Source organism: Ceratotherium simum, chromosome 27 (assembly GCF_057802395.1).
Source record: "Ceratotherium simum simum isolate JZ-2026a chromosome 27, ASM5780239v1, whole genome shotgun sequence".
NCBI lineage: Eukaryota > Metazoa > Chordata > Mammalia > Perissodactyla > Rhinocerotidae > Ceratotherium > Ceratotherium simum.
Window position 1 is genome coordinate 29,063,010 of NC_141926.1, and position 144,179 is coordinate 29,207,188.

The 144,179-nt window shown below is 37.5% G+C and overlaps 1 protein-coding gene across 3 annotated transcripts; it reads left to right on the plus strand.

Annotated features, from left to right (window-relative positions):
• Positions 1 to 14,288: 14,288 nt before the first annotated feature.
• Positions 14,289 to 103,901, plus strand: NRIP1 (nuclear receptor interacting protein 1). Of its 3 annotated transcripts, XM_087418193.1 has the most exons (4): positions 14,395 to 15,026; positions 32,058 to 32,139; positions 58,309 to 58,429; positions 96,629 to 103,901. In XM_087418193.1, exon 4 carries the CDS (start codon positions 96,971 to 96,973, stop codon positions 100,439 to 100,441), a length of 3,471 nt encoding a protein of 1,156 aa, XP_087274319.1. In that variant the 5' UTR covers positions 14,395 to 15,026; positions 32,058 to 32,139; positions 58,309 to 58,429; positions 96,629 to 96,970; the 3' UTR covers positions 100,442 to 103,901. The 3 variants fall into 3 exon arrangements, with proteins under 3 accessions (XP_087274320.1, XP_087274319.1, XP_004440791.2); XM_087418194.1 differs by lacking the exons at positions 14,395 to 15,026; positions 32,058 to 32,139 and adding an exon at positions 14,289 to 14,363; XM_004440734.3 differs by lacking the exons at positions 14,395 to 15,026; positions 32,058 to 32,139; positions 58,309 to 58,429 and adding an exon at positions 69,472 to 70,107.
• Positions 103,902 to 144,179: the final 40,278 nt, after the last annotated feature.

Sequence of the window (144,179 nt, forward strand, 5' to 3'; positions counted from 1 at the left end):
TTTGAACATTAATTACAAACTCTTTTTGTGATGACTTGATTAATATCGCTCATCCTCATTACTCACCTGAGCCTTATAATCATGGTGCCTTTGATCCATAAGATATATAGAAACAGGACATGACTAAATGAGACAGTTCAGGCTCATGGTTTTTAGATATGTCAATGAAAAACCTTTAATGCCATTACAATAACGTTTCTTATCTCTCTTCACCAGAGTAGAACACAACACAGCATGAGAAATGCATATGCCCAGGTTTCAACAAAGAGCTCATTTACATATTAGACTTAGTTGTGCTCAGTTAACTCTGAAGGATCAAAATACAGGCAAATGATCCAATGAGTGCACTTTATTGCCAAGTGTCCAAATTAAATAGATTATTTTAGCAAATGTTTCATTAGTGTTTGACTTAACAGACAAACCACTATTTTCCCTGTGAGCATGTTTTAATCAAAATGGAGAAGGCAACAGATGCTGTTTGGTATTTTTCAAACCTATACTAAAATTTCTCCCACCATCAAATATATTTCAAGTTCCTTTAAAGGTGATATTAAGAATGCCCAAATTATATAGCTCAGTTCACTTCAGAGCTCTCTTGCTATTTTATGTCAGTTCTCTTTCACACATCATTCAAACAGGATTAAATTATACACGCTTTAAACATACAATGCGTTGAAGGAGTGAGAGTCAGCCTGGTTTCCAGCAACTATTGATTAAGTGCATCAGCTTCTTCCTGGGTGGAAAGAACCTGTAAATTTGGTTCTTTGATGCAGGCTTGAGCTACTCCCCACAAAATGGGCTGGAAAAAAAGTATTAATCACAGGAAGGACTCTCGTACAAGTAGAATGTCTTCTTCATGTTATGTGATTGAAGAAATTTGAAAAAGCCTGACTGACAAACACTAACCCTTCATTGGTCTACAAAGTGTCTCAAATTCCCACTCTTCAATTCACTCGTTGAGAATTTTCTAAGACCTTTTCTAAGGAATCTGACACAATAACTAGCCACCTTATTACCAGGGATTAGTATATCTGAGCCACTGGTATATCTGTGTCGTTGGAAGACAGCAGGCTTCTAGGAGAATGAATGATATAAAAAGTTTTAGTATTTGTTCAAGAAATAAAACACTTGTGGCAAAGTTTTTTTCTTAACAGCCTGAAATGTTGCTATCATAAACTAAAAATGACTATATGTTTTGTGTAAATTCAATACCATATGAAACAAGGTTCTAGTACGGTCAAATGGTAGCAGAAACTGGGTTTAAAGAAAAAATATGTGAGGGCCGGCTCCGTGGCTTGGCGGTTAAGTGTGCGCGCTCTGATGCTGGCGGCCCGGGTTCGGATCCCGGGAGCGCCCCGAGGCACCACTTCTCCGTCCAGCGTGAGGCCGAGTCCCGCGTACAGCAACTAGAAGGATGTGAACCTATGACATACAACTGTCTACTGGGGCTTTGGGGGGAAAAAACTGAATAAATAAAATCTTTAAAAAAAAAAAAAAAAAAGAAAAAATATGTGAAAAATATGATTTAGAAAACTATCTGTTAGCTGATTTTTTCCCCTGCAAATTGGGAAAAGATAACTATGATTTGATTTTGAAGAGCAGAAAATCTTGAAACATCAGTATTTTTCCAGAGCACAGTTTGTGAACTGTTGGATTAAATTTTTCAATGGTTGAGGGTAAGTGATAGGTAGGAGGTTGAGATTCACAGTGTAGGGCTATGAATATCCAAAAAGCGTGACGAGAAGTAGCATGAATTGGTGGAAAGAGACTTGGATTATGAATAAAATGCCTCAGTTCTACCAGACATAGTACCAAATCTACTCCTTATAAGCTTTGTCATTGGGGCAAGTTACTCAATTTGGGGGACATTCAGTACTTCACTTATAAAATGAGAATCAATACCTACCTGACCTATCTTACATTATTTTGATGGTAATCAAGAGACACGATGTATGCAATAACACTTTGGAAGTTATCAAGTAATGCCATATGTCTTTGATTCTATGTCATATACCATTAATTCATCATTTAATGTTTTAACATCTCCGAAATGGGATGTGTCTTACAGTCACTGTCTGTGGGTGTCATTTCCAGTGCATCTACATCAAAACACGCTCAATGGAGGTCAGTAGATTGGAAAGAAAATTCCAGAGATAGTAGTGGAGCACTTTTTTAAGAAATGCTGCATCGCCAGTACTTCTTGATGGAACAAAAGATTAAATTGTATTTTAAAAAAATCAAAACATTGACATGGATGACTGAGTCAAAAAGTGATTCTTGAGAGACAGACTCATGTGAAAACATTAGGAACACCCTAAAGAATGTATTTCACTTATGTTGTCCTTTTATTCATACTTAAGAGTGACAAAAGATTTTTTAAATCTATGTATAAATAAGTTTAAAAAGGCTCTTCCAATAAGTATAAAATTAAATTTTATGTGATAAAAAAGCATTGTGTCATTATTTGATTGCAATTTTCTTTCTTAGTAGTACATAAAACAATTGATGGTGTGTTGGAAAGAAAATTGGTACATAAGTATACAATGTTATTACGAAGTTGCACTAAAAGTGAGTTAGAAAAAGGGATGTGTTGGTACCTAAGGTAAGGTTGTCACATTTCACAACTTGTTTAAGGTTGGCCTTGACACCAAGGAAAAGATCGGGGAAATGACAACCACCACCACTACAAAGAGACCTGAAAAGTTCTGATGTGCATGCAAACCATCTGGCTATTAGAAAAACAAACTTTACCCTATGCGAAGAGTCTGAATCTATTTCTAATTGACAAAATACCATTCTAGCTCTATATATTGACACATTGACGATCAGCAAAGCTTCCTGGAAAGGTAATAATACCTGCAAAATATGATTTGATGACAAGATATTATAGTAAGTAGCTTTTAGAAAGCTAATTAGTGATGACCATAAGAAAACAAATCACACTGGTAAATTCATCATTAATGACCTAGTTCAATAATCTTTTCCTCAAAGGAAGAAACTTTCCCTTGAACCCCCAAAATATGAACCAATGCCTCCTTCCCCTATAACACTCATCTTAACAATATCTTTATTAAAGAACATATCAAACTAAATATTAGCTATCTCTTCCTGTGGGTGCCACAAAGCTAGTAACCATGGTTTGTTCATTTGGTATCAAGAGAACTTGATATAGTGTCCTACATGGCACTTAGTAGGCAATCAATAAATAATTGGTGAAAGAATGACTATGTATAATGTATTTTGTATACATGAATCACAAGCTTTAATTTGTAGGCAGTTTGTAATAAGATTAATAATGTCATTACAATATTATGTCTTAATTTACATGGTATAAAAGATAATGTCTATACTAGAAACATTATTTTATTGATCTACTGCACCCATCTTACCCTTCTAGTTTTACCAACCCTATTAACAGGCTTGGGAATGTCAATTGTTTGTACTAAGTGAACTTTCCCCCACCTCCACTCCTATCTATGGCTGATTAGACCCAAGGTGGATACTTGCCCATATAAGTAGTCCACTGACTGGCCAATAGTTAATCAAATTTTATCTTTGGAGAATCAGACCAACGGACAGTCTGAACAAGTGGGAATGAAGGCACATTATTGGTAGAGCACCACGATGAAGGGCTCTGGTCTTCTGAGTGCTGGTGGGACAGCATCTTCTTAGATTCCCTGTGTTTTATACCTTAGAAGTTCCTTTTTCTGACTGGCATAAGTCTCTCTTCCTTAAAACCAAAAATGCCCTATCCAAGAGTAAGTACATTTTTGTATCCCATCAAGACCAAGATAGAGTATTCTGGTTAACACTCGTTGAACAACTTTCCAAGAGCTAGAATACACTGAAATACGACTAGCGTGAAATTTACTCAAATTTGATAAGCCTTGGATGAATTATTGCTCATTTTACAATCTAAAATACTCCATGTGCTTCAGAAACTTTGGATTTTGCTCTCTACTGGAAATAACCCTTTGACGATTGTGGCAAATACTGCAGAAGGACACACTCACCACCGCTCTCATTTCTCTCTAGCATGCTTTCCTGGTTACTAGAGACTGGAAAGCTGAATGTTACATCCATTTCTCAGACTCAGGTGAAGCTAGAGTTTCACATGTGACCTGGTTTCTGCCAACCAGATGTACTCATGTAAGACATGGAAGGTGGATATGAATATCATTAGGCAGTATCTGTGGGGCTGTTTTGGCAAGTATGGTGGTTGAGGTGTTTAGTTCTTCTACGGAGTTGTAATGGATGTTCTAGTAGTTAGTCTCTACCTTCATTAGTTCTAAGTGGCAGATGGTGGGTAGAGTTTCCACTTGGCTGTCCCATCGTGCAGCTGGAGATTTCTCCTATGTATCACCCAAGCCGGGTTCCTGGCGCCCAGCAAAAAATTTGTAAATTATCTATTATATTATAATAAACCCTTTTCTGCTAAAACTAGAAAGAGTTAGTTTTATTTTCCGACACCAAGAACCGTGGCCTCTGTAGTAATTGGTACCAGAAATGAGATGCTGCAAAGTATAGGTGACACTGACTTAGCAGAAGCAGTTGGGTAGTGAGTGGTGAGGGTCTAGTTTTAATGTGGTAGCCAAATATTTAGTTCAACTATCACTTGCTTACCTTAAAAAGTAGGCTATTTGCTGACTGAGCCTATAACATTTGAAGAAATAGAAAAACAAATTCATAGTGTTGGCAGGTGGTGGTTCATTTTTGCTATTTTTGGCAAAATCTTATGAATTAGATGAACTCAGACTAGAACCAAACCTTCTGGAAACAGAGGAGGAAGGAAGCAAAGATTTATTAAGGGAGGCATTCTCTTCCTATGCCTGCTAACAACACTGATGGAGAGTCCAGTGATCTGGGCCTTGCAGTGTTGAAAAAGTCTTCTGCTTCTGTACCTGAACTTGAAGAAGTTTTAAGCTGTGTCCACAAAACTACAGTCTTAGCAGGAGGTAAGACTCTTGCTTTGTCATAAAGCAACAGTGAAATTGCTGGCAAGAGATGATGAATTGTATTGCTTCCCCATCTAAGCCTATTATTTCAGATGCTCTCAAGGTAGCCACCATTAATTTAAGGGCCAGAGGGACAGGCGGAGCATAACAGAGTCCAGTAAATAAAAGATGAGAATCTGCAAGCTCAAAAACCATGTCTGGGCAAGACTTTTGGCTATGGTAGTTTGTACATGGAATAGAATAGAAACAAATCAAGGTTGTTGGATGTTTGAAGGAATTATCTTCCCAAAGAAATCCCAAACTTAGTCTGCAATAGTCTGTGATTGTTAAAACTTTAAAACAATCCCCAATATTTCAAAATTCATGAGGTCTCCAAGAAGGGCATCCTCCCCTGTACTCACCTCAGATATATTTGTTGAGGAAAATTGACAAGGATGAACCTCCAGGAGCAGATCCAGGAGCAACAGAGGACAAGGCATGAAGAAACACATTCAAGAAAAAGAATCAGGAGCTGCCAGGTTGGCCAACCAAGGAACTCCCTGAAATGCTAGGGCAGGGAGTCCTGGCTATTCCCGCTCAGTAGGTTTTGATGATTATTATGGAACAGGGACTAATGTGTTTCTCCTTCCCCCTTTTCCACTTGGACAGTTTTAGTGTAATGATCCATTCCTCTTCCACCGTTGAAAACTTAAAGGTGCTGATGGCTGAAAACATGTCTTTAGTTTATTAGATGCCAGCCAATCTGGGCTTCTTGGAGAGGGCTGCATAACACCCAGAAATCTTAGTCAGTAGATTTGATGCAGTAGTGGAAAGAGACTTAGGCCTTGATCCCTTGGAGAGATTGTGAGACTGTTCTATGTATAAAAACAAAGGTATGTATGTTGGTTTGGAAAACCAAAGAAGCAGACCATGACAGAAAAGGCTAACAGCCTATTGCAGTGGTTTTAAACTCTATCCACAAATTATTTCATACTCTTCCCTTCAAGATGACTTTCCCCTTAAAAGAGAAATTAATTTAGTGATTTACTTCTAATTAATAGAATAAAATGGAAGTACCCTGTGTGAATTAGGAGACCAAGCTATAAAGGACACTGTGACTTCATCATTGCCTTCTCTTGGATAGCTCACTCTGGGGGGAGTTAGCAGCCACATTATTAGGATACTCAAGCAGCTTGTGGAGAGGCTCATGTGGCAAGGACCTGAGGCCTCCTGCCAACAGCCATGTGAGGACCTGAAGCCTCTTGCCAACAGCCTTGTGAGGGAGCCTTCTTGAAATTGGATCCTCCAGCTCCAGACAAGTCTTCAGATGACTGCCGACCCTGCCAATATCCTGATGCAACCATATGAGGGACCTTGTGTCAAAACAATTCAGCTAAACTGTTCCTGAATTCTTTACTCCCAAGAAACTAGGAGATAATAGTGTTTCTTGATTTAAGCTACTAAGTTTTGTGGTGATTTGTCATCCAGCATGAGATAATTAATACTCACTCAATATCAAGTCCTGTCTTCCTCCTTAGAAAGAAAATCTTGATTTTATTTGAGTATTATTCCCAGCTAAAATACTATATACCCCACATTCCCTCTGGATACATCCAGTGAGATGTTAGCAGGAGTTTTTGGATGGTCCTTTCAGGAAAACTCCTTAGAAAGGTGGTAGGCCACCCACATTCTTCCTGCCTGGAATGCAGACTTGATAACTGGAGCTCCAGTAGCCAACTAACATCATGAGGCAACCTTTAGGATGAAAGCCGAGAGCTAACAATGACAGAATAGATGCAATCTGGATGCCTAATAATTACGGCACCATCAAATCAGCCCTAGAAATGCATTTGTGGACTTTTTTTACATTGGAGAAAAGTAAACTTCTATCCCGGTTAGGTCACTGTTAGTTCTTGTTTCTGTTACTAGCAGCCAAATGTAGATGGAACCTGGAATTAGATTTCTTGGATATCTGGCTTTTAGGAAGTATAGTTCACTGAACTATGTAACAGGAGTAATCATTTATTTTTGTACAGATAGTTGCTACTATAAATTAATGAGTTATGTATCTGGTACAAGGCAGCTTTGTGAGACATGAATGGTATATGTTGTTTATCTGAGATTCTCTTCCTTGGTCACTCCTGGAATTCTATATTGGTATTGCTGCAAGACCACACACGCACAGACACACTCTTAGTATCATGCACACTATTAATGACACTTTGGTTGTCCTTATAAAACTATCCTTTACCCTTACTGTACTATGTCATTTATGAATCATAAAGCAGCCAAAGTGTATTTCCAATATGTAGTTTTCTGGCTTTATAAATATATATATTATTTTGCTGACTTTTGGCAAATAATATCAAACAAAAATAATTTTGAATTGTAGCTTTCTTTTTAACATTTACAGACTTTATTTTCTGATACATGTCAAAGTTGTTTATTTTTTTCAAAATGAGAAGATAGGCCCTTTAGTGTTTATTTTGTTTTTTCTTTACAATATATAACAGCTTTATTTAAACGTTCACATACCATACAACTCATCCATTTAAAGTATACAATTCAATGGTTTTTAGTACATCCACAGAGTTGTGAAAACATCACCACAATCAATTTTGGAACACTTCTATCACTCCAAAAAGAAACCCTATACCGATTAACAGTCAATCCCCATTTCTTCCCAAACCCCTCCCAAGACCTAAGTAATTACTACTCCACTTTCTGTCTCTATAGATTTGCATATTATGGACATTTCATATAAATGGAATCATACGATATGTGGTCTTTTGTGACTCAGCATAGTCTTTCCAAGTTCACTCACGTTGTAGCATGTTTCAGTAGTTCATTCCCCTTTTGTTGCTGAGTAGTATTTCATTGTAAGGATATACCACCACCTTTTGTTTATCCATTCATCAGTTGTCAGATATTTGGGTTGTTTCCCTTTTCTGACATGATGAAGAGTACTGGTATGAACATTAATGTGTAAGTTTTTGTGTGGAGATAAAGTTTTCATTTCTCTAGGGTATATACTCCCAATTTAGGAGTAGAATTGCCAGGTCATATGGTAACTCTATGTTTAGCTTTTTGAGGAACTGCCAGATTTTCTTCCAAAGTGGCTGCAACATTTCAAATTTTCACCAGCAGTATATAAGTTTTCCAATTACTGTACATCCTCACCAACACTTGTTCTTATCTGTTTTATTATTATTATTATTATTATTACAGCCATTTCTTCTGAGAGTGAAGTGGTATCGCATTTGTAGTGTTGATTTGCATTTCTCTGGCAGCTGATGATGTGGAGCATCTTCCCATGTGCTTAATGTATATCTTCTTTGGAGAAATGTCTATTCAGATCCTTAGCTCATTTTAAAAATTGGGTATTAGTCTTTTTATTATTGAGTTGTGAGTTTTTTATATATTCTAGATACAATTCTCTTATAAGATATATGATTTGCAAATTTTTTCTCCCATTCTGTAGATTGTCTTTTTCATTTTCTTGATAGTGCCCATTGAAACAAAAAATTTTAAGTCCAATATACCTCTTTTTCCTTTTGTCACTTGTGATTTTGGTGTCATATCTAAGAAGGCTTTGCCTAACCAAGATCATGAAGATTTATTGCTATATTTCCTTCTAAGAGTTTTATAGTTTAGTTCTTACATTTAGGTCTATGATCCATTTTGAGTTAATTTTTGTGTATGGTACAAATAAGGGGTCAAATTTCATTCTCTTCCATGTGGATAATCAATTGCCCCAGCACCATTTGCTGAAAAGACTATTTTTTCCCCATTGAATTGTGTGAAATCTTAGGAGTATGTATGTGTGAGTGTGTGTGTGTGTGTGTGTGTGTGTGTGTGTGTGTGTGTATTTGAGGGTGAAGGTAATTTTACTTCGGTTTTGTGAAAAGATAAAGTATATAAGAATTTTATGTTTCTTAAACTAAACAAATCTAAAACAGATATGTCAGGGTCAGAGTCTATGTCTATTTCTTTTGAGGTTCAAACAATTGCACAAATGGTAAACATACATCATGTTTTCTTTATAGCTTACTTCCCTACAGAACCCTGAATAATTTGGAAAAACAGATATATGCTTTGCTTTAGTTGAAGGTTATCTGAATAAAATCTCTAAAAATTAATAGGATCATATTTTACCCAATTGATTTCTTATAGGGGTGTATGTTTGTGAAATCACAAAAAGAAATTTTATATTCATTTATGAAAGGACTGCTTAGTGAGAGCCACATAACCCATTTCTACATAAAAGGATAGGATTCCATGTAATATTTACTTTCAATTGTATAGACATATTAAACTGACCCATCACCAAACTGACAGGTTCTCCTTAGCCTCATTGGGATTTCTTGGCTTTTTGGACCCCCTAACTATACTGGACATTTCTTTCTTTGGGGAATGAGAAGGCATCGTCCACATTTGCATTTCACTGAAGTATTGCCTTTTTCTTGCACACTTTCAGCTGTGTGTATGCAATCATTTTCAGACTTTTTCTTTAAGATCCAGTTTTCAGGATTCATTTTAGTGTAGCAATTGAGTGCCCTGGTTTTGTCAGTCCTTGGCACTCAAGCCCCATTGAAAGTAAAAGGGCTCCAATCTCATTAGGGAAAACTGCACAGTAACCTGCAGACAGGGTGTCTAAACATCTTCATTTTAGCTCTTGAGACCTTCCTCAGTACTCAGGGAGCTGCAGCACATCCTTATCACTGCAGCTTCAGGCAGGTACTGCCTCAAACAACGGCTGGGGTGGATTTTATAGTCCACAAGTAACTGGGCATGGAAGAATTGAAGAGCAAAACCCTGGGCTGCTAGAGCCAGGAAGAAGCTTGACGGTAACTAGCATAGAGGTAGTTCGGTGTTCCAGGGAAGACTTTCTTGAAGCTTATTCAACTCCAAATTTATAGTGTTGTATTTCCGCCATAAAGCCGGTTTATGTTTACAGTCCACCACCAGAGTTAATAGAGATAGGAGTAGCTGTAACTACAGTGTGGTTAATGAAGACACAGTACATAAAATGTAAACTTTGCTGATTCTCTAATTGGCATAAAAGCCGAGACACAAGAAAGTGGTCTATATCAACATAGTATAGCTAAACACAAGTAATCAACACAAATAAAATCTTAAATTTAACAAGATTTAGATTTTCAATGTAAGAAAATCTCCTTTAACTATACTATAAAAGATTTCGTCTGTCCTCTTGAGCTGTGCTGTCCAATATGGCAGCCATTAGCCACACGTGGGCATTGAGCATCTGAATTTGACTAGTCCAGATCTATGTGCAATGAGTGTAAAACCACACTGAAGTTTGAAAACTTAGTGTGAATAAAAGAATGTAAAATATCTAATAAATAATTTTTATGTTATGTACACATTGAAATGATAACATTTTGATATATTGGGTTAAAGAAAGTATATTATAACAATTAATTTTACCTGTTTCTTTTTATTTTTTAAATGTGGCTACTAGAAAATTTAAAAGCACATATGTAGCTCACGTTTGTGGCTCGCTTTATATATTTTTATTGGACAGCACTTCTCTCAAGACTAAGGGACTGTAACAGCATAACTACACTGGTGTTCCACCTGAATATATTTTTGTCAGCTGTCGTAATTCATTAGTCACTAGTTCATAGTGTATAATGTGGGTTTGATACTTCTCAACGTATATTTTTGTTTTCTTCACACCTCTTTACTGTTAAACAGTCTTTTTCCTTCCATTAGAACTCCATTCCCACTTTGCCTACTTGGCAAATTCTTCTTACCTTTTAATAGCCAGCTGAGACATTATTTTCCCTGTAAAATTTTCTCTGAACTCCCTCATCCCACACCCACACCCTAAGTAGAAATAAACACTCTGTCCTCTGCGCTATGACAGTTATCTTGCCTGATATCCTCCAAATGCCTACTGTTTGCTGAGCACAGGGGTAGGCGGTAGAGGTACCCAAATGCAAACCAGAGGGACATGGATTCTGTGTCTGTAGTGCTTGCATTTAGAGTGGGATACAGACAAGTAAACACCCAGTGGAAAAATGCTATAATGGGAGAGATTCAGGGAGCACATCATAAGCATACCTTTCTCAGACTACATCTTTGTGGTGGATAAACATATTGAGCCTGAACTATAAGTCTCTGATCCCATAGGGACTCTGGCTTTATAAAAATACTTTCGTTTAACTTTATAACCTGAAGGGCATCTTTTTTCGCATCACAATTGGTTAAAGCGGGAGTTGTGTACAAAATACAAATTACTTAATAGGCATTCTTATATTACATATATGCCCCAGTATCCTTGCAATGACTCTCTTAGCCAGGAAGTTTAGGTATTGATTTTTTAAAAACAATGAACAACAACAAAATAGCCCCAACACAATTAGCATCATTAAGTAAAAATGAATTCTACAAAAGGTGTGCAATTTACTTAACACTAATGCACTATCAAAAAGAGTTCAGGATTTTAACAATTGGCTTTCTGTGGGGTTGAGAAGATAGATTAATAATAAGAGGTGAGCAGCTTTGTTAAGTCATCTAACATACGGCAGTGGACTTGTTAACACTAGTGTTGGAGAGTAGGACCAATACTCAGCTTGTTGGGTTAACTGTGTACCTCACTTTTCAGGAGGTTGTTTATCTATCAACCTCAATGATCCAAACCCAGTTAAGAAGTAAAAAGAATGCTTTTCAAAGCAACATTTGAGTAGTCCAAATATCGGTCCCAAAGTCTATGCATTAAGGTTCATGTGCCTTACTCCTTGGTGAGCACATCAATCCCTTACATTGGACTGAATTGTGACAAGTGAGGCTATCTGGATTCCCATTCCCAGTCTGCACCAGACTAGAAGCTGCCTATCAGAGGAGGAGGAGAATATTAGAAGCAAGCAAGCTGGCAACAGAGGAAGGAAAACAGATTGTCAGCTAGTGAAGGGGGAGAGAGAGAAACTACAAAAGGCAGAGATAATCACTAAGCCATAGTATCCTGGAATCCTTCAGTGCAGCAATTGATGGCTTATATACCTCCTGGGCACGTCCCTAACACCTAGGAAGAAGCCTGATAGAGAACAGGAAGTCGATGCATTTGTTGAATCCACTACAACCTACAACAACAAATACTTTTTATAAAATTAACCCTGACTTTTCAAGAAAAAGCCAAACGAAGTCCAATAAACTACTTAAGAAAACAAAAACATGTATAATACAGTTTAGAAAATCTTCATATAACAGTCAAAAATAGTTTTTTAAAAAAGAAGTTTGACTGCGTAAAGGGTCATACTCCAATTATGCTGATCATCACCTAACTGGAACAGTTCTCTCATTTATCCAATATTGGATAAATGATGCAATATAGAACAGCAGACTTTACTAAGTTGCCTTAAGCAGATTTCAAACTGTGGTATATGCAAATAATAAGCCATCGCATGAAGTTTAAACTATATAAGATGGCAACAGATCACACAGTTGAATCACTAGGGTGATGTAAAATAATTGTTCTAAAATGCACCATCATCATTAAGCAAAATATTCCTACCATGTGCCCAGGACTGTGCTAAGTGCTAGATTTATTAAGCATTAATTTGAAAAAACGCCTTCACTTTTAAGACTATGAAGGTATTCCAAAACTCTCCTTCATATTTTTAAAGGTTAAATGAAATTTTAAGTGCACAAGATAGCCATTACATAACAAGCATAGAATACTGTTTTATGACTTGGATAGGTTTTTTTTTTTTTTTTTTTTTTAAGTGCACTAGCAACTCTATTTTCAAATGCTATCGAATTCTTAAGGCTATGAAAACCTACATATAAGAATGGAGTGCCTCATCCACTCATTTGTTTTGTGTAATAAGTGTTTTAACACAGGCATACCATTTCGGAGTTTAGGGTGAGGCTAAGCTGTACTTGAGCATTCTCATATCGAGCAAAAACAATTTCAGCAACGGCACTCATTTCCCCTGGTAATTTTTTCATGGCGAGTTACTAAACGCTAGACGCTGGAGTCAAAAAGAAACCTGACATCTGGGGAGGTGTTGAAGGGGTGTTAATAGTTCTAGTTAGATGTTTGGGCAGCGTTGAGGATAAGATTTTAAAACAGCAAATACAAAGAGAAGGGGGAAATTCTTTTTCGTCTGACTCTCTCCTCCCTCCACTCTCTTGCTTCACCAATCCATGTCCCCCGCAATTAAGAGGCGGGTTCAGCGAGATTCGGCTGCAGGAAACCGAGAGGCTCCACAGCGCTGCCTCCCTGGCCCCGTGATGTAATTGTTATTTCTTATCTGGAGACTGAACTGAAGAGAGCTGCCGAAGAAGTGGCAGCCCTGTTCTTTTTGCCTCGTCTTGTAGGGTCAAATTCTTCCCAGGGATGATGTAGATTCGCTGACAGACTCCGCTGGAGACTTCGCAGTGACAAAGCAGCTGACGATAAACCCTGCTCCTGGGTCCTACGTCCGTCCAAGGAGCTGCCCCGGGCACTCCTCAGGTCTCCTGCCCAGTTTGCCTCTGGAGTCACTCCACATTCATTCCTGGGTGCCTACTACGTGCTGGGCGTGGAGTCAGAGTGACCTGAACTTAGTGCCTGTGCCCCCCAGGATTAAAGCAGGACACACAGATCACAAGGTGGTGGAAATTGGGGGTGGGTGGGAGGGAGCCCAGGGGCGCGTGGTGTGGGGTGACATGGGAGGAGGGCAGCACCCAGGCGGGGACCCGGGGCGTCCCGGCCCCCAGGCTGTGTCCCCGAGAGGAGCCTTTGGCCCGTGTGGCCAGAACGATGCCCCGGGGCTCCGGGAGGAGCTGTCCAGGCGCTTCGGGGGCGGCTGGACAGAGCCGGAGCGGAGGGGGCCGGCTCGGGCGCGAGGGGCCCCCACCTCTCCCGGCCCACGCGATCCTCCGCTGCCCGGGGCCCGGCAGCCCCCGCCGGCCCTCGGCAGGGCGGGCAAGGAGGATAAGCACAAAACCGAGGGGACTGCTCAGCTCCCGCGAGCTGCCCGGCCCCGAGCGGCTGCCTGCGGCCCCGGTGACAATGGGCGGGAGGGGAAAAAAAGGGTTAAGAAACTTGGCTGAACAGCTGAATGGCGTGGAGCGGCGAGGGGAGGGACTGGGCCGCGGCGGCCTCGGCGGCGGAGGGAGGAGCGCGGCTGCGGGCAGGCGGCGAGCGAGGCGCTCAAAGTCAGCCTCGCAGACATTGCAGCAGAGCCCCGAATTCGGGAGGCGGCGGCGGCGGAGGAGGCGGCGGCCGCGGCGGAGGGACGAGCCGGCCCCGCGCCCGCCCGCGCGCGCCCGCCCGTGGCCTTGCGTCCGCCGCTGCGCCCGGCAGCGCTGCTGCGCGCGGGGAGAGCCGGCCGGGGCGCCGAGGGAGGACGGGGCGGCGCGGCGCCTTCGCGGAGGGAGCCTCGCGGAGCCCGGGGCTCGGAGCCGCGGCGGCCTCGGGTGAGTGGCGGGCGCGGCCGGGGGGCTCCGGGGAGCGGCCGCGGCGCCGCCGGAAACGGCCCGGAGCGCGGCCCGCGGCGGCGCTGGCGTTGGCGGGCAGGGCCGCGGGGGCGTCGGGGCGGCGGGAGCGATCGCGGACGGCGGGGTGGCCTCGGCGGCCGGGAGGAACCGTTTCCGGGGAGATCCCGCCTCTCCAGCCGGGGCCGAATCTCCCCGGGAACTCGGGGGCCCGGGCAGCGGGGCGGCCAAGTTGTGGAGTTAGCCGCGGGCTCACCGGCCCGTCCGTGCCGCCCCTGGGCCGAGCGGCGTGTCCCCTGAGCCGGCTGGGCACGGGTGGCCGGGCCGGGGGCGCGCCCCGCTCGGCTGCCCCTGGGCCCCGAGTCCCGGGCGCTGCTCGCCGCGCAGCTCTCGCTCCTGCTGCCCGGGGCGTCCTGGGCGGCGCCGGGCGCAGCTCCCCGCCTCTCGCCCGAGTGCCTCCCCGCGCCGTGCTCGCCGGACTCGGGGCCAGGAAAAGTGAATAGGGAAAGGGGCCGCGCTGCCCACCCCAGACCCCCAGGCCCGGGCCGTCGGTACTTGTCCTTCCCCTCCGAGGGCGAGGCTCCCAGGACCCGAGGCCTCAACCATCACTTTACCCCTGAGCCAGAAACCCGCCTCACGTTTCGGGTGAGTCCCGTGGAGGTCCTGGGAGGCTTCTTTTCTCTCCTCTTACATGTGTATCCTTCTTACTATTAGTGAATATTGTTTTACGAACGGTTTCCCTGGAAAGATTCTGCAAACCTTCCCATCCTTTCCAAAGTAGTTTCCAAATTTTAATCAAGAGTTGGTGTTCAGTCTGAAGGAACAAAGGAATCAACTGTGTCTTAGAGGCGAACAAGCTGGGAGTCCGTGACACATGTTGATCTCTGAAGCATTCCGGGAGTTTCTACCTTTTATCTCGTTGGTGATTTAATTGGGTTCTGAAGATAGTAAAAGACCAGAATGATGAGTACTTTTGCGTTTTTAAAAGGACATTTTATTTGGAAAAACAATTAAGACGTTCCTAGCTACAAGGACTTTTCACTCAGTTGGTGGAACTGAGGTGGAGTCTGTCTCTGGTAATGTAAATGATTAAATGTGAGATTGCGTGTGTGGGGGGACTGTCTTGAGAGGAAGAGAGACCGTCTGTAGTCTTCCAAAGTGAAAATGGTTGTCGGTTTATATATGATGAAGGCTCTTTACGTTTCAGGGGGGAATTTGTGAAGCAAAGGGCTTTGGTAATTCATTCTTTAAATTTATGAATCGCATAGAACCTGCTTATTAGTGAATCATAGGTTTAGCAAGTGGGTGGCATCTTCCTGATGTGATTATTCAATGTTTAATCACCAGTTTGCCACCTTTGTTGAAGAGACACTGAAATAAGTGGACTTTTTAAAATAAACGGTGCTTCAACTGCCTGGCACCTAAGTGTGGGTTGCTGCCTTGAGCATGTTGAAATGTTTTTCAACTTCGAAGTTAGTTGCTCTGGTTTTGCCCAGAGGTTTGGTCATGTCGAGTGGATTTAACTGAGTCAGAGAGTAGTGGCTTCATCAGGGATGGTAACTTCTCTCTGCCTGGAATTAGTTCCTAGAGACAAAGAAGAGTCAGTCAGTGGAACAGCTGCTACCCTACAGGCTGTAGGGTTGTTAGTCTGTTTCATGCATTCTGGTGGGGAAAGACCTCTTTCCATACTTACCCCTGAAAGTGCTCTAGGAGTGTGAGTAATAGATATATTTGGAAAAAAAAAAAAAAAAGAAGACTGCTTATTGTTGGTTTTACTCAAAGGAGTTCTCTACAGTGCCTTTGAGGTCGTTGAAAACCAGGTTTAGTGCCTTTGGAAAGACTTGACTTAGTTGGACTCACTTCTTGCATGTGTCTGCAAACTGCAGAACTTGGATTTTACTAATGTAAACACCCTAAAATATTGTAAGTCCGCAATAAAGAAGTGTCTAAACGAGGCTAAAGGCTCTTCTGACTCTTGCAGTTTTAAGAGCAAAACATCATGATAAAAAATAACCTATACCACCACCTAGAGTCTGTTTGTTAGTTTATTGCTCCTGAAGTTTGCTTAAATTGACATGTCTCTTGCAGTTCTGATATAGCCAAAAAAATGATTAAAAAGTGCTAGCTTTCAAAAGGCCATCCAAGAGAACAATTATTTGTGTAATAAATAGCAAGTGCCAATTGACATTATCCGTGCTACCTTCGGAATTGAAAATTCTGATATATCAAGTTGAGTGGGCTATTCTCCAAAAGATATTAATTCAAAAGAATTTGAAACAGGGAATTTTCAGTTTGTGCCCCAAGGTAGCTCTTATTGCTTAAAGACTTTCTACATTGGCTACCAGAGATTCAAGAAATCTTACAGATTAAATGCCGTTAGGACTTTTTGATGTCCAGGTGAAACAAAAACAATGATAAAACAAAAATATGAGGGAGTGTTAAAACTCCAGAAATTCTGCAAATTCAAAACATGAGAGAGTGTAGACTACTATAGAATTGTGGTTCAGAGATGTGAAAAGTGAAATCAACGTGAGATAAAGTGGTAATCTGTCTTGCTGGTAGTTTATACACAGGAAAGCAATCTGTTAAATGGGAGACTTGAGGAAGGCAGCCTTGTTGCCATGTGGCTTATCACATTGTCCATGGAGGAAGTAACATTCCTTTAAATGGTGTAACATGAGAGAAAGATGGCCTCCAAGATCTTTAATTAAATACCAGTTGAACAGAGAGAACTAGAGCACTGTATTAATTCTGCCAAACATCACTATTTTAGAACATTGAGGACAACTAGAAATGAATTAACTCATATCTGAAAGCAGAGTTTTATAAAAGGTGACAGATGAGGCAAAATATGTCAATCTAATGGAACAAATAGGGAGATAAGGAGATATGTCATCCTTGGCTTTCTAGAAAGATGAGAGGGAAGAATGTTATTAATTGTACAGATTCCATTGCAAACCAATACTAGAAGACAATGGCATAGAAGTCATTTTAAATCAGAGTAGCTTAGGATATGTGACATTAAAGGCAGTAGGTTTCTAATTTTAAAACTTTAAGATCATAAGAAACTTAAAAGCTCATATTTTAAGTGTTGTTCTGGAAAAGCAACAGTGGTTTAGTGTGTCAGGTTAAAAGATAATTCTGCCCAAAATAAGTTCAAAACATCTAATTTTTATCAAGAAAAAAATTGTTCACTTTAAATTGTGATAGGTTCAGTTTTGCTTTTCAAACTTTAGATTGCCTGATACAGTTCGCTTTTAAAGTGTAGGGTAATGGAGAGAAGGATTCTAGTTTGTCTGTCTATGGTACGCCTCTCTCTCCCTTCATTGCTCTCTCACTGTCTTATCCCCTTTTCTAAAATAAATAGCTTCTACATCTTTGGATGTTTTCTCCCATGAAAATTGCTTTCATTGGTAGCTTCCCTTCTTGCCTGTGATGGGTGAAGTTTCTTTCCTCTTGTGCTTTTTCCTTATGTCCCTTCATGTGGCTAATACACAACCTGGGTGGGTTTTGTTTTGTTTTGTTTTAATAGTGATTTACTGTTACATGGATGAAGACTGGGGAAAAACGCATTTGCTGTAGTAACAAAGCCCTTTGTACCCGTGTCTTCCAACTGGAGAAATATTTTCTGAAAAGCAACTTTTGATTACTATTGAAAAGTCAAAGAAACATTTTCAACAGAATATGGAGGGGGGACCTTTCAGAATAATGAGTTTGAATCTGTGAATTAAATTGTTCCAGGTGCATTTCCTTAAGTTGCAGTTTTTTGAGGGGACCGTGTGGGTGGAAAATGAGCAGACTTATTCTGTAATATTTAGATACCACAATTATCAGAGAAATATAACACTAGGATGGTCACTAGACTTGAGAAGGTAGAAATCAGGAGTATTAGATGGTGAAGCAGGCGGATGGAATGGAACTGAAGATGATGTCCAGAGGTGGGAATGAACAAAAAGTAAATGGAGGAGAGAGCTCTTGTTTCCGTATCCTGTTTTCACCTGATGCTGAAGCAGGGACAAGAATTGCTGTTGGTAATGGATTCCCTTTTATGAGGGCAGCAATATTATGTAAATAGTGGTTGTTGGTGGAGGAGAAATGACAAATTCCCCCTTTTGTGCATGTGCACACTTTGTTTTTGAATGTCTCTTAAATATGTCTAAAGTAGAGGATCAAGTTTGGGTACCAGAATAGAACCAGGAGTTAGAGTTTGTTTGGAAGAAAATGAATTAATATTAGATCACCTTTTCTTTGTTCTTTTAATGTCTGGGGTTTTCCCAGGAGATTTGGGTCGTGAACTGGAGAACTCTTTCATAGAATTTCTGATAAAGATAACTTGATGTAAATAACTACAGAAAGAATGTTTTCCTTAGCACACTATCTTATGATTCAGGGTAGGGGGAAAATTGGGACCAAAGAGACCTCTGAAGTCTTATCAGGGTTTCTTTGCAAACTATGCTATAGATGCCTGTCTGTTTTTTTTGTTCCATGAAATTTCATGTTCAATTTGATGGATAATTGAATATTTAGGATTCTGAAAATTAGAGTTCATTTAGAACAGAACTTTCTTTTCATTTTGCTGCAGGTATAACGGGTAGCTTTAATTTTTCATAATAAATATAAGTAGGATCTAATAGTAATTGTTGTCACTGTTATAGTCCATACGCTGCGTTATGAACCTTGAAATTCAAACTGATTCTTACACTATCTTGCAAAAATTACAAATAAAACATTATAAAACTTGTGGTATTTTAGAGTATCAATACACCTGAAGCATAAGATAATTTTTCTTAAGTTCATAGAACATTGAGAGGAACAAGAATGACGAGAAAATAAATTTGATATTTTTTACCATTGTATTAGGATTTTGTGAAAATTAATACTTTGAACCATGCTACAGATAACATTTAGCCTAGAACTCTAGAAGTAATATAATTAGAAGCAGATTTGAAGAATTTAGAAGACTGGCAACTCAAAAATGTAGAAAAAACTCCCTCTTTGGAGTTATGGAAAGAAGGACTCTACTATATTTACTTAGAAATTTTAAGATATTTTTTAAAGGCTATACCTATTTTAAGATAGATTGTTCTTGAAGATAATGTTATGGATAATTACCTGTTAAAGAAATTATAATTCATCTGATTGGTTTTTGGGTCAAACTAAGTTCACGAAGAACTCCAGAATATCTTGAAACTTTGGCTAGGAAGGTGCTTATGACATCCATCCATCCATCCCTGCCCCCCCCCACCGTCCTCCCTCCTTTCGTCCTTCCTTCCTTCCATCCTTCCTACTTTCTTTTCTTCTTTTCTTCCTCTTTGAAAAAGTAAGGCTAGGGTAAAAAAAGCATTTTGTTAAGACCCTTGGAAATAGAATTGCTTTTCTGACAGGGTTGGTAGTTGTATTTGAAATTCAAAGCCAGCATAGTTCACTCTCCCCAGAAAATTTTTTAACATGGTACACCTCAGAGAATAAAAGATCTAAATTAAAACCCATCTTGCCTCTTTTACTTTGTGTCATTTAGCAACAATACGTTTTAAGGATGGAAGGAAGAGACCCTTATTTGCCTTAAATTCTGGGTCACTGTGTGACTAAGCCTAGTGTTTCAAGAAATATTAAACTAGAAGCCTGCTGGGAATTTGAGTCATGAGCTTAAGATACCACTGGGACCAGGGCAGCTCTGCTTGACTTGATGTTGGTGTTTATTCAGAGCTTTGGTGGAAAGGAGTCTCTCACCCTTGGACTTCTAATTAAGAAAGTCATTTTTCAGTCACCTGTTAAATGACAGTCTGGGCTACTCCTTGTTTTCAGATCTATAATTTGCTAATGGATTGAGGACAACTCAGGAACTAAGGAGTTAGGAGCTTCTGTTGTTAGTAGTATGCTTTGGTTATTTTACTTCTACCTTCTTTACCAGCTATGTGAGAGTACTAGGTAAAAGTCAGGTGATTATCTTCAGATAGATAAGAGAAAAGCTTAAGTCACATAGTGGCTAAGCCAGCTTCTCCTTGTAGGTGTGTGCTTTTTTTTTTTTTTTTATAATTTTATTTATTTATTTATTTTTCCCCCCAAAGCCCCAGTAGATAATTGTATGTCATAGTTGCACATCCTTCTAGTTGCTGTATGTGGGACGCGGCCTCAGTGTGGCCGGAGAAGAGGTGTGTCGGTGCGCGCCCGGGATCCGAACCCGGGCCGCCAGCAACGGAGCTCACGCACTTAACCGCTAAGCCACGGGGCCGGCCCCATGGTGTGTGCTTTTAATTGTTGAATTTGTCTATACTGTACATAACATGTGAACATGGTAAATATGTTACCTCATTAAAAAAGTCAGGTGATAATTTAGCATTGTAGTAGTAAGATAGGACATTACATTTATATACGGTCTTAAAATGAGAATAGTATTATAATTGTTGTGGTGATTTAATGACATAATGTGGATAAGAGAGCCTGACGTGCAACCGGACACAATCAAAGTTTGAGAATTAGAAGTTCAAAATAAAAAAGGGACTTCTTTCCTGAGGAATCTATGTAGAAATTGAGAGATATGAAATTTTTAAGGGATTATAACTGGTTTTTGAAAAGCACACTTTTTAAGATTTTTTTAATTCCTGAATTTGTAGCAGTCTACAGTAGAGTAGATTTATACACTGGAAAAGAAACAAATGCAGGAAGGAAGGACAACAGAAGAAGGTAGAGAACATCAAGAAAAAGTATTTGAAAACATGAAACACTCCCAAATGGAGTATAAGAAATATCCTCAAAATGAATTAATCACAGTGGCAGTGTTTCCCCTAAAGGGAATATTTGCACAGTGGGTCATGTAGGCTCAAGTTTGATTTTTGAAAAACATATTTTAAAAAAGTATTTGTGTTTAGTTATTCCACACATACTTTTCTAGCTTAGGTTCTGCTACTAAAACAATGGATGATACAGATAAGAGGAAAGTCCTTTTATCTCACGGGCAGCATCTGTAGAACAAGAGGGTTCGATTTGATTTCTAAATTCTGAGATCCTGACTCTATACATCAGTATATGCTGTTGTTGACAGTAAACAGTCAAGATTTCAAGCCTGTGGTTTTAGAAGGAATAGAGATGATTGGGTAAAAACTTGAAATATAAAAAAGTTGTTATTTAGTTACTTGCCTTTTCCTTTTTCATTGGGAGGAGGAGCAGGGACAGGAAGAGGATTTGCGGGCACCTGCTTTGTGCCACGCTTTGTGCTGGCTGCCTTATATATCCCCTGTGACCTGTGTGACATAGAGGTGCATTTCCTCTGTTTTACAGATAAAGAAACCTAGTCCCTGAGAGGCCTGAACAACTTGTCTGAGGTCACATAGCTAATTTCATTGGTAATAGTTTGCTTTATCATGAGAATATGCCATCTTTTGAAGAGAAAACCAGTCTCTATCCGATTTTTAGAAAGTCACCAAAAAACCCTGCTCCCAGCCTGTTAGCCACAGAACTCACGCAGCACATGCAGTCCGCCCAGCCTGGATGCTCAAGGACCGGTCTCACCGGGAAGGCGTGTTGTTTCCAACTGATGATTCTGTGCAGATGATGCTCTCAGAGAGCTGATGTCCTGCTCCTTGCGCTTCCTTATCAGGGAAATGTAGTCACCAAGGGCAGCTCTGCAGGCTCTTTTCCCTCCCCAAATGCTAGCCCTTGGGCAGTGTACCACAGAATTACCATTGTGTTCTGTGAGGCAGAGAAAGCAACTATGTTTCTTGATATAATTCATTAAAATAGCTTGTCATGGTCTTAATCCTGGGTATTCCCAACGCTAATTGTGTTTGTGCACTTCAAGGAGTGGTTGTAGCAAATTCAGAGCCATAGCTCTTCCTGGTTGAAAAGTTAAAACTCTTGACTATTCAAGAGTTCTTGTTTATTCAGGTAATTTTTTTATTACCTATCTTCACCCACAATACTTTTATTTTAAAGACTATACACTATGCTAATAAACTAGGCTCTGTAGCACAAAGAGGAAATTGACAAGGCGTTTGTGAATTTATCAGAAGGAAGCAGAAATAGAGACACGAGGAGCATTTTGGGAGTAGACCATGATCAGGAAAGATTTTTGTGTTAGGTTTGTGGCAGATAGTGTATTTTTAAGTACACATCAGGCATGTTCTTTTATTGTTGAGGCCATGAGAAATGGAGTTATAAACCTCTCCACCTCTTTTTACTTGCCTCATTTAAAATTTATGGAATTTTGAACCCAAAAGAATCAAGCTGAGTGGTTCCCTCTACACTAAAATGTGCAGTCAAATTGCAACTGTACTGGAGACAGAGGATGAGTAGTAAGGCTCAGGTACATAGTATTTTCTAGCATGCTTTGTATTTTGAATTACCGAGTAAATGTTGGATCAACAAAAGGGTTTGTATAAAAGCTGGGAGGAGTGTTTTACTGTGATCTTTAATTAAGAGAATATATTGTATCTGGCCAAAGAAGAGAGAAACTGTAAGTGAACAATCTGAGGAAAAAATCTTTCTCGAGTTCAGATATGTATTTATATTATTTCCTTAAGCCATCGTGCCTTTTTAAAAATTTTAATTGAAATGGACTGAATCTGCGTGAGGCCAAGGCTTGAAGATGGAAGTTTTGTATTCACCATCTGGTTCTTTGCCGGTGTCCGGATGTTTGATGTTATTGAGGCAAAAGTCAAAGCAATGCGTTGTTTGCTCTGTTCATAAAACGCTACTCTGACCTATCCTGGTAATCCTTGACCGACCTGAATCAGCATCATGTTTTCTTTGATTTTGTTTGTTTGTTTGTCTTACTTTGAATTTCTTTTGCTTGGACTTTCACAAATTGAAGTAATTTCATAGAATCCTTAGATTTTCAGGTTGGAAGGGAATTTGATAAAGGCTGTGGATGCTCTGGGTTTAAACGCACTTGTCCTAGAGGCACCTTGTCCTGTTTCCCCATTTTCAAGCAAGTTGGTTTATAGAGGCATCTTGCTTAACGGAAAAGCACAGCGGATAGGTAGTTGGTGTGGAATGTAAATCAAAGAGTGATAAATGCCAGCATTTAGCACTCATATACTTTTTTTTTTCTCTTAATCCTCCTTCTTTCTCTATTTTTGTTTCCTCTTTTCCCTGTTTTCCTTATTTCTCACGTGACCTTTTTTTTTTTTAATTGGCAGGGGTATCCAGTTTTGTCATGTTAATTTTAAATTTCCAAAACATTTATTATGTGTATTTTACAGAAGAGGAAATGGAGCTCCTAAGAATTTAAATAAATTTTAAAACTCATACAGCTAGCAGTTGGGTAAACCCAGGATGAGAAATTGTCTTGATTTATTTCACACTTTTTTGTTTGTTTGTTTTTGCTAAGGCAATCTCAGAAAGAGGGGCTTGTGTCCCAGGCGTTAAGGAGTACCTAAACTTTGGTGATGGATCCAGCAGTAAAGTCCAAGCTAACCCCAAGGAAGGATCATGATAACCAGAAGGACTAGGTCTCAAGAAGTGGAGTGAGAAAGGGCCAACTACGTCACCCTTGTTTTTGTAGCTTGTTTTCTTCTCATGCTATTAAAATATGGTCTTCAGAACAGTCTTATAATTCATTTGACATTCTAGTACTTGGAGTGTAGTTTCTAGGCTTAGAATTTCAAAAGAGAAGTTTTACAGTACAGGTGCACATCTGTTCAGGCAGGGGCTTTGTTTCTACATGTTATATGTGTTTTGAATTCTATTTAAAAATCAGTGGGGGAATTTCTGTTTGCAGATTAACAGAGCCAGGTACCTTTAGTTCACTAGTGTGATCAGAACATTCACAGGCCAGCTCTACTTATTATTAAAGAATAATGTTCTGAAACAATTTGTGGAGGTGGTTGGGTCTCTTGGTTCGATTGGGAACATCATAATGCAGAGGTTATGGACCCCATTCCCATATTCTCCTGTGAAAAGGTACCAAGATGAGAGGGCGCTGTTAGTGCTGATACTGTGCCCTGAACCATGTGCATCCAGCTCCACCCCCGTAGAAAGAGCAAGAGAAGAAACCTAATGGTAGCTGTTACGTGGGCCACAGACTGACACATTCCTGACCTTGTGAAGCAAATTGGAAAGGAATATTCTCACTCGTGGGACAGTGGTCTGCAGAGTGTAGATGTTCTCTACAGTCTCCAATCCTCTAACAAGATCAGATTTGTCTCTCACAGTTCTCTGTACCCCTGATTGTGATAGTCACACTCGTTTTAACGTCTGTCTTCTTCAGTAGATGGTAAGCTCCATGAATAGGAGCTTATTCATCAGTGTATTCTCAGTGCTGTAGGTGCCTGGCACATAGAAGGCTGTTATAAACATTTGGTGAATTGAACTGTACCAATCCCAGCTGTTGGTAAAATCTGGCTTTTTGGGGTCAGGAATGGAGCTTTTATGTATTTATACATAATAGCTGCTAATTATTATGTATAACTTATGCATAATATCTGCTGTTCTACGTTTTTTTCTTTAGTCTGTTTAGATTAGAACTTCTGAAAGGAATAATATTTCTTCCTTAAAATTTATCGTCTTCTTTCCAGGCATATTAATTATGAGGGAAAAAGTGAAACTTAACTGTTGGTGACATTATAATTACTTGGCGCTTGAAATTGTTTTGTAATGCTAAGTTTCTTCAAAATTACACAAACTACAATATATTAGAAAACATATTCAACAAGATCTTTGGGGGCAACATTTGATTTCTTTTAAGGAAATGAAACAAAATATTTCTAGAGCCTTATAGGTAGTTTCCTTAGCTTCACTTCCGGTAGTCACAAGGATCCACCAGATTGACACATTTAATTGCATTGGATTTGATTGGTTGGGAATATGGAGGCATCTCAGAATCTCGTGTCTAGAATTAATTTTGGCATTCAGTAACCTTAAAAGTTAGAGGATATCAAGAATGACTTTATAATTCAAAACCTACTTAAGTTACAGGACTTAAGTACTGTATGAAGCCCTTTTGTTATTTTTTAAAAATTAGGATTTGCTCTTCACTGGAGGTGAGTTTCTGACTGTTAGAACACTATTATGTTCAACTAGATTACTAATGCTAAAGGAGAAAAGAAAATTATTTTAAAATAGAACTTAGAAATTTCTAGACTAGCAATTTTCAAATGCCAAAGAAAATGTATAGATTATCTGGGATATATATTTACAGGATTGAGATTTAACAAATGCTCTCAAAATCACTTTAACTCAGTTTCTTGCTTTGTGAAGACAAAGATTTTTTTTACTAAGCTTAACGATATGCATGCTTGGAAGTGGATGTCTTTGGTAAACAGAAAAAACATCTCATGGCTCACATATTTTTCTGTGTATTCACATGCTTATAAATCATAACAAAAGAAGATATGCAGGCTAATTGGCTATTGTCCAAAGTAAAAGGGTAGAAAAATTAGCACATTTACTCTTTATGTGTGGTGTATTCTACTTGGTGCCTTCATCAGCCTTATCCTGAGTGTGTGGACTGCCTTCTGCGTTCAGTGTTCCTCATTGTCAGTCAGTATGTTATAGAGTGTATGAATTCTGTACCTTAGTGTGAGTTTCCCACTGTTGGATTCCTCAGCAGAGATCCAGACTTAATTTCTACTTTCATAAACTGACTCTTGTAACTAAGGCATGATGTCTCATTTAAATTCATATTATTATCCTTTTCACTAAAAAAGGCAGTTGAGACTCTGGCTCGTTAGTTGCTGGTAGTTGTCCCTGCTACCAGTGTCTGTTTAGCTTTGACTACTTGTCCATCCACATATTTTACATTTTATACATCCTGGTGTATATTCCTCCTGATACCGCCAAGAGATGCTTTCCTTTGAAGGTATCATTCCAGTGATGTGAACACATTCACTTTGAGTTTTAAACTCCTGCACCACATTGTCTTTTTACCTCTTAAAAAGTAGTAAATTCTGTCATTGGAATTATTCATCATTTTAGCACAACTCTGAGTGATTTTTCTTTTGAAAATTATTATATATTCCGTTTAATGGCATATTGCCTTAAGCTGTAAGGTTCTAGGTTGCTAAAGGCAAAAATGGCAATTGATTAATATTGAAAATAGGTAAAAATGGGCCTTTGGGCAGTTGACAAGAAAGATGAAATTAAAATCTGACTTTAAGTCTTTTGAAAATCTAAAATTAATATGCATTTCCTCACATGAGTCATAGAAATCCAAACTTTGTTTTATGTTATTGAGCTTTAAATTTTTTTCATGTGTCACAGCGAGAGTAGTAAAAAAATTTTGTAGTTGTAGGAAGTAAATGGAAGGAGGAATAATAGCACACATTTTGCTAAAACTAAAATACCCCTGTGATAATAGTGTGTTAGTTTGGACTACATTTGATTTTGCTTTCAGTAAATTTTAAAGTTTTTGTTTTTATTTTTTGGAATTCTGGTAAATGTGAATAGCGATCCATATACATGTAGGTCTAAAAAAGAGATATTTTTAAAGCTATCCAGCTGTGAATTTGTCCACTGGGGATAAGAAGCAAGTTGTAATTGCTTTCTGTAACTTAAGTCATTTGATCTATTGAATACTTAAATGAAGCATCAGGAAAGAAAAACACTTATTTTCGTGCATATTGCCTTGTGAGTGTTGCAGAATTGAGCAGTTCTCAATGACCATTATTACTTTTAAAAAGGAAAAAAGGAGGGGTGAGAGGATCGAAAGTTTTAGTGTGGGGAGGAAAGGAAAAGCTACTTCTAAACTCTGTTGATGTGCCCATTTATTTTGCTTTAGGCCTGTTTGTGTAGTGTATTCGAGAGGGTGGTGGAAGGTAATAATTTGTGGTGAAAATATTAGTATCCTTAACACACTGCTGGGAGGTTTAACTATTAATTGGAGATACCATGGAGAAGAAAGGATTAGAGCTAGAGATTAGATAGGTTTCCATGTGGCTGTGAAATGGGCAAGTCATTTAATGTTTTCTGGCCTCAGTTTGTAAGATAAGGCGGTGAACTAGAATGACAATTTGGTTCTTCTTGACTCTCTAAGCATCAGTATCACTCCAAAAGTGAGGTTTTGCTGTCGCATGCATTGAGTAACAGGGTGCATAGAACTAAGGGCTAGGAGGATGTCCCTTATGATTTTTTGAGCTTGACATTTAATATTTTACAGCAAAGTTTTTAGTTTAACATAATTGAACTTGTACTAGATAGGGTTAATAGGCTAGAACAAAAGGTCAAAGCATAAGGCATTAGGCTTAATTAAGGGAGAGCAGTAGTGGCAGGAGTGTGTGACAGTTAAATGGGTTTCCCACAGACTAATGTCGGTTACAGTGCAACCATGCCTCAACTTAAGTGGGTTATTTTGTGCAAAGGGCAGCAGTGATTAGCAGTTTGACATGCCAGACACTTCTGGCCAATCCCATCTGTTTTAGAGGTTAAAAAAGCACACCTTTATGAGCTGATGGATTGATTTGTGTGCCCGTCTGGTAAAGATTAGAAGTCCAAGGCCAATGCAGTAAATGTCAGTTATAGAAGATTGTACTTTCTTCGTTGGCTCATTGTTTTAACCGTCAACTGTTTTATAATGGGGATAACTGCTGTTTATGGAGCTGAATGCAAGATGAGCGGGGCAACAGGTGAGAGAGGAAGAAAAATATTTCCTAGATGGAATTGTGAATTAACATGTTCTGTAGCAGGTGTTTCACATGGAGATATGGCCCATTCCAGATACTTGGTTTTATGGAGTGTTTTTGGTCTGTTCCTTACACTTGGGTCACATTGTTCTTTTCTGAGTGTTATCTGAGCAACTCTATCAGTCCAGGATTTAATTTTACATAGAGAATTGGTTAAGTTTCTTTATTTAGGTACTTCTTTTTCAGACAGTTGGACAGTTTATCTCCGTACCATTATATATATTTGAAAAGTGTAATATTTTGTTCTTTGACCTCCTGGGGAAGAGGAAAGGGAAAAGAAAAGAGAAAATGGAAAGAGGCACGCACATACACAGACACACACGCACTCGTGCATACGCGTACTTGCTTTGTGGGTGGATTTACTGTGCTCAACTGAGATTGATGCATGCTGTTAAAATGAAGTGTGTCTGAACCTAGACTCGGACTTATTTCTTTCTTCAACTTTGAGAGCTGTAAGAGTGATGCCATTAATATAGTTCGTTTTCAGGTCAGGGTTGTAGCCCATATAAGATATACAAAGGCTACTCTAGAGTATGATTATAAAAATTGGCTTTAACATATTCTGATATCCAAGGAAAGAAAAATTCTAATTTTATGTGGATGAAATGGAACTTTAGATATTGTGATCATAATCCGTGAGCTTTAAGCACATAAAGCATTTAGTCTTTTGAGTGGACAGAGGGAAGTGTTTGAGAAATAACAAAAAGTTATCATCTTTATCAGAAAATTATCATCAACCTGAGATTTAAGTCCAAATAAAAATGTGACCAAGAACACTGGAAGCAATATTAGAAGATTCTGATTGGCCCCATGCTGTTATCCTTGTCAAGGGATGTGAATCATGAATTCCCTGTTACATAGTTATACAGATTATATATATCATATTAGGCCCTCAATTGCTTCTTATAGAAAGAAAATTAAAATATCTAAAGAAAATACAGTCACTGAAAGTTATATGTGGATCATAATAGTAACTGGTATTTAAAATATATGTATGCATTTATTTTACTACTAAGCTATTCCAAAGTGAATTGGCTTAACTTACAGAGAGAAATTGAGATATTTTATTTCTCATTTAAAAAGGACAAAGTGACATCACGGTATTGGGATTTATTTAGGAATATAGTACTTAAATAAATATGTATTCATCGTTGTGTCTTTGTGGAGTAGCATCAGTTGAAATGATTTGGATCTAATACAGATTTACATGAAAAAAGTCTTGCCCTTCTATGAAGGGAGAGAAGGTGAAGAAGCATAAATTTTATAATATCATTGCTTCTCTTTCACTAAATCATTTTTAAATTGCAAAATATTGGCTTGAGTAGTGTAAAAGCACTTGGGTAGTGAATTAAATGTGGGAGATTTATCTAATTTAGTGGATAGAAACTTCTTAAATGAATCTCCTGGTGATGTACTAAACCTAAAACAAATGTTTGATGCTCTACATTTGTACTACTATTAGAAACATTTTTAAAGTGCCCTAGATCCTGTCCTTTTAGTTTCCTTCTCTTTTCTCCAGTAAATTCAAGTGCGAATCTCTAGTTTGTGTTAGAATTTTACTAAAACTAAAGGGAAATATTTTGTAGGGTTAACTTTTTTATGTGTGTTTGGATATATTCTGAGGTTTTTGAGGAATACGTATTGTCCCTTGTAACCTATGGTAGTCAATTTCTGTCAGTCTGTTCTATTTCCCTACTTTTACTTATGTGATATTATTGGCTTTGAGACATGTAAAGTCAGCTCCTCCAAAGCAAATTAGTTGAATGTATGCTTGTTTAGATTATAAAAAATAAAAGCAGAGACTCTTAATATACTTAGGATCCTCTGTTTGCAATTCTTGTCCTAAAAATTGTGATAGCTTTGTAACTCGAATTTTACTTGTTAGAAGTTTTCATGAGACAATGTTTTGATTTTAAGTGCTATTGGGGCATAGAATTGTCTGTTGCCTTTATTCAGGCACATTGATTTTAATAGGAAAGCTGTAATATATGATGAACTTCTTCCAATATATATTTGTGGTATATTTTTAATATGTACTTATATTTATAAAATCAATGTGTATATGTGTGCTTTCAAATGGTGGTGTCTGCACCTGTTGATTGCAATTTTGTATCTCCTAACGAGGGAGGGAGATGTGCTACCACCCTGTCTAAGGGGATCATTCCTCCTCGGTATTTCGTACATTTTACTTTTTTGTATTCTGTGACCTTGCAGTCAGTGACTTCAGCCCAGAATAGTTTCAGTCATGTAAATGAATGCAATTAAGGTATTGCCTATCATCTTCCATAGTTCAGATGGAATCTTATTGGATAGAGAAGATTGTCTCCTTTAAGAGCAAGGTCAAAATAAGGTTAAATTTTATTACATAAAATGATTTGGTAATGTTTTTATTTAGCTGCTGAAAAAGTAGTGTCCTAATAGAAAGTGATAATGCTTTTTTTTTTTAATCACTAGAGGATCTCTTCAGAGTTTTTTTGTTTGTTTTTTTCTCTCTAAAACTTATAATTCTATTTTAAGGCGATGCCTTCTGTCTGCTTCTAAAATTGTGGGAACATTCTGCCCTTAGTTATGATTCTAGATATCTTTGACTTACACATATAGGTGACATTCCCTGTTGCTGATGGAAGGTAGCTTAGGAGCTGATGATGTATGTGCTTAGAGGATTTGTATTAATGTCCAATTATCATGTGAGTTGATGCAGGACCTCGGACAACAGGACCCGAGTCCCAGTTCACCTGGGCAGAAAGTTGACGTGCTACCTAGCTGAGCTGATTGTCTGTAGGGGTTGGGAGAGCATTGACACAGACACTCCAAGAGTCTTGCTGATGAAGAACTGAGCGTGTGTGTGTGTGTGTGTGTGTGTGTGTGCGAAATGATTAAAAGAAAGACAAGTATTCTTCATTGTGGTTGGCCCATGTAACTGCCTTCTTTCCTTCTATGGTATTATTTTTATTTCAGCGTGGTGTATTAATTGATAAAGCCTCTAAGATTCACTGCTTCATCGAGCAGACAGTCGCTGAGCATCAGCTCTGTGCATTGCTCCATGCTAGGTATTGGGGGATTCAAGGATGAAGGAAGGGTTCACAGGGGGGCTAACAATAAGCAGGATACGGAGAAAGTGCCCTAGAAGCATAGTGGTTGAGGAGCCTGCTTCACTGGGATGTTGAGGAAGCATTCCTCAAAGAAATTTGGTACCTGTGTATAGTTTTAAGGAGACTGAAGGGCACTGGTGAAATGAAGTGATAATGAAAATAGCTACTTTATTTTGGGAGGTTAAAGTTCAGGTTTATGGATTTATTTGGAGGCTAAGCTATAATCCTTGAGAACTGATCATAGGCTATGGGATAGGAATTGAGAATTCGAGAATTGTAAACCAGATACAAGTGCAGTGGCTGACACAAATGGAATGCTGCTATAGTGGAATCAGGGAGTTGGCGTCATGCCTTCCTTAGCAGCAGCTAGCTTCATTGCCCATCAGCCCGTTGATCAATAGAAAGTTTCCTCAGCCACCACAGTGTTGAAGGGTAGGCTGTGTCTCTTGCTGGCCAAAAACTTTTTCACTCACTCTTTTGTTCCTGAAAGTATGAACTTTCCTACATGTTGATGGCATTCTATATCTAGGATGGCTCTAATTCTGAGTTGAACACTTTTGTTCCTAGTGGTCTAGGAAAAAAAAAGAGGTATTTCAAACTCTACGTTGACTGCCAAATAATTCTAATACTTTTTCTCCCGGAATCGTTGATCAGAATTCCTCTTCATCACTGATATTAACTTCTCACACCCTTAAGAATAGGTGATGGTGTTTATGTAATATAAAGACAGACAGGTAGTGTATTTTGGTAAATCATTTTATAATGCAGATTTTTCATCAGATGTAGGCAACAGCTATGCCCAAGGAAAGCATGTATAATTAAGAATATTTTTTATCTTGCAATACATCTTTTTTCTTGTTTTCTGAGATAATTTTAGTCAGTAGTTAAGATTCTGTTATAAAACATGCTGTTGAAATTCTTTGAGATGAGATGCACTTGAAGTAACACTTATTTCTCTTAATTTTCAGAGAGTGTTTGGATTGTGAGCAATTTCGGAACTCTGTTCTCAGGACCCATTATTTTAACCTTTGGGAGAAACATATCCAGGAGGTATTGTATTTTGTCTCATTGATCCATTTTTTAAAATGTAGTTAAGGGTTTCCAATTATAGGAAAGAAAGAATATTATGCCATATTTTGTTATTTGTTTTTTTTAAGTTTCAGATATTGATAAACTAGTTTGACATTTAGGGATATATTTCAGTGTTGGTAAATTCTGAATTTTGTGTTGAGTAAAAGAAATCTGGTTTAGATGGAACCAGTTTTGCCTGTTTTAAACATCTGAAGTATTTGCATTTTACCTTTTCAGTATAGACTTATTTTAAAGAATGTTTTGATTTGAAAACGAGATGTAAAAGGTGCCTGTTTATCTAAGACGATGTGAAATATACATTAAATAATCAGGCAGTCTTAAAGTCCTTCCTGCCTATGACAACTCTACCTTCTAGTGTAGGGATCAGCTGCCATATGTATTTCCATCAGTCTGTCATCAGAATCCACGGACGTTCAACCAGGTCACCTGACTCTGCCTCTGAACATCCATCACCTAAGTTCCCTATCTGCATTATCACATGTGGTTAGATTGGTGTAGCATAATAATTCGTCTACTTGCAGACCCTGAGTCTCAGGGCATGTGATGTACTACTAGGAAGGAAGGATATTAAGATCATCAGTTGAGAAACTTACCTGCTTTATGTTTTTGTCTTTTGCAACCCAAGACCCCATGTGGACACACCAGCTGATTTGACTAAAGTCAGTGGTGAACACAGTCCCCGTCAGCCGTATCCAGGGTTTTCTTCTCAGCGTCCACTTTTATACCTCGCCTAGGTCTTGTGTTTTCCTTTTAGAAAACTTGCCAGCTGTTTTGCTTGGAATAGAAACAGATGAAGGAAGGACACATAAATACATTTAATAAAATAATGTATTAATTAAAGTTGTAGTGAATAGGTCAGCTTCTTTGAATACATATTTACTTTATTGACTGTATAGTCATGATTTATATTCACATGAAGTAACACAAAAATCAGCTTTACAAATTTTCTTAATCACTTGTCGAGTAGTATGAATTTCTAGGATTGTATGATTGTAGCTTTTTATGTTCCGGTAGCACATGATATTGAACTTTTACGGTAGAGACTCCCTGTGTTGAAGATTATTGGCTATTGGCAAAGCAGGATTTCCCCTCCTCCTGTCAGTTATGAGGGGGAAGGTAAAAGTGAATAAGAAATTTAAATAAGCACAATAGGGCCGGCCCGGTGGCTTAGCGGTTAAGTGCACGCGCTCCGCTGCTGGCGGCCCGGGTTCGGATCCCGGGCGTGCACCGACGCACCGCTTCTCCGGCCATGCTGAGGCCGTGTCCCACATACAGCAACTAGAAGGATGTGCAGCTATGACATACAACTATCCGCTGGGGCTTTGGGGGAAAAAATAAATAAATAAATTAAAAAAAAAAAATAAATAAATAAAATAAATAAGCACAATAGGACTGTAAGAGAACTTATAAATGAACCCCCAAATATTAAATTTAATTTTTACTATATATACTTTATAAGTGAAAGAAATATGATCAGAAACTCTGGGATTTTGTGGAATTTAAAGTTATCTTTTTAAATTGAAGATAAGAATTAACTATTAAAATTAAATATTTGAAGATATGAACATTCAAATAGTTTATATCTATTAGTTATAAAGAGGACTGTTATACTTTTAAAGTCATTATGAATTATCCATTTATGAAAGTTTATTGTAGAATTTCAGAATTAAGAGTAGGTTTGAATAAAGTGGAACTGGTTTCTTTTTTCTTTCTTTTTTGTTTTTTTTTTTTGGTGAGGAAGATTAGCCCTGAGCTAACATCTGTTGCCAATCCTCCTCTTTTTACTGAGGATTTTTTACTGGCCCTCTTTTTACTGGTCCTGGGCTAACATCTGTGCCCATCTTCCTCTACTTTATATGAGGGATGCCGCCACAGCATGGCTTGATAAGCGGTGCATAGGTCCGCGCCCAGGATCTGAACCTGCAAGCCCTGGGCTGCCAAAGTAGAGCGCATGAACTTAACCACTACACCACCAGGCCAGCCCCTACTTTTTATTAAAAAGGAGTTAAATTTAGCTGCAGGGTTAAGTAAACAAACTCTCGTGTAAATTCAGAATAGGAATTGGTTTAAGTAATTATTTTGAAAATAACTCATGATATGTCAGGCCCTTTTTTTTAAAAAAAGTTACATATTTAAAAAAAAAACAGTTTACTGAAGTATAACGTCATATAGTCAAATAGACGACACTCTTTCTTGCTAGGTCAATGATTTTTTACATAAGCATATCCTGTGTAACTAACACCCTACCACAGAAGGCTATCTTTCCTGGTCCTTACTGCCTCTACCCAACAGAAACTAATCTTTGGCATTGTTTACCATAGATTAGTTTTGTGTGTTTTTGAACTTTATACAATTAGAATCATGTGGTGTGAACTCTTTTGTGCCTGATTTTTTTGATGTGATGTCTATGAGAGTCGTCCATGTATGTAGATGATTTGCCCTCCTCCCCCCAATCATCTATATTCCGCTGAGTGATTATACCACCATTTATCCCTTCTACTCTAAGTGGACATTGATCTCTTTCCAATTTGGGGCTACAAGTAAGACTGCTGTGAACTTCTTTGTATCTTTTGGTAGAAATGAGCATTCGTTTCTGATGAGTATATGCACAGGAATGGAACTGCTGGGTTGTGGAGTATGTACATGTCTAACTTTAGTGTAATAGATACTGGAATGCTTTTAAGGATGGTTAGGAAATGTCAGTCAGTGTCTCTTACTAATGATAGATCTTATCATGAGATAGAGTTATTTTTCTCCAACTTTATGTAAACTCTAAAGTTGTTTGTTAGGAGTTATGAAATTTTCCCATCTATTAAAAATAAGTGACCTGGGGCCAGCGCAGTGGCATAGTGGTTAGGTTCACATACTCTGTTTTGGCGGCCTAGGGTTCACAGGTTCAAATCCTGGGCATAGACCTACGTGTTGCTCATCTAGCCATGCTGTGGTGGCGTCCCATATGCAAAACAAAGGAAGATGGGCACAGATGTTAGCTTAGGGCTAATCTTCCTCAGCAAAAAAAAAAAAAAAAAAAAAGGTTGCCTGTTTTGTGATTCCATTATAGTGTGTATTTGGTTTACAAAATTTAGATCTATCCTAATCCTAGTGAAGGAAAATAGGACACAAAACTCTCCTATACATACTTAGGACTGTAGAAATACTGAAAACGGATTTTGAAACAAATTAGACATTTTGTATAGTGAAGGCTTTTATGTTATTGTTGAATTTTTGGATACCTCTTTGAATATCTGAAATAATAGATACTCTAGAGTCACAAAAAACTTACTTCAGGATTTCTGATGAATATTTTTTTCTATCTTTATCTGTGTGTTAATCTGCTTGACTGGTGACTTTAATTGAAATTATTCATTCTAGAACATAAGTACTTGAGGAATTTTATGTTAATCTTTTTCTCAGTCTTTACTATAGAGCAGTGCTGTTCAGTAGAAGTATAATGGGAGCTACACATGTAATTCTGAATTTCCTAGTAGGCACATTAAAAAAAGGAAAAAGAAACTGGCAAAATTAATAAAATACTTTATTTAACCCAATATCTGCAAAATATTATCATTTCATTGTGTAATTAATATAAAATTATGAGATATTGTACATTCATTTTATGATGCTAAGTTTTTGAAATTCACTGTAGATTTTCACTTACACAACATCTCGACTCAAACAGATCACTTTTCAAGTGCTCCGTAGCCGCGTGTGTCTAGTGGCTGCCGTATTGGACAGCACAGCTTGGGTGTTTTAAAGAAATGCTTTAGTCAAATTCCTATCTAGTTAAAATTATCCTTAAAAATCCAATAGAAAGATGCCATGTCAGATGCTAATATACCATCTTTTAGTAGGTCTCAAACAGCTTATTTTTCCTTCAGTGTTGGAATAAATAACATTTTCTTTGGTTGAACACCAAATAAAGCGATTAGCCAGTGTTTAGGGGGCACGTTGTATGAAAAATACGTATTTTTAAACTGTAAAATCAAAATCTTTAACACCTGATTCACATCTTCCATCTTATTCTATACTGGATAGAATTTTACTCTTTTTATTTGTTTCTTTTTCCCTTTTTTTAAAATCACAGCTGGTTTAATTTGAATGTGTAAACCTTATGATGTAACTGTACTATCTTCTGGATAAAATAGAGCAGTTTAAAAAAAAAAAGGAGGGTTGTGTGTATCCATCTAGATGTACCTAATTAGGATATTTAAAGATTACCTAGATTTTGAGGGTTAACGTTTCTTCATGTACATATTTGCCGAGTAGGATAAATCGGAACTATGAACTGTCTCATATGAACTTGGGTCAGGTTTTGCCACCAAATTGGTGTGCTTGAGCTTTTTAGTGTTCAGAATTCGGAATGTGGATACGAGACTACTGACCTGTGAAAGCAGTCACATAGGGAGTTGTTGTGAGGGTAAAGCCCCTTGAGCAACACTTGCCATAACGGCACGTGTCAGCTGGTATTTTGGGTTCCAGATCCGAGATAGTTGTTGTTAAAGCCCTACCCACCAGCACATTTTTTTTAATAGTACTACCTCTTCCCTTTTAAAGGAAATCAACTATACTTTTTGGCACTCAGTTCTAATAGTAACATCTTACTGGCTATTTGAAAAAAAAGAAAATTATTCCTCTGCTTAAAAGCCTTCACCTCAGTGGCAGTACAACTGAAGTCCTTGCAGTAGCTGATAGGCCACGGCGTCTTCTCAGTGAGGCCCAGCCTGGTGGCTACTCCACTTATAGTGGAGGCCGCCTCCCTTTCCTCTCTCTTCTTTTCTCTTTCCACAGCACTTATCACCTTTAAAAAATATCATGAAATTTATTTATTTTTTTAAAAAATTAGTTGTTTGTTGATTGTTTTCCCCTTCTAAAATGAAAGCTCCCTGAGGACAGGAATCTTTTTCTGTCGTGTTCATTACTGACATATATCTGAAAGTACCTGGAATAATGCTGGGCGTCAATTGGGACAGCCACTATGGAAAACAGTATGGTGGTTCCTCAAAAAATTAAAAATAGAACTACCGTGTGATCCAGCAATCCTACTTCTAGGTATATATCCAAAGAAAATGAAATTGGGATCTTGAAGAGATAATCTACACTCCCATGTTTGTTGCCGCACTATTCACAATAGGTAAGACATGGAAGCAACCCATGTGTCCATCATCAATGAATGCATAAAGAAAATAAGGTATTTACGTACAATGGAATATTATTCAACCTTAAACAAAGAAGGAAATCCTGTCATTTGTGACAACGTGCATGAACATAGAGGATGTTATCCTATGTGAAATGAGCCAGACGCAGGAGAACAAGTACTACATGATCCACTTATATGAGGAAACTAAAATAGTCAAACTCATGGAAGCAGAGAGTAGTATGGTGGTTACCAGGAACTGGGGGAAGGAGGAAACAGGGAGGTGTTGGTCAAAAGGTACAAACTTTGAATTATGCAAGATGAATAAATCCTAGAGATCTACTGTAGACAGTAGTAACTACAGTAGTAACAATACTGTATTTTTTAAAATACAGTATTTAAAAATTTCCTAAGAAGTAGTTCTTATGTTAAGTGTTCTTATCACATAAAAAATCAATAAAGAGGGCGGGAGTAAACTTTTGAAGGTAATGTATATGTTTATGGCATTGATTGTGGTGATGGTTGCACTAGTATATTCTTATCTCCAAACTCATCAAGTTGTATACATTACATATGTACAGCTTTTTGTGTATCAGTTATACCTTAATAAAGTGTTTTTAGAAAAATGCTAGACATCTAGAAGGAGCTCATAAGTTTTTATTGACTAAATATTTATTGAATTCATGAAGAAGGTATACTTTTTTTTTACTCCTGAAAACTTGCCTTAATGGATTTTCTGGGGCAGGGGATATTTAAAGCAAGAGAAAATAAAAATTTTCAGTTTTATATATAATAATACATTTTGATAATTTGCACTAGTTGAAGTAGTTTACTCATCAAATTGTTATGTATATCCCTATGAAAGGTAATATGTAGATATGAGGTTTTCAAAAAATAGGGTTTATTATTATGGTCCGGTAATTTATCTTTTGGGTATACATATGTGTGTTTTCCCATTTGGGTCATGAAATAATGTCAGTAATCAGTTTGAGAAGCACAGTTATAAGATATTTCTTCTGTTCCTGTAAACTATAGAGATATACATTGTATTTTGGTATGGACTAGGCATACTTTTTAAGAAGTAATTTCTATATAGTATAAATTGTCTTTCATTTTTACAGATATTTTATAATCATAGTTTTTGAAAGTTTTGTTTTTAGGCCACCTACAATAAATGTTTTTAAAATAGTACAAAAATATAATCAAAGACTTATATTAAGAATTGGTATATGCTACCTTAGAATACATTCAAAGGAGATGTTATAAGTGTTTATTCCATTATAGAATAGGTAACTTTATGAGATGATTTAAGCAAAGTTTTTCCTGCAAGTCCTTTTGCAAGTTTTTGGTTTTATATTATGCCTTTATATATTCAACACATAATAGCAGACAACCATATATATGACTAATTCAATAATCACTTTCATTAGAATAGGAAAAATTATGAGTTTTGGGTTATTTCTTTCTCTTTCCACTGCCATTTTTCCAGTTTTAAGCTTTAGTACTTTGCGATTGTTAGTTCCTGCAGTAGCTTTCTAACTGGTCTTTTGCCTTGTAGTTTTTATTATCCAACATTCTGTGCACTATAGCACAATAAAAGTTTCTGAAGAAAGTATCAGTACTCTCAACAAAGACCTTTGCCCACAAGATAAAGGCCAAATCCTGTTTCTGTCTGGCTCCTGCCTATCCCAGCATCATATTTCATCTGCCTCATCCTAAAACATGATAATTGCACATTTCTTATGCTGCCACACTGTTTTTGCCACCTTCATTTCAGATGTCTTGTGATCCCCACCAGTTTTCTTTTACCAGAACACTTGCCATCCTGTGATTTGTATGATCACCCTAAAGAAAGTAACGTGTCCTCTTCCACTCTCCTTAGTAATTGATGAGTATCATTCACACTGCATTTATTGTATTCATCTCTTCAGCAAGATTGTAAACTTCCAAAGGGAAGGGACCATATCTTTTATAAATTTGTGATTTACAAAGCACCTTGCTTGATGCCTCACATACAGGGTGAGTAATCAGTGTTGATGAAAGAACAACTCCAGAACAACTTTAAAAACAATCAAAAAGAGGATAAAAATCTTTCCTGTATTATATTATGCAAGTTGTTTAAACTTATTGTTCAACAGTTTTTTGTATGGTTTGTATGAAGATGAAATGATAGCATGTGTGTTAGAAATTTGCGGTTTCCAAAGTGTGATACAAGTATTTGTGATAGTACTCAAACTGTATTTTGTTGAATATATAAATTTCTTTTGCATAACTTAGTGTGAAATATATAGAATGTGGTTTTAACATTCCTCACTTGAATACTGGCAAGATTGATTTAATATGTTAGCTGAATGTTTGCCATAATAAGTCTCTTTACTGTTCATCTGAAACAAGAAAGAAAATACAGATGCCTTTGATGGAAGTAATAAATTACCTGTTTGGAATGCAACAGTTTCAAAGATGAATGAATTTAAAAGTTTTGTTAACTTTCCAAAATTGGTCCTTAATTCTTCATATTGAATTACATTGAGATAAAATACATTTTTTGAAGGACATCATTCACAGATTTCCATAAATTTCTTAAAGGTGACCCTATCCCTGTAAATTGTATTTCCTAGGATTATTTAAAACTAAATAGCTTACCTGCCTAGTGGAGGTTCTGAACGGGACTGAATTCGGGATGATGAAAATTTTTTTATTTGTTGGGGTGTAGTTCTGGTGCTGAGAACAGTGTCTAGGAATGGAACAAGTTTCTGACTTTCAGAGATTTTTTTCCCCCTAAAAAACAAAATCTGGGTATCATGTATGTCTGGGTGGTAGCTGTAAATTAGTTCAAAGAAAGAGATAGGTTGAGGTGCAGGGAGGAAATGAGTTTCATAGAAGCAGCATCTTAAGCCATGAATACTGTCATCACACATCAAGTAAGCCCTGAAAATGCAGGCCCCTATGGTCTGGTGTGTTTAAGTGCTCAGATGTTGGTGACACAAAGTGGTAACAGACTGAATTTCTAAGGAGAAGGCAATGATTGTGGTTTCTAAGTCTTCCTTACTCATAACAAAATATGATGTGCAATTTGGATAATATTCTTTTGGCAACTAAATAGGTTTGAGAAGTTAACTTTATAGGCTACCTAGATATATTTAGGCAGTCGGTACACAGAGCCCTTATTTTATTACCTAGCTCATAAAGTTTAGAAAATATTTAGGCTTTTTCTAATGGTGGCTAAAAAATCAATCCTTTGGTTTTATTTTTTATTACAAAAATTCTGAAAAAAAAATCTGAGTATTTATCCTAACAGAAATGGATATAACCTGACAGTGAATGTTATTAAAGTTACTTTGACAAGTGTATTAAAAATATGTGCATGGAGTTTGTATTAATACTGAGTTCATGCTAATTTGCCATTTTCATAGTAATTTCAGGAAATAAGAAATGGATAACATTTTCATTTTATTTAAGTACTCTCATGAGTTTCTATTAAGGGTGAAAAACATCATTACAGTATTTGTTGGAAAGTCACATAATTTAAACCTAGTCTGGTGACAGTAGAATGATATTTTCCTAGCTTTTAAGACTTATAATTGTGTAACCTTTCTTCATTTTGGTTACTTTAATGTAAAATGGGGATTATCATGCTGACTTTATTTTTTTACACCAAAATTGTATGAAATGAATATATGTGAACGATTTAAAACATTCAGAGTCTAGCATGTAGACTTGTGTCTGATAGGCTTATCACTAGTCATTAGCTTGTGAGCTTGTATTTTATTTTATTTATTTACTTTTTGCTGAGGAAGATTAGCCCTGAGCTAACATCTGTGCCTGTCTGCCTCTGTTTTGCACGTGGGTGGCTGCCACAGCACAGCTAACGAGTGGTGTAGGTCCACGCCCAGAAGCCAAACCTGCGCACCTGGGCCACTGAAGTGGAGTGCACCAAACTTAACCACTATGCCACGGGGCCGGCCCTGAGCTTGTATTTTAAAAGAAAATATTTATTAGGGTTAGGATTTCTGTTTACTCCTGAGAGAAGGCAGTAGTTGTTTTGTTTCTTTATCAAGTAAAATTTAACGCAAAGGATATATTTCTCTTTTACCTCTTGTGTAGACACTGAGAGTAGCCACCATCATGGCCACAGTTTAATACAGTGGCATGGAAAATGCTGATCTTAGAATCATGATTTATATTTGAGCCATAGCTCGCCACACAGACTGTCAGCAAATCATTTAGCCTGAGCCTTAGTTTCCTGATCTGTAAAATGAAGATACAACCTACATCACAGGAAAATTATGCAAAGTAAATGAGGAAATAAAGTTTGTTGTCACCAGTGTGATGTTTTAGAAAAATAATGTTATTGACAATATTGTTAATTCTGTATTTTTCAAAAGAAATGATAGGTTTTTGGATGACCACTGTTTTACTCAGTAGCACACCCTTCTAAATTAGGACCTTTTCTTCCACAACATTCTGCATTTTTCTCTCTTTGCTTCTACTCTCCACTTTAAGAGTTTTCACAAACCCTGGTCCACGCATTTGAACTCCGTTCAAGTTTGAACCAGTTAACATCTGCCACCTACTGACCCAGTTCTCTCCGCTTCCTCCAGCTCTGCTCTCCCCATACGGACTGGCTTGGTTTTGTTAGGTGATTAAACTGGCCTTCATTTGATTTTTCTAAAGATTTAGATTAATACAGGGTTAAAGACAACAGCGTCTGAATGCATTTGAGCTATAAAGTAAGGTGCCTACGAGCCAGTAATAATATTCTTTTTTTTCTATAGGGAAAACAGTTTTCAGAGAAAACAATTAATAAAACCCCACGTCAGCTTGCTTTTTCTTTCATTGTGTAGCAGTTATAGGTTTTTAAAGTTATAGTTTTTAAACTTTTTTAACCTAGATATATTCCAGGTTAAAAAAGTTTTCAGTATAAGTTTGTGAAGTGGCTCACCACGTATGCAAGTACTTCAGAATGCATGCCCTTTACTACTATTTGAATTTTTATAGGTTTGTAGTTTTGCTGACTGCAAGAAAAGAAAAGGCCTAGTGCCAGTTCTTACTGGGTCAAGATTGATTTTAAAGTATCAACATTCCCTCAGCTTTTTGATACTTAAAAAGGTCCTAGAGATTTTCCTGCCAAAGGGTTTAACAGGCTTTATTCCAGTAAGGGAAATTCAGGGTGCTTATGCCACAGCATAACATAGTAACAAAAGCAGTGTATTTGGTGAATTTGTTAGTCAAGATTGGCAGAGGCTACTACCCTAGAGATGTATTTTTATTTAAAGAGGCTAGTGGGGGTGGCAAGGACTAGTAATTATATTTGTGTCCTCAGCATAGCTCTAGGTGCAGAAAATTTGACCAGTGATATAAAAATAGGCTGTTAGTCTTTCATGAAATGATCAGAAGACAGTTGACCAAAGCAATTGGTGTGACACTGTGGAGGCCTCACTAGGTAGTGGGTTTGTGGAATGTGTTATAGAAGCATGCTGACCTGCATTTGAGTCCCGGCCCTGCCCCTTACCTGTTGTATGACTGGGCAAGTCACTCCCCTCTCTGAGCTGTAGTTTTTTCATCTGTAGAGTTGGATAATATCTATTTCATAGGTAATGATTAAGTGAGATAATATATGACTTGGCACTATTGTCAGTAACAGGTGTGTACTCGCCATCAGGTTAATGAAAATCATAATAGCTAGGAATTAACCCTGCAAATAGTTTTAAAAACTTGCATTCCGTGTTGTGTCATTAAAGTATAGAAATATATTTGAAGTTTCTTAAACATCTTTAGGAAACCACATTAGAGTCAAAGCAGTGTTTACAGGTAAATGGATTGAATTTGACAAGTACTGAAACACTGTGGTGTGGTGGTTTTGAACAAGTGTGAGTCCTAACTGTGTCACTTACTTAGTCACTGTTGACTTTGGGCTGATTATCTTACTTCCTAAGGATCAGTGTTCTCTTCTGTAAAATGGGAATAACTTTATAGGGTTGTTTTGAGAATTAAAGAAATTAACCATAGAAAGCACTTAATGCAGTTCCTGGCACACAGTACACGCTAAGTTTTAGTTATTCTTGTTAGTTCATAGGTACACTTTGGACATGGCCTTGAGTACTTGTGGGAAATAAAAATAATAGTTCTGAATTTTTTTGATGTAGTGGTTAATGTTGGAATTTTGCAATTAACTACTTTTTTCTTTTCATTTTATATAATGCTTATCTAGTTGACTTACATTAAGATAAAATACTGAAATATTCTGAATCTCTTGTAGTCAAAACAGCCCTTAATTTATATTTTGTAAAAACAGATTTTTACATTGCATCTGCTATGGTCTGAATGTTTGTTCATATTTGTTCAAAATTCATATGTTGAAATCTGAACCCCCAAGGCTGTGGTATTAGGAGATGGGGCCTTTGGGAGGTGATTAGGTGATGAAGGCAGAGCCCTCATAAATGGGATTAGTGCCCTTATAAAAAAGGCCTGAGAGAGAGATCCTTTTTCCCTTCTGCCATCTGAGGTATAGCAAAAAGATGGCTCTCTATGAGCCAGAAAGCTGGATTCTCACCAAATACCGTATCTACCTGCACCTTGATCTTGGACTTCCCAGCCTCCAAAACTGTGAGAAATAAATTTCGGTTGTTTCTGAGCCAGCCTGTCTATGGTATTCTGTTATATCAGCCTGAATGGGCTAAGACAGCATCCGTCTTTTCCGTCATTCCGTTTCTCTATACTTTTAACCCAGTCTTTATTCATGCATATGCTTTCCCTCCTGCCTCATTTCCTGTTTATGGAGTGACCCAAAGAACAGGGGAGAGCGGGAGGAGGCAAGGATTGTGCCTGAGGTCAACAGATAGTCAGCCTTGCCATGATCAGATATACTCTCCGCACTCAGGTCCTCAGTTAAGTTGATTCATGATGACTTTTTGAAGTCTTACTAAAGGAATAATTCTTACTGCTTTTGTTTATAGTTGTAGAATATGGTGAGAAGATTTTAAAAAATCTATACTTTTCTCAGCAGCTTTCAATAATTGTTTTTCAGAGTCATAATTCATCCAGTAATTTTTCAAAATGACAACTAATGAAAGATTGATAATTATAGAGCTACCATATATTATAGATATTATATTAAGTATAGAGTTAAGTTTAACCTATACAAAGTTAATTTTTTGTATCCTCTATTTTGGTTTCATTATGTCTAGAGTAACTTATTGATGACATAAGGATTTTACATTTATAGGAGTTTTCATAAGACTTTTATGAGGTGGCGGTATAGTTTGGTAGGTTGTTGTACTGAGAACTTGAAGACTTATAGTTTTGGATAGTTATATTTCTGGCTTTGTTACTAACTAATGGTTTGGCTTTAAGCTAAAAATCAAAACCTGATGAGCCCTTTGACTCAAACCATCACTGACCCACAAAGTCCCCTCCCTTCCAGTCTAGGATTACTTCAGTGATGAAGGGGAGCATCCCAGACGAATGAAGGTGTCCCCCAACCGCCTTCCAGTGTGTGTACACTCACAAAGGAAGCAAAATTATTTATGCTCAGTTAGTCACGTCCTGATTTAATTTGGCCTTGGGACCTCCCACCTCCCTCTTACCCACCTAACTTCTCTCCCTCCTTCCCTTTCTTCCTTCCTTTGGATGAGCACTAATCGTTTGGCAGAATCTGTTCAGCCATATAGTGGTTTAGAGCATAATTTTACTGTTTAAATTATTTTAAAGCTCTATATTTGGATTGCCTTTGCTTTGGTCATATGTTTAAGAACAAACACACTATTTATAAAATTATTTCTATGAGAAAACATGACACATCGAGAGATCTTGTTTTACTGTCCTACAACATGTTCTTTAGGCATGTAGCATAAAAAGGGGGAAAAACACCTGACATAATCTTCATTTTAGTTTGACTTAACACATTGTAGGAAACTGTGTGAATATTTGAAAAATATTTTTGTATTGATTAAAATATAAGTAATAGAAGACCTTACTGAAATAGCTTAAACAATGAGAGATGTATCATCTCATTCAACAGGAAGTTTGGGGTGCAGGTGGTTAATTGTCATACAGACAAGAACTTGTGTGGTATTTTCCATTTTCTCCTCTGTGTCTTGAGTATTTTGGCAGTGTCACTCTTCATGGTTGCAAGCTGGCCATTTTTGCCAGCAATTTTTTTTTTTTCTTAAGTGAGGAAAACATTTCCTAGTAAACTTTGTTGGCCGTAGTTAGATCATATGCCTGTGCCTGAACTCCTGATTGTCAGAGTAAACACTACTTGTCATAGTGGCTTGACCTAATCAGGATTCACCTCCTAAGGGGAAGAGAATGAGCATTCTGCTGGCACGTAAGGAAGATGGGGAGGGTGTCTTTAAGAGGGCTACACGGTGTCTGTCATAGCCAGGGAGGATCACAGTTTGTTAATTTCTGCAGACTTTCTTATGAGATCACAGAATAAGACAGTCATGCCTTGATTCATTCAGTGTATATTTCTGAGTGCCGACTGAATTCCAGTTATTCTTCTCGGCCCTGAGGATAGAACACTGAACAAAAGGGGAAAAACTGCTGCCCCCTTGGAGCTTGCATTTTATTGGTGAGAGAGACAAACAAGATAAAGCAATTCAATTTCATGGTATCTTGTGAATAAGTGCTAAATAAAAATTGAAGCAGAGAAGAAAACATGGAAGATCTGGGGCAGGGGGTGCATGAAATTTTAGATTATGTCCAGTGAAGGTCTCACCTAGAAGATGAGTTGAGTAAAGGCTGAGTTGGTGTCTAGTGCTACAGCTATCTGGGGAAAAGAGCGTTCTAGTCAAAGGCCCTGTGACTCGAGTGGGGTGAATGAGGTCAGACTCACAGGAAGTGAGGTCAGAGGGAGGAACCACTGGACAGTTTTGAGCAGAAGAGTGACCCAGTATAACATTTTCACAGAATCACTTTGATACTTAAAAAGACACAAAGGGCATTAAAAACAGAAGCAAAGGAACCAGTTAGGAGGCTTTTGTAATAATCCAGGAGAGATGATGGTGACTTGAATGGGTGCAATGAGAAGTAGTTGGATTCTGGATATTTCCAAGGCAAAACCCACAGAATTTGCTGACAAATTGGATGTGGGCTGTGAGAGGAGGAGAGGCATCTAGGATGGCAGCCAGGTTTTTGGCCTGAATAATTAGAAGAATGGAGTTGATATTATCTGAGATTAGGAAGAACAGGGACTCAGTTATTGACATGTTAAATTTGAGATGTCAAGTAAACAATTTAAGGATGTCAAATGGAGATGTCAAATAAACAACTGGATATATATTTCTGAAAGATGGATCAATATATGTTTTTAAAAAGGGTGACATTAGCCATTAATAATAGGAAATAGCTTTTAAAAGAATATAAATTCAAAAAATAACAGTAAGAAGAGAATAGGAAATGGAGAAATAAATATATGGGGAGGGATATTTTATGTTCCATTGAACAAATACAGGGAAATACTGGAAGTAATTTTAAAATAGAGTATGCAAAGAAGCATTTATACACTGAGCATTTATTTAGTGCCTACTGTATTCTAGTTTCAAAAATTGCATATTAAATATATTTATTCTCTGAATAAGTGTCTCCTTTTTGAAGCCCCAAACCTTGTTGAAAATATACTTAAAAACAGAAATACAGCACAAGGACCAATGATGTGGATTTAGTTGATGTCTGTTTCCTCTGTAACGTGATGCAGTGATCCTTCTAAAGGACGTGTGTTGTTAACAAATAGGTGAACTCCCCCACCCCAACTTCCTCAGTGTTGTAGGGCCTATAGTTAAGGTTCAAGCATAGTATTCCAGAGTGATCCAAGCCAAGAGCAAGGATCGGTGCAATATATCTTAAGTGATACATGTATCAGGACAAGTGGCTTTTCTTTTGAAGAGGAATTAGTCCAAGATGCCTTTGAACCAGATTGTTAATATAAGGATGCAGCACATAGCTGAGGTTTTCAATCTGTGTGCATCACATCATCACATAAAATGCCGAGAAGCACCTTGTAAAGTACCTTTCATATTATAGGTACTCAAGAAATATTTAGATAGAAAATTTGATTTAGAACACCATTAATGTTTCTAACTTACTTTAAAATTTTTTAAATATTATGCTGCATGAGGTAGGTATTGCTTGGTAATATGTGCCCTACCTATAATGCAAGGTTGTTGAGAAAATTGAATTATAATTGTTCTGTCAGATAAAAGTACTAAATATAAGGAATTATTTATTGGGCAAAGGAATTTTGCTCTTTAAGATGGATTAGGCTTTTCTCATCACACTTTTGGCCAATCAGGGTAAATATATGACCACTGGCCAGATGACCAATGAGGGGAAGTGTTTATATTTGGAGGGGGAATGCTCTTTGTTCAGAACCTGAAGTATATTGAATTACTTCACTTGCCTATTTCTTGTGTTAAGTAATTTTCGCAAAATGACCATCTCCCATGAGAGAGTTCTACAAATTTGCAGTAATTAAGCAAGCATTTATGCTTAGTTTTATTTGAGACCAAATTGATGGTAGTTGTGAATTAGCCTCATTCTTTGATTGACCAAGCTATAGGTTTTTATCTGCAAGTCTGCTTTCAAGTTCTTGGGAGTGTATCTCTTTATATAGTCTTTTGTCTTTGTTTTTTAAAGGGGTTAGGAAAATATGTTGTCTCGCAGTTAACATTTGTTCATGAGGGCAAATTATTAAGATGCTTACCTAAACAAGATTCTTGTCAATGTAAAACTCTGATTTGCCACAATACAGCAGCTTGTTTTTTATTGTATAAACAAGAATATATTTAAATTGTGAAGCACAGTATTAAAATGATCTCCCAAGAACCCACCAACCAACATGGTGCTAGAACTTTACTCATCAACTCCCATCTCTCAGCGTGTGCCTTGCCTCACCTGTGCCTCTGCCCCTACTGCCCTCCTGACCCCCACCACTCTCCAATTTTGTGTTAATCATTTACTTTCCTTTTAATAGATAGTACTGGTTTTATCACATGGATCTTTAAATAATATACTGTTTAATTTTACTTTTTTAAGTTTCATAAAAATGGTAGCTTTCTGTATGTAGTCTTCTGAGACTTGTTTCTTTCATTCATTGTGTTCTTTTGAGATTTATTTGTATTGTTGTATGTAGTTGTCATTCCTTTATTTCACTGCTGAGTAATATTCTGTTGTGTGAACTAACTTATTGTCTTATCGGTAGACATCTGGGTTGTTGTTGGGTGTTTTTGTTTGCTTATTTTATTTGTTTCTGAGAATGTATCTATACACTGATATAGATATTTCTGTGTGTATATATATATAGCTATTATATATATGTAGCTACAAGCATTGCTAATGTCCACCTTCTTTTATATGTGTTCTGATGCACATGTGTAAAACTCTGAGATGTATACCTGAGAGTAGAAGTGTAGAGAATGTTTAGTTACACCAGATAATGCCAGATTGTTTTCCAAAGTCATTGGACCAGTTTACATTCCACTAGTAACATATCGAAGCTCCCATTGAGCCAAATCATTGCCAAAACTTGGACATGTCAGGCTTCTTAACTTTTCCCAAATAGTGGCTGCAAAATGGCATCTTATTGTGGTCTTAATTTGCTTTTCTGTGATCACTAATGAGGTTGAACATCTTTTCATGTGATTATTCACTATTGGTCTTTTTCTTTCACAAAATGCTTTTTATGTCTTTTGTCCATTACGTACTTAAAACTATACATTAAATGCATTTAGTTTTTATATTTTTAAATTTTTAAATAAGACACTTACAGAAAAGTTGCAAGTACAATAAAGAAGAAATTTTTTTCTTCTGAAGATTTGATTTGATGTCCCATCACCCCTGAATAAACGAGTATATATTTTCTACAAACAAGGACATTGTCCTATAAACCACAATAAAACCAGCAAAATCAGGAAATTAACATCGATGCGTTACTGTCATCTAATCCTCAGATCTCATTCAATTTTTACAAGTCGTCCCAGTAATGTCCTTTATAGCAAAAGGATCCAGTTTCGAATCACGCCTTGCATTTTACTTGTAACATCTTTTTAGGCTCCTTCAATCTGGAACAGTTCTTCAGTCTTTGACTTTCAAGACCTTGGCACTTTTGAAGACTATATAGGCCAGTTATTCTATAGACTGTGCTTTTCTTTAGGTTTGCCTGCTGTTTCCTAATGATTAGATGCAAGTTATGAAATTTTTGGCAGGAATATCACAGATATTATGCTGTCTTACCTTTGTATTTTATCAGGTGGCACACAATTTTCATTTTGACCCATTACTGTTGATGTTCACTTGGATTACTTGATTAAGATCGTGTTTGTCAGGTTTCTCTACTGTGACATTACTCATTTTCCCTCTGTAATTAATAATTATTTTGTGTGGAGATGCTTTGAAACTATGTACGTATCCCCTTCCTGATCAAACTTTATTTAATTAATTGATTTATCTGTATCAGTGTGAGTTCATGATTCTGTATTTTATTCAGTGAGCTATAACACATTACTATTGTTACTTATTTTGATGCTCGTCTTGCCCTGAGTTAGCCAGTGGGATCCCTTTCAAGTTGGCCTCTGTGTTCTTTTGACATGTCATTCATCACTCATACTGCTGCCTGCAATTTCATTCCCACACTAGAGTTAAATCACATTTTCTGCCTTTTTTGTACCTCCTTCCTCAAGAGTGAGAAACTTGCCTACCATGAACGTAAATTTATTTACTTTTTTGATCAGTCTCACTGTATGTAGTCAATCTGCCATATCCATTGCACCCATCCCCCCAAATTCTATTTGAGCTTCAAAGACCCTTCACATGGAAGCCCTCCTCACTCTACTTGGACTCACGTTGCACAGCGTGGTGCATCGTTTTGTGGGCACCCTCCTCCCCCTGCTTGGGCAATGACACCCAGTGTTCACCCCACACCACCCTTCCAGAGCTTGGGCTCTGACTCCCTCCACTCCACTGTGGGCACCCACCTCATTCTGCTCAGGCTCTGACAGAATGCCTCGCTGCATTTTGCCCATTTTTGATTAAAATGTTATAGAATACATGTACACACACACCCATATTCTGTATATCAAAATCTTTTTTGGCAATGTGCTTTGTGACGTTATAGTTAATCTTTTCATTTTTCTTTGTTGTATTTGTTGATGAATAGAAGTTTTTAATTATAATACAGTTGAATTTATTAATCATATACTTTATAGTTAGCCCTTTCTGTCTGAGGAAAATCTTCCCTACTCTGAGTTCATAAAGATATTCTCTTGTATTTTATTTTTAAAATATTAAAGACTTGCCTTCTCTACTTAAAGTTTTAATCCCTCTGGAGTTTATTTTTTATATGTTGTATAGTAGGGATCAATTTCTCTTTGTTCCCCAAATGAATAACCAGTTGTTTCAACACTGTTGAATGATTCCTGCTTTCTTCAATGATCTGCAGTGCAACTTTTGTCAAATATCATTTTCCGTATGTGTGAAGGACTGTTTCTTCTTCAGCAGTCAGTGTCTCTTTTCCAGGAGCACACTAAGTTACTTGGTACAGCTTTATAATAAGACTCAGTATAGGGAGGGCAAGGTCCCTATTGTATTCTTTTTTGGTCAGATGACTTGTCTGTTATGGGCTTTTACTGCTCCACTGTAAATTTTAGAATCAACTTGTAAAACCTTTTGGATTTCGATTGGCATTGCCTTAAATGTGTTGGTTCAATTTGGGGAGAATTGTCATTTTTTGGTATTGAGTCTTTCTATCATGAACATGGTATGTCATCCCATTTATTTAGGTTGTATTTAGTGTCTTCTAAAATATTTTCTCTGTATAGAACTTGCAGTATTTGCAAGTTACTTTTATTCATTAGGTATATTTTGTTGGATATTTTTTAAATGTTATTTTCTGTTCATTATTGGTATGTAAAAATACAGTTGATTTTTAAAAAGTGATTTATATTTAACCACAATGAATTGATGCTAACAAATCTGTTCAGATAAATGTGAGACATGCTCAAAAGCAGATAAGTTAGATTAGAAGTCCAGATTTTCACCCTGAAATTACTTTTGGTGTTTTAATAAATACTAGACGAATAGTCATCTTTTTTTTTCCAGCTTTATTGAGATATAATTCACATACAATAAAATTCATCCATTTAAAGTGTTCTTTATAGTCACACACAGGTGTGCAACCAACACCACCATCTAACTTTTGAACATTTTTATGACCCTAAAAAGGAACCCCATACCCATTAGGAGTCACTCCCCATTCCCATCCTTCCCCCACCCCGCCCTAGGCAACTACTAATCTGTTTTCTCTCTCTGAATTTGCCCATTCTGGGCATTTCACATAAATGAAATCATACAATACATGGTTTTGTGTGACTGGCTTCTTTTACTCAGCATGATAATTTTCAAGGTTTGTCTGTGTTGTAGCATATATCAGTACATGCTGATGTACATTTTAAGGCTGAATAATATTCCATCGTGTTGGATATATCACATTTTGTTTACCCCTTCATCAGTTGATGGACACTTAGTTTGTTTCTAGTCTTTGGCTGTTATGAATAATTCTGTTATGAACATGCATATACAGATTTTTGTGTGGACATAAGTTTTCATTTCCCTTCTGTTCATACTTAGGAGTAAGAATTTCTGGGTAGTAGGTTAACTCTGTGTTTAACTTTTTAAAGAACTGCCAAACTGTTTTCCTTAGCAGTTGTACCATTTTACATTTCCACCAGCAGCATATAAGAGAGGTGAATAGTCATGTTAAGTCTACTTTTGCATTCTCTAAAGAGTAATTGTTATACATTAAGCTTATCTTAAATTATGATTATTTTTTTAAATAGAGAAATGGCAACTTATTTTACATCAGATTCATTTTAAAGCAATTTATGATTCTGTAAAGAGTATATCTTTTTTTATTTTTTTACAGCCTTATTGAGGTACAATTTACATGCTATACAATTCACTCATTGTAAGTGTTCATTTTGATGATTTTGACTCAATTTATTCAGATGTGCAGCCATCACCACAGTCCAGTTTTAGAGCATTTTCATCACTCCACAGAGTTCCTTCATGCTCGTTGCAGTCAATTTCTGCTTCCTTCTCCTGTTCTAGGAAATGATCTGCTTTGTCTCCCTATAATTTTGGCTTTTCTAGACATTTCATATATAAATGGAATCATACAAATAGAGTCTTTTGTACCTAGCTTCTTTCACTAAGCGTTATGTTTCTGAGGTTCATGCTTGTTGCATGAATTATTAGTTCATTTCTTTTTTAGTTGCCACTTTATGCTTAGCCCTTCATTACTTGATAGATATTTGGGTTGTTTACAGTTTTTGGCTATGATGATTGATGCTGCAGTGATCATTTGCATGCAAGCTTTGTGTTGACATGTTTTCATTTCTCTTTGGTGGATACCCGGGAGAGAAATCCCTGGGTCATATGGTTAAGTATATAAGTGTATGTTTAACTTTTTAAGAAACTGCCAAACTGTTTTCCAAAGTAGCTATGCCATTTTACATTCTCATCAGCAATGTATGAGGGTTTCAATTTCTGCCTATCCTCCCCAACCTTTGAATTTTTTAGTCTTTTAAAAAAATTATAGCTATTCTAGTGGATGTATAGTAGACTCTCACTGTGGTTTTGTGTTTCTCTAATAAGTAATAATGATGAGCGTCTTTTTGTGTGTTTACTAAACATTCACGGATCTTTGGTGAAATGTCTTGAAATTTTTAGCCCATTTTTAAAAATTGGTTCATTTTCTTATTCTTGATATCTAAGGGTTTTAATATTCTTGATACCATTTCTTTATCGTGTATATGATTTGCAAATGTCTTTTATCTAAACTATGTCTTTTGAAGAATTTGATGAAGTCCAATTATTCGTTTTTTTTTTTTTAATTAGATTGCACTTTTGTTGTCATATTGAAGAAATCTTTCCCTAACTTAAGGGCACAAGATTTTTTCCTTTGCTTTCTTCTAGAAGGTTTGTAGTTTTAGTTCTTACAATTCAAATTATTATCCATTTTGAATTATTATTTTTGTATGTTGTGAGAGAAAGGTTTATACTTATTTATCTGTTTTTGCATGTGAATATCCACCTGTTCCAGCACCATTTATTAAAAAGACTATTCTGTCACCACTGAATTGCCATGGCACATTTGTCAAAAATCAAATTACCGTGAAAGTGAGAATTTATTCTGGGCTCTCTATCCTGTTTCATTATCTATATGTTTATCTCCATGCCAGTATCACACCGTGTTAGTTATTATAGCTTTATAGTCAGTTTTGAAATTAGATAATTTAAGTCTTGCAACTTTAATCTTCTTTTCCAAAATTGTTTTGAATAGTCTAGGTCCTTTATACTTTCATGTATAGTTTAGGATCAATTTCTCCCAAAAAAAAAGCATGATGGGATTTTGGTAGATCAATATGGGGATAATTGCCATCTTAATAAGAATGTATCTTTGTTTATTTAGATCTTTAATTTCCCCTAACAATGTTTTGTAGTTTTCAGTGTACAAGTTTTGCACTTCTTTTGTTAGATTTACTCTTAAGTCTCTTATTCTTTTTGCTACTATTGTGAGTGGAATTTTTTGAATTTTTTTTGGATTATTTATTTCAAGTATATAGAAATGCAGTTAATTTCTGTATATGGATCTTGGATCCTGCAACCTTTCTAACTTTCTTATTTTAGTAGCTTTTTTGTAGACTCTGTAGAGTTATCTACGTAGAAGATAGTGCTGCTTGCAAATGAGGACAGCTTTACCTTCTTTTCCAGTCTGTCTGTGTGTATTTCTTGCCTGATTGCATTGAGTAGACTCGCTGGACCAACGTCGAGTAGTCGTGGCTGGAACAGACATCCTTGTCTTTTTCCCAGTGTTGGAGGGGAAAGCGTTCAGTCTTTCACCATTAAGTGTGGTGTTAGTAGTAGGCATTTGTCCCAGAAAGGAAGAGTTGTTTTCACAGTGAAACAATCAATTAATGTGATATACTTTACTAATAGAATACAGGACAAGAACCCCGTGAGTATCTCAATAGAGATAGATTTAAAAAATCAAGGAAACAGAGAACAAATAAAATCATCAAAGAGTTTAAACAAAGTAAGAGGTAGAGAGGAAGCTACTTTGCATAAAGCGATGAGGAAAAGCTTCTCTGAGGAAATGACATTTAAACTGATATCTAAACAGCCAGAAGGCCCTCCTCATGCAAAGAATACAGTGAAGATAGCTCAGCACTTGGAATGCATTTGTCTGGTTCACTCCATAATGCCAACACCCAGCACAGTGCCCAGCTCCTAGAATTTGTTCAACTAACAAATGGATAGCTTAGTATCGTGCTTTCTTAGCACTGTATTCTGATCATTTTACCATGTCTGTCATTAAATAGTTTTTGAAAACATATATATTTTATTTATTTATTTAGTTTTTGGTGAGGAAGATTCACTCTGAGCTAACATCTGTGCCAGTTTTTCTCTATTTTATATGTGGGTTGCCACCACAGCATGGCTTGACGAGTGGTATAGGTCCATGCCCAGGATCCAAACCCGTAAACCCAGGCTGCCAAAGCTGGGCGTAACAGACTTAACCAGTACGCCACGGGGCCAGCCTCTGAAAACATATATTTTAATGATTGCAAAATATTCTACAATATAATTAGAACAAAGTTATTTAAATGTTTTCTTATTCACAGATATACTTCCTATCTTCATGGTTCAGAACAGATCTGGCACATTCTGTGTCACTGACTTGGATTTAAGGCTAATTTGCCCATTTATTAATATAAAACAATTTTTAAATATTAATCTGTGACAGTAGTTTATTTTTTATCTTTTGCTAATTTTTATTCAAATATTCTTTTAATTTATCTTTCATGCAATCATATGTTTAGCTCAAAAAGATTAAAACAGTGCTTTAATAGAGACCAACCCTTAAAACAAACAGTTCTAGAATGTGGCAAAATATCAGACAAAAATTGTGGGCTCTGGATATTTTTAACTCTTTACGTGGAAAATGTAGACCCATGAACTTCATGTACCATTGCCACATGTTTTGTACTACCTAAATTGAGACCATTGTAGGTAAATAGTACTAGAGAAAAGTCAGGATTTATGTTCCAGAGAATTGCCAAGGCCTCGTCTTTGTTTCAAGTAAAGTATGCCAGAGTTTGAATTCCATTTTAAGCTCTTATTAATTTTGTGATTTGGGGTAATTTAAACTCAGTTTCCTCATCTGTAAAATGGCGGTGTGAATAGTCATCTCACAGGGTTATTTTAAAGATCATGTATGTAAAGGGTTTAGCACAGTGTGTGACACACAGTAACAGCCCAGTAAACGAGAGCTGGCTGTCGTACCTTTTAAGTCTCGCGTAGGCCTGGGAGTATTGCTAGGAGTGGGAGCTGTAAGGGTTCCTATGCTTCAGGGCCTTACCAGCACTTACTGACCAGCTTATTAGTAATGTTCCTCTGAAGATGTTTACTTTTACTCTTGAATGTGCCTTGTTTGGAGACCCTTTTTTTTTTTTTTTCTTTGGAGGACCAGCCCTGAGTTAACATCCAATGCCAATCCTCCTCTTTTCTTTTTGCTGAGGAAGACTGGCCCTGGGCTAACATCCGTGCCCATCTTCCTCCACTTTATATGGGACGCCGCCACAGCATGGCTTGCCAAGTGGTGCGTCGGTGCGCGCCTGGGATCCGAACCGGTGAACCCCGGGCCGCCCGCAGCGGAGCGCGAGCACTTAACTGCTTGCGCCACCGGGCCAGCCCCTGGAGACCCTTATCTGCACATGTACCAAAAAAGATTTGGCCCAAAAGTTGGTATTTTAAAGTACCATTAAGTTAGATCTTTTGACATCAACTTGTAGGTCACTATTTGTAGCATTCATAAATATAGTTATGGCTAGTTTCTTGTTCCAACTTTAAAATAAAAGGTCATACTTTTTTATTTTCCAAGAAGGAAAGAAATGTAATTGAAAACTGAACAATTAAATTCTACTTGAATTTCAATGGTTCAGTAGGTAATGTTGACAAGGAGCAAGGTTGCCTTGGGTATAGCTTCTGAGAGTGGGGATTAGGGACTTAGGAAATTCCCAAGGTCCCTGGCACATTCTAATAGGAATGCTAATATGATTGCAAATATGGTTATTTTTTAAGTTCCTGTGTAAATTACTGCCTTGTAGTTAAAAATAAATCAGGAAAAGAGATTGTTCCCTACTCCTCTTAGAATTCCTATCAGAATTTATAGTCAAGGCCCAATTGGATTCTAAGATCTATAATTTTGGGGCATGACACTTAAACTAGCCTGCTCATTGTCTGTTTCCGCTTTATAGAATGGGATAATGCCTTCTCTGCTTGTTTCACTAAGTTATGAAGATCAAATGAGGTCATGTCCGTGAAAGCGCTTTGTAACTGGTAAAGCAAGTAGCTTACTGATTATTACTCCAGTTCATCCTGTCAGACCTGCCCTCTTCTCACTACTGTTTGGTAGGTCGCTGGTGGGGGTGACATGATAGCCTGGAGCTCTGTAATGTGCACCACCTCTTAGGAGTATGTCTCTTGTACTAGGGAGTGGGCAGTGGTAGACTGTTGGCTACTTTCATGTTTTAATTTGTTTTATTTATTACAAAAGTAATACACGTTTATTGTAAAGAAACTAGAAAATATAAATCATCAAAAAAGGGAGAATAAAAATTAACCTCTAAATGCAGAAGTAGTTGCTACATTTATTTTGTATACCTTTGAAACAAAAATTCAGTTATACTGAACATGTATATGTTTAATTATACTGACCAATGTTTTGTTTCCTGTTTTTATCACTTAATATATAATGTTATATGGAATTATATACTATAATTATATGATATTTTAATGGATACATAGTATCCTGTCATGTAATATATCATAATTTGACTAGTCCCAAACTTCTTATTTTGACATTTAATGGCTGTTTTTAAATTTTTTACTGTTAGAAGTAAATAATGGATATAATGCCATTCTCATTTCTTTTTCATTAGGATAAATCCTAGACTTGGAACTGCTACATTAAGAAGCATTTAACATTTTAAGAAATTTGATTTTTTTTTTACAGCTTTATTGAGGTGTAATTGACATATAGTAAACTGCACATATTTCAGGTGTACAATTTGATAAGTTTTGACATATGTATACAACCATGAAACCATCACCACAATTAAGATAATGCCTTTTTGTAATCCCTCCTTCCTGTACCTTCCTCCCCCTCCATCCCCAGGCAACCACTGATCTGTTTTCTCTCCCTGTAGATGAATGTGCATCTTCTACAGTTTTATGCAAATAGAATGACACACTGTGTATTCTTTTTTGTCTGGCTTCTTGCACTCAGCATAATCATTTTGAAATTCACCCATGTTGTTTATATCAATAGTGTATCTTTCTTTGTTGCTGAGTAGTAAATATTCCATTGTATGGATATATCATAATTTATTCACCTATTGATAGGCATTTGAGTTGTTTCAAATTTTTGGCTATTAAAACTAAAGCTGCTTTGGACATTGGTGTTACAAGTCTTTTTATGAACATAAGGCAATTTCTACTGGAATGGTTACATAGGTAGTATTTTGAAAGTATTAAGAAAAAGCTTAATATGAAAGAAACTGTAGCTGTTTTTTTTCCTTTTTTTGGAAATATACCTATGGGAGAATTGTTAGAGGTAACTTAATTGAATTAATTTGACAGAAATTTGAAATTAGCAAAGGTTAATAAGTGCATCCTGGCAACTATAAACCTTTATCACAGTTTTTTTTGAAGAACTGCTTTTAAGTAAATATATTGTCTAGAAAGCAAAGATCTGTTGCTTTCCTTTAATGAACAATTGATATTTCATAAACAATCCATAATTCTCTGTCAAATGACTTCTACATGAAACTTCAACAAGAAAAGGTATTGGGGAAAGTTTATGGAACTTCACAAAAAGTATTTTAGAATCTGGTTTGGAATAGATGCCAAACTATCTTTTTCCTCTTCTTAAGATGCATACTGGACTGAAGAAGGAGTGGGGAATCTGAAGACTTCAGATGACATCAGAGCTACTTCTCAGCAGCCCTCTCAATTTCCTTTCTCAGAAAGCAGAGACCCAAACTTTGGAGATAGGTGGTGAGATTATTTTTCCTGAGTTCCTAAGTCTTCTTAATCATCATTATTTTAATATATTTCAGACAATCCTTTCTTAGTTATAAATTAGCTGTATTCACCAGATTTTTATTTTGTGTTTTATTTGCACAAAGTATTTCATTTAGACAATGTGGTTTTAAAAAAAAGTGAATAAGATACAATTCTATAGTTAAGGAACTTACAGGGAAAGGATAAATATAGTAATATTTAATCAAACAGTAGAAAGAGATTAAATGCCATAAGAAAGACACAAAAAATATTCTTGAGAATTCAGAGGTGTAGATTGCTTTTGGAGAGAGGGATTGGGAAACTTGAAATAAGAAATAGTATTTGTGTTGATGGTACCTAATTTGTTTTTACCAAAAATCAGTGAAAATGGACAGTTAATACAACAACCTGAAATAGCAATCCGATTTCAGATAAAAAGTTAATTACTGTTTTGAGAAAAATAGAAGCATGTTTGATTATTGTGGGTTTATTATAGTCTAAGGCAATGATTACTTTTTGAATTATATAAAATGGTTACCTCTTACAGGGCAAGTATTATATTAGCATTTCTGAGAAATGATAAAATAATTAACATAAGTAACTGGGCAGTGCAACAGAAAGAGATGAGTGAGTAGTTAATTCTAGTTGGATTAACACTCCTGTTTTCTAGTATAGGTGCAACCTAAATGAATTTGTCATGTCTTAATCTCTTGGACTTATGCTGCTTATGCCTGGGCAAAAGCACTCCAAGAAAACAGGGAAGAGACACTGATTGATTATTGTGCTCATAATTAGATGTGAAGAGTTCACTTTCAGTTCGCTAGCTGAAAACACTGGTTGGAAGAGAGAGCAGATAGAATATCCTAAAATTCATGGTGTTTTCATGGACCGTGTTTCAAAAGGGAATGGCCACTTTGAGCCAAATTTGTTCTTTCCTGAATATGGTTGACGCAGTGATAATACGAACTCCTTTTTCTTCACTATTCTGATTATATTAAGAAAACCCAGTGATGAACTTTTTATTTTAATCATTCTACTTATCTTTTATTTTAATCACTCTGCTTATCCTTTCTGGTAATTTCAGCAAGAAAATCTTTAAAACATTATATTTATTAAATAAAAACACTATAAAATTATTAGTAATTATTTGGTTGCCAGTCATTCTTCATATATTCATATATTATTTTTTCCTCTAAATTGAGATTTTAAATCAACCAGATTTTTATTTATAAATACTAAGAAATCTTTCATTCAGGTATAATTATGTGTTAATGACTGTTTGATAGTCTGAAATCTGCTTTTATATTTGATAAGACATAGTTGATATTGAACCCCAATTCTCAACTTTTATTTTTGTTAAAATGAAAATTATAACCATGCATATTCTTGTGACCCGCAAGATGTAATTAGTTTGTTGTTGTTTTTAATTTGTAAACACCCTTGTTTTACCACGTAACCAACAACCACTTACACCAGTTGGATAAATAAATCATGGATAGCCAGCTGGTAAATATACTAGCCAATAAGTTGTCCTTTAAAAATGATCAAATTTACATCTTTCTCCCAGATAGAAAAGATGACAGGTTATTTAGAATGTGCAGTGAACAACTTTGAAACCATATAAAAATGAATTGTTAGTGATTATCTATATTATTTACATATATTTAAAAATGTTTCAAGATTTTAAAAGTGAATATGTTGTGTATGTTTTCTGAAATGTGGTTAGTTAAACAATTTTTCCATGTGAATGAGGAGCCCATGGTCACATAAGTTTGGCGAAGTCGAGTAGTAATATCTTTTCAGTACGCCTTCCATTAGCCAGTGGACTGTCAATCTCCAAAAGGAGGATCTTGTATATATCTCAGGAGCTAGTGTTCAGTAGAATACAGTTGAAGACTTGGAACTAATATATTTCATGAGGTTTTCCTGGAGTTTGTCTGTCATACAGCTATACTCCAAAAACAGTGACGCTGTGTTTTTAAGTATAGTAATGTCCTTCTAAATGGCCGAAGAGGGTGATTAGAAAATAAAGGAAAAGAATTTGATGAAATGAATATAGCAAACCACATAAAGCATGAAGTGTTTATAAAGCTCCTTGGTGTCTGAGGCCAGATTTCCCTTGCTCACTTGTTAGCTCCCCCTTTTGAAAGAAGTAGTCATCCCATATAACTAACAAAATAAAAGCACTCTTTATCGTATTTCATAGGACTCCAAAAGCTTTCCGTGCTCTATCTCGGAGTGTAACATTTATTATCTAATTTTGATAAATATTGATAATACAAAAAACACTGAATATCTCAGGTAGAATTAGATAATTGACCATAAATCAATTTAGCTTAAACGCTTGAATGTACTGATTTTCTCACTAAATGGAATTTTTATTGTTATATCTCATGATTTCTCATTGGGAAGAGTTCTTCATTGTACATTTTTTTTCTAGTTCAATTAAATTGATGATTATTTCAACATATGTCTTGAGTGCTAGAACTTTTATATCAGATACAGAAGTATCTGTGTGAAGAGAGAAAAGTGGCCAGTGATTCAGCTGGTTCTAACAGACTGGGTTGCCAGGTTGGTAAAGTGAGGCTAATTGTCTACATGGAATGCCTTCCCCAGACTTTAAAAAACACTTCTCAAAGTAATGTTTTTAATTTAAGAAATAACACTTTGAAAACGTGTTTGAACTTCTACACAAAGTTTTCAGTGAGAACACGGTACTGTGAAACCAAGATCAATCCAGAATCTGGGTGAGTCATTTAGTTGGGATTAACTGCAGTAAACTAACTTGGCCATCTCAGTGACTTCATGAACAGCCTGGCAGGAAAATTGGGATGCTGAGCTCAAATGAAGCCTTGGTAGTTTCCAACACTGCTCCACCTATTCCTCAGTCCCCCTTCCCACGCCAGCATCTCGTTCAGACTTCATTCCTCACCTGGAGTGCCTGTGTTGCTAGGCCTCCTTACTTCTGTCCTTGTCCCCGTCTCGCACAGCCGTGAGATCTTCCTAAAACTCCAATTTGCTTGTGTCACTTCAGACTTCATTCCTCACCTGGAGCGCCTGTGTTGCTAGGCCTCCTTACTTCTGTCCTTGTCCCCGTCTCTCACAGCCGTGAGATCTTCCTAAAACTCCAATTTGCTTGTGTTACTTCTCTGAGCAAAATAATTCAGCGATCCCAATAGCATCAAGATGGTGGAAAAGTAATAGGCCTTTCTTAATCAGTCCTAATCACTGTTAAAATTGGAAACATTAATATAATTAACATTTTTCTGAATTTAGTGTCTTTAAAGAATTGATTTTCCTTGTCTTTTACTTAATACCTTAATTGATACAACTAACATCATTTTGGGAGGAAAATTCCCCACTATACCAACCCTCCATGTCAACTCCGTTGTTTTCTTTCCCATGAAAGGTTTCAAAGGAAATAATTAACGTGTTGATCAAAGTGTCAATTCACTTTCTCTTACACAAACTCTGGTCTTTTTCACTTAAATTAACTGTGGTGAACCTGATATGCTCCGTGATTTCTCTGCTACATTTGCCTTTCAGCCACGTGGCACATGGTTTGCACGTCTGAAATTAGTGTGATTCTAACAGTAGAGCTTATTATGCAGTTTATTTAGATAACTAGAATTTCCCCATTCTGGATTAGACATATACTAGTCATTTTCAGACCTCGTTTATTCTCTTTTTTGCATCTACTTTAGAAAATAGTTGGTAGTACAACCTGTGCCAACTTCTAGCTTGAGCTTTTATCTTCTGCTCTAGCCACTCCTACCGCCATCTTGCGGCTTGTTCTCTGAGCTTCTCAAAATAGCTGTGGTGGGGGCCGCCCGGTGGCGTGGTGGTTTAGTTTGCCTGCTCTGCTTCCATGGCCCAGGGTTCGAGGGTTCGAGGGTTCGGATCCTGGGTGTGGACCTACACACCGCTCATCAAGCCCTGCTGTGGCAGCATCCCATACGTAAATAGAGGTAGATTGGTAACAGATGTTAGCTCAGGGCTAATCTTCCTCACCCCCCACCAAAAAAATACCTGTGGCGAAGGACCAGTTTTTGATTGTTTTCACTTCGTTTTTTAAATAAATTACTTTCGTTGTACTTTTAAAAAGCTTATATCTATGACAGATTGGAAATTAAGAAATTATAAATCCAAATCTTTCATTTGTCTAAATTCAACAGACATCAAATTACTTTGTCAAATTCTTCCCTACTGGGGCTGATACTCCTGCCACCGCCTAAAGGATGTATTTTAGCTGCTTTTCCAATTGGCAAAGCCTTGATTATTGCTGGAGTCGATTCACAGGCCACCTCTGTGGAGTGCCTTTACTAAGAACAGTGTCTCCTGCCTTTTCACCTTCTTCTTCCCAAGAATCTGCCCTTCCATGCTTCTTCCATGTAGTTCATGCCTTTTCTTAGTAGTTTCTCACTATGGTGCTGATTATATTTTTCCTGACAGGATTGTGAGCCCACTAAGGGCTGGTTTGTCACTTAGCTGTCCTTCCATCATCAGCTCTCAACACATAACAGCTTCTTTATAAATATATGTGGATTTGTTACTTCTTGTATGGTAAGTTCAGAATAGTAGTGATGTGCAAAGATGGGAGATATTTCGTATCTCCTTCAGTCTACTAATGTTTTTAAAAAGGTCATTTTTTTCTTTCCCCACCTGGGTCTTGGAGACGTTTCTGCATAGAGAACAGTATTTATCTGGCATAGCTATAGTGTGAATTCTTGAAAAATTAGAAAGTAGAGATTTTGTTTGAAAATCAGAACCAAGTTTGCACTTCTTGACTCTCTATTTTAGTGGATCAGCAGCAGTTCTCAAACTTTTTGGTCTCAGGACCCCTTTATACTCAAATTATTTTATTAAAAATAAGAGAGTTTTGTTTATGAGGGTCATATCAACCAATATTTGCCATATTAGAAATTTAAACTGAGAAAATTTTAAAACACAAGAATATATAGGATGCATCTCATTAGCCACCAGTGCAGTGGCGCCTATCATGTAGCCTCTGGACAACCCCATTGTACACTCATGAGAGAGAGAGACAAAAAAGCAGATAACAGTTTGATATTATAAAAGTAGTCTTGACTTCATCTGCCTCCTGAATGGATCATGGGGACCTTTGGGGTCCCTGGACCACACTTGGAGAATTGCTGCTTTACAGGAATTTACTTGTCTAATTGCCAACAAAATATTCTGTATTTTTATTTCAATAATGTTATAACCTAACTTTGTGGATTAGTAAATTGTTTGTTTTTTTTTAATATCTGCAAGGCTTATCATATTACCCACCCTTCTATTAATGTCTAGACATAGAATGTGCTGGAACCTATTACCGGTGTTGGCTTGGCAGCTATAAGACAGAGATGCTTACTCAAGGAGAAGTCATTTTATTTGTGGATACTTGGTAAGGTCATTCCTAGTTGTGCCCTGTCAGTACCCTGGCTTTCAAGTGCTAGCCCTGTTCATGACTTGTGAACCTCCAAGTACTTCTCCTGTGATGATTCTTTTTACTCCAGAGGGTTTGGAGGTTTGGTCATTTTCTTAGTGATAACAGAGTAAAGTATATTTCTTCTTAGGGGGAGTGAGAAGTCTTCTCTTCAGAATGTTTGCTTCTTCTCTCCTTTGTTTGACCTTCCCCTCCACTTACCACAACCCGATCCCTGATGCTGGCTCTCTTTTTCTAAAAGCACAGTCTGCTCTCTGGCAGATAGTTACTTGGCCCTAGTGACTCCTGTTCTTTTCACTCCCTGCCCTCTTACCTTGGCTGATATTCTGTTAAATTCTTTCTGAAGTCTTAGCAGGACAGTCAGTCTCTAGAGTATTTGACAACTCTCTTCAAATTACATGGGGACTGGGTCTTCCCAGAGAGTTCTGGAATTGCATTGTGTACCTGTCAGCTGCATGGGAATACCAAGATGGCTGCTCGTGCAGACTTAAATCACTGACAGCTCAGGGTTCTTTTTACTCAGTCTTTTTATTGTGTGATGGTGTCATGGTGTGGACTGTAGTTTAGGGACTTACCATTATAAGTGATACACTAGAGGCGTGAAGCTGATAGACTGTTGGGGACTTGTTTTTTAATTCTGTGTCTAAAACATAGTAGAAACTCAATAAATGTTTGCTGAGTTAATTTTATTCTCATTAGTGTTGATAAAACTCACAGCTCCAGCAACCACATCATGGTTGAACCTAGACATCTCTCTCTTATAGCCAAGGAAAATATGCCCTCACACTGTTCTGAAAAGGTACATGTTGCTGCCTCACTAAGCAAAATCCTTACCTGATACTTAATGAACATTGTTATTTGAAATGTATAGAGTTCAGATCCCCAACAGAATCTGATTCTCTTTGTTAAATACCTCTCCAGGGGTTCTTAGTTTTCTTCAGACTTTGTACAAATCATGTCAATATGGTGTTTTACAAACTTTGGCTTGAGATACAGTAATTATTTTTATCATTTTTTGATTTAATGAATTTGCTATTAAAATACCCTATTTTATAGCACTATTTATGTTATACAAATTAATTTCTAAATATTCAAACCCAGCCTTCATTGTTTTTCAGAGTTGTGTTTTTCTTCAGTTCCTCTGCCCCTGCCTTATTTTGACCATGTTTTCTTCTCTGCACTAATTCGTCTCAGTTTCTTCTCCCCCACAAGCCATCAACAATCCTACAGCTTCTGTTTTTCTTCTTGTTTTTTAACATGCAATTTAATCACACCATTGCCTGTAAACCTTCCACTGCCCACCAGATAAAGGCCAGCTCCTTGGCATGGCCTTGATTCAAAGTCCTTGGTCCCCATTGCATTTCCAGCCTAATCTGCGATCACAGTGGACCACCCCCTTCCTGTATCACACTCAGCTCTTCCCTGCTTTTGAGTGCTATTTCTGTGACCTAGAATGGCTACCATTCTCTTATCCCTGGCCAGCTCTCCCTCATTTTTTTCACCATCACCGACCACCACCTAAGGCACATACACATGTGAACTGAAAACCTAGTTACTGCCCACTCTCTGTTCCTAGAGCACTTTTTACAGACTTTAGCCATAGCATTTAGCACAGTATATACTCGTCTCCTTATGCACAGTCACTAAAGAAGAAATTCACATGTACTGTTCACTCCTGTGTGTGTGTGTTATCTACTTACTAGGGATTACTTTACCCTCTCCTGCCCCATTCAGGAAGCCATATCTGAATTCAAGGGAGTGAACGTGTGGTTGTTACTCAGCATAATCTTACAGTTACTTAGTCTATTTTTTTCACAGGGCATAATTTGCAACCTATTGGACCTTAATAAATTCTATATCTTACACTAAATGCTCTTTACGACCACTCGTGACATACCTTGTGTCTGATGATGACAAACCAACATGTTGTAGGTGGAGATACACTGATTTTAGGGTATTGCATTTTATGTATTACAGCCGTTTGTTCCCATAGACCATTTTTTGAGAGCTATAGCTACTAAATTAAACTTTGAGAGCATTGCCAGGGAACACACACACTCTCTGCCGGCATTAATACCTTCTCTTTTGACCCATGCACTGAAAATACTACAACACAGTGACAAAACGTCATGCTGATTTCCTATAACAAGACTGAGATGGCTTTATCTTGCTTTACTTATGTTCACTTGCACTATTCTGATTTTTTCCTCCTCTTAACAGTGTATCCATCATGTTAGGAATAAGGAATTTAGTAAACATATGGTGTAATTTTCTTCACCTATTGTAATTTTAGTAAGCTATATGTAATATCCATGAAGTTGGTGACTTTATCTAAAAGCTTATGCTTTAAAAAAAAAAGAAAAAGAAAATTCTAGAAATGAATGTTGATGGAAATACTTCCTTAGTTCTAATCTATCACTGTGCTACAAATCTAGAAGATAAATAGAGCTTTAAATTTACATTCACTACGCTAAAATATGGTCAAGAAAAAAATTGACCCGAATTCTTTAGTAAGTGCAATGGGAGGGTTTAGTTTTGAGGACTAATAGTGGCCCCATCCTTTGTGACTGCTGCTTACATAATTTGTTATGAAAGAATGCTTCTAGGTAAACCATCTCTCCAGAACGCTTGTGATTTGTTCCATTCTGCTTGGGAAGGGTTAAGAGGAGACAACATCCTGTCAAAGACCTTGTTTTTAATTTTGCTTCTCACACTGGCACAGATCCTGCTAAGAGCAGCCCAGATTAGTTCGGAAAACCTTTGAAGAGATTTAAGATGTCCTTCAGCCAGTTTGAAGGTTTTTGTCTTGCAAATCCAGTACAAGGACGCCTGCAGGCATCTCGACCCTTGCTGTGCTGCTGATGCAGCTCAAGGTCACACTAACCCGCCCTGTGACATTCAACAACAAAAAAAATTATGCAGTGAAACTGCTTCAGCGTTCAGCCAACCAACAACTTCCTTTAGTGAGGAACTGAGGAAGAAGTCTTTTTCCCCCCTTTTTCTTTTTTGGGGGGCTCTGTGAATTTTTGCTGTAGGAAATAATCCTGGATTTCTTGTATGTGTGATGACAAGGTCATTTCTTAATTAGAACACATGTAAAGAACAAAGCTAAATGGCTTCAAAACAGCTTTGTAGTTGATGGAGAGGATTTAAATTATTTAAAGAGATAGTCACCCATGTATGATGGAAGCTGAATTCTAAGGGCATTAACTCCTTCATTCCTATCTACTTGCCATTTCTTTCCTTGAATTCCTTGTCTCACTTTAGAAGGTTGCATTCTAAACTTAAGAAAATTTGTAAATGCCCATTTTTTTAAAGGGTGAAACATAATTTATAAATCAAATTCTCAGATAAACTTTTAATGGAGAAGTTTTCTCCCCATAACATTTATCTCCTGGAAATTTTATCTACTGGCTTGACGCAGGGACTAGGAATTATGAACTTTTCCCTGTGGCAATTGTGATCTAGTTGTAATGTGTCAGGGGGATGAATAAAGTGCTTCTTTGTTGCCTCACTGCTTTCTCACCTTTACCCATTTGTGATTTAGGATTCTAGTGGGGCGATGACCCCTGCTGCTTTAGAAATTCTAGCACTGATCAGGCAGGTTTTTCAACTTTCAAAGGATTGGTTTAGGAAGACACATGCTTTGTTCTAAGGAAAAAAAAATAATTTTAGTTTAAAATGGACTTTAAGAAAGTTGTTTCTGAACATACATCACTTTTTTGAAGAAACAATGAAGCCATGTCCATAAACGCTTAGTAGCCATATTGGATTCCCTCTCCTTTGTGGGGCTTGTTTCCCCATCTTGTCCCTCCTTTGTTGCCTGCGAGGGCTCCCTACCAGACATTAGTTGGATAGAGTCCAAGTGAATTGGCTTTCTATGCTTGAGACTTAATGTATATCACCTCTGCAGGATTAAAGCAGAATAATCTGAGAGAGTAATTTTATAGTTGATATTTTCTTGTATATATCATATGTAGAAGCATACATTGGAGTTATTTCTTTATACACTAAATTACATAGTATAGAGAAATTTAACTTCAACATTATGATATTAACATACTAGTTTTCTCAGAATTCATCCCGGTTACTTTCTTAAAGAGATGGTTCCCTGTAAGTGTGACTAAAGTAGAATCAGGGCAAGTCCTTTATGAAGATGGGTAATATTTTAAGTGTGATTGTTTGAACTGATATTTTGGATTTTGTGGGTCACGTTTAACTTTGAGGGGATAACTTGATGGATCGTATAAGAAGAACAATTTAGAATTAACTAGACGTATTATTCTGAAGGATTTTCCTCCTTTCCGGAAGCAATGTATTTGAGTCCTCCATGAAAAGTAAAAAGGTATATCCACTTTTAGGTTATGGCTATTTTAAAAGATTTTAGGTTTGCAAAAAGAAAATGCTGGAGGGGAAATCTATATGCAAGGAAATGGGTAGTGTGATTCTGTGCATCCCTGCCCTCGCCTGGAGTCTGGTGTGCCCTTATGGCATGTATGACCCACGCTCACCTGCTAGTAATTTCTAATTTACTGTCCTAATTCATCGATTTGTTATCACTAATTGTTCTTCATTTACTTCTGTGTTGTTTCCAGTACCTAAAGGGTTGAAAGGTTGCTGTAATTGGCACCCGCAGCTGCTCTTTCTTTTGACAGGGGATAATTTTGCAGCCTATGCTTTGTGTGACAGCTGCCTAATTGGGCATTCTCCCCTTGTAGCAAGCCTGCCTCCTCCAGCCTCCCTGCTGACAAATGGTGGTGGATTACAGATGAGGACACGCTGACCCATTCGACCTTGCTGAGACAGCGGGGAGGGGCCTCCTGCTACTTGAGGGAAGCTGTAGGTCATTTAGAGGACAAGGTCACCAGCCAGGTGGGGAGATGACATGATATCACATGACAGTAGCCTGATGACATGGTCAGCGTGTCAAGGACAGACGCATCAGTATCGATTAAACATTACTGCAATACTTCATTGAAGGCCCTAGCATTTCTTAATTGTTCCAGCTGAATTTTTTTTTAAGAAAAAGGAAGAGTGCAGAAGCAGCCACATGTATTTAGCAGTGTTAAAACAGTTGTTGACGTGAAAATAGAGCTGGTGTAGGAAGCCTCCTCATAAGTTTTTCCGATTATCTAGAGTGTTTTGTTGTTAATTATTGCTCAGTTTGCAGCCCCTTGACTGTCAGGACTTTTCAAGAGTTACGTGAAAAGGAAGGCAGGCAAATTAAAATGAGGTAATGCGTGTTGTTAGAAAATATTTAACAACTTCTGTCATCACCCTTCTCAATGATAGGCATACCTTTTCATATTTTGAATAAAAGAAAAAGAAGCCAAGTGAAAATGCTTAATTGAAAGGAACCTCAAAACTCTGGATTCCTGAGATAAATATACCAACATGCTACCATAATTATAAAGTGTTAAAGATGTTTTTAAAATAATTTTTGAGGCTTGAAAATATTTTTAAAATAGCTTCGGATTATACTTCATGTAAAACTTCAAGATAAGAGAAAACCTTTAGACATCTTTTCATTGTTGGTGATGCACGTGCTTTTCTTGAAGAAGTGTACTTGAGCTGTTGCAGCACCTTTTTAAGTGCAAAATCTTAAGAATCCTTGCTGAGTCTATTAACCCTGTGTTAATACTTGAAAGAATAAGTCCACGTAAACCGTACTGAATAGTCCAGTTTAGAAAACTGCCTTGTTTTAAAAACAGTGAACAGTTTAATGCAGAGAATACTGATCATGATTGTTGTTTCTGGAAAAACATGATTGTTGTTGGGTACTATTGGATCTAAACCCTCAGTTCAACAGGAGATAATTTTATGCCCCTGAGATAAAAAATTATCAGTGGTAAAGTGTGAATTAGTTCACCAAAGTAGACACATCTGTATTTTCATGGCACGTGTGGGGGGGGGTGTGTGTGTGTGTGTAATTTTGACCGTGCTGTGCATGTGTTTAGCTGCTCTCAAACCCTGACTCAAGCTTGGTGGAGCTTTAATCCTGTGCCCTTGTACACGTAGACTTGATTAGTAGTTGTGGTTATCTCAGCAGAAGACATACCGCCCTCCTCCTTGTATTGGTCGGGACCCGGGCATTGGGGAGTCAAGGCAAAGGAGGAAGAAAAGAGATTGTACATTAGTATTCCACGAAAGCCTTACTGTCTGCAGAACAAATTGATTGCTCCGGTGTACCTGTGCTTGGCACCACTGCTGTGAAAGAAAGGTAGGGTTGTAATCTGTTTTATTGTATTACATATTGTGACACTCCAGGAATATTTAACATGCGCTCTTTCTATGGCAAGTGCTATAAGTCTAAGTAAAGAAAAAGGAAATAAATGAATGGGAAGTGGGGAAGAGCGGCGGGCTCCAGCTCTGTTTACTTCAGTCCCTTAGAGTTCATTCGAATAAGATAATTTTGCTGCAAGCCTCACTGGGAACTAACCTGATTGATAACGAAAGCCTGTAAAGTGTTCTGAGGCACTAATCTGCTTCACTGCTTGAAACGTGTCAGGCGGAGATGCAATTCAAGCTAATGTTGTGAGATTTTAACCACAAGATGAATGGGAGAATTCGTGGAGGTGGTTATGGACCTAATTAGTTTAGGAAATGATTTTTAATTATTTTTCAGTACATTATATTGTTAAAGGTCCTACATAACGCGATGCAGAGAATAGGAAAGAGGTTTTCATTAAAAAAAACAAAAGAGGTAGCCACTATACCACCTTAAACTATATTAAGGAAATTAAGAAATGTTTTATTTATTTTTCTATGTTTCATTTGTATAAACATTGTACTGTTTGATTCTCTTGTGGGAAAGGAAATTGCAACATTTCTTCTAGTTGTTTTTTTCTGTGAATGTTTTTCAGATAGAGACTTGAAGTGTAGAATTTAGGATTGCTTAGTATGAACTGAATAAATGTTTTAATATTTCACAAAATGATTGAAATATCTGTGATTAGGATTTGACCCCTTGCCATTTTCAGGCATTCTTGAAATGTTGCTGTAGCTGCACTTTTTAGGTTATGTATAAATCTGTGCTGTGAGGGGAGAGGAGAAATTCCTCTTGTCCAAGCCTCTTGCCACATGTGAACTGCAAATGCCCTTTGCCTCCTCTGTCCCCATCCTGATCCTTCGATTATAATCAGAGCACTTGATTTAAGAGAGAGGAGGCAAAATAGCTTACTCATGGAATTAAAGTTGGTTTCCATTGTTTACTTTTGTATTCTTGAAATTAGTATATAGCTTTACATTTTTTAGATTTAGTTCTATTTAAATGTGTGAATAATTGTTCTGTGTATACTAATTATACGTTGTAAAGACATCTGGCTACAGAGGATCAGTGTAATCAGAGGCAGTGGACATTGGTCTAGACTTGCTCCTAGATACTTTTATAGAAAATGGGTGAATGGAGAAACATGTTCAAGCATTTGTTAAATAACAAATACCAAATCATGACATAAAACACTGATTAAAATTAACTATTTGGAGTCTTGTTACTTAAAAAGGAAAAGATGCTTTCAAAGAACTTTTGAACTCGATGGCAAAATTAAGACTATTAAATATGTTTTCAGTTGAATATAAGCCATCAAAATTATTAGTACTGTATTCTTATACACTTAGTTTTGTGGGAGTTTTTTTTTCCTTATTGAAAAATGTGAATTGAGAAAATGTAGAGGATGGGGCCGGCCCGGTGGCGCAAGTGGTTAAGTGCGCGCGCTCCGCTGCGGCGGCCCGGGGTTCGCTGGTTCGGATCCCGGGCGCGCACCGACGCACTGCTTGGCAAGCCATGCTGTGGCGGCGTCCCATATAAAGTGGAGGAAGATGGGCACAGATGTTAGCCCAGGGCCGTCTTCCTCAGCAAAAAAAGAGGAGGATTGGCGGATGTTAGCACAGGGCTGATCTCCTCACAAAAAAAAAAAAAAAAAAGAGAAAATGTAGAGGAAAAGTAAACCATAGAACTGAGAATCAGAATATTTTATTTTCCAGAATAAATAAAACATGTTCTGAACTCTTTCTAGTTTTGAATTTAGTTTTTAATTTTGTAATTAGCTTACAAATTTTGAAAATTCTGGATCTTTCACCCTTTAAAAGAAATACATGGCATGCATAAGTTTAATATTCAGCCAACTCACAATGGGAGATAAAGGAGGGAGTACCCAATAGAGGAAATTGATATTGATGTTTTCTTTCCTTGTTATTCTTCTTCCTCCTCTTTTTTAAAGGAGTGGGAGATTGTTTTTTACAGACAAGAGCTGTGTTTTTTGTTTACCAAAGTGTCCACAATGCTTAACACTGTACCTGGCGCAAAGTAACTGCTCAGTAAATATTTGTTGGTCAAGTGAATAAAGAATACTCAACCAGCACCCTCAACACGCGCACTTTGTTTTTTCTCATCTGTTTACAGTTTCAGTTTGTGCTGTGCTCAGAGTAGTGAGTGTTTAGCCTCAGCTTCTCTTCTGAAAGCATTCTAGGTGTTGAAGGAACAGGAATTCAGTGTTTTATAACCAACTAGGAACTGTGTTTATAGCATTGTTTTCCAGTCAGAGTAGTTCGGGTGACTGTGCCTTGAATTGTCCTTCCTCAGAGCATAGACAAGCTTGTGTGGACAAACATGCTTAGAGTTCTTCCTCACCTCAGGTTGCCTCCATCCTTGTTCCTCATGTGCTTGACCTACTGTGATGTTGAATTTTTAAAGCTATGAAATCTATTTCTTGTTGGATTCATTTTGTGAATCTAGGTACATTATACTTATTAACCAACATCAACGAATTATTTTGAACATCCAAGAAAACTGCGTGTTAAAGTCAGAGAGATCTAGGTACATTAAATCTATGGAGAAAACAAACATTTGGCATGTTATTATGACTGTTAATTTAAGCTATGAAATGAAAGTCATTCATGAGGACAACGTGAAATATGTGAATGACACTTTTCTAAGCTCAGTGAATGAACGAATGTTTTTATTGTTTGGTGTCCAACATTAGCTAGGCTTAAACCAGAGTTTTTAAGTGGTAGGAACCTTAGATATCAGTATAAAGAGTACATTTAACAGATAGAAAACTGAGTTTTAGACAGTTTGCTACTTGGCCACTGTCATAAAACTGCTTGGTAGCTGAGCTGGGGCTAAAATGCAAACTTCCTAGCTTTATAAAAAATTAAAGAGTGATCCTTTTTTCACACGATCTCAACTCTTTGCCCAATTTTATTCTTCTAAAATAATAATTGTTCTGTTGATACTAGCCAGATCTTATACCTGTAGCCACAGTAAAATGTAATTTATAACCAGACTGTAAATTAAAGCAAAATTATAATGATATAATGTCAGTCTGCTTTAATTTACAGTCTATTTGGTTATGAATTATATATTATGTATTTTATATATTTATATATACACATATACTATTATTGATGGCTCCTAATAAATGTGGACCCAGTGTACTACTTTATTCCAGAAAGAGTGACAGAATATTGGGTATCACATAAGAAAGATGTTAAAAACTAAGAAAAAAACATTATATACAATAAAAGTGTTCGTATTAGAATAAATTTGTGAATAGTACCATCACAATTAAATACACTATAGTCTATTAATATTTAATATTTTATGGCAGTGTTTTCTTTAATAGTGTGGTCATGGCTGAGCAGAGAAAGGGGGCAGCCAACTGACATTCTTGCTGGGTAGAGACCTCCAAGGCGGGATACTAGCTGAGCATGGCCTCCTTCGAGAATAATTAAATGTTGGATTGTCAAATTTAAGAAGTATTCTAATTCAGATTGTTATGGAAAGATTAGACTCCGGGGAGAGGAGTTGGGGTTTGCAGATAGGTCCCAGACATGTCAGATGGGTGTCCAAGTTAGGCTGAGAAGGTCCATCCTAAAATCAGTGTCTAACAAGACTAGACTTGCCTTCATCCAACTGAGATTCATAACTAGGTTATTTCCAGCAGAGAAATGAACAAGGAACTAGAGATACTGTCAGGAAAGCAAATTGACCAAGCATGGGAGCAGTGATGTGAGAAGTTGGCTGTCTCGCGTTCAGAATTACGTTTATATAGGGATGGCAGTAAACTGTTTCTAAGCCTTTCCCTCCCCTTAGTGGGGAAAAAAAAACGTCCAGACCTAATTCTTTGGTTCAACAGTTGGGCAGAGCAAAGTTTGCAGGCAAACTATTTAACCTCTCTAAACCTCAGTTTGCCCATCGTCAAGATGGGGGTTATTATAATATCTACCCCTTCAGGTTATAATGAAGATTAAATGAAGACACATATAGCTCCTGGACCATTATATATCTCTCATAGTTATTTGAGTGTGGGTTTGTGTATCTCATATAAGGCAGCCGTGGCCTCTGCAGATGTATACTTTATACCGCTATTAATAGCAGAGGACTTGGCTCGGTGAGCATAGTATGACGTGGTAGAGCTGTTGGGTATTTCAACGTGAACGATACAGTCTTTCCATCTGCTGACACTAAACTCTTATTCCTATTTTTTACCTGTTTAGTCTCAGATTTCAACCTAAAAAAAGATGGTTCGTAACTTTAATATGATTCCCTCTCACAAACAACATACTCTTTGTCTTGATCAGTTATGTGATTTTTGTTTGTATTGACTTTATTAAAATATGTATCAAAAACTGTTCGTAATTTTCAGTGACCGCCTTTCCACCTAACAGTATAAAATGTCTAAGTGAATCATGGATCTCACTTTAGAATTATAGTAAATAATTTGGAAAATGAGAAGCCAGAGCCAATAAAGTAAAGTTTAATTTGTTTAAATCTTAACTAAAAAGTTTAGCTTTGTTCAAGTGCCACTGTAGTTGCTAGAATTTTCTTTTCTCGCTTTAATTGTAGAAATTACTTAGCAATTATAGACTGTAGGCTTGTAGATCTTTAGGAGACTAGGGTGATCTGAGTCTACAAATGTGAATGCCAAATATGCCGCAGTTAACACAATACTTTTCTCTGGAAAGCACAGAAAAGAGGAATATTAGAAATGCCTTATGATTTGATCTGAATTTAAAGTTTTACTTTTCATTAGATAGTATTTGTAATTTTAAATGAAGTGATTGTTTCTTTTGATCTTTATAAAAACGTATTACCTGGGGCCAGCCCCATGGCTTATTGGTTAAGTCCGCATGCTCTGCTGCTGGCAGCCCGGGTTCGGATCCCGGGCGTGCACTGACGCACCACTTGTCAAGCCATGCTGTGGCGGCGTCCCACATAAAGTGGAAGAAGACAGGCACGGATGTTAACTCAGGGCCAGTCTTCCTCAGCAGAAAAAGAGGAGGATTGGCATGGATGTTAGCTCAGGGCTGATCTTCCTCACAAAAAAGTAAATATATAAATAAAAATAAAAATGTATTACTTGAAAATCAGAAGAATTTCTTATACCTTATAAACATCTTTACTTGGTTTACAGGATAATTTAAATAACTGTCTATATATATTTTCTATGCCACCAATTGTTTTTCAGTATCATGTATAGAAATAAGTGGTTAGAGAGAAACTAAGAATATGTATAGATGTCTACTTATTCAGCAAAATTTCAGTGTTTCAGACATGTCTGTGGCAAACAGAGTAAAACTAATCCTTGTCCTTGTGGAGCAATAATTACAGTGTAGTGGTGGAAGACAGGCAGTAAACAAGTATTTAAAAAGCAAGGAAAAGCAAGCAAAAAAAAATTACAGAATGAGAGAAGTCCTCAGACAACTGTGACCTCCTCAGTACTCTGCTAGGGAATAAATGGGGAGACCTGTTTCCTAAGGCTACGGGGAACAGCTCGTCTTAGGAAGTGACATTTAAATTGAGTTGAGGAAGGAGGCAAAAGAATAGCCATGAGAAGAGCCAGGAAGAGCCTTCCAGGAAGAGGGAACCAGACGTGCGAGGCTGGAGGGCCGGAAAGAACTGTCCGTCCCGGGATGGAAGGAAGATGTGCAGCTAGAGTTATGCTGTCCATTACAGTAGCCATGAGCCACATGTGGGTTGTCCCAGTTGAGATGTGCTCTAAGTGTAAAATACACACCAATTTAGAAAACAGTATGACAAAAAGAATGAAAATATCTTAAGAATTTTATATTGATTTCATATTGATACCATAATATTTTGGGTATATTGGGTTAAATAAAATATATTCAAATTAATTTTACCTTTTTAAGAACTTTTTAAAAATATGGCTACTAAAAAATTTAAAATTACGTTTGTGGTTCTCATTACATTTCTGTTGGACAGCACCTGAGTAGCGTGTAATGAGCAAGGGACTAAGTGACATGAGATAAGATTGGTTATTCACTGGAGCCAGATTATGCAGGGCCTTGTAGACCTAGAGAGGAATTCAGACTTTATTCGAAGTGAAATAGGAAACCATTATGGGTTTTTAGCCAAGAGGATTTACCTTTACAAAGAGCATTGGCTACAATGTGGAGAATGTATTGGAGGGGTGCCAGGTAGGAAGCTAGTACAGTAGTACACACACACAGCTGAACCAGTTAGCACCACAGTTGTCAGATGATGTTATATAAAAAATAGTCTCTCTAATCATCAGTGAGTTTCTCAGTCTTATTTGATGGAATTTCTTAAGCTATGGGTGCGGGCATTGGTTTAAGTTTACATGTATAAGAATTCTCTTTCCCCCATGTTCATGGAATGTTAAAATTCTTACAAAATTAAATTTGTACCAGCCTCCCAGAACACTAATTTGTGGAAATAGTAATACTTAAAAATCATTTATAGCTTTAAAGATTTTCGAGAGTTTTGACAAACCTGCAACATTTTTTAAGATTTTGGGGTTCAAGTAATTATTTGATGATTTGATGAAAGCTGTTGACATATCAGATCCCACAGGTGTGTACAGCCACCATTCAGGGGGCCTTACATTCCAAATTTAAGAAACCTCATCATGTACAGCCTTTAACCCTCTCAACTAATCTCTGTGGTAGAGCTTGTTCTCCCTCTCTTGTAAGGGGAGAAACTTGAGACTTAGAGTAATTAAGCAAGTTGCCAAGGTTGTAGGATAGTAGGTGACAGACCCTAGGTTAAAATTCAGGTCTTTCAGGTAAATGTATGTTGTGATTTCCTCTTATCTCATAGCTCCTTTTATGTAGTATGTATATTTGTGTGCATGAATGCGAATTAGATTTGCCATTTGTTTTATTTGGCCCAGAAGCTCTGATTGTAGTACCACTGTTTAATTTGTATAAAATTGGAATAATTCTTTATCTTTGGCTTTTTATTGTTACCTATACTACTCTGCAATGGTACAAGTTTTGGATCATTTTTCATAGTACTGAAAAAATGCAAGACGTCAATATAGTTTAGTTTTTTTGTTTTTTTGGGTTTTTTTTGCTTTTTGGGAAAAATAAAATTTATTTGCTATAGAATCTGCTTCTACTTATGAATACTGAGGACACCAAATACAATGCTGTGTGCTTTGCATGTCTTATTTCATTAAATCTTTTTCACAGCCCTATCAAATAGGTAACATTATCCCCAGAATCTCAGAAAAGTTAACTAAGTATCTGAACTAAGATTCAAAGTCCAAACTCTTAGCTTCAGTACATTATCCACTTTTTAGGTATCTTCGAAATTAAGTATCTTCACAGTATCCCTGTTCTGGAGCATTTACACTGTCAACAATATTTTTTGCTGTAAAAAGCAAAGGTCTCTTGAACTTCAAATGAAAAGTTTTATTTTTTAAAAAATCACATTTCTTGAGCACAAAGTTGATCCACATCTTATCACTGACAAAGCTGATAACTTTTTGGTAAACTAATAGTTACCTAGTTAAATGAAAATAAGAAAAAAAATCAGATAGCACTCATGGAAGCTCAACGTACAGCATGAAGATCCAGCAGTTTGCTTTTAATAGTTGATCTTATAAACAATGGGCTAGTGGGATCAGTAGGCCTATTGCAACTGAGCAGTGTCATATAGTTTAAAGTACCGAGTCATAGTAAAAGCCATATAATGTGTGGTTCTACTGTATATTGCAGATTCTGTTAGTAGAAATTAGAAGTAAGTACCAGATAACTTGGTATGTGCTATGATTATATAAAAGATTGTTTAAAATACTTGAGTGTCCAAAACATTTGCAGTACAGTACTACTTACTTTAGTTTCCAATGTACTCTTTGATTTTGGAAAGGATAGATTTTGCCTAATGGGTCTAAAATTATATTAAAACAATTATGTAAATTATCATCAGTATCTACCAGAGATATAAATAGCACAAAGAGGAAAAAGGTAAATTAGCATTTCTTGAGGACTTGCTGTGTTGGTTGTTTTATATCCATTATTTAATCTTCACAACTGTCCCATTAGGTAAGTAGGTGTCTGACACATTAAACTGAGACCCAGGTTTACCCAGAGTTACAGAGCTAGTGCATGAGCCCCAGGGTTACTGTTTTTAAAGCTCATGGTAGCCTTTAGAAATAAAAACTGGAAGGAATTTTTGATGGTACACATAGTCGGAAGGTATAAAAGAAGCTCTTTCAGAAGTGAACTATGGAAAATCTGACTCTTAGATTTTCTTCATTTTAAATCGTTGAAGTTGTGGATCCGGCCCGGTGGTGTAGTGGTTAAGTTCGTGTGCTCCACTTCAGCAGCCCGCGGTTCGAAGGTTCAGATCTCAGGCACGGACCCACACACCGCTTGTCAAGCCATGCTGTGGCGGTGTCCCATATAAAGTGGGGGAAAATGGGCACGGATGTTAGCCCAGGGCCAGTCTTCCTTAGCAAAAAGAGGAGGATTGGCAGTGGATGTTAGCTCAGGGCTAATCTTCCTCACTAACTAAATGAATGAATGAATTAAATAAAATAAATAAATAAATAAATTGTTGAAGTTGATAGGGGGTGGGTTAGAGTGGTGTCTGTCCTGTGAGTAGCCAGGACAGTAGAAGAGTTTATGAAGTCGAGTTTCTCAGTCCTGATTTTTTGTTGTTGTTAACGTTCTGGATTTTAGTTGGTTACCTCCAATCATCTTTTGTCCCCAGGCCATCACTGGTAACACAAAGATATAAATACTTAATGCTGCAAAATACAGAGATTACCCTCTGCAATTGTAGAATTGTTTTTCCTGTTTAGATTTTTTTCAATTCAACTAAAAACTGATTATTGAACAGAGATTTTAAGAAGGTTTAATCATTTTATCCCTTCTCAGTCATAATTTTACTAATAAGATTTGGCTAGTATCAACTATCTGATGACCATTTTTCTTGATTATATAGTTAAAAGTAGAGATAACCAGCTCTACCTCATAATATCTATGCTACTAAATAATATATTTAGAACAAAAATATTGACAAATTTGGGGACTTTTTTTAGTATACTGTAGATATTTTTAGTATACTGAAGGAGTTTTTTCCTCCCCTTTGTGTCACTCTTCCTGAGAGTATTCCTGTTGTGTACATACTTTTTGGAGGGTGGGGGAGACACTTACTTGATAAATCAACTTTGGTAATTATTTTGTAGCAAACCATGTTTACAGTTAGACTTTTTTTATAAAATGTTAAATTTTTTGTTTTGAGAGTTTGAATAGTATTCTCTTATGTAAGTGGAGTGCAGAAACTTATCAACCATTTCTATCAATATATCATAAACCACAAAACTCAGTCAAGCTGAATTAGTAGGTTAAGTTGTTTAAGTGATATCCTTGCCTCTGTAATTTATTTCAAAAATAGGCTGAGCTCCTTTAGTTACTGTAAGATATTCAAAATAGAGGAGAAAACATTTGTCAGAGAAAGGGGGAAAAATTCTTAAAGGAAAAGCCGCTTTTTAATCCTGGATGAGGTTTCTCACCATCTCAGATGTAAATGGGACAGTATTTTTAGTCATCTTCCTCTTTAATACAGGGAGTATTTAGAGCCTGGGCTCTAAGAATGTTGTGGGGAAAGTAAATGGAACACTGAGAACCTCTGATTTCTTCCTTCTCATAGGAGAATGTATTACTTTCTTTAGTCTAGTCACGTTTTTAAAATTTGGTATCATTTATGCAAGTATTTTTATTTCCTTTTGATGTCCATGATAATTATTTCTAAAGCTCAACCACAGAAAATTTAGAGTGACACTTACAGAAGTCTCACTTTTGCGGATAAGAAGGAAGAAGAAAGAAGGCATTTTATTCCCTCTAGAGTACCCCTCTGAAAGGAGCATCAGTCCTAAAAGATGGAGAAGAGAAAGAAAGGTGGAGTGATTAGGCTTAGCTGTACTAAGAACATTCTCAAGAAGGACTTTAAAATAAGGAGCTACAATAACTAGAGCCTGAGGAGATAGAATAGAATCTTAAAGAGGATCTTGTTGAGCCTTCTGCTTTTAAATGAGTAAAGTGAAGCAGAAAGTGATAGTAACACATGGTCACTTTTTCTCTCTTCAGTATCTCTCATAGCCCCAGAGCTCTGGGAATTGATCCACACGGCCAGATTGAGCATCTTCTCTCTGTTGATCCCACCCAAGTCCTGTTAATAGAAAGAAACCTTGCTCAAGGCTCATCATCTAGAGCTTGGACAACCCTAGTCTGACCCACAGTTGGGCATTAATAGTTGCATTATGAATTACTAATCGCCCACCCATCCCACCCCTATACACAATTCCCATCAAAGGGAATGTGGTCTTCATGTCAGTATCAGGAGCCTTTGTAGTTCCGAATGCCAGCAGCATTCATGAGTACGTCAGGTAGAAGTAGTTCAAGACTTGAGGATTAAAAGATGGAAAAAAGAAGAAGAGAGAGTAAAAACCATTTGAGAGGAGGGGAGGGGTAGAAAGAGGCAGGAAGAGAGAAGCTGATGAGAGGGAGAAAATACGTGCCCACGGCCTGGAGCAGCTCCTGACTATTGCTGTAGGCTGGTGGCACTAAAGTCCTGATGTGAACCCGTGGGATGGATGTGAATCTGACTCGGAGGTCTTAGGAAGTGCTCTTGATATAATCGTCCAGATCTGTTGGCATCGTAGCAAAATTACAAAGTGAAAGAAGTTAGGGAAATGGACAGGGAAATGGGCTGCCTGTGCTCTTTCCCAGTTCCTTTTTTCCTTGATGGAGAGGAAGACCAATATTTTGTTTTATTTTTCATGTGAAAAGAATAACGAAGCTTGATTTTTTTTTCTTGTGCCATGGTCTAAATGAATCACTCTCTTTTTGAAGATTAGAAATCGTTTTTAACGTCAGAAAATTTCAGTTCCCTCTGCCCACACACACACGTAGAGTATATATGTTCGTGTAGATTCAGTAACTTCAGAGTCAGTTAAACTGCTTGGGCGAATATGAACATAAGACTTATCTACTTGTTAATTTAATAGAGCAGAGGGACAATGATAAAACAAATTAAACTGTGAAGTTCTTCCACATCAGTAAGGTTCACACAGCTGCAGGGATAACTTGACGAAAGGACATGTTCGGCCAGATGGCCTGTGCTGGCCTCCTTCCCGTTCCTGCAAAAGAGACGTTACTCACTCCCAGGGTAGCTCAGGGAGAGAGCTGATTATGGAATTAAAACAACCAATGTCCAGTTAACCCCTGTTTTGGTCAGTGTTTCCTACACAGTTTGGGTAATTGGCATACTTTAGTTCCATCAGAGGAGGCAGCTGGTTTGTTGGTTAGTTCAGGCTCCTGGGAATAAGAAATCTGAAATTCTGTTATCAGCTCTGCCCCTACAAACTCTAATTAAGTATGACCTTGGATATCTTATTTACCTCTTTGTGTCATTAGCTTTTCCCATGTGAAAATCAGGAATATGTTGCTCTCAGATCATACATGAGGTGGAGGTACGTAGGAAAAGTGAGGGAAGAGTGTTGATATTTGCAGAGGTCTTTAGGGCCATGGGTTAAAAGGTGCAGTTTTATACAGTGTTACTGCAGTATCTTAGGGCTGCTGTGATGGCAAAGCTCGAGTCCAGGGGACTTACTAGAGGCATGAGCAGGCACTTCAGGAAGCAGTGATAGGAGCGCCTTGCCACTCCTTGAAACTGGGAAACCACGCAGCTCCTGCTGCCTCTTGTGTCTGTTCCTTGTTGCCTTCCTCATCTCTGCTTCTCTCTATGTGCCTACTTCTTCTTTTCTCTCATACTAATCTCTGAAATGTGGCCTCAGTAAAGCAACCCAACATGAAGATTTTCAGTCTCTCTGAATTCCAGATCCCAAGAAAGGAAGCGAATTGGTCTGCTTTTTTAGTCAGGTACCCAATGTTGGTCCATTCTCCTGTGGCTAGTGGTCAGGGAACGGGTTCTTTAAGAGAAAGATCTAGAGGAGAAAGAAATGATAGGCATCTTTTGTACATGAAATTACTCTTTGGTTTAAGTAAACATATCTTACAAAATTACAGAATTAATTAGCTAGGTTATTAAATTATTTTACAGATCTAAAGTATTTTTTTAGTTTGTCAGGATATATATTGAATATGTTAAAGCATTCAACAGATAATTTTGAGTGCCTCTAGACTATCAGGCATACAAACACAGAATTGGTCCCAGCTCTCAAGGAGCTTTATGTGGGATGACTGGCAAGTGAAGAAAATTTTTTTGAGAAACTCCACTGGTCTGGTGCTCTGTCCATAAGTAATAGAATAGTTAACATTAAGCAAATGCTTAGAAAATGCCAGGGATATTTAATTTAATACAACAGTTTTATGGGGTAGTACTATTATGATTCCTGTTTTACAGCTAAAGAAACTGAGCCCCAGAATGGGTAGGTAACTTGACCGAAGTCACCCACTGATGAACTGCAGAGTCAGGAGTCCAGATTGTTCTCTCAACCACTATGCTTTGTGGCCTTTCTAGTAAAAACAAGAGATAACAACAGAGACAAGATTTTAGATAGGAAAAGTAATCCAGACTTTTCGAGGTGCTGCAACAGTGTTTGCTTTACCAAATGTTTTCAAATTCACTTTTGTTATAATCTGTGGAAATTTAAAATAATAGGAAAGCCTGGAATTCAGAAGATCCTAATTTGGTTTTGTATGAGCCACTTATTGGTCAATTAACCAATCACTCAATTGCTTTGAATTTTAGTACCCTTGTTTGTTAAAAAGTGAATGAGGATCATGGAATAGTAACCAGCCCGGGAAGAGAATCAAAGAAAATGTATCTTGGTATTTCATTTGAGGAGGAGGTATGGCTCAAAGCAGTTGAGAGAAAGCCGGGCTTGTTTAATGTACAGTAAGGTCCATAGGAGTCAACAGTCTGTGGCTGAGAGCTCTCAGGAGCTCTTATTACACTACTCTGACCAGTCAGGAATTTGTAAAGAATCGCATCTTTGCAGCACCCACCGCAGACTGGCGCCCAGCAACATTTGTCTTCCTTAGTTTGCCCTTCGCCAGACTCCTGTCGGCGTGGAATTCAGCTGTCTTATCTAGACCTTAGCAAGGCGATAGACTTAGTGGAATATGGCAGCTATTTTCTAATGTTTGAAGGATAATTGAAAGATCAGCCTTGTTTTCTGTGGCCCCGAAAGGACTAATGATCAGACTAAAGGGAGAGAGATTATGGCCCAGTGCGGGGAAGAATTTTATACTGTTGCAGTTGTGCAAATAAGGAACGAATTCTCTGAACCATGGGTAACGCTTACCGACCACCTGTGTTGTGCCAGGCACTGTGCTGAGCACTGTAGTAGCACTGTCACATTTATTCCTCACAGCGGCTCTGAGAAATACGTATTGGTTTTCGCACATTTATAAATAAAACTTTAGAGAGTTGTTAGCTTGCCCAAGATCAAACAGTCGGTGAGTGGAAGAGCCAGAAATTGAACCCAGAACCATCTGATTCCAAAAGATACCACCTGGGAAGACGGTCCATGGTCACTAGAGGTTTTCAGAAATAAACTAGACAACCAGAGTTAGCAAATAGGTTATAAAGGGGTTTAAACATTAGATGGGTGATGGGTTGGTGCATGATCTTCAGCTCTCTTCTAACCTTTAAATTCTGTGATCCTGTTGTGTTTGTAGAATGGATTTGCAAGGTGTACTGTTAGGAAAATGATAACTGGTGATGGATCATTATAGGAACATAGGTTTCTCTTCATAAAAATTGGCTGCTCTGCCAATTCTATACGAGTTCTACAAATTGGTATTCTCAGTATTATGGAGGCTAGGATGTTTGTCAGTTTAGCTTTAAAAAGAAGTTATTAGTCCAAATGAATAAAGTGTCTGCCAAAAAGAAAAACCCACAACATTTTATAATGATAGACAAGGAAATTTGGTTTGGTTGTATAATATCTTTAAAACAAATGCCTAAATAGCTTTTGGAAGACAGTAAGATATATTTTGTTTTGTTTTTAATATATATTAAAGATTGTCGTACTGTACATTTTTAGAAAACTGGGTTTTTGGAATCTTATCCATGTGCATCAAAGTTAGGTACTGTCTGGACATGACTTCTTAGCCTTCTCAGACCTGAGAAGCAAGAGGGGACCTGGAGCTCACCCTTTCAATATGGGTCGAGGAATGAATTTCCTTGATTTTATATTGCCAGTAACAGCAGCATGCAGATCTGGTTGGAAGTAGAAAAGGCAGGGCAAAGACTTGTTGACTCCTCTTGCATCAATATTCAAGAATGCTTGGACAATGTTTGTTTTTGTTGAATTGGTTTTTAGTTTTTCAGGTTTAAAGTCTTTATTATTTTTACATATTCTAATTGAATCACTTTATGGCAGGGTATTATTTTTACTTAGCCAAACACAGTGAAAGCTCATACTTGAAGCTCTTCAGCAAATGCAGGTTCAGATGAAAAAGATCATCCTAGGAATAACTTTGACCAATTTAAATTCATCTTTATCACACAATTTAAAGGGTTCAGGTACTTTGGTGTATGATTATTATCTACTTCAGTGATTGATTTTTCAAATGGGCGTAGAGAAACAGTTTCTCAGTTGTTGATATACAGTATAAAGTTAATTCATAAAGGCTTTCTTTTCCCATTTTATTATAACTATTTTTTAGGATGTTTGATTTGTCTGGTTTTAGGGATTAAATCTTTCGATGTGATACTTCATTTCTTCATACATCTCCATCATAAGAAAATTTAACCTAGAAATATTTTAATATTAAATAGATTTTATTCACCTTCCTATAGGGTAAGTAGTTTGAGAAGGAAAAATGATGAGAAGCTTGATGGTACCAGTATTTTGAAAGATTTGTTCATTCTTCATACAGTCTGTGGGCATATTAGATCTTACAAACCTTCACTGGGGAGACACTGACTAAAGGAAACTAAATGAATATGATCAGTTTTTTATAAACATGTTAAAATAAAGATCCTCATAAAAACTTTAAAATCTTCTAAAAATTCATATATTTCTAAAATGTTTGAATCTTGTTTTTTCTTTTTTTTTTTTTAAACAGTTATTTTTATTTTATTTATTTATTTTTCCCCCAAAGCCCCAGTAGATAGTTGTATGTCATAGCTGCACATCCTTCTAGTTGCTATATGTGGGACGCAGCCTCAGCATAGCCAGAGAAGTGGTGCATCTGTGCGCGCCGGGGATCCGAACCCAGGCCGCCAGCAGCAGAGTGCGCGCACTTAACCGCTAAGCCACGGGGCAGGCCCCTTGTGTTTTTTCTAACAGAATATTAGTCACACATGTTTTCCAAAACCACAGAACTTTCTGCATAGGATAAAATACTTTATTACTCTTTAATTTTGTAATTCCTTTTGTTAATTTATTTGTGGGGGGAGATGTCTTGAATTTGAAACCAAACATTATAAATAGCATTATATCATTTTAAATCTTAAGGTACCTTAGAATTTTGACATCCCACCCCTCATATTACAGACTGAGGCTCCAAGAGGTTGAGTTGTTGCTTGTTCTGCTGGGAATGCTATCTCTGCCAGGTGCTGGGACGCAAGGATGACAAAGATGTAATCTTTGCCCATAAGGAGTTTACGCTGTAGTTGACAGCCAGGCATAAACAAACCAAAATACAGTTTGTAATGAGATGACTGAAAGATCTACTGAGTGCCATGGAGTCCCAGAGATGAAAAACTCTCCTCAACCTATGCAGTTCAGGGAAGGCTGCCCAAGGAGGGAGGACGTGAGTCCTCAGCTGAGACTTACAGAAAAAAAAAAGATGTCTTATTCCTTTAGCTTGATTCTAGACAGATGGAGCTTATTATGTGATTCAAAAAATGTATTATATGATTTAATTTTCAAATGATGATGATGGTAGGGATTGTGTGAGCAAATGAGGCGGGATGGACATGAGCAGAAGGTTCTTTGCTCTTTATTCTGTACCACATTATTTCTCCCACTGTTATGTCTTATTCATATCCTCATGTGTAATGACAGGAATTTAAAAAAAACTAATTATTCATTTTATATAAATACTGTAATTGAAAGCACAATGAGGACCAAAACAACAAAGCAAAATATAAATAGTAAGAAATGTTGATGTAAGAATTTAAGTAATTGGGGGCCAGCCCAGTGGTGCAAGTGGTAAGTGCGCGCGCTCCATTGTGGCGGCCCGGGGTTTGCCGGTTCGGGTCCAGGGCACGCTTGGCAAGCCATTCTGTGGCAGCGTCCCATATAAAGTGGAGGAAGGTGGGCATGGATGTTAGCCCAGGGCCAATCTTCCTCAGCAAAAAAAGAAGAGGATTGGCAGATGTTAGCACAGGGCTGATCTCCTCACAAAAAAAAATTAAAAAAATAAAAATAATAAAAATAATTTAAGTAATTGATGTTGGAGTTGAACAGACTAATAAACAGAGATGTGATCAGTATAGTATATATGTGCCATTCTTCATATCATCATTCTATCTCAAAAAACCAGAAAAATGATGTACATAATAGAGATTCTCACAAAGCTAAAGTATTTGATTTTTTGGTGTTACAAATGTTTTAATTTTATTAAATAACACTAATAGTAGATAGTTGTTTTTAATGATCTTAATTGCTAGGTAAAAGTTGTTCTGAAATATTTTTGGTCCAGTAAGTGAGGTCAGAAAGGCCTTGACCGTTGCCTAGACTGCTGTTCCTCCTGCTGCTTCTCCAGCTCATAGGAGCCTCTCCTAGAGCCTCCTCCCTGCCCCGCCTCAGTCTGTCTCTGTGTCTGAGTGTCGGGGGCCGTGGCAGGGGCCGTGCAGGCTGTCCCTCCTGCCTGCACTCAACGTGCCTGAGACCTGACAGCAGCACAGCTGGGCCCCAGATGGGCAGTTAGTGGCTACAGCTGCTGAGATTATTACTTCAGACATTTGCTTGTGTGTACCGAGGAGCGAGGGAGGTCAGGGAAAAGTACAGGTGACAGTTTCTTCCATCAAAATGAAACCATTTAAAGGAAATAGCCTACTGATGTGTGCCAGTAGCTTCATCTTCCTGGGTGAAGACTGTATTTTAATGTTACCTGTTAATATTTAAAGACGTGGAAATTCTCCAGGTACATCGTGCATATTCTTGTTTTTGTTCCTTAATCCCATGGGGTGGGACCCTGTTAGGGTTATTGACTTCCTCCCTTTACAGGTGTTGTCACCATGTCTGTCTGTCTGTCCATGGATTGTGTCTGTGGTGATATTTCTCTGCCACAGACTGACTAAAACCTTCAATCTAGAAAGCTTTGTGTTCTGGGCCAGAGTGGGCAAGAGTGATGTCATGATGATCATCATTTCTGGAAAGTCAAGTCAAAGTTGATGGTCCATTCACAGTAAGGCAGCATTTTCCCCCAGGCAGCACATACAGAAAAATGTATTTGTTAATTGATAAGTGATTCCTCTGTCTAGACTTTAATAGTATATTTTATAAGGAATTCTGTTTGTGTTAAAAGAAAATATGTCGATAGAGTCTGTGTATCAAAGTTTGATGTATAAATTAGTGCCCATTACTGGTAATTTTGATATACCCACGGTCTGCTTCTGCCTGGTAAAGGAAGTTCCATTTTCAGTGGTATTTAAGTTGATATATATTGTTTTCCTTTTTACTTTGTTATTGAGAAATTAGGAGTCTTTCTAGGATAGTACACTTCTGGTATTTTCATTCAGACAATATTTAATTCATCAAAAATAATTTCACAAAATGAAAAACTGGTAATTGAGAACATTTACATGTACATGTATCATAATTTGCAAATTATATAAAGCTACAGCAGGTGATACTTGATTTAACAAGGAAAGCTTTTATATTATAAATTTACTCCAACAGCATTATGCATCCTTAAAAATGATATCTTGATCGGAATGCTTCAATAAGAACATTCACCACATAACTCTTGGTTTCATAAATGTAATTTAAGATGAGTTCAATATCTTGTTTGAGCAGCTGAAACAAAAGGCATGGTTTTGTTAGATAATTGCACTGTTCAATAATATATTCCATTAAGAATCACTTTTGTTGCCGTTGTTGATAACCACACTTTCTTCCTATATGTGTAATTTGGAAATTATCATGGAAGACTATGGGTGCATTATAAAACTTTCCTGGTTGAACCAATTTTTAGCAGTTAAATCTGTGTATTTGGGAAGAAGTGATCCAAGATATTGAGGAATATACAATTAATTTCCATTTCATCTGGGACAAAGGCTTGGAGGTGTGGAGGAGCATGGTCAATTCAGGTACTTGCAAATTAAATTAATTTCAGAGTTTTCACATGGCGAAGATCAGCTGTAACAAACAAATGAACAAATAAGTATGCAAGCATACATACACACAGGTAAAAACTCATGATTCTGAAACACACACCCACACTAGTTTCCTTTCTTGTTCTGTGATCCAGTGCAACATTTTTAGCAGAACATGCTTTGTAACAAAAAGTGCATGAAGATCTTGTCTTCAAAGATGGGGAACATTTTAAAAAACAGAGTGTACCCTGTAAGTAAGAAAATGCAGAATGTAAGTGTACTAAAAACCCCAGGCGCTTTGATCAGATGCCAGCTGTTACATCAGTTCTGTTGATAATCTTTCTTACTGATCTGTGACCTTGTGCTTGTGTCTGTATGTCAACTCTACTTTAGGGGTGGGGAACCATAGCTGAGTTTAATAGAATTTATGCTCCAATCTCGAAGGATGTTCCTCTATATATATATGCACACTATAAACACTCAATTCCAGGAGAAGAAAGCACCATTTTCCATTATGTTTCATATTTTGATATAGATTGGAAAATATTATGCTTTTCAAAACTGGTAGAAAGCACCATACTTGGAAAAGGTTAGGAGAAGCTATACCCTTTGTTAGTTTTATATTTAAACTCTTTTTTTTTCACACTTATGTGCTACCAAAATAATTTATTATTTTGTGTTTCTTCAGAGATTGTTTTGGTTTTTTGAGAATAGAAGGCATTGAACAGACATTAATATTAATGCTAAATAAATATCACATGTATTCTTTATCATATAATTCTCCTCCTGGATTTTTAAAAATTACATAAGAATTAATTTTATTTAACAGTATTCTAGTTTCTATATTTTCAAGATAATGCAACACAGCATCCAGGAAGATATTGCATTTTTGGAATAGAAATTGTTAAGCTCTTTCTCTAGCTCCTTTGCTTCTGTGAACCTTTTTAACTTAAAATCTCCAACATTTTCATCTTAATTTGGATTTAAAATTAAATTTTTTTATAAACCTTAGAGGCAGAGTAAAATGGATTGTGGATTTATTGAATCTGATTCACATACATAAGCCCTCTGAGGATAATTCAGAACAAAGAAGCTCTTCTTTATTTTGCTATATCAATTATAAAGGATATTTGTTTCTGTCACCAGGACAATTATTTCACCTCTCTCATGCATTTATCTATGTCATCAAGGATCCTAAATCTTGACTACTGCATTTTATTCAGTATATAACCATTGTGAGATAAGCAGAAGCTCCAGTTTGAATATAAGCTCATATTTACCTCTTAAATAAAGATCTGTTTGAAATTCTGTGACCCCAGTGAAAAAAGTAATAAAGATAAATAACTTGGGGATTGGGTGGGTAGGGTGTATGACTACTTTAAAATCATTTTCATCCTCTAGAATTCACTAAAAAGACTATAAAACATGTTGTTCAGGTCTATCTTCACGACTTTATTACAGTATATCATCTTTCTGGTTAAAATGCTTATCATTTTTATCAACTACAATTTGATAAATTACTTGGAATCATAGAAATAAAATTTTAGAGGTGAAGAGGTCCTCACATACATATGTCCTTGTGTTGAGCACTTGAGTCATTCAAGCACTAGTGTCTCCTAGTGAGCCTCTTTGAATAGGGAATGTGAGGGACACTGTTTTACTCCTGTGGAAGCAGCTGACAGCAGGTTAAAGCTGATGGGCCTAGAAGTTAGGAGCAAATACGGCCTTGGGCAAAAATATGTAAGTCCCTCAGGTTGCAGTGGAGAGCTGTCTGGACACCTGCTTTACTCACTGCGGTGTCAGTGGCTTCTGTTACCCATCTCTGAAGAGTATTTATATCTAAAATGAGAAGCCCTGGGAGAGGGTAAGAAGCTCTTACGGCCTAATTTCAAATGTTGAGGACCCTCACTTAAGCAAAATGTTTTTAGGTAAGTTTATTTTCTTGACACCCATCAAACTGTACAACCACACATTTGTCTTTTGATAGATACTACTACAAAGAAAGTTATTATCATGGAATTCAAATTATATCAAAGGACATATACTTATTTTGATTTTTTTTTTTTCAAGAAATTAGAAACATATTCTGATAAATGAAATATCAGGCCTGGGGCCGGCCCGGTGGCTTAGCGCTTAAGTGTGCGCGCTCCGCTACTGGTGGCCCGGGTTCGGATCCCGGGCGCGCACCAATGCACCGCTTCTCCGGCCATGCTGAGGCCGCGTCCCACATACGGCAACTAGAAGGATGTGCAACTATGACAAACAACCATCTACTGGGGCTTTGGGGAAAACAAAAAGGAGGATTGGCAATAGATGTTAGCTCAGAGCCAGTCTTCCTCAGCAAAAAGAGGAGGATTAGCATGGTTGTTAGCTCAGGGCTGATCTTCCTCACAAAAAAAAAAAGAAAAGAAATATCAGGCCTGCTCCTTTACTATGCCCTTATTATTCCCAGCTGTGAAATGGCAACAATTGAATGTTTCTTTTATTCTTTTTCTTAATTTTTTTCAAAAACTAACTTCTGTGTGTGTGTGTGAGGAAGATTAGCCCTGAGCTGACAGATCCTTTACCAATCCTGCGCTTTTTGCTAAGAGGAGGATCTTTTTGCTGATAAGAATCCTGTTAGATGCAGCCTTCATTTATCCAAGTTAAAATCTTATTACTTGGACTTTACCATTTTAAAAAGTGTTTCAATATTCAGCAAACTTTCTCTTTTGCTTAATAAACCATTTCCAAATAGAAAGTGAAAAACACATTGCAATGGAAATAGTGTACTTCAGAGAATCCCTGTAGGACCCACTTAGGAACTGTTAATATGTGAATTATTTACAACTGTCTTTTATTGATTAGAGCTCTTAAAAAAAGTTACACTGCAACATAATTTCATAGTTTTTAGGTACTTTAAAAAAAAGAAAATATAGCTTTTTAAGAAATATACTCTGAATGCAAGCATTTTGCTAGATATTTCATTAAACTAGTCCGTGTTGAAGCTTGGATCTTTCTCAGATTCTGTCTATGCATATGGTCAAGATTCCTTGGAATTTTTTCATGGTTTAGTTTTATTTTATTATTTTTTTTAATAATTCTGCCTTGCAATAACAATTTTTTTCACTACTTGTTAGTGGACCAGTAAAATCTTAATTTTATAAAATTTAAAGATATTTTTATCTGATAAACAATTTTAAATTAATAAAAGGAAGAATCAGTTTATAATTTTAACACTGTAAAGTAGTTATACATGAATTTTATTAAATTGTCTTGAAATGCATTAGCCCTTCGTATACTATCAGGGTTCTTTGGACCCAGTTTAATTTTGAAGTCTGTTTTGTTTGCTTTTTTTTTAAATATTTCTAACTGGTAGGAAGGATTATATTACATGACTTTTATTCTTTTTTAAAGTTTTAATGAATGTTTTTAATAGAAAAAAGCATTGTATCTTGCTATTACCATATATGTCCATTGGAACCTTTTATAAATCAAAGATACATTATGGAATCTTAGTGATCTTATCTTTCCTATATCTTTAACCATTTTGTTATCTTGGGAATTAATTAATCATTTATTTCCAACTGTGCCAAATAAAGACTAAAATTATAAGCCAAAACGAAAATAATGGCAGTGCCTAGAATGATGATGTAATAGTGAAATGTCATCATTATGTCATCTGCAGTTTTCTTATTGCGTAGCTCATTAATACTATATTATCTTTCAAGAATGTAAAAAAAAAGTCTGGAAACACTATTTTTGTCGTCGTCTTATTTTGTTTTAAGTTTTTAGTAAACACAGTAGAGAATTCAGTATTTTTCATTTTCCGTCCATAATGTCAAAGAGAAGAAAGTTGGCATAGGAAGGTGTTTCAATTAGATGAATCCGAGGATGAATGCAGAGACTGATAGTAGCACTCTAGATATGAATGATGATAGTGACATTGATTGTATAAGCAACATCTCTGACTGTTGTCTTCAGATGACAATATCCCAGATGAATTTTCTCAAACTCAAGAATCAGTGAAGCAACAATATAGTTCTTTCTTTCTCTAGCTTTATTGAGATATAATTGACATATAACATTGTGTAAGTTTAAGGTGTACAATGTGATGATTTGATATGCACAAATAGTGCAGAATGATTACCACCGTAAGGTTAGTTAACAATCCATCACCTCACATAGTTACCATAACAATGTAGTTCTACAGACAGAAAGGAAATATGGTATTTTCATCGGTTGCTTAATAGGAAGGACGTCATATTTTGTCACAAGAACCTCAACTGCCCTTTTTTCTCAAAGGGTGTGAGGCAATATTGTTTCTTCTTTTATGATGTTGGCACACCCAGATTTATTTGAAACAGTTCATAAGTGGACAAATACTGAAGACTGGTGTGTAATAAAAGAGATTGGAAGAATAGAGATGACATGGAAATGAAATAATTCATTGGATTGATTGTAATTAATATTAATAAATCTAAAATTTAAAAATATTTTGCAACTGTGGAACAAGGAAGATTTCTGTCCTTTCTTCAACATAATCGTGAGCTGTCGAAGTTTTCTAAAGTAAGATGCTTTGAATTATGCAAGTACCAAAAGAAGGCCCCCAAGTGATGATTAAGCTAGAACCTCTTAGACATGTATTTGAAATCGGAATCGGTATTTACAAGGTATTTCCAGGTTTGTGCATGACAGTTGAAGAGCTGTCAGTTTCAGAGTGCCTTGCCCATTTTGGATATGTTGTCTTTTAAAACCTGGAAAATATGTTGATTAAGAATTGGATTTGCTATGTGTAAGTTCTTATTAAAAATTCTAATGAAGTTCTTTTACATTATCCCTTTATTCTTATTCTGTAAATTATTCATAAATTGACTTAAATATCAATAAGGTGTTCATTAGACCCAGAGGGTAAATTTTTCTTGGTATACGGAGGGTTAAATGAATTTATTAAAATTACAGAGAGCTGATTTTGATTTAGGATGATAATTCTAAAATCAAAATTAAGTCACTCTTGGTATACTAAACCTTACACTAAATTTTTTGTTAAAATCAGTTTTTCTAAAAATATTTTGGAGGGGGCCGGCCCGGTGGTGCAAGCGGTTAAGTGCATGCTCTCCGCTGCAACGGCCCGGGGTTCGCAGGTTCGGACCCTGGGCGTGCACTTGTCAAGCCATACTGTGGCGGCGGCCCATATAAAGTGGAGGAAGATGGACATGGATGTTATCCCAGGGCCAGTCTTCTTCAGCGAAAAGAGGAGGATTGGTGGATGTTAGCTCAGGGCCGATCCTCCTCACAAAAAAATAAATTAATAAAAAAATAAAAATAAAAATATTTTGGAACCACCCTATAAAAATGACAGCTAAGTTGAAACAAAATTGTTCAATCAGCTTTTATTTTATCACTGGGTTTTATTTTTTTCTCTTCATATATATATATATTTTTAGTGTTCATTAAAGAAATCTTCCTTTACTTTGCCTGTCGTGTCTACCAACCTAATGTTTAAAGATGGGATATTAATGTAATCTATTTTAGTTTCTAAACTAAAGTTTTCCTTCTAAAACTTCATGAGAGTTACAAAATTTGTGAGGCCTTCGTTTGTTCATTTGTATTTTTTTTTTCTATTTTTTCTTTTTTTTTCCTGCCCCTGCAGTACTGTTGCTCTCTTTGGTCCCTCTTACCCTCCGTAAACCAAATGTTGTGGATAATTCTGTTCCTTTTACACAGAAATCATTTAACAAGTGTGTGCCATACAAGTAGGGTCTCTTCTTTATTGTGTTTATGAAGAGAATGTTGAGTACCTTTAAAGAGACATGTCTACAAGCTCTAATAAAATCATTATTGAAGTTAGGGATAGGCCCCTGGATCCACTGACAAGCCATGAATCACAGTATTTTATAAAATATTCCAGTTTTAAAATATATTGCTGGCAAATCTCTAAAGAAGCCTAATTCTTAAATATGTGTTGACGTTTAGATATTTTTAACTGAATGTACTCAAGTCATGTTAAACACCTGGTTAACACTTAAGTGAAATGTATGGTGGTAATATTTTACATTGCACCCTAATATCTGTAGGTCCCAATGAGCTGTACTGTATCCAAGTATCATGCCTTCTTTTCTTTTTTTTTCTAAATTTCTCAATTAAATTCTATAGTATGGAAATGAAAATGCAAGACGTAGGAAGGATTGTTAATTACTTCTCCCACTTTAGATGTTAAGGGATAGAAAAAGAAATTATCTGAAGAAATTTGGCTCACTCAATTCCCTGAAGAATTTTTAATAGCAGGGTCTGAGTGAATTCAGGCCTGAAGGAGTCTCAGAAGTCCTACTTTCTCAGGCAGTTCATTTTCTGCTAAAAGGGTGGTTGGTGTTGCTACTGAGTGCCACCTTAAAGCAGCGTCTCGGTAACCACAATCCTTAATTTACAGATTCATCTTTTTTTGGTGTGTGTGTGAGGAAGACTAGCCCTGAGCTAACATCCGATGCCAATCCTCCCCTTTTTTCTTGAGGAAGACTGGCCCTGGGCTAACATCCATGCCCATCCTCCTCTACTTTATATGGGACGCCACCACAGCATGGCTTAGCAAGCAGTGTGTCGATGCGCGCCCGGTATCCGAACCTGTGAACCCCGGGCTGCCACAGCAGAGAGCACACACTTACCCACTGCGCCACCAGGCCAGCCCCCCAGATTCATCTTATTAAAAACAGGTTTCTATGAGAAGCTCTTTTTCCTCTCATTGCTTCATGTAATTGGTGCTGTTTATAGAATTTCTTTTCAAAGAAATTAATAAAAAATAACCACCTTGACTTAGGATTTTCTGAAAGCAATTATTCATCTTCCCTTTAAATCTATTGTAAATTTGTTTCTTGACCACTTTTCTACAAGATGATGTGATATTTTAGTGTATACACATAGTTAATATTTATACATGTTACAGTAAGAATATTTTCTATACTAAAAATTGGTACAAGCACCTGAACACATTTTTTTTTAATTATTTTCATTTTAAAATCTTTTGAAAAGTTTTTTTCAAATCACATATAGTGTTTTAATTTGTTTATACTTATTTATAACAAAGTCACACAAAAAGAAATAGCATGGGTAGGGAGAAGAGTATTTTATATTGGGAACATCCTAGAAACTTAGGGTGGCAGGTTCACCTGTAACCTGTCTTCTGCATCTGCTAGGAATGGGCCTCACATTAAAATGTCTACATAGAGCACATGAGTAAGGCTTTAAAAACAGACACATTAAATCTTCATAGCCCTGAATAAGTGTCTAAAGAATCACTCTCTTCTGTTTTATTTATTTTTCCCCCAAAGCCCCAGTAGATAGTTGTATGTCATAGTTGCACATCCTTCTAGTTGCTGTATGTGGGACGCGGCCTCAGCATGGCCAGAGAAGCGGTGCGTCGGTGCGCGCCCGGGATCCGAACCCAGGCTGCCAGCAGCGGAGCGCTCGCACTTAACCGCTAAGCCACGGGGCCGGCCCCACACTCTCTTCTGTTTTTAATGTCATGGTAAAAGTTATGGGTGAATAAGCTTGTGAATATACTTAAATGTTTATGAATATAACTAAGACTGTCACACTTTGCACAGGCCTACAAAATCATCTTATATTTTTTAAGTGCTTCCGTTTCTTTGAAAACAAAAATTCTACAAATTACTTATGTAATGTCTGATGTTTGGGGGATGATGTCAGAAGTGAATCTGCTCTGTAGGCCTCAACCCCACAGCAGACTCATCAGATGAGTCCCTGTCATGTGCATCTCTTCCTCTGTCTGCACTTTAGCTTTTGTTCCCTCCTAAGCTCCCAGTAATGTCAGGAAGCTAGTTCTAGCTCCCTCATAGAGCTACAGTGCTAGAAAGCAGACTTAGCATTCACATTACTGTGCAGAAGGGTGTTTATGAAAATTCAAAAACTTGGTGGGCTTTGGAAGACATTATATAAATGTTAATATATATTTTTTGTATAATGTTAATATATATTTTATATAAACATTAAAGTATTTTCTCTAATTGATTCAATCATTTTAACAATATGGATTAATCCATAGGATTTCCAGTAAAGATTTCAAATTCAATAGGGATGGCAATAAGATAAATTACTGAAGAAGTGACTGTAATACATCTATATGTATATATGCACATAAAAGCTTACAAATATTATATTCTTTTGCTTATAGGTATCAGCATAATTCTAGTTCTGCACCTCCTTAACTATCTTCTATTTTTGTTTTTTTTAGAACACTGATATTTGCGTTTAATGGGGCACAAAAGATGAAGAAGGAGGAGCAGTATATTCACTAGGGACTCTGTCCACTTGCTGCTGCAGACGTGTGTGTGAAGGAAGCCTTCTGCTTCTCCCCAGGAGCTGATCAGCTCTGTGGTCGGCCTGCACTCGAGTGTGCTTGCCTTCTCTCTCGTCATTGCCAGCAGAATTCCTGGACGGAATGTAAGAGTACCTCTCTGATTACCATGGAAGGTGATAAACTGACACTCACTTGTTAAAGTTACATCTCAATCCCCACAGAAACCACTCTTTAAAGTGACTAGAAACCAAGCCCTTGTGAACACTTCTATTGAACATGACTCATGGAGAAGAGCTTGGCTCTGATGTGCACCAGGATTCTGTTGTTTTAACTTACCTAGAAGGATTACTAATGCATCAGGCAGCAGAGGGATCAGGTACTGCCGTCGACAAGAAGTCTGCTGGGCGTAATGAAGAAGATCAGAACTTTCACATTTCTGGTAATGCATTTCCCACCTGTCAAAGTAATGGGCCAGTTCTCAATACACATACGTATCAGGGATCTGGCATGCTGCATCTCAGAAAAGCCAGACTCTTGCAGTCTTCTGAGGACTGGAATGCAGCGAAGCGGAAGAGGTTGTCTGATCCCATCGTAAATATAAACGTAAAGAAGGAAGCTTTGCTAGCTGGCATGGTTGACACTGTGCCTAAAGGCAAACAGGATAGCACATTACTGGCCTCTTTGCTTCAGTCTTTCAGCTCTAGGCTGCAGACTGTGGCTCTGTCACAACAAATTAGGCAGAGCCTCAAGGAGCAAGGATATGCCCTCAGTCATGATTCCTTAAAAGTGGAGAAAGATTTAAGGTGCTACGGTGTTGCATCAAGTCACTTAAAAACTTTGTTGAAGAAAAGTAAAGCTAAAGATCAAAAGCCTGATACCAATCTGCCTGACGTAAGTAAAAACCTCATCAGAGATCGGTTCGTGGAGTCACCTCATCACGTTGGACAAGGTGGAACAAAGGTTGTGAGTGAGCCCTTGTCGTGTGCTGCGAGATTACAGGCTGTCGCAAGCATGGTGGAAAAAAGGGCTAGTCCTGCCACTTCACCCAAACCTAGTGTTGCTTGTAGCCAGTTAGCATTACTCCTTTCAAGCGAAGCCCATTTACAGCAGTATTCTCGGGAACATGCTTTAAAAACACAAAATGCAAATCAAGCGGCAAGTGAGAGACTTGCTGCTATGGCCAGATTACAAGAAAATGGCCAGAAGGATGTTGGCAGTTTTCAGCTCTCAAAAGGAATATCAAGCCAACTTAATGGTCAGGCAAGAACATCATCAAGCAAACTAATGGCTAGCAGAAGTACAACATTTCAAAATCCAATGGGTATTGTTCCTTCTTCCCCCAAAAATGCAGGCTATAAGAACTCACTGGAAAGAAACAATATAAAACAAGCTGCTAATAATAGTTTGCTTTTACATCTTCTTAAAAGCCAGAGCATACCTAAGCCAATGAATGGACATAGTCATAGTGAGAGAGGAAGCATTTTTGAGGATAGTAGTACACCTACAACTGTGGATGAATACTCAGATAACAATCCTAGTTTTACAGATGATAGCAGTGGTGATGAAAGTTCTTATTCCAACTGTGTTCCCATAGACTTGTCTTGCAAACACCGAATTGAAAAACCAGAACCTGACCAGCCTGTTTCTCTGGATAACTTAACTCAGTCCTTGCTAAACACTTGGGATCCAAAAGCCCCCGATGTAGATATCAAAGAAGATCAAGATACCTCAAAGAATTCTAAGCTAAATTCACATCAGAAAGTAACACTTCTTCAGTTACTCCTTGGCCATAAGAATGAAGAAAATATAGAAAGAAACGACAGCCCTCAGGAAGTACACAGTGATGTGACAAAGTTCAGCACACAGAACTACACGAGGACTTCAGTAATAGAAAGCCCCAGTATGAATAGGACTACTCCAGTAAGCACTCCACCATTACTTGTGTCCAGCAAAGCAGAGTCTCCCATCAATCTTTCCCAGCACTCTCTGGTCATCAAATGGAATTCCCCACCATATGCCTGCAGCTCGCAGTCTGAAAAGCCAACGAATGCCGCATCTAACCACTTGATGGACCTTACCAAAAGCAAAGAATCACAAGGAGAGAAACCAGTCCAAAATGAAGGTGCACAAAACTCAACAACTTTCAGTGCCAGTAAACTATTACAAAATTTGGCGCAGTGTGGAATGCAGTCTTCCACGTCAGGGGAAGAGCAGAGACCCAGTAAACAGATGCTCAATGTAAACATGGATAAACCTATAGGTATGATTGATAGGTTAAATAGCCCTCTGCTCGCAAGTAAAACAAATGCAGTTGAAGAAAATAAAGTGTTCAGTAGTCAAGCAACAGGCCCTGAACCAGGACTTTCTGGTTCTGAAATAGAAAATCTGCTTGAAAGGCGCACTGTCCTCCAGTTGCTCCTGGGAAACCCCAACAAAGGGAAGAATGAAAAGAAAGAGAAAATCCCTTTAAGAGATGAAAGTACTCAGGAACATACAGATAGAGCTTTAAGTGAACAAATATTGATGGTAAAAATAAAATCTGAGCCCTGCGATGACTTACATATTCATGATACAAATATGCGCTTGAGCCACGAAGCTAAGGGTGCCCCATTCTTAGGTGTGGTTCCTCCCGCGCAGAGAAGCACGGCTGCCTTACCAGCATCCGAGGACTTGAAATCGGAGCCCGTTTCACCTCAGGATTTTTCTTTCTCAAAGAATGGTCTGTTAAGTCGATTGCTGAGACAAAATCAAGAGAGTTACCTGGCAGACGATCCAGACAGCAGTCACAGAAATAGTGAGCTGACGCTTGTGGAATCAAAGAGTCTTTGCATGGTCCCTAAGAAAAGGAAGCTTTATACTGAGCCCTTAGAAAACCCATTTAAGAGGATGAAAAATAGCGCAGTCGATGCTGCAAACAGTCACAGTGCTCCAGAGGTGCTGTATGGGTCCTTGCTTAACCAGCAGGAGCTGAGACTGAGCAGAAATGATCTTGAATTTAAGTATCCTGCCAATCATGGTTCAGCCAGTGAAAGTGAACATAGGAGTTGGGCCAGAGAAAGCAAAAGCTTCAATGTTCTGAAACAACTGCTTCTCTCAGAAAACTGTGTGAGAGATTTGTCCCAGCACAGAAGTAACTCTGTTGTCGACAGTAAAAAGAAAGGACACAAAAATAATATGACCAATAGCAAACCTGAATTCAGCATTTCTTCTTTAAATGGACTGATGTACAGTTCCACTCAGCCCAACAGTTGTGTGGATAACAGGACATTTCCATACCCAGGAGGAGTAAAAACTCCCATGAGTCCTCCTTTCCCTGAGTACTTGGGCTGTGTGGGGTCTAGACCAGACTCTGGGTTTTCAAATGGGTGTTCTCTGCCCAGTGAGAAGGGCCCCATTAAGTGGGTCATCACAGATGTGGATAAGAATGAGTATGAAAAAGACTCTCCAAGACTGACCAAAACTAACCCAATCCTGTATTACATGCTCCAGAAAGGAGGCAATTCTGTTACCAGTCAAGAAACACAGAACAAGGACATTTGGAGGGAGCCTTCATCTGCTGAAAGTGTCTCACAGGTTACAATCAAAGAAGAGTTACTTCCTGCTACAGAAACTAAAGCTTCTTTCTTTAATTTAAGAAGCCCTTATAATAGCCATATGGGAAATAATGCCTCTCGCCCACACAGCGCAAATGGAGAAGTTTATGGACTGCTGGGAAACGTGCTAACAATAAAAAAAGAATCAGAATAAAGTGGACCTGCTGTCCGGCTTTGGATCTTTTTAAAACTAATCAGTTTGAACTTGAGATCTGTATAAATAAGAGCATGATTTGAGAAAAGCATGGTATAATTGAAACTTTTTTCATTTTGAAAAGTATTGGTTACTGGTGACGTTTAAATATGCATACTACTTTTTGCTTTACGTTACATGTCATGAGGAAACTACTGAACTAGCAATTGGTTGTTTAACACTTCTGTATGCATCAGACAGCAACTGTGAGTAGCCTCTGAATGAGATTCTTTTATAATCACAAATAATAGGCATAAATTAAAAAGTAAACCTCCATCCATGGTGGATTGATACATTTTGCTGCCTTTATTAGGGTACTTTACTTTGCTTTTCAGAAGTTAGCCTACATAACACATTTTTTCAAAGTCCAAATTGTTAAATAACTCTTTGAAGGATAATTCATGATGGAAAAAAACTAGTGTTGATTTACTTCTCATTATCCGATTCAAAAATAAATTAGAAAAAATATGCTTACATTTTTCACTTTTGCTAAAAAACATATTTATTTTTAACTCTTGGAAGGGGTTTTGTGGTTCCCAATGTGTCTGCTCCACTCCAGTCCTTTTCAATATATATTTCTTTAAACCTTGTACTACTTATTAAAAATTGCTTACAATTGATGGAAGTTTGATAGATCCTTAAAAAAAAAAGGCAGATTTCCATTTTTGTATTTTAACTACTTTACTAAATTAATATTCCTCCTTTTACAGAATTAGGAAAGTTAACATTTATCTTCAGGTGGTTTCCTGAATAGTTGAATATTTAAGAAGTTGTTTTTAATGAATGCAAAATGGCTTTTCTTTGGACAATTTTCACCATCTCTTGTAAAAGTTACTTCTCACCATTTCTGTGGTACCTGTGAGTCCTATGACCAGGGTTTCTTAAAGCTGGACTCAGACCACCTGCATTAGAATCATCTGGCGCACTCGTTTTAAAATGCAGATTCCTAGGCAGCATCTCAGATCTACAGAACAAGAATCTCTGCTAAGCGGACTTTGGAACCTTCCATCTGCATCGTAACACTTCCTAGGTGTTTCTTCTGCACACTGAAGTTTGAGAACCATTGCTTATGACTTTTCTCGAACACAGCACTATAAAAAAGCTATTTGATGCTTATATTTTCCCCAATACAGTCACACATCAACTCAAAATTTGCAATATTGTGGTTCATATATTTTCGTTATGTCTTTGGAAATCGGGTTCAGAATACTTTTTATGACAAAATTAATTGGGTGGAGGGGACAACTTTCATATCTGGCTCAACATCTCAGGAAAATCTGTGATGATGTGTGTGTTCTACTGAGTAACATCTCCTTAATTAGCCTTAGGGATGGAATAACAGGGCCACTTACCAAACTCAGGTGATTCCAGGATGGTTTGGAAGCTTCTCTTGAATACATCCTTAACTTCTATTAAAATCATTGCCCACAAACAGTGCTGACAAAGATGGAAACATTTATTTCAAACCCGAGAAAGGCACTAAACTCAGATTGACTCAACAAGAAAGTGCAAAGGGCACATGTACGTGACAGAATTGTACTCAGTCACTCCGTCGGATCTGTTATTTTAAAATAGTGATTAAAAGTGAACATTGATGTTGTCTTGCAAGAACTTAATATATTATTCAGCCACGTGGGGTTTCAATCTTGAAACAAGTCCATGTTTTTAAGTTCAGTTTTTACAATCCACAATTCATTCACCAGATAATGTTTTTGTTTTTGATTGTGAACCAGATTAGCAACTGACCTATCAAAAAGTTGTTATAAAATCAACTATTAATTAGAAGGAAATCTATTTGAAGTTGTTCTACTTGAAGTTGTTTCTAAGATTTTTATATTAAAAATGAGCATTATTTCCTAATATGATCTGAAACCCTAAATGATTATTTTTTCTCAAAATGATTTGTAAATAGTTACTGGATATATTATAAAATAATAGTCAGGAGTGAACATTATGCTACATCATGGAGCAATGAAGACACATGCTTATTCTGAAATGAAAATTCCACTGGCCAGTGAATATATTCTACTCCATCCCATATTTACTCAGTAACAATCTTATTGTCTACACAATATAAATAAGCTTTGAAACAATTCATTTTTTTCTACCATTGTGAAAAGTCTGGAGCCTTAGAGGTATGCTAGAAAAAATGTTGGTAGTACCCCTTGGTTAGGGGAAAATGGGCTTTTACAAGGGAGGGAAATTTAGGTCAGGGAAAAGAACACCAAGGGCCAGCGGTGCTATTTTTTTGTTTGTTTCTTTGGTTGGTGGGTGGTTTTGTTAACAGTTAAAGGAATAAGGATATGTAATACACGAATAAACATGATCACAAAGAATTCTGTTCTGATTCACTAGAGAATGTCCCCAGTTTGAGTTTAGTATGATTTTAAAGAAGAGCAGTGAGAAAGGGCATCCATCCATAAATTCACTTTGTTTATGCATGTGTAGATACAAGGGCACACATGCACACATTTTCAAGGACAAAATAAGATATCTAGACGGTTTCTTCCTAATGAAGTCATTTGTGAAAGGGTACTACAGCTCTCATTGACATCGATAAGGTAGCATTACCTGTTTATTCTCTGCTGCATCATACAGAAGAGTAAACTGGTGAGAGTATATATTTTATATATATATATATAATATGTATATATATATATTGACTTGTTACATGAAGATGTTAAAATCGGTTTTTAAAGGTGATGTAAATAGTGATTTCCTTAATGAGAAATACATATTTTGTATTGTTCTAATGCAACAGCAAAGCCTTTTAATCTCTTTGGTTTCTGTATATTCCATGTATAAGTGTAAATATAATCAGACAGGTTTAAAAAATTGTGCATGTATGTATACAGTTGCAAGTCTGGACAAATGTATAGAATAAACCTTTTATTTAAGTTGTGATTACCTGCTGCATGAAAAGTGCATGGGGGACCCTGTGCATCTGTGCATTTGGCAAAATGTCTTAACAAGTCAGATCAGATGTTCATCCCAACGTGGCAGTATTCCATTTCTGGACATGACTTCTATGGTTTAAGCTTTGTGAAAGAATGTGCTTTGAATCCAAGGGTCTTAAAACTTTTTAAAATCAAGTCAAGCTCTTTTCAACATAAAGAGTTCACACAACTACTTTCATGAATTTTTTAATCCCATTGGAAACGTAATCTTAGACCAGGAGTATTCCAGCATCCTGGAATGCAGGCACATCACCATTCATGGTGTGCATTCTGGGGTTTACACAACCAATTTTGATGCTATCTGCTCAGTAATATAATTTGTCATTTTTATTAGAAATTTAATTTCTTCATGTGATGTCATGAAACTGTACATACTGCAGTGTGAATTTTTGTTTTGTTTTTTAATCTCTTAGTGTTTACTTCCTGCAGTGAATTTGAATAAATGAGAAAAAAAATGCATTGTCTGTGGCTTGAAATGACTGATTTTGTGGGCTTTCTCTGGTTTTTAGGTTTTCCATAAACATAAAAGTCTCTGCTCATGAAAATAGCAATATGTTTTCAAGGATGCTTTGCCTTTCTCAGAAAAATAAAGGGAAAAAAGAAGGTGGGCAGCGAGTTAGTGTATTTAGGGACAGGGCAATTGAAACATAGCTCAAAAAGACAGTCAGCCGAAGACCTGTCCTCCCCAGGCTTGCTTCTCTTACTTGGTGTGTAACTGAATGATCACTGTAGATTTTTAAAGTGGAAAAGAGTTCATACGGTGTTAAAAAATAGTTGATTTGATACATACTTGTTTAAAAATAAGAGTTTTTATCCAATTTTCGATGGTGGTTAAGTTTATTTTATTTTTTTTTTGAGATTTTATTTATTTATTTTTTTCCCCCCAAAGCCCCAGCAGATAGTTGCATGTTACAGCTGCACATCCCTCTAGTTGCTGTATGTGGGACGCGGCCTCAGCATGGCCGGAGAAGCGGTGCGTCGGTGTGCGCCCGGGATCCGAACCTGGGCCGCCGGCAGCGGAGCGCGCGCACTCAACCGCTAAGCCACGGGGCGGCCCGTAAGTTTATTTTAAATAAAAGCAAAAAGGTCTTCAATCATTTTCCAAAAATGCATGTGTGTGTATGCACACACATACATATAAAATTGTATACGATATGTGTATAGGTACTGAGTAGTTGAGACTGATAAGCAATATCCATATGTAATAAGTAGTAGAGACCAGTTTATTTAGAAAAAGGAAAATTATCCTTGTGAACCAATGGCCCACGAATTTTTATTTTTACAAATATATTAATGATAATTTAGGAGGAAGGCATTTTCCCAAAGATGAGTTTGTATTTTCTGGCACTAAAATAGGCCTATTATAATCTAACAGTGAAAATTGTGCAGCTTTTCTCCTAACAGGTTTATAAACATTGTCTAAAAAATATGTAAGTAATAGAAATACATCTAGCTTTCTACATTATCAAAATGTTGAAAAGTTACACTTTGCTATATGTATAGATACTGTCATCAGAATCAAAGATGCAGAACCATGTTTTGTTTTGTTTATTGATTTATATATTGGAAAAGCATAGCAAGCACATTGAGTAATAAAATTGTCCAAAAGAGATTTTTGAGAAGAGAACCACCAGTTAGTGATTCTTGACTATAATAGAGTGCCAATGACTAACATGGAGAGTCTTTAATAATCAAATCAGATTATGATCATTCATGCTATACAGAGTTGTGTTTTAAGCTTTTTAATGTGGAAATCTCCTTAAATAATTGTGAATTTTTTTTTCCTACCACTGGTTTCACTCAACTGTGACCTATTTGGTTACAGAAAATAAGTTGTAAATGTTCATTATTAAGCCTGCCATTTTTCATTTATTCCATAAAACTTAGAGAAGTATCTAACTCTAGCACGTTGTAAGTGTTGGTGAAGGAATCTATCTTGGTATCATTTAGCATTAAATTACTGCTACATTTCTCTAAATGGTTGGTACAGTAATATTCACAATATTTTAAAGATGATGTCTTCATAGGTAAGTTAAAGACTCCTGCTCTGAAAAACCAGAATTAATGTATTCTTTAGTTGGTAGCAAACTAATTGGAAATAAAATTCAAATCCCATAAATTCCAGTCCTGAGGAAGTGCTGCTGCACTTATGATGCCCTCTTTTGAGTGTCTAAAAGTAAATACAGAAACCTTTCCAGCAATAACCGGAATTTAAGATAGTATACTTCTACAGTCAGTCAGAAGAAGAGGATTTTTGAACCATTCCAAACAGTCTGTTTACAGCCTTTTTTCTTGACGCAAAGACCTAGACAAGCTTCTATTTTCCAGTCTTTGCTTTTACCACACTTCGTGGGTAGGTGCTCTAAACTTTGAGAACAGTTTAAGATCCTTCAGACTGTCCATTTTGCTCATTTTTGTTGATAAACCTTCACCTTGGAGGTCACATCTGGAAAAGGAAATGGCCTGACATTGTGTGGGGGTCACAGCCTGAAGTTTTTGAAAGCTTGTCGGTACAGGGCCACAGTGCAGGTACATTGTCTGCGATTGTGTTTTCCCTTAGCTAATTTTATGAAATGATAATTTAAGGATAGAACAGTGAGATGATTTTTTTATAGTTAGAAAATGACAGTTTTCCCTGAAGACTGGAACGGTTGCCTCTGGCAGCCGTTGTAGCCAATCCATCCATAAGCAAACTGCAAATCCCCGTAAGACTTTCACCACCCAGTTGGTGTGCCAGCTAGCCTTGCTACATCTTGTAGTGTGCCCATTGACTCCTGGCTCTGCCTGCATGGTCACATTTTCAGCTCCTTCCCCCACCATCTCACCTTTCTGCCCATCATCACCAATTATTTCAGTGTTCACACCTTCCCAATAAGCATTCACTGTTTTCTGAGCACTCTGCCTTCTTGGCATCAGTGCCTTCAGTCATGGAACATTCTCTGCCAAAATACCTCCCTCCTTTCTCCTCTCATCCCCATTCTCAGCCTTGTAAACTTTTGTTTATCTTTACAACCTAACAAATATTACCTCCTCAAAGAAGCCCTCCCTCCGTGATTCCTCCAGGCAGTGTGTTGTTCAGCCCTCTACAATCCCATAATGCTTTGTGTAGACCTCCCTTATTGCACTCATGAGAGTGGTTGACAACATACCTTGTGTTCCTTTTAAATGCGAGAAGTGTATCTTCTTAATCTTATTTTCAATGCAGAGTCCAAATCCTGATGCATAGCAGTTACTCAATAAATGTATGCCCAAAGAATGAATGGAAGGACATCTCTTCACACACAAAAAATGGAAGGCTGCCTCCTCCTGCCTGGTCTGGGAAACCAACAAAGTAATTTATAAGGTGGACACATCCATTTCCCTGAAGCAATGCCCAATCTCCCCAGCTACCTCTAGCCCTAGGGCTCATGACCTGTGGGCCAACCCAGGCATTTTCCCTTCTGCCTTCTCTAATCTGCAGAGATGCTATCAGCCCGGAAATTCCTGATAAGAGGAGCTGGTTCTTGAGAGTGGGAACTTTGGTTTTTTGCTGATAAAGGTCTAATTACCTGCTGCACCATGTCTTTCCACGAACAGCAGTGAGCATCTTAGTAGTTTGCCTTTAGCTATCGGCCCTTGCAAACACCACTGTGCTGAGACAATTATTCTTGCCTCTCCTGCCACGCATGAATATGTTCATGTTCCAGAGGGCTACATTCTCCTGAACTATCCAGGATCAAACTCAGGCAGAACATGCTGTCTTAGTGAGTGTGGTACAACTAACTGCTTGATGTTAAGACCCTCACCAGGGTAGGAGCTGGACTTAACATTAGGCTACTTCAGATCCTTGAGGAAATCTGGGTCCCTGTGGGTGCAGTGCCACATATGGTCTAGTTCACTAGCATTAGTATTCATTCATTAGAGGGCCTTGACGGTGGCACCTTATCTATAAGACCTAATTACTAGGTTTTAAGAGTATTAGAAAAGTAATACATGTTTTCAATGATTCAGTAGATGCTTAATGAGAGTGCTAAATTGACGTGAAGGCAGAAGCTCACCTCTTTCATATGGTGGAATAGGGCTGATGTAATTTCTTTTTATTCTGATACCATAAAATTAATGTCATAAACGTTTTTTAACTGTTGCATTTTAACTGTCCAGAAACAACACATTTCTTGTGCTCAACCCCCAAGAGAGGAAATAATGTCTTGGTTGAAACTGCTCATGTTATATGTCCAAATGGCAGTGGAAAATGCCAATACAGAGCATTTTCAGGATGAGGAGATGGGTTTGCAGTGGGGATGGAATAGTCCCCTTTCCCTAGCCAGGTAGGACTGAGCAACATGACTCATGGTTTCTGCCCAATGTAAGGCCACAGGGAAGAAACAGATGGAAGCCTCTGGCTTCAAGGCTGTCTTTCTCCAATAAAGGGGACATTTTCAAGTGGACGTTTATGTGATTAGAGGGACCATGGAGACGGCTAGGTGTATTGAGAGAGAGGACAGAGAAGTTTGAAGCACAGTGTCCCTAGTTTTGCTAAGGAAGGGGGGACCCTCCCTAAGCTGTTCTCTCCCTCTGAGCTCCTCTCTAGCTTAAGCAAATCAAGAGGGCTTCTAATCTTAACTATATTAATAGAGGATAATTATACTCTTCTACTCTCATCAGAGATAAGGAGTTTCTTGTATGTCTGGACGTCTAAAATCAGATTTTTTCCCAGCATCTCTTCATCCTCAGGTAAGGTTGCAGACCTGTAGAAGTGGAACGTGAAACGATGGCATACAGAGTGATAAGAGGCCTTATCAACTTAACATTTCCCCTTAAACAAACCACACAGCAGCCTAACAAACACACCGTCTAAACCTCGTGCTGATTCACCCAACTGGCCTTAGCAATTAGCAAAACAGGATTAAGGGTGAGGTGATGATGCTAAATTGTACTCCAGGACTCTTTTGCTCCAAATCGTAACTGATAGTAATGTGAGGAAGGTTCCCAGAGCCAACGGTCTTTGAATAGTCAAAAGTGCAACTTTCTCAAATAATGGTGACGTTGATGCCACTAGGTGAATGGGACCGTATAGTACTTCGAGGCTGCTTCTGATCATCACCAAGTAAACTCTTAGTGAAGCAGGAATACAGGCCAGAGCACACACACCATCCTCCGTATCAGATTGCTTCTTCCTTGCTTGCTTCCTGCTTTCCTTTCTTCCTTCCTTTTCCTCTTCCTCTCTCTCTTCCTCTCTCTTTCTTTCTCTCGTTTTTTCATGTAATATATTTACGGAGATGTAATTCACATACTGTACAGTTCACCCATTTAAAGTGTACAATTCAATGATTTTTAGTGTATTCATGGAGTCGTTAGATAACTACTAATCTAGTTTCTGTCTCTAGATTTACATATTCTGGACATTTCATATAAATGGAATCATACAATATGTGATCTTTAGTGAATGGTTTCGTTCACTTAGCTTAATGTCTTCAGGGTTCACCCATGTTGTAGCATGTACCAGCACTTCCTTCTCTTTTATTGCTGAATAATTTCCCATCGTATGTATATGCCATATTTTATTTATCCATTTATCAGTTGATAGACATTTGGGTTGTTTTCATTTTTAGCTATTACGAATAACTGTGCTATGAATTTGTTGTTATAGTCACTCCTCAAAAACAGGATGGGCAACCAATCAAAATTTGATTGGATCTTTGGATATTACCACACATGCAGCATGAAGGTGTAAAGTCAATTGACTGTAAATGTGGGGGTTCATTCCTGGATTCTCAATTTTCTTCCATTGATTTATGTGATTATCCTATGCCAGTACCACACCATCTTGATTAGCTTTGTAGCCATTTTTGAAGTCAGAAAATCTGAGTCTTCCAAATTTGTTCTTCTTTTTCAAGATTGTTTTGGCTATTGTTGATTTCTTAAATTTACATAAGAATTTTAGGATAAGACTGATAAATTCTACAAAAATGATAGGTGGGATTTTGATAGGGATTGTGTTGAATTTGTCAATCAATTTGGGGACTGTTGCCATCTTAACAAGATTAAATCTTCCAATCCATGAACATAGGGTGACTTCCCATATATTTAGATCTTCTTTAATTTCTTTCAACACAGTCACCCTGGGGTGACGTTGGTTTTAGCAGGGCCTTCTTTGGCTGTCTCTTTCCCTGGTCTCTCTGGTAAGCTGTCTGCCTCGTTTGGCGTCACACCCAGCTGTTAGGCTCCACTAATTGCCTGCTCATTGCGCTATTGTTTTTGACAATGACCTGGGGCATGAATAACTCCATTGTCTGATCCAATTACATTTGGGCCCCTTTGCAAGAGTGGTTTTTGAGGCCAGTCTTGGAGATTTGTTCTGTTCCCAGGAGGGCTCTTAGCTGTCTCTTTTCCTGATTCTCTCTGGTAAACTAGCCAGCCTATGGTTTAGCTTATTTATTTAGCTCATGGATTTATGAGCCTCCTCTCAATTGCTTACCACCAAGATCTTCGTTGTTTTCGAGAACATTTTATTCTTTTTTTTTTTTTTTTTTTTATTTATTTATTTTTCCCCCCCAAAGCCCCAGTAGATAGTTGTATGTCATAGCTGCACATCCTTCTAGTTGCTCTATGTGGGACACGGCCTCAGCATGGCGGGAGAAGCAGTGCGTCAGTGCACGCCCGGGATCCAAACCTGGGCCACTGGCAGCGGAGCGCTCGCACTTAACTGCTAAGCCACGGGGCCGGCCCGAGAACATTTTATTCTTGAACTTCCTCACACTCTGTTCTAAACGAAGGGGAAAGTTCAGAACTCTCTGTTCTTATGGCCTGCCTCATCCCCTGGGCAAAATTTCTGAGCCACTGCTCCATTGCTGAGGCAGAGATAGTGACGTGCTTCACTCAGATTAACACCCCTGCTTTATGAGGGTGCTGAGAGGGTGCTAGATGGGGATGATGGCCTCGAGTCTTCTCAGTTTACCATTTTCAGTGGGGAACCTCTACCTACGAATGAGCTGGGCTTAGGGCAATCAAAGCCAACTATTCTTGACCTGCCACACTTAATGTAGATTGTCTGCCCTTAGAGTGGAACCTGGGGAGAGGAAGAGAGCCCTTGACTTGCAGTGGCTCTCACCTGGAATTTAGCCTCTTAACACAGAGCTTTGCAGAGGATGAGAAATGCTGGTGACCTGGCCCTTCCAAGGAGATACTGACACCCTTAACTGGGAGCTGGGGACACGGATCCTCATCTCAGACACACCCAACTTGAGTGGACCTTCCATCACACAAAGCTGTGGTGGGGGAGAAGGAGCAGGTCATGGCTCAAATGCCATAGACTCTCACTGTTCTTACCAAGATTTAAGGGGATTCTCTCATAATAAATGTTTCCTCATTTGCTGTATGCCCTTAGGGAAACTCTCAGAGCATTTTTTAAAAATACTTTTCACCAGTTATGTTGTTTTGCTTGGGAGTGGGTTTGCAGAACTCCGCGTGTTGCCATTCCCAAAGTGGATCGCTCCTACTTATCTTATTTCTGATCACCAAATAAATGTTCTCAGAGCCGCATTCCTCCAGGGTCACCTGCTTAAGCAACGTTGTGCTACAGCATTATTTCTAACCGTAGGATGACATATTTCTGGCCCTGAAGATTAAATCACATGCTATTTTGAAAGACTCTTTTCCTCCCTCCCATTAACCATAATTTAGTAAATCTATTCTCTTCTCTTCAAGAATTTCATTTAATTTTTTTCATGTCCTCTCCAGCATAATATTCAGATTCATAACTCTTCTTGCTCATCAAATGTTCCACAGTTGAACCCACCAGATCAACCTCAATGCAACAACCTGCCACCCCTTATGTGTTCAATTTGTAATAATTTAAATGGCTCTTTGGCATTTGATTCAGTAAAATTATTCTTTGGTTTTTTTCAAGTTTTTTTTTTTACTTCATTTTTTTGAGTAGTTTCAGGTTTACAGATAAATTGAACAGAAAGTACAGAGATCTCCCACATACCTCCATACCACCATCCCCTCTCTCACTTTCCCTTACTATCAACATCTTGAATTGGTATGGTACATTTGTTACAACTGATGAACCAATATTAATACATTATTGTTAACTAAAGTCCATAATTTATACTTGGGTTCATTCTTTGTATTATATACTCTATGGGTCTTGACAAATGTATAATGACATGGACTCATTATTATAGTATCATACGGAATAGTTTCACTGCCCTAAAAATTCCCTATGCTCCATCTATTCATTCCTCCCATCCACCTCTGCCCTCACCGCCACCTCTTCCCAGCCCCCTGCAACCACTGACCACTTTACTGTCTCCATAGTTTTGCCTTTTCCAGAATGTCATATAACTGGAATCATATAGTGTGTAGCTTTTTCAGATTGGCTTCTTTCACTTAGCAATATGCATTTAAGGTTCATGTCTTTTTGTAGCTTGATAGCTCATTTCTTTTTATTACTGAATAATATTCCATTGTATATTTGTATCACTGTTTGTTTATCCATTCACCTATTGAAGGACATCTTGTGCTTCTAAGTTTTGACAATTATGAATAAAGCTGCTATAAACATTAGTGTGCAGGTTTTTGCATGGACATTTTTTTCTTTTTTTTTCTTTCATTATTTTTGATTAAATAACTTTTTTATATTTTTTATACGATTTTTTTCATTTTTATTTCTTTTTTCTTTGATATGTGTTTTCAGAGGACTTAGCTTACTTTCCAGTAATTCAAATTTCCCACCACTCTTATGCTTAAGAAATGCTTAACCATCTAAGTGCGCACACTCCGCTGCAGCAGCCTGAGGTTCGCAGGTTCGGATCCCAGGCGCCTCACCGATGTACCGCTTGTCAAGCCATGCTATGGTGGTGTCCTATATAAAGTAGAGGAAGACGGGCATGGATGTTAGCCCAGGGCCGATCTTCCTCAGCAAAAAGAGGGGGATTGGCAACGGATGTTAGCTCAGGGCTGGTGTTCCTCACAAAAAAAAAAAAAAAGAAATGCTTAACCATCAATTCCAAGCCCATCAATTTCATTGGATGTATCAATCAGGATAAGCTAAGTTATGTTGCAGTACCAAACAACTCTAAACTCTCAGTTACTGAAAACCACAAAGGTTTATTTTATGTCTTGCTACATGTCCAACTTGAGTTGGCAGGGGCCCTGTTCGTGGTTGTGCTCACTCTGGGACCCAGGGTGGTGGAGCCTCCACTACCCGGAAATGTCACTGGTTGCCATGGCAGAGGGGAAAGAACGTGATGAATTGAACACTGACTTTTAAAAGACGTAACACCTTCTCACATGATACCAACCAAAGCATTGGTCTGCTTAACTTCAAGGGAGTAGGAAATGTAATTATATAGTTACCTAGAAGAAGAAGAATCAGAAACATTGATGAGCATTCAGTAATATGTACTTTTAATATTCAATTTGCCTGAGCATAGAACAACGATCTTTTGATCACTAAATTTAATTTGATTATATTTTCATGTTTGCCTCCCTCTTCACACTATTACAATAGGCTAGAAGCTAAAATTCATGAACCTTAAGGGCTCAAACAATATTTACTAATCCAAAGGAAAAGGCTTTGGCTGTAACACAAGCTCTGTAGACTTACTGTGCGGAAGACAACGCGAGTCCGAGCGTGAGGTCTAATCTGTGACTGGTAGAGTTGACGCTGCTGATGCTGTAGGACTCAAAATAAATGGAGATGCATTCTTTTCATTTAGGCTCTGTGTGTCAACAGAGAGACGTTCACTCGTGGTGTCGCATAGCTGTATATCCATATGCATTTATTGATACTATTATTTCAGTTTGTTTATGTGATTAAAGCTTTTCTTCTCTCTCCAAAATGGGATATTCCATTTGAACCTAAACATATCTTGAAGCGAACTTCAACTCAAAAGACAATTTTGGTTTAGGTCATTTCAAATTCATTTAATTGCTCCTGAATTCTTAAGCAAAATAGACACCTTTGTTTTAAGATTTGCTGGCAATTTCTGACTTACCAGTACCCACCTTGTGAAAATCTTTCATGTATGTATGAACAGTTCCTAGCAATAGGTACTCCCTCCTTTATTAGTCCATCCCCAGAAGCTTTTCCTTACAGAAACTGCTGTCCTTGGAGAAGTCATCTCTGCTTCTTTTTTTCTCATCTTTCTTGTCTCAGCATCGGCATGGTCAAGATCAAGACATGCCCCTGTCCCTACCTGTGCTATTTGAGCCTGTATTCAACAGGAGCCCAAACCATCCCTGTGCTCCTACTTATGCTTCCTCAAGAGAATTCTCCCAAGTCTCCATCCCAAACTTCTGCGTTCCCCATTCTTTTTTCCCTAAACCTTTTCAGAAGCTTCTCAAAGGTTTTTGGTTTTACCTCTTCCCCACACTTACCTCTAGCGCAAAAAAATGGCATAGAGAGGGAAGAGGAATCCTCTTTCTATCACTGTGGCAATAAGGAGTAAGAAGATGGCAGAAGAGGTTCTCCCCTAGAGGTTGTAAGTATATTAGTTGCAATTTCCAACCCATTTTTAAAGAGAAACCATGGGAACTACGGTATAATGGAAAACAAGACTTTGGAAACAACAACCTAGAATTTGAAGTCCAGATCCACCCCAGACGAGCAGTGAACCTGTCTTAGTCTCAGATTGTTGGCCTGAAAGTTGGTTGAGTACCTCTTGCCCATCGGATTATTGGTAGGATCACATAATGTATTACATATGAGAATGCTGTGTCAAGTGCTGTTCATATATTCTCTTTTCTAAAAAGAATGTTTATATTTTCAATCATAACAATTATATTTACCCATAAAATTTATGGGGAATTCAGAAAAGTACATGAAGAAGAAAATAAAAATTACCTGTAATTCTACCACCAAGATATAAATACTATTAGTTATCTCTATTAGTATGAAATGTTATTACTCCTTTCTTCTAATCTGCTAGTAATTTTATATTTGTGTTTTAAAGTGTCAGGATTATGCTTTGTACATAGCTTATATCCTTGTGTGGCAGACTGGATTTTCCAAAAATGGCCACACAATATTTTCTGGTACCAGAACCTTGCCTCTCCGTCAAGTGGGAGAGTCTTATTTTCCCTCCGTGTATAACTGGCCAGGGCTTGCAACGGCCTTGATGATAGAATGTGGTGAAAGTGATGTTGTATGGCTTCTAAGGCTAGATCATAAAAGGTGATTCAGCTTCTACCTGGCTCTTATGCTTAGGACAATTAGTCCTTGGAACCCAGCCACCATGTCGTGAGGAAGCACATGGAGAGCCTATGTGTAGGTGTTCCGACCAACAATATCAACTGCTGGACATATGAGTCAACGAACCTTCTGATGATTCCAGCCTTTGAGCTGCCAACTGGAGTAGAGAAAAGCTGTCTCCAGTGAGCCCCGCCCAGATTACGGATTCGTGAGCAAAACAAACACTGTCATTATTTATTTCACTTAAATTTCATAAGCACATTTTTTCATATCTTTAACATTTTTTTACATCAACTTAATACGGCTAAATAACATTCTATTATGTCAATGTTCTATAATTTATATAAACCTTTCTATATTGTCTGTTATTTAAGGGTCTCTCTTCCATCCTTTTTTATGCCGTGATGCATAATGTTGCCAAAAACATCTTTGCACACACATTTTGAGTTTTGCTTTTCTGATTGTTTCCATAGCATAGATTTTTAGAAGACAAAAGTAAACAGTTTCTATACCTCTGTTACATTGAATTAGCTTTATGAGGCTCATTAGAATCAAAGCTATCTAAATATTGCTGTTTCTATAGAAAAGTGTTCTAATATCTGAACTTTAGAGAGCTACTTCACAAAATTTTGGAACACAATCCTCTTCCAAAGTCAGAATCCCTTTTTGCCGTGATTTTTGAATCACAGAGTCATGAGATTTTTTTGAGAATGGTTCTTTTTTTTTTTTTAATAATTTTATTTATTTATTTTTTCCCCCAAAGCCCCAGTAGATAGTTGTATGTCATAGCTGCACATCCTTCTGGTTGCTGTATGTGGGACGCGGCCTCAGCATGGCCAGAGAAGCGGTGCGTCGGTGCGCGCCCGGGATTCGAACCCAAGAATGGTTCTTTCTGTCACAGCTTGTACCACTCACCTTTGATTTTCCTTGGATGGCTTCTATCCCAGAAGAAATTTTTTTTTAGCAATGGATGCATTCACCACCTATGATAGACTGAATATAGCCCCCAAAAGGATCTCCATATCTTAATCCCTGGAACCTGCAAATGTTACCTTATATAGTAAAATAGAATCTGCAGTTGTGACTAAGTTTAGGATTTTGAGATTTGAAGATTATTACAGATTATCCAGACAGGTATGAAATACAATCACATGAGTTCTTTTCAGTGCGAGCAGAGGAGAGATTTGACACAGACAGAAGAAGAGAAGGCAATGTCACCATGGAGGCAGAAATTGGAGTGGTGTAGCCACAAGCCGAGGCATGCCAGCAGCTACCAGGAGCTGGAAGAAGCAAGGAACAGACTCTCCCCTAGAGCCTCTGAAGAGACTGTGGCCCTGCTACCACCTTAACTTTGGCCCTGTGAAAGTGATTTTGAACTTCTGGTCTCCAGAACAGTGAGAGAATAAATTACTGTTGTTTTAAGCCACCAAGTTTGTGGTGATTTGTTACAGCAGCCCTAGAAAATTTATACTTCACTTGCTGCCACATAAGAAATAAATGAAATACAAAGGAGTTCATTTTAATGCTCCAAATTCTGTTCCTCAAATATCTTCCTAGGGGAGGGGCAGGCTCCAGTAAACATGCACAAAATACATGAGAGATCTTTGTCTTTTTTATGTGCGTGTGAAAATTTGCTAAGTATCAAGTGCTTACTGTCCTGTGGAGAGTAATAAAGCAAAGATAAGGTTCTTGTGCTTGGGATATTTACATTCTAAGTTGGACACACACACACGTGTATAAACACCTGGAGCGGAGTGCAGATCCCTGTGTTTCCTCAAAGTCCACCTTGAGGTACACACTTTGAAATATGTCAGAATTCAGAGCACATAAACATGGAAGGGTAGTTTGAATCTTCCCCCTTTGGAGATATAATTGCAGTCACGGAAAGGAAAATAACAAGGAGTCACAGATAATAGGACCCCAAAGATCTCTAAGAAATAGGTTAATCTCACTGTGGATCCTAGCATGTCATAAAACATCAGTGTGCACTAGCTTCTCTTTCCCTTCCTTGGTTAAAAATGTCCCTTTATTGTCAAGGTCTAAAAAAAGGCAAGACTTAACGAATGAATCCTCAGTGATGTTTGAAAAATATGCCCTGACACATTTGGAACATACCCACTGTTCAAAATCTGCCTGCTAAGAGAAGCTGATTAGAACCCCTGATGGCCCGTGGGGGGCCCCGTCCAGGTGCCTGATACCCGCTGCCGTCAGCTCTGCCTCGGGCCAGCGTGAAGCCAGAGCAGCGAGTTGCCCCTCCTCTCGTGTAAACGCCGGAGCAGCAGGCAGCGGCTGCTGTTGATGTAAACATGAAGGGAAGGCTGTGCTGGCTAGAAACAGGACGCGGCCGCTCTCTTTCTCTTCCGTGGGCCTCCTCGGTGACGAAAGCATCAACCTTTTCTTAATGAAGTGCCCTGACTTTGGTAGTTTTTGTGTATCTCTTCATTTGGAATCAGAAAAGATCCACTCCACGCACTCTCCCCGGAAGCTCAGAACTGAGAGACACTTAAAACGATCATTTCTGTTGGTACGTGGGTTTAAAACGGAAAGGACAATTCTAAGGTTGCCCAAACGCTCTGCATTCCATCACCACGTGCTGGATTTTAAATGTATTTATCATTCACGTTTCCTTCCTAAGGGTGAAAAAAAAACCTGCCAGATTTCATTTAGCATGTATCATTTTTTATACTATAATATATTCTGAAATAAATCATTAATGTGATTATAAATAATAAAGCATAGAAAAAGTTTTCTAGGAATGAAATAAGTCAAAACGCAACAATTGATGCTGTAAACCGTAGACAAAACAGCCATGATCCATGGTATAAAGAAACCCTCGTTAGGGGAAAAGGGATTCATGCATATATTCGTTCATTTAACAAAATATTTATTAGTGCCCACTCTATAACAGCATTGTAGAGGGTCCTAGAAATACAATGAGGAATAAGACAGATCTGTGTCTGCTGTTAAGGAATATAAAGTCTAATTAGTTTAAAGACTAGTAGGGGAGACAGACAAACTACAATTACCAATTGGTGCTACAATAGGATGTAGCAGGAAAGCATCTAACACAAACCTGAGTGACAGTCAGACTTTACCAAGGAAATATTTTCCTTGGAATTTAGAGAATGCAAAATAACTGAAATAGGATCACAGTGGCTAAGAGATGAAGCTCTGAAGGTAAAAAGAAACCTCTTTGTCTGAATCTTCCCAGTGAAGACAATGAAAGTTATTAAATGATGTTAAGCAGGACAGGGGTATTATCCAATTCACCCTTGAGAAGAAGCTCTCTGTCTCTCATGTACAAGATGGCTATTGGAGATAATGTGGCAAGAGGTGATGGTGGCCTAGGTAATAATATTGATAGCAAGGAAGCAGATAAGTAGATGGTACAAGAGGTATGTAGAAGAGAGATTTGTCAGCCTTTGGTGATTAAATAGGCATGGGGTGAAAAAGGAGAAGGATAAATTAATAAGCTAGTTTTCCAGACTTCACCATGTACTGCCACGTGGTGTACTGAAGTTAATGAGGTCAGTTTGGGACAAAGAAATTGGACATATCTAAGTTATGTTCAAGAGAAGATATTCAACATAGAGTTGGATGAACAAGTTATTTCAGGAGGGAGATTTAGGCCAAAGGTATAAATTTGTTTGCATGCAGTTGATAATTGAAGCCATTGGAGCCAAAGAGATTGCTCAGAGAACCTCGTAGGGTAAGAAGAGATGATCACCTAGGACAAAACCCTGAGAAATATGGTGTTTAATGGATGAAGAAAAGATAATTCTACCAAAGAGACTACTAGGTAGGAGAGAAACTGGGAGAATGTGTATCATGGAAGCCAAAAGAAAAGAGTGTTTAGAGAAGGACAATGTGCTCACAGTGTTGAATGCTGCCTTGATCAGTGACCAGTGTATTTAATACCCAGGGTTGCGTCCCTCCATATGATGAAATTATTTTCAGTCATCATCATGTAAGGATCAGTAATCATCTTCATTTTCTTAATTGCTCTTTAATTATAAAATAAGCACAATTTTAAAGGAATAAATTTCAATTTAAAAGATATCGTTCAAACTCAGTAAACTATTTCATGTATGGATTAAAATTAGTATTTACCAAGCAAATAAACAATACTTCACAGTTTGCACTCTGTTTCACTGTTTTCAATTTTAAATACAAATAAAAACTCCTAACATGTGGTAACATAAAATGACAGAATTAACTCAATTTCTGTTTCTTTGTCTTTACAATCTCTGTGTTGTCGTGGTTTATTTTGAATCTACTGATTAAACATAAGAATGCATGTACCATAGGATTGGAGACACAACCGTGCCCAAAGCAAGCCTGAATGATTCTGAGTCGTTACGGATTTACTCTTGAAATGAACATGTGTAGCTAAGTCCATGTGTGTCTGGGGTGAATGGTATCACTTTGGACTCCTGAAATTAACTTTCAGCTAGAATGTGATATTTGTTATAGGATAAATAATAGAAATATGCTTATTTGAATTTTGCATACATATACATATAATATAACATACTATAATACACATGTATAATAATATATTATTAAAATGCAATAGTAACCTTGGCAATTGCATAGAACTTAGATCAACAAAAGAGTTTTGGAGAGGAGCATTTTGTACTAATGTTTGGAATTGCTGGCACATTGCAATAATAAAAAATGACCAACTTTTGTCAGTTTTTATTGTGTTTTTAAATTCTTTACAGAAAATACACCCCCTTTTTGCCTATACAAGGTGGACTGCTCTCACTGCCCAGCCTTTGGTACACTACTGGCCAAGATGATAAGTAAAATGAGGCCTGAAAATTACCTATGTATTCAGTCCAAGAATGTCTTTCGTGTCCTTGGCTCAAGGAGTGATGGGAGTGCAGCTGTATCACATCAGGCATAGAAACCAGTTCACATGGAGAAACAGTTTGGACAGCGACCTTCCTTACTAGTCTCATTTCCTCCAACTCCCTGCTTGCTCTTCATCCTTTCGCCTGCATCCCTGTCTATACATCCTCCTTCCCAGGCATATTGAACTTTTCCACTCTTCCCCAAGCACACCAAGACTTTCCATGCTTATTTGCCTTTATACCTACCATTCCGCCTGTTTGGAATGCTCTTTCCTCCTGGTTAATTCTTATCTTTTCCTCCACCACTTCTCAAAGTCAATGATCCAGGGGAGACTTCTCAACTCTCTTAGGCAAAGTTTCAGTTAGCCCAGTCTGCCCCACCATCTCCATTTCTGCATGTGGAAGGGCATGTACCACCTAGTTGTACAACTTGTTTGTCTTTCACGTCTCCATCAGTTAGCATCGTGCTTGCCTGTTCTACTCATAAAGGTTTGTCGGGTGGATAAATGGAAGGAAGGGTGAGTAAGAAATTAAATAAGTGAATACAATTGAAGGAAATCTGAGACCTTGAGATCTACATGTGTAACGACATGAAGGCTAAGTGACTTGGTGGCAATGTGTTGATGAGCCACAGTTACAGGTGAAGTTGGTCATTGGCAGATAATTAGCTCACTGAAAATTATCATAGTACTATAAACAAAACCAGTCAATATGTGGTCCTAACTCAGACCTTTCAGCTCTGGGTGCCTCACTCCTACTAGGATTTCTCTGGTCCTTCTGCTGTGATTCTTTGGTGTGGTAACCAAGAGGGACATTTTAATTCTGTAGGTGGAAGGAATCGAGGCCAGGTTTCTGCAAGAGCAGTTTTGTCAGCACAATCTAGAAAACCAGTTGAGCAAAGCAAGAGTTATAGTTGCTTTGATCTGTCCTACTTGCCCAGGAAAGGATCTGTTGGGTTTTCAAAATGAATGATTCAGGTGCATCTAAGTATTTACATTTGTTTGGGAAAGATTGAGATTTCAGGATGTAATTTGATATGTACCTTTCCCCTAATACCTCAGCCTCTGTTTTCCTGTGCTTTGTTACGTGTTCAGTGATGTGAAACCAGGTGGCACTTGACACTCTAAATAGCTGTGGGCAGGTCATTGTTGACTTCGAAGTCAATCATTTGCCTGAGGTCAGGAAGGAAAACCGGGCTGTGACTTCATTTCCTAATGCTTCAGACTTGGGGTTTTCCTCTGCCCTCCCCTCCCCAGTTTCTTAGCCCTTTTGTTGTTGTTGTTGAGTTTAAAATGGGACATTTATGTGTCTGGAACACAAACATCATGAACTGGGAGAGATTTGTTGATAATGGAACTGCTTGAGGCTGCTGTCTGGATGTAAAATTGGGCTCTTTAGTTGGAATATTTGTTTTCAGACGGTGCCAATGGAGCTCCCTAGTCTACTTAACACTGATTCACTGTCTCCAACAAGAGCCATTTAAATATTTGCAGTACAGGTCTTCTCAGTGAGTTCAATTGAATGAATAGTTGAGTAAATAGTAAAAGGATCAATGTCTGTGGAGGAACAGTGTGTTCAATAGTATCTTTTTAAGTATAGTAACCTTTATGACTTTTAAACATTAGAAAATCTTAATAATACGCAGCTGGTGAGTGAATGCCCTTTTGATAATTGAATATCTTTCTGGGACACAAAGCTCCAGATTTAACAGCTATCTGGTCAACAGTGAAAGCTATACTCAATTGTGTAAACGCTGACTTTCCTTATCCAATTGTCCCCCTGATTTTGTGGATACAAGTCTTAAGTGCTCTTTACTATGGTCTAACCAAATCTTGAACAACTTTTTGTTACTTACTAGCAGCTCAGCTAGAGTTGGACACAGTAAGGCTGGGATGAGAATAAGAGGCTGTTGTTATTTGGTGATAATAAACTGCTATTTGGTGATGTTTTCCAATGAATTAACATCTCTGGACCTAGTTTCTTCATGATTATAATGAAAACATTGGATTAGGTCACTGGTGTTCAACTGTGTCCCTAAAAGCCCCAAAGTCTTTCAGGAGATATTAAGTGACATACGGTTTGTTTTCCCTGTGTCTTTTCTGCAGCATAAATGTCCTTAAGAGCTGGTATTAAACTTTGCGTTAATTTGACTTTACTATATGACTGATCGGTTTGAATTTTATGATGGAGTTGACATTCTGCCTTTCACCCCCTAACCCCATCCTCACTCTCAACCTCATGCCTTTCCGACTTGGCTTCTCCTATCCAAGGACCAACTCAAGAACTATCTCTTCTATGATACCTCTGTTAACTCAGCAACTCATGTAAGTTGTTTCTTTTCTTTGAACTTCAATAAAATAAACACGTTGTCTACTTTTATATAGTTTCCTTCTCTCTCTGTGTTACTCTAGGCTCAGCGAGTGGATTACAAGTTCCATGAGAGCATGACTGTGGCAGCCTCTATTTTTTTTGAGGAAGATTGGCCCTGAGATAACTTCTGTTGCCAATCCTCCTCCTTTTGTCCTTTTTTCTCCCCAAAGCCCCAGTAGATAGTTGTATGTCATAGTAGTACATCCTTCTAGTTGCTCTATATGGGATGCCACCTCAGCATGGCCTGGTGAGCAGTGTGTAGGTCTGTGTCCAGGAGCCTAACCAGCAAACCCTGGGCTGCTGGAGCAGAGCATAGGAACTTAACCGCTAGGCCACTGGGCCGGCCCCCTGTGGCAGCCTCTTTGCCTCCACAATATCCTTTCCCCTTAGGCACAATTTAATGGTTCCTCTGCCTATGTTCTCATCTAAAGCTGGTGACTCATCATTGATCTAAATCAGTTATGGAAATCCTGTTCCCTTGTCTCAGGGTCCTGACAGCTGAACTTGATTGACCCTATGACCCAGCTCTGGCCAGTGAGATTTAAGCCAGTGGAGGTCTACAGGGGAGATTAAGGGAAAGAAAGCTTTTATTCTCTTGGGGAGAACTGTTCTTTTACCTTTCTCATTTTTTGGCCTTGACCACAGATAAGATGCCTGGAATAGCAGCAGCCTTATTGCAACTACGAGGCAACCAAGATGAGGGAAAGATCAAGGAAATCTTAGAGACATAGGGCCCTGACCTTGTTAAATGACAAAACCAATGATGTCAATTAACCTCAGGAGTTTTGTTTTGTGAGAAAATCTTATTTAATTAATGGTTAAAATTTCAAATTCGTTCATTCATTCAACAAATAATTATGATGTACCTATAATATCTCAAGCATAGTGCATGAAATACATTAGTAAACAAAACATTAAAAGTCTCTATCCTCACAGAGTTTTACATTCTAGTAGGAGAGCAGGACAGAAAATTAGCAATAGCCGTAATAAAAAAATTATGTACAATATTAGAAAATTCTAAGTGTTATGGAGAAAAGAAAGAGCAGGATATGTGGGCTAGGAAGTCCAGATTTGGGGGTCAGACGTGGTTTGTAAATAGGACAGTAGGAGTTTGAGAAAGTGACATTTGAGAAGAGACTTGAAGGAGGGAAGAGATGTTTGTCGTGTGGTTATCTGGGGGAAGAGCGGTTCAGACACTGGGTGTGACCAGTGCAAAGATTCTAATGCAGGAGCAAGCCCAGTCTACCCAAGAACCACAAGGAAACCAAGTGTGGCCAGAGTGAAGCGAGCAAGGGGAGAGGGGTGTGTGTGTGGGCGGTGGATCATGCAAAACCTTGTTGTCATTGTAAGGACTGCACCTTTTTTTCTGGGTGAAATGAGTAGCCATTTGAAGGTTTTGAGCAGAGTTATAATATGGCCTGACTTACATTTAACAAGATCACCTGGCCTGCTCTGTTGAAAGTAGATATAGGGGAAAGCAGGGGTGGAAACAGAGAGAAGGTTTAGGAGGTCATTATGGTAATCCAGTAGAGACATGATTCTTGCTTGTATTTGGATGGTAGCACCAGAAGTGCAAATCAGAGAAGTTTTCTTCTGAATATATTTTAAAGGCAGAGGCATGATTTCCTAATGGATTCAAGTGAGAGTTATCAAGCCCTATCAGTTTATTTGTACATTATTATCGTTATTATTTACACATTAACAGCAAAATAAACATCACTAAACACAACATTCTAGTTTTTAATCTAAGTCAACTGCATGGAATTTTAACATTCAGTTACTGAAAAATGTTTCATCTAACACGGAAATACAACACAGCAGGCAATATCTTTTTTTTTTTTTTTTGAGGAAGATCAGCCCTGAGCTAACATCCATGCCAATCCTCCTCCTTTTTTTTTTTTTTCCTCCTTTTTCTCCCCAAAGCCCCAGTAGATAGTTGTATGTCATAGTTGCACATCCTTCTAGTTGCTGTATGTGGGACGCCGCCTTAGCATGGCGGGACAAGTGGTGCATGGGTGCCCGCCCGGGATCCAAACCCAGGCCGCCAGTAGCGGAGTGGGCACACTTAACCGCTAAGCCACGGGGCCGGACCCAGAGGCAATATCTTATAGCCAAATAAATGTTTATTGATTTTTAAGAAGTTATCTCATTATTTCCTTTTAATCCTGTCGAAGTTACCTCAAGAGTATGGGGAAGAACTTTACATTCATAAGACTTCATTTATTAAGGAACAACTTATAAATGCAACAGTATAAAATTAAAAATTAACACATACTTCTCTTTGCTATTTTCCTAAAACGAATTTGATTGAACCTAAATGAACCTTTTAGTGGTAATAGCATTTTTTTTGGACAAAATGTGGAGGAAAGAGGGAGAACTCAAGTTGATAATTTCAGGTTCAAAATATCTACCAAGGGGCCGGCCCCGTGCCTTAGCAGTTCTGGTGGCCCGGGTTTGGTTCCCGGGCGCGCACCAATGCACCACTTCTCCGGCCATGCTGAGGCCGCGTCCCACCTACAGCAACTAGAAGGATGTGCAACTGTGACATGCAACTATCTACTGGGGCTTTGGGGGGAAAAAAAAAGGAGGAGGATTGGCAATAGATGTTAGCTCAGAGCAGGTCTTCCTCAGCAAAAAGAGGAGGATTAGCATGGATGTTAGCTCAGGACTGATCTTCCTCACAAAAAAAAAAAAAAAAAAAACTACCAAAAGTAGGTGGTAGTTATTTAGACTTGACCTAGAAGATTTGCAGAACAACTTTGAAGATTTCATAGCATCCCATCTTTGCTCATTTTGGGTTCCCAAGATAATAATAACGTTAGGGGTGTGTGTGCGTGTGTGTGTGTGTGTGTGTGTACGTGTGCCCAAAGTTAATGTTGGCAAATCAAACTGTGTGAGGTGCTGCAAAGTTTTGATACTGGTGAGACAAGGGTGCTTGTTGAAAAGACAATGCGTAAGTCTAAATAGCATTTTAGTTTTCTGTTGTACTATGTGAGCCTGGGCTATAAAAGTAAGGATCGTGATGTAACAGCACTTTTCTTATGTGCATGAGATATATTTATTGGCAGCTCTCAGGCTATAATGAATGAAATAAAAACTGCAGGAGAAGCAAAGACGTTTGCAAGCTTTTTCCATTTAAATCTATGAGAAGAAGGGCTCGTTGTTAGATATGTAGGGAAGTAAAAAGTTTTTCTCCACCCTCTTGGGGTCGCTGAGAGGGTCTGAAATTAAACTGACAAAGACAGATTAATGGGAGAAAAGCATACAAATTTTATTGAATTTTTACGTGTACACAGGAACCTTCACAAGAGAATGAAAATCCAAAGAAGTGACCAGAGCAGGAAGATTTTCTACCTTTTAGACAAAGAAACAATAAATTTGTGAAGAATTGACAAGATGGAGGGGTTTGGGCTAGAGGTAATAAATGGTGAAGAAATAACTAAGAAGATGAGGGTTACTTGAACAGGGTTGGTTTGTACAGATTTCTCGGCCCCCCGTTCCCGGTCTCTGGTGATAGGAATGTCTTCCTTATTCCTGGTACAGGAAGAGTACCTTTCATATGGGAGTTTTATGACCTCCTTCAGGGAAGAAGAGCGAAGGAGGGCAGGTCAGAGTGACCTTCCTGCTTCTGCCGTTTTGTCAGATTCCTTCAGCATAAGATATTCAATAGATCAAGGTGCTGTATTTTGGGATAGCATGCCCGTACGCCGTCAGATCTTCCTCAGAAACTGCATAAACTCTAAATTAAATGCTTCTGGCTATTCCTCATTTACTGATCCAAATGCAGGGCTTCTTTTTCAGACCCTTGGTTTTTATTTTTGTTTTTGTTTATTACGTCTGTGGGATATTTGTACATTTTCAAATACAATATTTAAAGATCACCTACTGAGTGCTGAGTTCTGCATATGCCATGGTGACTAAGATGAACATGATCTCTGTTCTCATGGAGTGTTTCTTATTCTATTAGAATGTTCATGGAATTTCTGGAAATGTCCACACAAGATGCAGTGAGCTAGAATATTGGAGTTTTAGATCTGGAAGAAATCCTTGAAACTTACCAGATGATGAAGCCAAGGCACAAAATGGTTAAATGACTGGGCCTTGCTTATGTAGTAGCAGAATCAGGGAGAGAATCTGGGTTTTTCAACCTTCCATGCTCCACACTCAACCATAGAATTACAATTGGTTGGGAAGAGAAGGTAATGGGGAGGATGGGGGGAATCTTCTAAGCTAATTAGCTAATTTTCCAGCAGGACAGATACAGTTTTAAAGATTAAATCAAATGAATATATGCATAAAAATTTAAATGGATCTTGGAACTGACCCACCTTATTTTGAGAAGCTGTTTTAATGTGCAACCTAGTATAGATAATGTGAATCCTGTCCAGACACATCCCAATATTGCAGAGTTGCTGCTGTGTCCGCACCCTAAGAAGCAAGGTAAAAATCCACGTGATGGCTGCTGGTGCGGCCCTGAAATGGTTCCCATTCTAGGAAAAGCCCAGTCTTAATTCTTGTCCACTACTTAGAGGACAAAATTCTGCAGCATGTGCTTTATCTTTTCACAATCTTGCTGAGAAACAGTTTAGCAAGTGAGAGATAGTAGAGTATAGCAGCAAGATTGTAGACCCTGGAGGCCCCCTTCTGAGTTTGAGCCTTGGCTTCCCACTTCCTAGTTGTGAGAATTGGCATAAATGACTTACCCTCTCTGAGTCTTAGTTTTATTGCATAAAAAATGGGAATCATAGTAAAGTTGTTGTGAAGATTGAGTTAATATACCTAAATCATTTGGAATAGTGTCTGGCACATATAGTAAAATCTAAATAATCACTAGTTTTAGAGTAATCACCAGGATTTGTGCAACATGGACTGGGGCTGCAAATAGATAATAATGAGCAACACTATGTTGTGTGTGTGTCTGTGTGTATGTGTGCATGCATGACAGATCCAGTGTTTGAGACAAAACAGAGCCCTCTAAAGTAGACTCCCAAAAGTATTCATTTTTTTCTCAATTTAAACTTCACCTTTTCATAAGAGAGTTCTTAAAAAGCAAATGTCTACTGTGTGCTATTGGCTTACTCCCACAAGTTAATAGGTCTTACATAATTTTTCTGCTTTATAAAAATAAAGAAAAACAAAACAAAACAAAAAACCATAAACAAACAAACCAAAAAAAAACCAAAGTACCAAGGTCTTCCAAGCATTTTATACGGTGCTATTAAATCTAGAGTTTCTGTTTTCCTTCTCTACACAGCAGAGGATCTCAAAGTTTAGTATTGTATGAGACAGAATGCTAGATCTCCCAAGCCCTATGGTTCTAAAACAGAAAGTACACCGGAGGAGTCCCCATGTCATCCCATTGGGTTAGACATTTCCACTACCTGTACGCTCCTGTTATCTGATGAAATCATTTGCTACTGTTGGTAGAATGTTTGGGCATGTGAGGGGGCCTTGCTGGAAGTATCATTAACTCCATTTCTAGTCTTACCACCTCTTTCCCAAGGACTGAATTCAATACATGAAGAATCTTCTAGTACAGGGTTTCTGTGTGCTGTTTGACAAAGCTGAGTAATGGCTTGTTTTTGGCGAACTCTGTATTCTCCATTTTATTTAAGTAATTTCAAGCCTTTCTAGGAGAAGAATAGCTAGAACTGAATGATAGGTAGATTTCATCAACACACGTCTAGCAAGTCACTACTGATTTCTCAGATTTATACATTAAATCCACAGGGGAGCTTTCATTTTTTATTCCACATGGATTTCATTATAAAATGATGCAAATTAGAGGGAAATTGGGACAAACAGTTTTGCCATTCACGTTGTACTTATGAATGATATCTGTGAATATTCAGCTAAGTGACAGTTAAATTTACTAAAATATCAATAATGGTCTGATGATAACTTCAAAAGCACACATCTGTGAAACAGCAACCATCTCTCAAAACTTTAAAAAAATTAGTTTAGGGGCCGGCCTGGCGGCATAGTGGTTAAGTTCACGCACTCCACTTCGGCGGCCTGGGGTTTGCAGGTTCGGATCCTAGGCACAGACCTACACATCACTCATCAAGCTGTGCTGTGGCGGAGACCCACATACAAAATAGAGGAAGATTGGCAGCAGATGTTAGCTCAAAAAAAAAAAAATTCCTAATCTTCCTAAGCAAGAAAAAAAAAAAATTAAAGTGTGTCATTGTGTCAAAAAAGGTCCCAGATGCAATGTACTTCAATGAATAATATCTCTGGGTACCTCAGGGGTCTAGTTTTTCTTTCAAGTTCACTCTTGCCCCGCCTTCCTCAGGACCATTTATAGGACCAACTAAGGAAAGACAAGCTAGTTTTATAAATGGCAGTGTTTTATGAAGTGATGCCAACGAAATTACCCGTGATTTTCCTTATCCCAATTTCTTTTTCTTGTGTCTAAATGGACTTAAAGGAAGGCTAATTTCTGCGTATCAGGATACATTCCTTATCTATGAAAAGCATGGGATGTTTTTCAGATTCAAGTTTATACTAGAATGCATGAATATTTGCAAAATCCTGATGACTGTGCTAGAGCCCAATACTCCAACAGTGGCTAGAATGGGAGTTTTTTAGAGATTTTTTTCAAGTGCACTGCAGTGGAGCCACTGATTAAACTTATTCAGCTTGAAGAAAGTTGAAGACACATGGCAACCTGTACTGGGTAGATCTAATAATCTCCTTTAGCCTCAGAGACTTATAAGTTGTCAGGGAATTCTTGGCATTGTGACATGATGTAGCATATATTGTAAAATAATATACTAATAGACAAATAGCTAGAAAACATTTCAGCAAAGGTAGTACATTCTTGGCGGAAAATGACTGCATTTGGCATCGACCTCAAAGGTACAAGAGGAAGACTGAAAGCACATACTCTCAAATTAATATGTTTTCTAAGATCTATTTATTTTTACACTGTGATTGAGAAGCTTTTTCTTCTATTGCATCTTAAAATTTTAACACATTTTAAAAAATTTATATTTTTCTATTGCTATTTAGGATTAAAAATATCTGTGTCTGCTCCCCCAAAAGGGCAAGAATCTTATCTCACTTTTATTTTCTTCTTCTTCACTAATGTTACCACCTTTCATGTTGAGTAACTTGGAATTTTTGTTTCGGGTGTTAATTATGCTGTTGGTTTTGCATTGCACGTCAATAATTATTGAAGTGTCACTATGAATTTTCTACTCCTCTTTTGTATCACTGTGACTACATCGGCCCTTTTTTGAAATTCCCTTCTTATTTGTTGGTGTGTATCCTCAACTAATTCTTTCAGAGATTTCTTGGCTTGGTAAACACTCTTAGGCTTTGATTTTCTGAATATTTATTTATATTATCTTTCACTTTAGTGCCAGTTTGGCTGAGTATAGGATTATATGTGTGAAATAACTCCCCTCTTTAGTTTGGAAGATAGTAATCTCTGTCTTCTAGTATTGAATTATGCTCGTGAGAAGTTACACATATGGCAGGCTGATTTTTTTTTTAGGTTGTCTGTTTTTCTCCAAAAAGCCTTAGGATTTTATTCATCCTTGAAATGCTGAAATTTCATAATGATGCATGTGGCTTTGGCCCTTTTGAAGGCTAACTTAGCACTTTAATTTGAAGATCCACACTTTCTTCAGACCTGAGAATTTTTTGTTAGTATTTGATTGGATACTTCTCTGAATTTTCTCTTTTTTCTCATTCTGTAATTTCTAAAATCTGGATTTTAGAATTTCTGGATGTACCCTTCATATCATTTAACTCTACACTTATATTTTTCCTCCTTTTGTCCATATGTTCTGCTTCATATGAGAATATTTCAGCTCAATTTTTCAACCCATTAATTCACTATATGGCATGTATTATACTATTATTGCCTACCTATTGAAGTGTTCATTTCTGTTTTGTTTTTATTCTAAGAGCTCTAGGAAATATATTTTCATAGATGCAATGCTGTTTCAAATCTTTCTAACTGTATTTATATTTATTCTAAGTCTTTTTGTTAGCTTTTTAAACTCTTTCCTGGGGGGTTCATTCTTCTTTTTGTTATTGCCTAGCTTCTATATTACTGACTTTCTTAAAATGTTCAGTGCTTCTTGGCTGCCTATAGCTTTGATTTTGAGAATCACCATTCCTGTGCCTTTTGTATTTATATAACCTGCCTCCAATGTATGGAGGAAGCATTTGGAATGGAAGCTTGTCTTCCAAATGTGAGAATTCCCAACACTCCCCAAAATTAGTATCTACCTGACCACTAACAAGACGTTCCAACCCCAATGCTCTCCTTTAGTCAGTTGTTTAACCCCACGTAGCACAAAAGAAGGAGAAGGTAAGAAATTGACTAGCCAGATGCTCCAAATGCAGGTCCCATTGAAGTCTCCTTCTAAATGTTCCAGAGTTTTCCTTAATTCTTGGAATTGTTGACACTGGGCTTAGAGACTTTCAAACCTCTGACCTCCACAGCAGGCTCTCCTACATGTATTACAGCCTATAGTTTTCTCTGGTTTTGTTTTGTTAAAGATCTGATTGTTTATGTTCTCTATATCTCAGAAATTTCAAAAAATTTGTGGTTCATTGATTCTGCTTTTAATACTTTTTAAAATACTTTTTATACTTTTACTTTTTTTGTTGTTATTATTATTTTGTGTGATTTGCAGTGAGCGGGAGTATATAAATGTATGCTTAATCTATGCTATATCAGAAATCATCCATATGAGAAGAGCTTATAAAAGTGAAATTATTTCCCCCAAGTTCGGGGAAAATACTTCAGTTCAAGAGTTTATTTGGCCTACAGTACAGGGCTGTACAAATACGAGCATCGTAAATTGTATAATGTGTATATAAGATCACAAGGAATCTTGGATCGAAAATATTTTCTTAGGTCTTATTGTGAGACAATAAGATGAAGAGAAGGTTCTTTCAATTCTTCTTTTGACCTTATACCCTGCTATTTGGGGATATTTTTTCCTAGCAATGTTCTCATTACAATAAAGTTTCACCACAATGAATGTGAAATCTCCTTACAGTTTATTGTAATTGGTTGAGATATTAATTTTTAATGGAGTTCTCATGAGGACAAGGAGACATCCTTTGGGATCCTGTGGTGGTTTTATACTTAGAGGAGATGAAGTCATTTTGAATATAGAGCATCTCTTAACTTCCTTAATGGGATCATTGACCAATAATTTTCTATCAGTGACCTGCACTTGATTTCTATGCTAAGTTGTCTAAAATATATGCAAGACTGTGAGATTTAATTACAACCCAGTTTTCAGAAATAGTATCATTACATGTTAGCCACTGGATCATGTACTTTTGGCAGTGAATATGGGCTAATTTCAACAACGCAAACTTCTTTTTTTAAACCACAGTTACAGATAGAGAGCACAGAAACTCACTGTGCTACTCTATATGGCTATGATCCTAGAGCAATAAATGACAAGCCATTGCAGATGGTTGATACAGTAACGCTGAATATTAACTCCACAGTGAGCTCCCTTTTTTCTCTCTCTATCTCCCTCTTTCTCGCAGCATGTTGTGAATATCCATGTTACATTTCTTTCGGTATGTTTCCACATTAAAATATCACATTTTCTAAAGTTCCGGATGTCACTAGAAAATTACAAATAATAAAATTATTTCAGGAGTCCATATAGTTTTTAATTTGATTAGGTGCACTGTCTCTTCTAATAACCCAGACTGACTTACTACTTTCTTATTTGTAGGAGATGGGCCTATAGTAGAAAAATGTAAATACTTGCTGATTTAACACTACTGGATTCAAAATGTTAATGATAGAGATCAATCTAAAAACAATATTTGACTTTCTAGAGCAAATTTAACTTTGACTTTCATGTTGGGTTCAACCAGAACACATTGCGCTTCTCCTACGTGCATGTTAGCTCTTTAATGTTGTTACTCCTTAATATACACAGGAGTAGTGATTCTTATTCTATTTTATCCATGAGATGAAAAAGTTCAGTAAGTTCACCCAAGTCATACAATCAGTCATTGGTAGGTCCAAGGTTAAAATTCAGGAATTCTGGCAGAAATACAAACGGAACTCCCCAGTGACTCAAAAATCTTGTAACAAGGCTATAAGTCAAGAAAGAGATGGCCCATGGTTCAGAAGGCTGGAGCCTGGATGAAAATTACAAAGAAATCTCCAGAGTATTACTGGTGGTATGATTCCTAAGTGTAACTGAGGGGAATTCCTGATCCCATTCTCAAATAATTTGAAGCCAGTGGTGAACTGAATCTAACTAAACCTGCAAAAATGTCCAAACACGGATTGATTATAGATTAGATTGACCCAGCTCACCAAACCTGCACTTTGACAGAAAAAAGCCATGAATTTTCTGTGGGAAAATAATGTTTTACTTTAGTCATCACTGTTCTTTTACACACTATGTCCAGAATATCATAAAAAATGATGAGACAAGTAATGAAAGAAGAAAACATAATCCATGTTAAAGAGAGAACATAATCAACAGAAGCAAATACTGAGATGTTCCAGGTGTTGCAATTACTAGAGACTTTAGAGTAACTATGATCAGTATGCAGAAAGGAGGGTTTACATGTGTGAATTTTATTAGAGACATGGACATTTTTAAAAAGTCAAATGGAAATGCTAGAAATGAAATGTATGATATAGGAAATGAAGAATTCATTTAATGGGCTTATTGGCAACTGGACTCAGCATAGAAAAGAATTGGTGAACTTAAAGATGGGTCAGTAGAAATTACTCAACATGAAACACAGAAAGGAAAAAAACCAATAACGAAAGTAATGGAATAGAGTATCTGAGACCTTTGATTTAATATGTGTAATTGGTGTTCCAGGAGGAGAGAGAAAGAACGGGGCAGAAGAAATATTTGAAAATATAATGAGAATTTTCCAAAATTAGTGAAAGATATTGGAGAAGCACAACAAACCCTAAGGGGAATATATACAAAGAAATCTCCACCCAAGTACATCATCATCAAACCATCATAAACCAAAAATAAAAAGGATACCTTAAAAATAGACAAAAGAGATAACTACAAACAAGGGAACAACGATAAGAATAATGGCTGCCTTCTTCTCACAAACAATGAAGGCAAGAAAAGAATAGAACACCATCTTTAAAATGTGAAAAGGAAAAATTATTGACCTATGTTCATATCCTGAAAATATAGCTTTCAAAAATGAAGATGAAATACAGTTTCAGAGAGAAAAAAAAAGGCTGAGAGAATTTGTCTGCTGCAGATCTGTACCACAAATAATTAAAGAAGTTCTTTGGACTAAAGAGAAATTATACCAAGTGGAAACCAGGACCTGCAGGAAAGAACAAAGAGCACCAGAAAGAGAAAATATGTGGATAAATATTTGACTGGCTGTCACTACCTCTATTCTACATTGTACTGGAAGTCCTACTTACTGCAGTAAGGCCAGAAAAAGAAATGAGGCATAAAGATTAAAAAGGAAGAAGCAAAACTGTCATTAATCACAGATGACATAGTTGTGTGTGTATAAAACTCCATGAAATCCACATATACAAAAATCATAACTACTAGAAATAACAAGTGAATTTGGCAAAGTCTCAGATAGAAGTTCAATATTCAAAAATCAACTGTATTTCTAGTTATTAACAATTGTAAAATGAAATTTAAAAATATTTAAATAGTTTCAAAAAACCTTAAATACGTGGAAATAAACATAATAAAAGATTAACAAATTATAAAACATTACTAAAAGAAATTTTAATGTATCTAAATAAACACTACACTATGAATTAGAAAGCTAAATATTGTTAAGATGTCCATCTTCCCCAAAATTATTTATAGATTTGATGCTATTTCAGTAAAAATATCAGCAGACTTTTCTGAAGAAATTACAAGTAAGTGAAAAATTGCAAAGGACTTAGGATGGCCAAAGCAATATTGGTTAAGAAGAACAAAGTTGATGGATTTATACTATTTGATTTCATAAGTTAATACAATGTCACAGTAATCAAGTCAGTGTGGTATCAGCGTAATAATAGACAGATTGATGGAGCAGAATAAAAAAATCCAGAAATAGGCACATGCACATACATGTGATATATATACACACATATATATGATATATATATACACATGTATATGACATATACATTCATGGATTTATTGATATCTAACCAAAGTGAAAAATCAAACCAATGAGGAAGAGAAAATTCTTTTAAATATGATGCAGAAATAGCTGGATATCCATTAGAAAAAAGTTGAACTTTGAGCCTACCTCACTCAATATATAAAAATTATTTGGAGATAGATGGTGAGTGAAGGGTGGCAGAATATGCCGCCCCAAAATATGCCACTTTGGCATAAGGATTATTTTGAACTAAAAACACTTGAGAAACAGTAGGTGTAGGAAGGGCACTGCGAACTCCCCTTTTCTTCCTGAAAGCAAGAGATAAAATTCTCATGTGAAAGATGCCCTCCTTATACCAGGAGGAAAAAAATATTCTTGTCACCAGAGATGAGGAGTTGAGGCTGAGAGGTCTGTACAAACAGACCCTGTTAAAATAACTTTTATCTTCCTTTAGTCTCCCTATACATTTACTTTTTCACAATTGTCTCTCTGTTTAACCTAGTGTATAAACACTTAGGCCTAGCCACTTCTTTGGGTCTTCATTTTCCTATGGGGCTCCCATGTACGTATAGAAATCTGTATGCTTTTCTCCTGTTCACCTATCTTATGTCAATTTAATTCTCAGAACTAGCCAGAGACCCTAACAGGGTAGAGGTAAAGTTTTGCCTCTTTTATATGAAGTTAAATATAAAAAGTATAATAAAAAATCTTCTAGAAGAAAACAAGTAGGAATATTGTTGCCACCATGAGGTATACAAAGATTTATTAGGCAGAATTTAAAAGATACCACCTATAAAAGAATATTTGGATTTCCTCAAAATTAAAAATTTCTGCTCATGGAAAGGAAATGAATAGGAAAGCAACAGACTAGGAAAATATTCTTCTCATTTCTATTTCATGAATAACTCATATCCAGAATATATAAAGAACTTTTACAAATCAACAATAAAAAGTTAAACAGCCCAATAAAAAATGTGGAAAAGACTTGAACAGACACTTCGCAAAAGAATATGTAGCAATGAGCCATCCCACGTAGGTATGATGCCAATGAGCACATGAAAAGATACTCAACGTCATAGGTCATCAGGGAGATACAAATTTAAATATAATGAGACAGAATTTCGCACCTACCGAAATGGCTAAAATACTGACAATACCAAATATTGGCAAGATTATGGAGCAACTTAAATACTCACACGTTGTTAGTAGTGTAAAATGTTACAACCATTTTGGAGAATGGTTTGCCAGTTTCTTAAAAGTTGAGCATTTATGTACCAGGAATTCCACTCCTAGATATTTATCCAGGTGATACAACAAGTCTGAAAAGGATTTGTATAAGAATGATCAGAGGAAACCTAGAAACAACCTAAGTATCTATATTCAGGAAAATGGACAAGCAAATTGTGGTATATTTATACAATGAAATACTACTCACCGATGAACAAGAATGAGCTAGTAACATATGCAACAACATGAATAAATCTAAAAATCACAATATTGAGCAAAAGAAGCCAGACAGAATACATATTACTTCAAGGTCAGACAAAAATAGTAATCTCTGGCAACAGAAATCAGTCCAGTGGGATTTGACTGGAAAGCAGCATAAGAAAAATTTCTAGGGTGATTAAAATGTTTTATATCTTGTTTTGGGTGGTGTTACATTGGTATACACCTATTGTCAAAACTCACACAAGTAAACAAATAAAATGTGTATATTTTATTTTGATTTTAAAATTGCATGATTTTAAAAAGGTAAAAGAAAAGAAAAAAGAAACAACAAGAATTTCAGGCACCCTGACTCCTTAGGAACTGTTGTTTTTAAACACTTGGTTTTCATCTAATAAATGTGTTTTAAAGCAACACTATGATGACAAGTGTAGGATTTGCTCAGAATATCTGTGGTGGAAGGAGGTTAGGTCGGCACCACCTGTTTCTGGCACACTTCTGACTAGACACCAGATTGCCTGCTGGCTTATTCCAGCTTTTCTGAACACAGGGAGAGTGGCAATAATACCAGAGAGCCTTATGCTTGCAAGATGGACGCCATATGTTTTCACTATTATTTCATAGCTGTTCTCATCTATCTCTTTCCTCTGCCCTTTTACCATCTGAGATCTGATGACCTCAAGAAATTTAATGTAAGAAGACACCATGAATGAAAAGTTAATATTTTTTAATCAAACATAAAAAGAAGACTTTTATGTGAGTATTTGTTCTCTTTAGTTGTCCAATAGCTGTTACTTATCAAATTATCACTCAAACCTTCAAACTGTTTCTTAAAATGAATATCCCTGCTTTATATGAATAGTTGTGAGAACTTATTAGCAACACCTGCACCTATTATTTAAAGATACCATTTACACATGATAGCCCAGTGGCGCAAGCGGTTAAGTGCGTGCGCTTCGCCAGTTCGAATCCCAGGCGTGCACCGATGCACTGCTTGGCAAGCCATGCTGTGGCAGCGTCCCATATAAAGTGGAGGAAGATGGGCACGGATGTTAGCCCAGGGCCAGTCTTCCTCAGCAAAAAAAAAAAAAAAAAAAGAGGAAGATTGGCAGATGTTAGCACAGGGCTGATCTTCCTCACACACACAAAAAAATACATGCAATGTCAGAGAAATAGCAACATGTGGCAGAATTTTCAGAAAAGAAAACAAATTAGGCCTTGAAGAAGATAGTCAAAGAATGACTTTTTTTTTTTTTTTTTTGGTGAGGAAGATTAGCCCTGAGCTAACATCCCTTGCCAATCCTCCTCTTTTTGCTGAGGAGGATTGGCCCTGGGCTAACATCCGTGCCCATCTTCCTCTACTTGATATGTGGGACACCTGCCACAGGATGGCTTGATAAGTGGTGCATAGGTCCACACCCAGGATCCAAACCTGCCAACCCCAGGCCACGGAAGTGGAACATGTGAACTTCACCACTACACCACTGGACCAGCCCCAAGAAGGACATTTTTTAAGGTGGGATTGTGGTGGATTATTGATCTGAGCCTTTGGTTCTTTAAAATGACTAGATTGGGATTTAATCACAAAATAATTTATGCATAACCTGAGATTTCAAAGACTTTAGCTGGTAAATACAAAATGTGCGTTTCTGCTTTTCTTTGATTCCGTTTGTGTGATTTCAGAAAAATTTTTCTGCAAAACTTTGTGCTTTTGGCCACAGGCGTCTATTTATGATTTCTTATCCTGGAAATACTTGAAGAGCCTGGAGGAGGAGGGTCTAAAGGCTTGTGTTTGAAGGGTGATTTTAGTAACGATAGACAGAGGAGTGCAAACTTTGCAGACTGGTTCTGCAGGCTTGGGCATGTTCTAGAATTTAATTCTAAGTGCAAACTCAGAGAAACATAATCCTGTTGTGCTACATTATTATTCTTTTTTTTTTTTTTTTTGTGAGGAAGGTCAGCCCTGAGCTCACATCCATGCCAATCCTCCTCTTTTTGCTTAGGAAGACTGGCCCTGAGCTAACATCTGTGCCCATCTTCCTCCACTTTATGTGGGACGCCGCCACAGCATGGCCTGACAAGTGGTGCATCGGTCCGTGTCCGGATCAGAACCTGGGCCCACCAGCAGTGGAGCGTGCGCACTTAACTGCTACGCCACAGGGCTGGCCCCTACATTATTATTCTTATTTTTTCAAACTGCCTCTTATTTGTGGAACTAATTTCTTTCCAGCCACTAAAAATAATTACTTGCCTCTTGAGCCACACATTGCAGTAATAAAACAACGTGATTTACTTATAAGGAAAAGAACTGTATGTAGCTTAAATACTGCATTTAATGCCTAGGATTTCAGAATCTCTGCGAAGGAGTGAAGAACAATCTGCATGGGTTTTTCAATCTACTGCCATCTTTAGTGTGGGAAATCTCCCTCCTCTAAAGCTGTAGGAAATAGCTTCTCTCTCCTACTTGATACTTAGAAATTACTTCTTTTGCTCATTATTTTATCGTTTTATTCAATCTCCTACTCTCTCTCTCTCTCCAACTCCTACTTTTTTTCAGCCCACTCTTACTTTCAACCTTTTGATGTGTGTGATTATAACTATTTATAATGCTCAGCTTTGGATCAGTGTGTTCTTAGGTGGTTACAAAATATGCTGCACCCAAGAAGAATTAGTAAAAAAAAAAAAAAGTAACGCCACACTAAAATAAATATTTGGAAAAGAAGTATTAGGCCATCGAGAAAAGGTTTACACGCCTTACTTGCAAATAAGATGTGATTGGGATTCAGATGGAACAGAGTCAACAACTTAAACAACTAGGGATGTGGAGAGCAAAACTTAAGTTTTGCCGTGCTTCTCCAGCTCTCTTAGCTAGCTTTGGAAGTAGCTGGAATGCGAAAGCCAACACATGTCATATAGCTTGCATTCACACACACTGTATTTCCATATTTCTAACCTTTGGTAAAGCAGCATTCTCCTTTGCCATCTTCTCAGGTGCTTGGAGTTTGTCAGGAGTCACAAATTTAGATAACTCTGGTCATAAGCCAGTCTCCCCCTCCCGGAGCCCTGCAAACTTTCACACAGTTCACTGTGGCCTTTATTCTACTTGGAAAGTTCTACTTATTAAAACGTCAAGAGGAGAATAACTGGTTTTGTACTTGCAAAGCCAGAGTGAGTTTATCTGCCCTTTGTCACTCAGCATGATTATCATCTTTATTATTCAGGTGTTTGTGAGCATCAAGTGTGGATGTAGATGAGTTTTAAACTCATTGATTCTTCCTGCTTGCTTATCTGGTTGCCAAGGAAATTGGAAGGCAACTCTGGGCTCCTCTATTCATTCCCTATCAGAATTTGTTTATTATTCAAGGTTTGCTTTGCTCCTGAGTTAATTTTATGTTCCATAAAGTCTGATACTTCTCAGAGTGAAATTTGAAGTTTATTTTTTTCGTTGCTTGCCTACTAAAATCCAAGGGCTGAGCAAGAATAGTCCTGAAACTTCTCCTAACATAACACGCAGAATCAGGCTTGTTCTCAGAGTATTTGAAATCTTACTAGGTGCTTGCTTGGTTAACTCAGACCCATGCTTCTTGCAAATGCTATCTGACTGGTGATATGTTAGCTGCCTCGAAGGAAGGCCTCTCAAATCTAATGAGTTTGCTTGCCTTGGCCTGGACTATAATCATCCAAAGGTATTTCAGGTACCACTTCACTGATGGTAATTCTGACCCACTTACTCTACAGCAACGTTTGTTGCCATGAAATGCTGCAAGTGTTTGAGATATATTTTATAATGTTAGTATATGCTATATTTGACCATATTAAATTTTTTATTCTCTATGAGCAGTCCATTTTTCCTCTTACTTGTGAACATTTAAGGCAACTGCAGGAACATAGGTTCATAGTTTAAAAATAACATAAGAACGTAGGAACATAGTTGATAAGAATTTATATTACATGGGTTAGGATATATCGCCTGGACCCTAAACTACTTGAGTAAAACATTAAACTAACATGAATAATAAATAACAGTGGTGTAAACAGCCTTCTGTAACACCATTGTCAAAAACTTACTCTATGTATCAAAATGCTTACTCTGAAGCCATGGATCTCAACTCAGGAGAAGGAAGAGTGGTGGGGAGGCAGGATTTTGTCCCCCATTGGCCACTTAGGCATGTATGGAAACATTTTTGGCCATCCTAATTGGGGGTAGGGACATTAATGGCATCTAGTGGGCAAAGGCCAGGAATGTTGCTAAACATCTTACAATGCACATCACAGCCCCCACCCCAGCTCCAACAGAGAATTATGCAGCCCAAATGCCAATAATGTTAAAGTAAAGCAACCCTGCTCTAGAGACTACATTTCAGAGAAATGATGTCCTTTTATGACTTTTGGAAAAATAACTACTTTAAATATAATTATGAAAGAAAGAAAACAGCCAATAAGTCTACCACATTATTGCAGCCATGTCTATTTCCATGCTAGAGTTTGATCCCTTTCTGCACTGCACATTTTCACTGTATTACAGTTGTAGCTCTCCCATCACTTTTGACTTTGGTTTGGTTTGACTTCTGAAACATATATTCTATATTTTAGAAAATAAGTTAAATAGGAAAGACATTAAGACTCAAGCTTGAGCATGATAAAGTTGAAAGACAGTGGAATGTACCTCCTAGGACCTCTCTAGGCTTCAGGGATTTGTGACCACGTTCTATAACCTAATATCATATTGAATAATTATTTCAGAAGCTACAAAACACCCAAGTCAGCGGTCTTAGCCAATGAGCACAGTGGTAGGGAGAAACATTTTGCATAAATAAGTTTGACTGAGTTGATGTAATTTAAAGGCTAGTAAAATGGTTTTACATCAAATTTAAGTTCTAAAATTTAAAGGAAAACATTATTTGACTGCATTTGGTATCAAAAATTTTCCATACAAGTTGTAGAAAAAAATGTACAAATATTAATAGTGACAACTGAATAGCATAGGAGAGGTTACAAAACAGTATTTTCAAAAGGAGAAAAATCTTTAATAAAAAAATGACACTATAAACATTAAAATTCCTGTCAAAGTATTTTGCAGAGTGAGCTTTTACATAAAAGATGGAAAGAATTAGCTAAAAGAAATCTCATATTCTGATGTGATATCTTTTTAAAAGTGTATGTTTGACAGCAACTAGAAGGATGTGCAACTATGACATACAACTATCTACTGGGGCTTTGGGGGAAAAAAGGAGGAGGATTGGCAGTGGATGTTAGCTCAGAGCCAGTCTTCCTCAGCAAAAAGAGGAGGATTAGCATGGATGTTAGCTCAGGGCTGATCTTCCTCACAAAAAAAAAAAAAAGTGTATGTTTGAGTTAGTTGCAAGTATTTTGCTTAGTTATCAATGGTAGATTAAGCTGTATCTGGAGTAACTTTTTTTTTCCTGCTAAATGTAAACGATTGAATTCTGTAGATGCTTCGCTTTCACTATGTAGTGAAACACACACACACATAACCTATTCTTTTTGTCAGGAGTAGAATTCAGGATGTTACTAATTTTGAAAATGAAGGCAACAAAATCATCTCAAAAGACTTGAAAGTATGAGGTGTCACAAAATCTATAGCCCACAAAAGGTCAATACATCCGAAAAGATACATCCAGACAAAGCTTTTCCACTGTTCACCTTACCTTTTTACAATATTGTCCAATTTAATTGCCTTTCTTGTTAAGATTTACTTCTGACTTACTTTTGGTTATTTCTAAATCAAATTTACACTCAAAAGATGAAGGTACATTGCCATATGGACACTTGAAAAAATGTACTGCAGAAAATAAAGGACATCTTCAAAAAGGAATTCTAAAAAATGTTTGGAGCAATGGCAACCCTTTTAGAATAAGTGTACAGCCTGCCACATGGGTACTTTAAAAGCAGCGACAAACACTTGGATGTATGAACTTTGATTTTTTTTTTTTTAAGTCAGGCTAGTTATGCCTTATAATTTTGCTAGTAGTGCGTTTCTTTCTTGGGAATGTTTATAGACCAAAGGCTGCCTGTTACCCCACCAACAAGCATGCTAGCACGCACACACACGTGGAATTTAGAAAGGACATTTTCTCTTCTGTAACTAGGCCAACATAATATTGTGATGCCTTGGAAACATTCTTAGGTATTGACTCCGAAAAAGGGGATGGCATCAATTCAGACTCCGTGAAAGCAATGGGGCCAGATGATCCAGTTTGGATTTAAGATGTCAATCATCTCTCTATTCGACTGAGCAGAACTTTGCCTCTGAAAATAAGATGTAAATCTCACATCTCTGGTATAATGGAAAACAGAATGGACTCAGAAGATTTTGTATTTAGAGTAGAGATTTGTCTCTATTTTGAAAGTAATAATCTAAATATTTTCTAATTATCTAGTTTAAAAATGACTTTCCTCTTTGCTCTGATAATTGAGGATTTATAGAGCACATATACTATTGTCCTAAACTAAGTTTTTCTTTTTGACAAGGGAGTCATCATTTTCCAATACATTATTCCTTTTTTATTTTTCGTTTTAGGCTATTGTGACTTTCCTCCAGCCAAGCATCTGCTTCCCTTTCTTTTTAGCTCCTGTTTTATCTGTTTTAGCTCCTACTTTGCAAATCTTCATTTGGGTCACTCCCTGTCCTGGGTCACTCCTGGGTCATCTTCCTATTTGGTAGCACACGTGGAATCAGTGGGCCAACTCAACACTTCTGCTGAAAAACTCGTTTTTTCCACTTCCAAGATCCTTGCACTGTATATACCATGCATAATACCAGATGACATAAAATTACCCTGGTAAAATAGATTACATCTTGTTGCAGTTATAAACCACTTCAGCCCATCTCTTTAATGTACGACACCTATTAATTCTCTCAGTGGAGTTCACAACTTCCTGTTTATTCTACCATTTTTCTCTTGTCTTTCTCCATGCCTGTTCCATCTGTTTGACAAGATGGAAGATCTTTCTGTTTGCCATTATTTTCTGTGAACAATATCACATGTCACTTTACCTAGCCAGCACAAAGTTTTGCCCCTAGTCCAGCACATTTCCATTCAAATTTTTTGGCAAGCTAGGGAGAACCATGATGTTCATCTTACTGAAAATACAAAAGACTAAGGTATAAAGGTGACTCTACATCTCATCTTTATTAACTATTGTAGTTTCAAAGGGAACAAATGTAGATGTAGATTGTGGTCTTTTCTTAGCCTAAGCTGAGAACAGCTTTTTGGATTCAGCAATCCTTCCAGGCATATATTTGCATGCCTGATTTGCATTTGGAGAAGGGAGGAGAGACCGGAGAGGAGGAACTTTTGTGTCTGAGGGCCTAAGAGGGATTTGGGAGAAGAGAACGAAGGAAATGCAGAGAATAATGTGACATCTCATTCCTGGATGGGGTGGGAGTAATGAGTAGTTCTGAGCCCTATTAATTCAGGAATTAGAAACATTTTCTCCATTTCCGCCTAGCAGGGAGGACTGAAGGAAAGACAGCGTTATGATGGCAACACAGAGCTGTGCAACGTTGGGCACACCCAGGAGCTGTCCTGGATAAGGTAATATTCTCTTTAAAGATCCGTGACCTAAGGTAGGCAGACAACCTGATGCCTCATGGACCACGGCAAAAAGCCAGGAGAGTCTGAACCAGCACAACCAACTGGCTTCTCAACACTCCAGACACTGGGAAGTGCCAGAATTTCTTGGGTGGTAGGAGAAACTCTTCAGGGTCTGAGATTCTTTATAAGCAGGTAGTAGAGAAGCCTGTAACTTTGTGTGCAGATATTAATGTACCTTCGTCCCAATTGCCTGAGGACATTGGGGTTTCACAAAGAAAGAAAGAGGGAGGGAATGTTGGGTCTATTACATGGGGAAAAAACGAACAAACTGGAGATTTGTCAATATGCAGATATTTAAGATAAGGGAACATGCTTTTCAAAATCTCCTTTCTTCATTTCAAGTGACATGTGATTTGAAGCCAAAAACATGTGGTACATTCATTAGCCTCAGTTTGGAATTAGATTTAAATTTCTAATTCTGATACTTTTTAATAGTTCTGAAATTTTTCAATTTTCTTTTGTAGCTTTTATAAATTTATTTATTTTTTTTCTGAGCCAAATCTGATGTGTTGTATGGAAAATTATAGATGTGATTTGGGCTCTGTCTATGCATATAATTATTAAACAAGAGGCAGGTACCCCTTTTGACTGTAGCATCAACATCTCAACCTACTTTACCTTTGGGGGTTTGTTTGTAGCCTTATGGCTTGAGTCCCAGCAGGAAACTTTATAACCTACTAGTCAAGTTATTTTGCTAAAGCTTAATTGACTAAGTATTCCAAGAACAAGACTACCAGCCTTCTGTCTTCCATAGGTGACGAGGTCACCGAAAGATCATTTACAATCTCACTTCCTCTTAGCATGTGCCTCTCTTAAGCATGGCTGGTCATAGGTCACACTGTCAGAGGTCTTTGGTTCTTGTTCAGACTGGCTGTAAGTAAGGACTAGGAGATCTATCTCCTCACTGAGCACATAATCTGGCCCCTTTAGGAGGCCTTCCAGGAGCAAAGCACAGTAGGCCACAGGCAGCAGGGTTTGAAGGGCTTCTTCCACAAATGCCTCTTCCTGCTTGGTCTAGTTCCAAGAACTTTTGGGATGAAGGTTTGAGTGTTCTTCAGTCAACAGCGTCAGATCACCTGGATCATTCGGATGATGGAGATGTGCAAATTAAACACTGTAACCAAGGGCAAAAAACCACAAAACACCCAACAGCCAAATACATAC

Coding starts and splice junctions, on each gene's coding strand:
- NRIP1 (XM_087418194.1), top strand. CDS start 96,971: ATGACTCATGGAGAAGAGCTTGGCTCTGATGTGCACCAGGATTCTGTT.